This window comes from Eutrigla gurnardus (assembly GCF_963514095.1).
Source record: "Eutrigla gurnardus genome assembly, chromosome: 15".
Lineage (NCBI taxonomy): Eukaryota > Metazoa > Chordata > Actinopteri > Perciformes > Triglidae > Eutrigla > Eutrigla gurnardus.
Genome location: NC_139938.1, coordinates 23062010 through 23200091, shown reverse-complemented (window position 1 = coordinate 23200091; position 138082 = coordinate 23062010). Strand labels below are relative to the sequence as shown.

The 138082-nt window shown below is 42.4% G+C and overlaps 17 protein-coding genes and 1 long non-coding RNA gene across 27 annotated transcripts; 11 read left to right on the top strand and 7 right to left on the bottom strand.

Annotated features, from left to right (window-relative positions):
- Nucleotides 1-19296: 19296 nt before the first annotated feature.
- Nucleotides 19297-24079, top strand: LOC311025581 (actin-binding protein WASF3-like). 4 transcript variants are annotated; one of them, XM_084028553.1, is made up of 9 exons: nt 19297-19438; nt 20743-20904; nt 21800-21934; nt 22026-22179; nt 22270-22387; nt 22477-22661; nt 23172-23396; nt 23482-23786; nt 23919-24079. In XM_084028553.1, exons 2-9 carry the CDS (start codon nt 20772-20774, stop codon nt 24074-24076), a joined length of 1413 nt encoding a protein of 470 aa, XP_083884679.1. In that variant the 5' UTR covers nt 19297-19438; nt 20743-20771; the 3' UTR covers nt 24077-24079. The 4 variants fall into 4 exon arrangements, with proteins under 4 accessions (XP_083884679.1, XP_083884680.1, XP_083884678.1 ...); XM_084028554.1 differs by having other exon boundaries at nt 20740-20904; XM_084028552.1 differs by having other exon boundaries at nt 19297-19482.
- Nucleotides 24080-25347: 1268 nt separating this feature from the next.
- On the top strand, nt 25348-31162 carry LOC311025926 (V-type proton ATPase catalytic subunit A-like). The gene is made up of 15 exons (XM_084029111.1): nt 25348-25487; nt 26776-26873; nt 27154-27282; nt 27474-27688; nt 27767-27904; nt 27989-28140; nt 28265-28427; nt 28590-28698; nt 28864-28986; nt 29068-29182; nt 29432-29495; nt 29606-29809; nt 29900-29994; nt 30307-30478; nt 30578-31162. The coding sequence occupies exons 2-15, from the start codon at nt 26792-26794 to the stop codon at nt 30668-30670; spliced, it is 1854 nt and encodes a 617-aa protein (XP_083885237.1). The 5' UTR covers nt 25348-25487; nt 26776-26791; the 3' UTR covers nt 30671-31162.
- Nucleotides 31163-33032: 1870 nt separating this feature from the next.
- Nucleotides 33033-38576, top strand: LOC311025847 (palmitoyltransferase ZDHHC23-A-like). Of its 2 annotated transcripts, XM_084028982.1 has the most exons (5): nt 33033-33576; nt 34725-34852; nt 35440-36066; nt 37378-37545; nt 38086-38576. In XM_084028982.1, exons 2-5 carry the CDS (start codon nt 34734-34736, stop codon nt 38357-38359), a joined length of 1188 nt encoding a protein of 395 aa, XP_083885108.1. In that variant the 5' UTR covers nt 33033-33576; nt 34725-34733; the 3' UTR covers nt 38360-38576. The 2 variants fall into 2 exon arrangements, with proteins under 2 accessions (XP_083885108.1, XP_083885109.1); XM_084028983.1 differs by lacking the exon at nt 33033-33576 and having other exon boundaries at nt 34719-34852.
- A 2889-nt stretch (nt 38577-41465) lies between these two features.
- LOC311026070 (lipocalin) lies at nt 41466-43153 on the top strand. The gene is made up of 6 exons (XM_084029393.1): nt 41466-41622; nt 42091-42230; nt 42309-42382; nt 42502-42615; nt 42716-42817; nt 42913-43153. Exons 1-6 carry the CDS (start codon nt 41506-41508, stop codon nt 42930-42932), a joined length of 567 nt encoding a protein of 188 aa, XP_083885519.1. The 5' UTR covers nt 41466-41505; the 3' UTR covers nt 42933-43153.
- A 232-nt stretch (nt 43154-43385) lies between these two features.
- LOC311026069 (zinc finger Y-chromosomal protein 1) lies at nt 43386-51809 on the bottom strand. 2 transcript variants are annotated; one of them, XM_084029392.1, is made up of 8 exons: nt 51482-51809; nt 49328-49424; nt 48890-49204; nt 48639-48788; nt 47953-48081; nt 47726-47860; nt 47438-47581; nt 43386-46312 (listed from the first exon to the last, which is right to left on the bottom strand). In XM_084029392.1, exons 2-8 carry the CDS (start codon nt 49392-49394, stop codon nt 45009-45011), a joined length of 2244 nt encoding a protein of 747 aa, XP_083885518.1. In that variant the 5' UTR covers nt 49395-49424; nt 51482-51809; the 3' UTR covers nt 43386-45008. The 2 variants fall into 2 exon arrangements, with proteins under 2 accessions (XP_083885518.1, XP_083885517.1); XM_084029391.1 differs by lacking the exon at nt 47726-47860 and having other exon boundaries at nt 51482-51804.
- Nucleotides 51810-53257: 1448 nt separating this feature from the next.
- On the bottom strand, nt 53258-54610 carry LOC311026295 (diamine acetyltransferase 1-like). Of its 2 annotated transcripts, XM_084029761.1 has the most exons (6): nt 54380-54608; nt 54198-54249; nt 54006-54086; nt 53791-53892; nt 53627-53667; nt 53258-53530 (listed from the first exon to the last, which is right to left on the bottom strand). In XM_084029761.1, the coding sequence occupies exons 1-6, from the start codon at nt 54443-54445 to the stop codon at nt 53363-53365; spliced, it is 510 nt and encodes a 169-aa protein (XP_083885887.1). In that variant the 5' UTR covers nt 54446-54608; the 3' UTR covers nt 53258-53362. The 2 variants fall into 2 exon arrangements, with proteins under 2 accessions (XP_083885887.1, XP_083885886.1); XM_084029760.1 differs by having other exon boundaries at nt 53627-53892; nt 54380-54610.
- A 1145-nt stretch (nt 54611-55755) lies between these two features.
- prdx4 (peroxiredoxin 4) lies at nt 55756-58752 on the bottom strand. The gene is made up of 7 exons (XM_084028806.1): nt 58444-58752; nt 57120-57237; nt 56903-57019; nt 56605-56727; nt 56260-56390; nt 56120-56154; nt 55756-55880 (listed from the first exon to the last, which is right to left on the bottom strand). The coding sequence occupies exons 1-7, from the start codon at nt 58649-58651 to the stop codon at nt 55830-55832; spliced, it is 783 nt and encodes a 260-aa protein (XP_083884932.1). The 5' UTR covers nt 58652-58752; the 3' UTR covers nt 55756-55829.
- Nucleotides 58753-59009: 257 nt separating this feature from the next.
- On the bottom strand, nt 59010-64600 carry LOC311025684 (pyruvate dehydrogenase E1 component subunit alpha, mitochondrial-like). The gene is made up of 11 exons (XM_084028754.1): nt 63057-64600; nt 62562-62630; nt 62304-62477; nt 61977-62103; nt 61813-61904; nt 61175-61267; nt 60861-61100; nt 60625-60696; nt 60461-60528; nt 60205-60313; nt 59010-59820 (listed from the first exon to the last, which is right to left on the bottom strand). Exons 1-11 carry the CDS (start codon nt 63102-63104, stop codon nt 59656-59658), a joined length of 1257 nt encoding a protein of 418 aa, XP_083884880.1. The 5' UTR covers nt 63105-64600; the 3' UTR covers nt 59010-59655.
- A 149-nt stretch (nt 64601-64749) lies between these two features.
- Nucleotides 64750-69840, bottom strand: LOC311026244 (pyruvate dehydrogenase E1 component subunit alpha, mitochondrial-like). The gene is made up of 11 exons (XM_084029655.1): nt 69684-69840; nt 68933-69001; nt 68672-68845; nt 68333-68459; nt 68132-68223; nt 67699-67791; nt 67213-67368; nt 67016-67087; nt 66862-66929; nt 66398-66506; nt 64750-65533 (listed from the first exon to the last, which is right to left on the bottom strand). The coding sequence occupies exons 1-11, from the start codon at nt 69729-69731 to the stop codon at nt 65369-65371; spliced, it is 1173 nt and encodes a 390-aa protein (XP_083885781.1). The 5' UTR covers nt 69732-69840; the 3' UTR covers nt 64750-65368.
- A 1053-nt stretch (nt 69841-70893) lies between these two features.
- On the top strand, nt 70894-81873 carry map7d2a (MAP7 domain containing 2a). 2 transcript variants are annotated; one of them, XM_084029464.1, is made up of 17 exons: nt 70894-71101; nt 72695-72787; nt 73223-73297; nt 73384-73461; nt 73995-74158; nt 74266-74362; nt 74917-75006; nt 76661-76767; nt 76842-76957; nt 77094-77470; nt 77579-77726; nt 77818-77992; nt 78131-78235; nt 78389-78439; nt 78653-78689; nt 79382-80033; nt 80161-81873. In XM_084029464.1, exons 1-17 carry the CDS (start codon nt 71065-71067, stop codon nt 80414-80416), a joined length of 2658 nt encoding a protein of 885 aa, XP_083885590.1. In that variant the 5' UTR covers nt 70894-71064; the 3' UTR covers nt 80417-81873. The 2 variants fall into 2 exon arrangements, with proteins under 2 accessions (XP_083885590.1, XP_083885589.1); XM_084029463.1 differs by having other exon boundaries at nt 78650-78689.
- A 781-nt stretch (nt 81874-82654) lies between these two features.
- Nucleotides 82655-90565, top strand: LOC311025683 (uncharacterized protein; the record flags this gene model as incomplete). Its single annotated transcript, XM_084028753.1, has 10 exons — nt 82655-82759; nt 84159-84220; nt 84392-85108; nt 85426-86064; nt 88834-88943; nt 89109-89220; nt 89312-89372; nt 89546-89617; nt 89716-89865; nt 90026-90565. 9 exons carry the CDS (start codon nt 82655-82657, stop codon nt 89854-89856), a joined length of 2019 nt encoding a protein of 672 aa, XP_083884879.1. The 3' UTR covers nt 89857-89865; nt 90026-90565.
- A 1796-nt stretch (nt 90566-92361) lies between these two features.
- On the top strand, nt 92362-94177 carry LOC311026248. 2 transcript variants are annotated; one of them, XR_014598460.1, is made up of 4 exons: nt 92362-92593; nt 92681-92880; nt 92968-93031; nt 93192-94177. It is a non-coding gene; the product is annotated as an uncharacterized lncRNA (long non-coding RNA). The 2 variants fall into 2 exon arrangements; XR_014598461.1 differs by having other exon boundaries at nt 92363-92575.
- lipia (lipase, member Ia) lies at nt 93804-99252 on the bottom strand. Its single transcript, XM_084029654.1, has 11 exons — nt 99117-99252; nt 98693-98776; nt 97275-97645; nt 97096-97204; nt 96030-96131; nt 95852-95941; nt 95551-95718; nt 95258-95347; nt 94844-94952; nt 94575-94748; nt 93804-94481 (listed from the first exon to the last, which is right to left on the bottom strand). Exons 2-11 carry the CDS (start codon nt 98748-98750, stop codon nt 94397-94399), a joined length of 1356 nt encoding a protein of 451 aa, XP_083885780.1. The 5' UTR covers nt 98751-98776; nt 99117-99252; the 3' UTR covers nt 93804-94396.
- An 853-nt stretch (nt 99253-100105) lies between these two features.
- LOC311026245 (choline-phosphate cytidylyltransferase B-like) lies at nt 100106-103797 on the top strand. Its single transcript, XM_084029656.1, has 8 exons — nt 100106-100536; nt 101538-101637; nt 102013-102129; nt 102324-102475; nt 102573-102651; nt 102744-102886; nt 102965-103153; nt 103426-103797. The coding sequence occupies exons 1-8, from the start codon at nt 100459-100461 to the stop codon at nt 103654-103656; spliced, it is 1089 nt and encodes a 362-aa protein (XP_083885782.1). The 5' UTR covers nt 100106-100458; the 3' UTR covers nt 103657-103797.
- A 1037-nt stretch (nt 103798-104834) lies between these two features.
- LOC311026246 (palmitoyltransferase ZDHHC20-A-like) lies at nt 104835-110838 on the top strand. The gene is made up of 13 exons (XM_084029657.1): nt 104835-104967; nt 106082-106108; nt 106193-106287; nt 106411-106531; nt 106969-107038; nt 107141-107173; nt 107335-107455; nt 108182-108314; nt 108397-108523; nt 108771-108857; nt 108961-109040; nt 109335-109381; nt 109458-110838. The coding sequence occupies exons 1-12, from the start codon at nt 104850-104852 to the stop codon at nt 109376-109378; spliced, it is 1056 nt and encodes a 351-aa protein (XP_083885783.1). The 5' UTR covers nt 104835-104849; the 3' UTR covers nt 109379-109381; nt 109458-110838.
- Nucleotides 110839-112099: 1261 nt separating this feature from the next.
- Nucleotides 112100-114761, top strand: LOC311026247 (organic solute transporter subunit alpha-like; the record flags this gene model as incomplete). The annotated part of the gene is made up of 8 exons (XM_084029658.1): nt 112100-112175; nt 112442-112593; nt 112740-112813; nt 113411-113569; nt 113750-113861; nt 113938-114084; nt 114405-114510; nt 114601-114761. 8 exons carry the CDS (start codon nt 112100-112102, stop codon nt 114759-114761), a joined length of 987 nt encoding a protein of 328 aa, XP_083885784.1.
- A 2239-nt stretch (nt 114762-117000) lies between these two features.
- Nucleotides 117001-121726, top strand: LOC311026240 (uncharacterized protein). The gene is made up of 2 exons (XM_084029650.1): nt 117001-119684; nt 119727-121726. The coding sequence occupies exons 1-2, from the start codon at nt 117269-117271 to the stop codon at nt 120812-120814; spliced, it is 3504 nt and encodes a 1167-aa protein (XP_083885776.1). The 5' UTR covers nt 117001-117268; the 3' UTR covers nt 120815-121726.
- Nucleotides 121727-123747: 2021 nt separating this feature from the next.
- phldb2a (pleckstrin homology-like domain, family B, member 2a) lies at nt 123748-137880 on the bottom strand. Of its 2 annotated transcripts, none has more exons than XM_084029651.1 (17): nt 137729-137880; nt 135788-135914; nt 134026-134993; nt 133591-133923; nt 130265-130399; nt 129962-130099; nt 129061-129207; nt 128267-128377; nt 128098-128187; nt 127841-127972; nt 127246-127345; nt 126754-126952; nt 126203-126293; nt 125967-126113; nt 125667-125883; nt 125433-125518; nt 123748-125274 (listed from the first exon to the last, which is right to left on the bottom strand). In XM_084029651.1, the coding sequence occupies exons 2-17, from the start codon at nt 135840-135842 to the stop codon at nt 125134-125136; spliced, it is 3090 nt and encodes a 1029-aa protein (XP_083885777.1). In that variant the 5' UTR covers nt 135843-135914; nt 137729-137880; the 3' UTR covers nt 123748-125133. The 2 variants fall into 2 exon arrangements, with proteins under 2 accessions (XP_083885777.1, XP_083885778.1); XM_084029652.1 differs by having other exon boundaries at nt 126754-126949.
- Nucleotides 137881-138082: the final 202 nt, after the last annotated feature.

The window sequence follows — 138082 nt, the reverse complement described above, 5'->3', positions numbered from 1 at the left end:
GGTGTGTATGGCACGGAATCTTCAGAGTCGATATTAGTGGTCGACCGATTAACGGTTGGCCGATCAATCGGGCCAATTAATGGCATTTTGAGGTGATCAGCATCCGCCGATGTCTGCGCTCACAAGGTGGATAAACAAAGAATGTCTGCAGACGCATCTGTAGGCAGCCTTCCGGAGCCGTTGCAGGACACTCCGCTTTCCACTTGGGGAAACCATTATTGTTCTAAAAAGGGTCGGTCCTGTTCTGCTCACAACCCGAGTCTGTAATGACGTCCCGCCACTGATCTGTAGGTCTGTAGTATCAGTGGGTCCCGCCCCCTATAAAAACAAACAAGGTTCTTTATTTATCACATGCACAGAGATGCAACGTAAAACATGACAAAACCATGATATCGGCGTCACAGATCGGCCACCCTGCTCTCTAAATATCGGCGTTGGCATCGGCCATTGTATAACGAATATCGGACGACCACTGGTCGTCATGATGAGGGGAACGCTGCTGACCAGGAGAGACAACAATGTTGACATCCTTACAATGGTTGCCTGTCTTCATACCGATTTTAAAATCATTTTTCAAGTTCATAACGCATATAATGGTCTTGTATGTTTTTGTATCTGCTACATCTCATTAAAGATGTGTTGATGACTAAATGCACAATAAAGGTTGTCAACATTAGACTTAGCTCCAGAAACCCACCAGATATAAGATCCATTATATCAATTAAATACCGACGCAGGAATTTGCAAACTTATACTTTTGGTTGCTGCAGTCTCTAAATCTTTGTTACAAAGTTATTTTGTCACTTCAGGCAAGCAGGAGGTTTGTTTTCCCGTCATCTCTGACTCTGGCGGTGGCCATGGGGTCTGGAAGAGTGCAGCTGCAGGCTGGTTTTTGAAGACGTGTCGTTTTTCCTTCGGGCTCAAGCAAGTAGGTGGGGGTGAAGAGGACAAAATACTGGGAGTATTGCAGAACCTGCTTTCAAATTTCGTTTCAGAATCAAAATCGTGACATCCCTATTATTTATTTTATGCATTATTTATGAATTATCTGGATGTGATCATCTGGTTGTCATGGTAACTTTTTCGTAAACTTCTTACAAAAACCTGCCTACCTCCAACAACATTACAGACAAGATTAAATTGAGATCAGTGACGATTAGTTTCTCATGTTGTCTGTTGTAAATGTATCTCTTTCTATGCGTTTCTTTGTTCAGGAACAACACCGTTCCCTGTTCAGTTTCTTTGGTTAAATGGTTGAATAGAGAGCCGGGCCGTGGCCTCACTCATTACCAACGGGCCCGGTTCGTATTTACAGCATCATGGCAGGTTGACCTCACAGTATTCATAGCTTCACACCTCAGACCCATTCACTGCTAGAAAATAAACACAGGCTACATTGGCCACCAATAAAGAACCGTTTCCCATGAAAAGATACAGACGGTTTTGTGGCTTAACCCAACTTTTTTGTTGGTTTGTTGCAACAATGTGGGATGCTGCACAAGGAAGCAGAATCCTAATGCTAATTGGGAAATGAGGAACTTTGCCTTACCCATCTTGAATGCTCTTTCGGGCATCTTTTTATTTCTGATCAGTCAACCATGCACAATCATCCACCTGCTTTCTCTAAATGATGGACGTTTTCCCCCCCCAGATTCTTCCTACAAGGATTCAAATGGGTTGTCAAAAATGTACGGGAAGCACTGCCAGGCCACTGGGGTGCTGGATTGTTGTGTTTGGCGGCCTTCAAAAACTCAGCAGTGTAAACACTGTTGTGTGCTCTTCATTACAAAGTGGCTTTGATAACCAAATTAAAAGCTCACAATTTAAATAAGTCTACACAATTGTGGTACTGATACAGAACATGGAACAAATGTATACGTATGCTAACATTTAAATTGGATTGTATAGTTTCATTTAAGTTGTTTCTAAAGAGAAAATAAAAAGATAATCTGAAATAGACTGAAAAAAGCAACCTACAATGAATCAAAATGGAAATAATTCAGTTGATTTATGGCTGTACTGTCTGATGTCAGAGCCTCAATGCAAACTTGTCTACAAGCGCCAATTTGGATTTTATGCAAATTATGAAGCAACGGTATGGATGAGAAAGCAAATGAGAGGACACCTGTGTGACGAGCAGCTGACGCCGCTTTATTTAGAACGGCTGTTTAAGACACTTCGCTTGACCCCGAGGTTAAAGCCACAGAAGAAAGCAAAGATTAGACTACCTTTGTGCCGCACAGCATTAAACATATTCATCTTTTGCTGTTCATTTGACTGTGAAATCTTTGAAATCACAGTTTCAAAAGGGAGGCTTATCATTTAACCTGCCTCATGGGAACTTAACTAACATTAGGAGTCCAGTAAGCGTTGCAAAACTGCAGCCCAGTTGTTTTACAATACACTTGAAATAATTACAGATTTTTTCAAATATTTCTATTTCAAAACATCCAAGTTTAATTATCAACAATAGCCTCTTCATTCAAGCCTCTAAAAAAGGCTTTTCCTTTGAAGGCCAGGCCGAGAGAAACAATTCCGTCAGAGCCCCAGCCTCAGCAAAGGCCTACAAAGGGGCATTTCTGAAAGGACGAGGAGTTCTGAGAAATAAAAGAAAAGCAAATGTTGAGAAATGAGAGCTTAGAAGACTAGAAATTGTTATAGAATCTGTAGGGATAGTATTAAATGCAATTCCCATGAGAGAGCATGAAAACAAAAGGCCAGCAGAGAGGGGTATCGGCTGAGGTCAAATTGTGTCAACCTGAGTTACGTTCAGATGAGCGCACTGAAGTTGACCTGCGTACCAAGTGTAAGCCTGCACCGACCTGTTTAAAAAGCCCGCTTTCATTCCCGTCCCTTGATGTCATTATATCTCCAGTGGGCCATGTGCCTTTAGTTGACAGCCTCCTGGTTTGACGACATTATTATTTCACAGCCATCCATCGGTGAAACCGTCCCCAAATTGGCTGCATTTGTGAAGTGGCACATTTGTGATCTGGTAACAAATTAGGCCATTCATGGATGTGGAACAACGACAAGAATTCCAGTGTTTGGACTACAACTTCCAACGGTCAGTTTCAGTGGAAAGGACACAGCCACAAATGACTGTTAACTGTGTATGAAATACTCTCAGTTTATTATTACAATTTGCTGTGATCCAAAAACAAACCTTTTTAGATTACATTACATGTCATAGTGAATTTCCTCAATAATGAAAAGGCTGATTTTTGGTGCTCCAGTAAGATTATATTGGTGTTCAAAAAAGATCCACAATAATGTCTGTTCAACTCAAATCTTTCAGCTGTAAATAAAATAATAAAAAGGAAACACGGATACCATGTGTAGAGGAAGGATTGGCTTGCAGACAAGGATTGTACCGGTGTTAATTAAAAACGGATGACATCTCATTATTCTAATGATCATATATTAAAATGCCAAATACTCTCAGTTGCTGATATTTATTGCTACCTTGCACCAAGAAGGAGATGAGGGACACTTCAGTGACAAAGATGAATAACTTTGAATAACTAATAATAAGACATTAGGATGGCACTGTTGGCACTTCCACATTATGACGTTGAAGGGAAGGATATCGTCTCATAGCCAATTAAAAATATACTTTATATTACTTTATACTGTCCACACATTTGTTAAAAATGCATCAAAACACAAATGAGTGGACTTCATATAGAGCTTCACTTTTCTCATGTTGCAGGGAATAACATTGTTATCAACTATTCATTTTAAAAGACAGGGACGCAAATGCTGAATGCAAAAAGATCCGACACTAATGATGAATTCAAATTTTCATGATATTATATGTAAATGTCACAGCAGATAATGCAGACCATGTCATGAGTCTGTATTGGGAAAGAGCTGTTGGCAATGTTCATATTTCTTCTATAGATTTTATCCCACATTAAATAATCCCAAACCTTGGGGTTTGCATTTTGACCAAAGCTGCTTTGCCAAGTATTAATAATTAATACTTAATTAATGAACAAGTCGAAGAATACCTGCAGTGGATTTATATTTAACTCAGGAAGCAGGGATTTGCATTAAATTGACAGACATACCCATAAAAATCAAGAGCGAGCTTTGATTGAATAGAAGATATGTACAGTAGTCGAATAGGAAGAGCCTGAAACTCTAATATTCATTATTTATGCTATAAGTCTAAAGAAAAACCTCAAAAGAAATACAATTATACAATGTTGTATAAAAGTAAAATAAGTAAAAATAATAGCATTGACTCTTATTATTATTATTATGTTATGTTCCTGAATCAACACAATAAGTGAGGAAGTGGTTGTATAATAAAGAAACATTTCCACCCGATTCATTTAGTTAGATATCCACCATGTGGTTGGAAAGTGGTACTGCAACATGTACTGTTTTTATGAGGCTGCCTGTGTCAGCATGTTGGTCCGTTTTGCTTCATCACTACAACAAACTGAGAAATTCAGTGAACAATGCCAACAAAAATCTAATAATAAATATGTATCTGTGGTTTGCCAGCTTGTATTGTAGAAAACGGTTTAAATACACGATTCAAGAAAACATAAAAGAAACATGAACATTACTGTTGCCTCTTGGCATAAAAGAGCAGTTCTTTTTGTAATGTTGGTCTATGCTGCTGGTTAATGGAAATAACAGAAGCCACCAAATGCTAATGAAGCACATACATAAAGATGGTGGCTCCTGCTCTCTGCTGAAATGTTTTTCCCACATATAATTTGGTAATAAATGTTAAACAATACATGCTAATAACTATATTATATAATAATTATCATGATAGTCATTCATAGGATTTATTTAGTGCTTTTTTGGATACTCAAAGATGCTTTACATAAGATGCAGGACAAATACAAATACAGAATTGAAAAAGAAAATACACAGACACATGGTGACAGATAAGCACTCAAACAAGGTTAACGCAGAATAAACTGAAAATAAACGGCCCCTTAGTTTTAAGTATTACACTCAATTATGGGATTGTGTTACTTTGGTGCAGGTTTAATTGGTACCAATTCCAATTATTGAGAAGCCTCTGGGTGTTGCCTCTTGGAGGGGGAAGCATTTAACGTGTTAATAGATTAAGGATTAGAGACCAGATTAAGGCAAAAATGTTGGCTCTGGGGCTCAGGAAACCCAGAATTTCACACCTAGTCTATAAACATGTTGGCGGCTCCAGATTCCTTAAATTGACATTTTGGTCAGATGAGAGTCCTGTTTGTTTTATGACTGTGCGGATACAGCTGAAGTTTACCTGCCTAAACTAATCTGGATTGGGCATTGCATAAAGCTGGGGACTCATTCCCCTCTCTTTATATCTCTATTAGAATTGAAGAGCTTGAAACTCTCAGAGGCCTCGCGTGGCTGCACTTTATAGCCTCGTCTACTTTGCAGAGATATTGTCCTTTCTTCCTACCATGCAACACACACGATGAGATTCCTCAGCGCACACAGTCACACAGGCTTTTAGACACTCATTAGCCCCTGCTAATACAATAAGTGTCACCTTCTATTACATGGTGCTGGGTGGGATATCAGGATTGGAAACCCACCAAATCTCCACACAAGAGGCACTACCCCCTCATGCATGGTATTGTCTTTCAGCCACAATGTGGAATTGTTTTCTTTTAGCTCTTTCATGGCTAAAATATAAATATGGACACTCAATATGGATATATGCACGTACTGAACCTTTTCACAGACATATAGACAATCTTTCAGGGTAAAAGTATGCACATTCCTTGTGTGAATCTTCGTGTTAACTTTGGGCTTTGTTTCAGAACAGGCAGCTGTTTAAGGATCCACCGCACCCCGCCCATTTCAAGCCCCATTGTCTCGCACTGAAACAGCACATGCAGAGTTGTAAAAAATCTTAATTAAGACTCCTAATTCGCCGTGCCGTCACCTGACCAAGGCTGTGCGCTCACGTGAAGCTCTGCTGAACACAGCATGAGGGTAGATGTTGTTGGACAGGGACCGTCCTTTTCCTGGCTTTCACAAAACAGGGTGTGAGGAACATTTTTCTCCAAAAACAAATCAGGGTTTAAATGAGTTAAGCTAATATTTTATTGGCATTACAGATATTTGCTTTCATGCAGTAATTGTTGCGCTGCAGATATTGTGTGTAATTGTGTTGGAAACGTTTTAATAGCTAAACTTTTTTCTTTATTTTGTAAAAAATGTGGAATTATTTTAAACATGTTGTAATAGATCCTCCTTGATGGTGTTGAATTCCTCTAAATAAAAAACATGATCTTTCACTTCTAGAGTAGAGTCAGATTAACAGCTTTGATGCACACGTTAATGAAAGGTCCTCATTATACAGAGTAGCTACAGTATGCTGTACATCACCACACACAGAAAAATGTGAAGTGACAGGTGTTTGCCACTGCAAAGTTGATTTCAGCGCTGGGTTTTGTATGTAGCCGTTTGGTTCAGAGGCTTCTCCCTCTGAGCGGTGGCAAAGGGCATGTGGTCCTCTGCGTGCAGCAGATGCCCCGAAGAAGACTTGCGACAGATGAGTCGAAAATGAGCGTGACATGTGTTAAACAGGCGAAGCACCACAACACTGACATTTGACAAGATGATGGGCGTAGGCAATCATTATTGTCTCCACTTAAGCAAGCAGTAAATATTCAGGGCTGATGTCTGTGAAAGCAAAAGCCGTTATACAAATCAGCCTGAACAGATTTTCCTTAATGATGATTGAGGTGTTGATTGTGATCAGACTCAAACACAGCAGGCTGATAAAGCCAGATCTAACGATTAAATGTGCAAATAGCCTTGGGGATCCATATTTAAGAATGTAAGACAATTATTACTATCATGTTAAAATCATTTCAGTAATAACTTTATCATTTAAATTCCAAGTGTCTTTTTTTCCTCGGTCACTTGTACTCATCTCCACACCCTAACAGACCTTCGACCTCGGTCCTTCCTGCCTGACAAAGGTGCCAACGATGGTGAGTTAGGCATGGGGTTGAACATGCCAAGGAGGTGCCCCCCTTCACTCCTCCCCCTTTTACCCACCCTCCAGAACCATTTGGACCACAGGGAATGGGTTAATCACATTAGAGGCCCAGAAGAGAGATGGGAAGTAGACAGTACCGTGACAGCCGGGGTAGCACTGGCACGACTAATCCCGTTAGGCCGAGGAAAAAGGGGGACGCCATCGCGCCTACAAGGCTGAGAAAGAAAAAAACATTTTCCCAGGAATGAGTTCACCTGTATGGTAACACAGAGAAGTTGGCCTGTTGATGCCTATTAGAAGAAACAATCACACTTGGCACATACAAATGTTTTTTTCATGCTGGGCACCACTTTATTGTCAGCGCGTGAAAAAAACCAGCAGCAGACAGTGGCATTGCATGAGATCCTCTTTCATGCCACGGTGAAGCAGCTCCTTTCAACCCAGTGCTATCAGTCTCCCAAACAGTGAGAAGATGGGGAGGGGTGCTGTAAGAAGGATAGAGCTTACTTCATCTGCCATTGTAAGTGCACCCGAGTTCAACCTTAATGTAAACCTTTGCAGGCAGGATATGAATAGGATGCTCTCTATAAAAATATATCCTGCTGGTTAATCCGGCAGATGGCCACAGCAGCGGACACTACAAGCGCGGCTGGCCACTGCAGGGGTAACAGGGAACGTCCGATCAGCAGCCACTCTCCAGCCTGGGAGATGTGGAATCAAGATTCTTAACTCCCCATAGCAACGCTGGGAAACAGAGCCGTCAGTTTGGATCCATCAAGTTTCTACTTAATCTCGCCCACCACTTTTTTCTCTCCATTTTCTCTCCTTTTTTGTATCTCCCCCTTTTGTTGTGGGGATTAAGCCAAGTGGTAAAACAGTGATTTAATGATCTTTCCATGGCTATGTGCACCACTTAAACCATGAGACAAACAAGCTGAGGCATTCTAAGAGTCACCCCCTCTAAAGACGGCTGCTCAGGAACTGTGAGGCTTTTGATACGGCCTTAAGCTCCGGCTGATTATTTTTCCCACTGGCGTGTGATGTGCCGGGCTCTGCTATGGGAAAATTTAAGGTTTTGTGTTCTGTAAAGGACTATTGTAAACAAGACGAGAAGAAAACAGTTGGATAATTATGTGATAATGGCTTCATAATGACAAGGTATGGTGTATTTTAATTATTTTTTTAATGCAAAAGAGAAGCTGTTAAATTAATGATCACAATACAAAATAATATGAAAATTAAAATTAAATACATTTAACTATTTTTCCATGACATTTCTGGTGCGGTTCATTCTTTTCACCAATTGAACAAACTTCATTCATAAACAAACAACACATGTAATGACCTTGAAAGGTCTCAAAAAGCTAATAAGTGGATCTTGAATTAGGTTAGGATTATTGATATCGATTTTACAAGCAAGTTCAAGAATGAACATTAAAGCTCAACTTTAAGGCCACAGGGATGAGAAGTGATGTTGATAAAAAGGATAACAGCTACCGAAACCGAAAGATGACAGAGCAAACTCCTTCTGCTGATGAAGACCATGGGAAATAGTCGAAAGATCTGGAAAAAGCCAAGACCTTGATTTGGAATTATTTTATACTAAATACTACAGGAAAATGGCTTTAATGGTTTGATATTCACATAAAGTTTTAATATTTATAAAAGTGTTTTTGGGAAATATTGGATAATTTGGTTCTTTAAAAAGTCGATCTCTTACCTGAGATTTCTGGTCGGCTGGAGGAGAAGAAGAGTAAGAGTCAACAGTAAACTCAATCCCGTTGATCCTTAACTCCCTCTTCATTTCTCACATGGCTGATCAGCAGCAGGATCTAATGAATAAAGAAGCATTCTCATTCAAACAAATCTGGCTTTGTGCAAGCCTCATATCATATAATATTACCCAATAACAAATCAATGAAATACACACATTACATAGAAAGATAGAGTGGCTCCTGTCAAAATGTAATGTGTATTCAAAGGGATATATGACTCGTGTTTGGGCTGCTCACAAATGTCTTTCATGACATATTTATACATTCATATAGTCATCTAAAAGGTATTTTAATCCACTAATTAACGGCTCAGCTGCTTGTAGTACCAAAAATAACCAACAGATGGCACCAAGTGAAAAGTGAAGGGCATCAGAGGACTAATACCCCCTAAAGAGAGCTACATAGTCAAGTTAACATTAAACATGTTTTAAATCAAAGCAGAAGGGGGTGAGATGACCCAACAGCAGTCCCAATGTTAATAATGTTTCATCCTACATTTCCCATAAAACAACTTATACTGTCAACTTTCATTCGATCGTCTGACTTATTTTTTCAAAATTTGGAGCGCTCCATCCAGAGCTATAGAGGACATGCTGCAACTCATTGCGACTGCCCCTTTTATACAATGCTGGAGCATGAGCAGGGCTGTTATAGAGACCTTACTCCAGAGTTTAAAGATTCCATCACATAAATAAGTGATTACAAGTACAATTATATATTAAAGTGAATGTTTACAAGCATATATATGTGAGAAATAAGTACAATTTCTCCTTTCTCGTATCGTTTTGCGTTGTATTGGTGGTTTCTGTGGTTCATAACCATTCTTTTGATTCCAACAAAGAATAAATTAATTAGAACTGTGGTACTGTAAAATTAGTGAAAACAGGGCTGCCACGTGAAGGCTCAGTACCGCTAACCCCTTTTTTTGTTTTGTTTTTGTTTTGTTTTGTGGGAAAACCTGATGACCAGGAAAAAAACCCACGCAACACAGTGGGAATATACAAGCTCCATACAGAGGGACGGGTGGATGCATCTCTGTAAGGAGGCACTGTGTTGCTCTGGATAAGGAGGGGGAGGGTGGAGCAGGAGTGGAAGGAAGGAGCGGTGAGGTATAATAGGGTGTTTTTTTATAATATATATGTATATATTAAGGGAAAACCTGCGCACCAGGAGAAAACCCTTTTACGTTGTAGGTGAGGAAGGACAGAGTGGAGGGAGATGGATGAAGGGTGTTTTTTATACTGGTATATATCATTTAAGGATATATTGTGGGAGACAGCTGATCAATCGGAAGCCTCCTCCACCTTTCCGTCGCCGTCACACCTGTTTGTTTGGTGTATGAAGAAACTCAAGGAACCCTTTTTCTTCTGCTTCTCCTCACGTTCTTTCGCCCACTTGGCTTCCGTCTTTCTCTGCTTCTCCTCAATTTCTTTCGCCTCCTTCCTCCACTTGATTTCATCCTTCAGCTTCTCCTCACGTTCTTCCTCCTCCTTCGCCCACTTGGCGTACCTCTTCTTCCACCTCTCCTCACATTCGTTCTCCTGCTTCTCCCGCTTGGCTTCCTTCTTCTTCTCATCCTCATGCATCTCGTCCTTCATCTTCTGCAGCTCTGCCTGCTCATCCTGGATCTTTGTGCTGGAGGAGAAGATTTCTCTCCTCTTCTTCTTCATGTACAGACAGACCTTCTCCAGGACCCTGTTGTGCTCAAGGACCTCTCGGACTGTTGTCTCACAGCTCTGTGCTTCGTTTGCCAGGTCTTTTTGGAACTTGTCCTTCAGTTCCTTTTTCTCGTCCTCCATCAGGTGGACGTTCTTCACCTGGCTCCGTTCTTTCTCGGCCAGCTCCGTCCTCAACTCGGCTTCCAGAGTGTTGCATCTTGAAGATGCAACGCTGAGTTCATGATTTTTTCTCACAAGCAGGTTTGTCATCTCTGTGAGCTGCTGAGAGTGACCCATCTTGTCTTTCCTGAGTTGAGGGATTTCTTTGCGGATCTGCTCCATTAAGTGTTTCTTCTGGTGCTGGTCGAGCTTCGACTCCTGCTTCTGCATGGTTTCGTAGCTCTTGTCTGTCTTCTTCTCCTGGGTTTGAAGACGTTTCTTTGGCTGGACAAGCTTTGACTCCTGCTTCTGCATGGTCTGGGTGCTCTCCTCCAGGGACTGAAAATGTTTCCTCAGCTGGGCGACCTTAGACTCCTGCTTCTGCATGGTCTAGGTGCTCTCCTCCAGGGACTGAAAATGTTTCCTCAGCTGGGCGACCTTAGACTCCTGCTTCTGCATGGTCTGGGCGCTCACCTCCAGGTCCAGGGACTGAAAATGTTTCCTCAGCTGGGTGACCTTGGAGTTCTCCTTCTGCATGGTTTTGTAGTTGATCCTTTCTGAGATCCTAACTCTAGATTAGACTTTCCTGCAACACCTCGAACAAAAGGTTGTGTTGTGTCAAAACAGGGCTGCCACGTGAAGGCTCAGTACCGCTAACCCCTTTTTTTGTTTTGTTTTTGTTTTGTTTTGTGGGAAAACCTGATGACCAGGAAAAAAACCCACGCAACACAGTGAGAATATACAAGCTCCATACAGAGGGACGGGTGGATGCATCTCTGTAAGGAGGCACTGTGTTGCTCTGGATAAGGAGGGGGAGGGTGGGGCAGGAGTGGAAGGAAGGAGCGGGGAGGTAGATTAGGGGTGGTTTTTTTACATACATACATATTTATGTACTGTATATATTGTGGGAAAAACCTGCGCAGCAGGAGAAAAACCCTTTTACGTTGTAGGTGAGGAAGGACAGAGTGGAGGGAGATGGTGGTGAGGTAGATGGATGAAGGGTGTTTTTTTATAATATATATGTATATATTAAGGGAAAACCTGCGCACCAGGAGAAAACCCTTTTACGTTGTAGGTGAGGAAGGACAGAGTGGAGGGAGATGGATGAAGGGTGTTTTTTATACTGGTATATATCATTTAAGGATATATTGTGGGAGAAAGCTGATCAATCGGAAGCCTCCTGCACCTTTCCGTCGCCGTCACACCTGTTTGTTTGGTGTATGAAGAAACTCAAGAAACCCTTTTTCTTCTGCTTCTCCTCACGTTCTTTCGCCCACTTGGCTTCCGTCTTTCTCTGCTTCTCCTCAATTTCTGTCGCCTCCTTCCTCCACTTGATTTCATCCTTCTGCAGCTTCTCCTCACGTTCTTCCTCCTCCTTCGCCCACTTGGCGTACCTCTTCTTCCACCTCTCCTCACATTCTTTCTCCTGCTTCTCCCGCTTGGCTTCCTTCTTCTTCTCATCCTCATGCATCTCGTCCTTCATCTTCTGCAGCTCTGCCTGCTCATCCTGGATCTTTGTGCTGGAGAAGATTTCTCTCCTCTTCTTCTTCGTGTACAGACAGACCTTCTCCAGGACCCTGTTGTGCTCAAGGACCTCTCGGACTGTTGTCTCACAGCTCTGTGCTTCGTTTGCCAGGTCTTTTTGGAACTTGTCCTTCAGTTCCTTTTTCTCGTCCTCCATCAGGTGGACGTTCTTCACCTGGCTCCGTTCTTTCTCGGGCAGCTCCGTCCTCAACTCGGCTTCCAGAGTGTTGCATCTTGAAGATGCAACGCTGAGTTCATGATTTTTTCTCACAAGCAGGTTTGTCATCTCTGTGAGCTGCTGAGAGTGACCCTCCTTGTCTTTCCTGAGTTGAGGGATTTCTTTGCGGATCTGCTCCATTAAGTGTTTCTTCTGGTGCTGGTCGAGCTTCGACTCCTGCTTCTGCATGGTTTCGTAGCTCTTGTCTGTCTTCTTCTCCTGGGTTTGAAGACGTTTCTTTGGCTGGACAAGCTTTGACTCCTGCTTCTGCATGGTCTGGGTGCTCTCCTCCAGGGACTGAAAATGTTTCCTCAGCTGGGCGACCTTAGACTCCTGCTTCTGCATGGTCTGGGCGCTCACCTCCAGGTCCAGGGACTGAAAATGTTTCCTCAGCTGGGTGACCTTGGAGTTCTCCTTCTGCATGGTTTTGTAGTTGATCCTTTCTGAGATCCTAACTCTAGATTAGACTTTCCTGCAACACCTCGAACAAAAGGTTGTGTTGTGTCAAAACAGGGCTGCCACGTGAAGGCTCAGTACCGCTAACCCCTTTTTTTGTTTTGTTTTTGTTTTGTTTTGTGGGAAAACCTGATGACCAGGAAAAAAAACCACGCAACACAGTGAGAATATACAAGCTCCATACAGAGGGACGGGTGGATGCATCTCTGTAAGGAGGCACTGTGTTGCTCTGGATAAGGAGGGGGAGGGTGGGGCAGGAGTGGAAGGAAGGAGCGGGGAGGTAGATTAGGGGTGGTTTTTTTACATACATACATATTTATGTACTGTATATATTGTGGGTGTTTTTTTATAATATATATGTATATATTGTGGGAAAAACCTGCGCAGCAGGAGAAAAACCCTTTTACGTTGTAGGTGAGGAAGGACAGAGTGGAGGGAGATGGAGGTGAGGTAGATGGATGAAGGGTGTTTTTTTATAATATATATGTATATATTAAGGGAAAACCTGCGCACCAGGAGAAAACCCTTTTACGTTGTAGGTGAGGAAGGACAGAGTGGAGGGAGATGGATGAAGGGTGTTTTTTATACTGGTATATATCATTTAAGGATATATTGTGGGAGAAAGCTGATCAATCGGAAGCCTCCTGCACCTTTCCGTCACCGTCACACCTGTTTGTTTGGTGTATGAAGAAACTCAAGAAACCCTTTTTCTTCTGCTTCTCCTCACGTTCTTTCGCCCACTTGGCTTCCGTCTTTCTCTGCTTCTCCTCAATTTCTGTCGCCTCCTTCCTCCACTTGATTTCATCCTTCTGCAGCTTCTCCTCACGTTCTTCCTCCTCCTTCGCCCACTTGGCGTACCTCTTCTTCCACCTCTCCTCACATTCTTTCTCCTGCTTCTCCCGCTTGGCTTCCTTCTTCTTCTCATCCTCATGCATCTCGTCCTTCATCTTCTGCAGCTCTGCCTGCTCATCCTGGATCTTTGTGCTGGAGGAGAAGATTTCTCTCCTCTTCTTCTTCATGTACAGACAGACCTTCTCCAGGACCCTGTTGTGCTCAAGGACCTCTAGGACTGTTGTCTCACAGCTCTGTGCTTCGTTTGCCAGGTCTTTTTGGAACTTGTCCTTCAGTTCCTTTTTCTCGTCCTCCATCTGTTGGACCTTTGTCTCCAGCAGGCGGATGCTTGTCTCCGAGCTCTGCTGGGACAGAGCCAGGTCCTTTTGGAACTTGTCCTCCAGTTCCCTACTCTGGTCCTCCATCAGGTGGACGTTCTTCACCTGGCTCCGTTCTTTCTCGGCCAGCTCCGTCCTCAACTCGGCTTCCAGAGTGTTGCATCTTGAAGATGCAACGCTGAGTTCATGATTTTTTCTCACAAGCAGGTTTGTCATCTCTGTGAGCTGCTGAGAGTGACCCTCCTTGTCTTTCCTGAGTTGAGGGATTTCTTTGCGGATCTGCTCCATTAAGTGTTTCTTCTGGTGCTGGTCGAGCTTCGACTCCTGCTTCTGCATGGTCTGGGTGCTCTCCTCCAGGGACTGAAAATGTTTCCTCAGCTGAGCGACCTTAGACTCCTGCTTCTGCATGGTTTCGTAGCTCTTAACTGTCTTCTCCTCCTGGGTTTGAAGACGTTTCTTTGGCTGGACGACCTTAGACTCCTGCTTCTGCATGGTCTGGGTGCTCTCCTCCAGGGACTGAAAATGTTTCCTCAGCTGGGCGACCTTAGACGCCTGCTTCTGCATGGTCTGGGTGCTCACTTCCAGGGACTGAAAATGTTTCCTCAGCTGGGCGACCTTCGACTCCTGCTTCTGCATGGTTTCGTAGCTCTTGCCTGTCTTCTCCTCCTGGGTTTGAAGAAGTTTCTTCGGCTGGACAAGCTTTGACTCCTGCTTCTGCATGGTCTGGGTGCTCACCTCCAGGTACTGAAAATGTTTCCTCAGCTGGGCGACCTTTGACTCCTGCTTCTGCATGGTCTGGGCGCTCACCTCCAGGTCCAGGGACTGAAAATGTTTCCTCAGCTGGGCGACCTTGGAGTTCTCCTTCTGCATGGTTTTGTAGTTGATCCTTTCTGAGATCCTATCTCTAGATTAGACTTTCCTGCAACACCTCGAACAAAAGTTTGTGTTTGTCCAGTACCTGCACTATATTTATAGACCCCAAAGTGCTTTGATCAAAGCTGCTTTGATGTTGCTGTGATGTCATCAGAATGGACTCACAGAAGGAAAAAAAAACAGGGATGTCATCAGAATGAAATGGAATCAATGAAATGGAATGCTCTCCCTAAACATCAAAGCCACCACTGTGTGTTCTTTTTAAAAATGAAAACACATCTTTATAGAAAGGCCTTTTAGCTAAACTATTTTTATCTGTTTTAATATGTTTGTTTTAATTAATTTTAATATGCTAGTATTAAATTATTTTACAATGTTTTTATCCTTTTTTGTGCACTGTAGCACTTTGAGGTCATTGAGTTGATGTAAAGTGCATTATAAATACAATTTATTATTATTATTATTATTATTATTATTATTATTATTATTATTATTATCATTATTATTATCAATGAAGGGGGAAAATAGAGAATAGGGAAAGAACATGTAATGGAATGATGTCACACAGTGATATTTGTTTGTTTGTGTGACTCCTCATTAATATAAATGTGTTGGACAAAATAAATAACAAATATTTGTGATGATTCAAATTTATATCTTTATATCAAGATCTCTGAAATAAGCCTTAATTAATAAGTAATACGCCCCTCCTATGATGTTTACTAACCTTATTATATATTAGAAAGATGATGTAGTGATAGATATTGTGCATAAAAATATAATCACCCGTTAACAGTCGATGGCATTTCCTGTATTCTGGTGCATTTTAACATAGTTTGATACTTTTATCTGACTGTATCATGAGAAAGCAATATGGGTTCATGTTGTAAATTGGTCGGCTCCTGTCAGATCACATATTTCATAATTAAAAAAGCAGAGTACAGTACATACATATCATGTAATCCAGAGAGACGAGGGGCGATTAGGTCACAGCCCAACAGCATTGTGGGTACAGCAACAATCAGATCATAGCTTCAAAAGCAATATGGACTGAAAGGTCAAATACTTGTTTTGAGCTTGTGAGACTGCAATATTCACACCTGGAAGCTGCTTCTATAACAACATATCTGCTGTTGAGGAAGTATCATGTAATCTACTGCACATAAGTAACGTCTGACAGTTATACTGTATTAAATGTGTATCTGGGTTTTTTATATCTGCCTCTTAAAGAGCACTGTTGCTTGTTTTGATGAGGACTATATAAATATTGTCTTTGTTATGATTATTATTAATATTATCAACTAAATGAGATATGGTTGTTAACAGACTGAACTTTTATTGCACAACATGAGCCTAACAGCCCACAACATAGCCTTAAATACTAACTTAGATAGGAAATTTGCACTTTCTACTAAACGTGCTGTTTGTTGTCGAAACTAAGAGCCAATGGCTTTGGAGCCAGGTGTAACCCAGGGCCCGGTTTCCCGAAGCCTTCTTAACGCTACGTCATTCGTAACCCCTACTTAAGAGTTCCTACTTAACATTTTGCGTGTTTCCTGAAACGTTATTTGCTACGAATCTCTTTCGTACGTCACACGTTGGTAAGAGTGGTCTGGAGCGCTCTTAGAGCCTTCTTAGCTCTACCGTAGTGATGTTTCAGCTCCTGACGCTAGTCGCCGCCACTGTACGGTAACCCAGAAATCCCCGTTGCGCATGGAACTGCACATTGCCAGTGTTGTGTTTCACCAGTTTTAAGTCATTCATGAAGAAAATAAAAATAAAATACGCATGCATTTCATCACAAGGCTAAGCCTTACCTCAACCTCAGAAGTAGCCTAGGTTTATTACAGTGTCAAAGTCAAGGCATGCACAATCCTGCAAGCAATTTGGGAAATTGGCACATCGTCAAACAATTAAAAAATGTCATAAATGGATGCCGGTGACGGTTGTGAACGGTGGCAAAACTGTGGCAGCGATACAACGTATCCTCGTGCTGAACCAAAGACGTCGCCGTCCTCGGAGCCGTTTAGTTGGAATACATAATTTCATAAGGATCAACTTCAATCCCATGGATATATTGACCCATGCGGCTATATTGCATAAGTTTCGACTACAACGGCAACAAATACGCATGTAATTAAGGCTGTAATTGGCTCAATCTCCTCCGCTGTTTCTATATTTATTATATCTTTTTTTAAATCAGTATATGGTAGTATGTTGGACCATGGTTAAATAAATGTTTATGCCTAGAAGGATTTCTAGCAATGTTTTATTCGCAAACACTGCAATAGCCTACATTTTATAATATAGTGCTGTCATGCACCTGCGCATGAAATGGAAAATCAAACTCTGAGCAATCGATTTCAGCACTTTCTTTCTGGACAGCGCCGTGTACGTACGACGTAAGGAGTGTTTCTTAAGAAGACTCCTAAGAGACCGTTCAGGAACCACGACTAACGAGGTAAACAACTCTGGTAAGTCATAACGTAGGAGTCTTCGTAGCGCGCTAAGAGTGGACGTTATCGGGAAACCGGGCCCAGGTTACTAGGCCCTAACCGTGAGAACAAAAAGAAAAGAAAAAACAACTAAAAACTAAGGGTTAACTGTAGTTTTTTTAAATAGGAGCCATTAAACAAAATAGGTCACTGTGGTTCGATAAATAAGACAGAAGAGGCAACATTTTTGTGTTCATATTGTTCATTATTTCAAATCTAATGATGGGAGGGTTGTTGTTTCCATTTTGCAGACTTCCAGGTGACATTTGAGTGAAATAGCCCTTTTGTTCATGTGACATGCGTATGAGAGCCAGATGATAGACCTAACCAGCCAATCAGAATCAAGCTTTGCTGCGTGATCCAGAAAAAAGTAGAGTAATTTCACAAAATCATTAGTATGTGATACATGTCACATGGCAATTTAGACAAGTCCAATGGATTCATAGATCCAGAAAACATGGGTTAGATACCAAGATTACTTGACAAGGTCAGATATTGAAGGAGCGAGGCTATTTTAAGGGTTTCCTACACATCTTGGACGCCATCTTGAAAATAACACCTTTATAGTGGGCAGAATTTTTATTATTATTATTATTATTATTATTATTATTAAATAGAATTATTTTAGGGTTAAGAGGGTTTTTGTTTCATATATGCGCCCGCCTATTAAACATTTCATGGCTCTGCCAGACATGGATTCCACAAATCACTTCCACAAATCACTTTTTCACCTGTGGGTGATTACTCCAACTTAATTTCAAAATTAAATCCGATTATACGGGCTCCACGGACAATACATCCCTCTAAAAGGTCATTCATGATTTTAACAAAAACTCTATACAATAACTTCTTTTGATACAGTCAGACAGTGTGGAATAAGCTTATTAGTCTAACCTTAAAGCTAATCATGAACAGAGTCTAGGCCTCATGCTCACGGCTCACTGAATAATAGCAGGCAAGGCATTGGCAGTGATCAATATGGAGTAGGACTAGAAAGCCATAATAGGAGGACAAACATCAGAGGAGAGGCAGTCTGGGCGTCCGTGTGTAATGGATGCTAGAGGTGTTTGTGTTCGGGCCAGTGTGCCTAAGTAAGTGGGTAAGCTGGTTGGCTACATTGTGTGAGACCAGCAGGGTCAATGATGATAATGGGGAGGGTAAATACTGTATTGGGGTTAATACTTCTGAGCTAGCCAGGAGATTATGGCACCATCTAAAATATGGAAGATCCCCCCAATGAAATGCTTTGCTTCCAGGTTCAACAGCAAATTGACGCCATCAGGAGTACATTTACCAAAAGACAGTCAGAAATAAAGAATATTGTGGGGTCTTTTTAATTTGTTGACCATGATAGTGATGTGTTGTAATCAGTTAGACACATGATACTGTACGTACCTTCAAATAAAGCTTTGAAGAGTGCGATGCGAGGCTGCTCTGCGTTTTTTTCACTGAATTTTATTTTGAATTTGATTAGGATGGGAAAAGTGTGTAACTCATTACTGTCCCCTAATTTAAGTCACAAGACCAAAGCCTTTTAAAGCATTTTTTGTTCTCGAACTGAAGCGTATCTTCATGGGTTCCTGGCACTTTTAGGACTGATTTCCCTCCTTAAAGCATTACATGGTCAGACTCTAGGAATAGTTCAACCATTTGGGATATCACTTTCATTTGATTTCTTGAAAATAAGTATTTTATAGTTGCATAAAGATGTATTTTATAGTCGCAGCCTTGATTTGATTAATGTTGCTAATGATTAATAATAATCATTTTAATTAAATGTTGATATCAAAGTCATAGAAGGCAGGTAATGCCTTATATTAATAAAAAAAATATAAATAAAAAAGGACTAATACATCCGGAAATAAAACACTGGAGGTCAAACGTCTGTGCATGCTGCCTGTGATTGGATGACAGGAGTAAATCTGCTGGCTAAATCCCCAAAGGCTCAAGCTGTGATTTGGACCGGAGAGATTTGTTTCCAGAGTGCTCTCCGCCCTGCAAGGATGACTACCGTCAAGGTCCGACAAACGACCGCGGCAGGCCAGCAAAGAGTTCGTTTAATTTGGATAAAACGGCTCGGAACCGACTATCACCGCTCCCTCCCGGCGTGTTGACGTGAGCAAAACGAACGTACGTTGCGACAACCAACAAGCTAGCGCAACGGCAACTTTCCGGTAGGATAGATACTTGTGTTGTTGTTGGTTTTTTTTTTTTTTTTTTTGCGTCTTCAGGTGCCAGTGACGTATTAGATAGTTTCGTGTAGGTGTGTTGGAAAAGTTACCTGCTGTCGGTTGTTTAAACTTGCTGTCAGGATGAAGCAGCGCCGTTCCTGACGACCACGTCAAACAGCCGCCAAAGCAGAGAAGCCGTCGCGCTACGCTAGCTTGTAGTAGCAGTGGGCGGTTAGCGTTCACGCGGTGGATTATGGGTAAATTGACGGCATTTAAAAAAACAAAACAACAACATACATTTAGTTTTACTAACAAATCCTTTTGCATATGATTAAATGCTAGTTAGTAACGATTGGGGAAGGAGCACATGCACATTAACTTTAACAGGCTAATTGATTTTTTTCGTTACTAATTAATTTAAGGCTTAATGTCTTAAAAATGTATTTAATTTGTAACAGCTATGTGGAAACTGTCTCCTGCAGTACAGTAATGAGTAGCCAAATAATGTCAACTTATGCTGCTGTCCTACAGACCGAGGAAAATCATTTTTAAATCAAAAATATTTTCCTAAGATGCATTTTGGTGTTATTATAGCTCCAAACTCTCACTGTCAGTGAAGCAGCTCCACATGTCATCAAATATTCAGGTGTTCTTATTTGCCATGCTGCCATGCAGAATATAAGCATGGTGGCAATTATGACAAGTTGATGTTAAATAATCATCTCTTGTTTCAAGTTCAATCAATAAAGGAGTGTGAGGCAAATTCAGACTTCACACTAAACTGGCTGAATAAAACAGCTGTTGCTGTTTAAACCTAAGTAAAACAAATACTGTACAATAAGTGCACCACTTTGACAGGTGGTGATACATTTTCACCACAAGTTGCCCATTTTAGCCCCCCTTTTAGGCTAATATAATCAAAACAAAAAGGATAACAAACACTTGGCTTGATTGTTTAACAGACTATTGCGACCTTTTTTTCTAAATATACTATGTATTTTATTCATGCTCATTTGTGTGTGACACCTGTGAAATTATAGAGACGGTTCAGCTATACTGGAAATCATTTAGGAAACAGTAACAGTTGCATGCATTTACCTGGTCCCAATGCTTGATACATAGGTCAGTGTAACCTGAATGCATTTAGACACCATGATTGATTACACTTGATGTTAGCTTTATGAATATGGATCGATGTGTCAATAGTGCAACCCTGCAGGTTGTGCTGTAGCACACAATGAGTGGTCCTCTGTCCCCCAGCAGGTGCTGTGGCTGGGATGTGAGAGAGGGTAATGCCTTTGGTCAAGAGAAACATTCAGCCTCGGCACCTGTGCCACGGTGCGGTGCCTGATGGGATTGGCAACGAACTGGAATGTGTGACTAACAACACACTGTCCGCCATCATCCGCCAGCTCAGCAGTCTCAGTAAGTGTTTGTATCAAAGCACGTTCAGATGCTTCTTGAATGTGAGATCATTGAAGGAAGGCAGCTGTGTGACCTGCTCCAACTTTCCAGCAAATGACCCCGTATTAGCATAAAATAAAGTATTATACTGCTAGGAGTGCTTAAATCCATAGGAGGTCATTGTCAGAAAACTGTTACCGTGGTATGCCAGTGTTGTAAGGCTTTTAATGAGCCATAAAACACATTAAAGGCAAAGCACTAATATCATCTAACTGTTCATGCTCATGTACATTATTATCCAACACAAGTCAGGACTGACATCTATCTTCTGTACACTCAAATCATGCCAATTTCTCCAGAAGCAGAGTGGTTTGAATTGTTAATGATGTGTGGCAATGTTTATCTAAACGTTGATATACCTGTATGTGTTGATCGTGTAGGTATTACAGACTGTGCACTGAAATATGTGAGGCATAGAGACAAATGTGGAGGGAAAGACTATTTTGGGAAGCAAATTTACTCCTGGACATCTGGCCCATGGATGCTCTGATTAGTGTGTGTGTGTGTGTGTGTGTGTGTGTGGATTTAGTGAAGTTACAGGAGCTTAGAGCTTACCGTAAAGCTTTGTATCACAGGCAGATAAGATGGGGAGTGAGTGGGCGGGGACACAAACAGGGGCAGTCTCATGATAGCTTGTACATTAAGTGGATCTGAGCTGTGTGACGTGTGCCATTAATGGCACCACGAACCAAAACACTTAATGCTAGCGTATAATCCAGAGGAATAGAAGGGATTCAGAAATGTACAAACATCATAAGACATAATGTTTCTGAGATGGCATTATTTTGCACGTTTGAAACACCCTTCTATGTATACATCTTACTCTTACCTTCTGGTTCGTTGCTTTTGGTCGCAGGCACACATGCAGAAACTGTTTTTGGGGAGCTTTTCAATGAGGCCAACACCTTTTATGTGCGCGCCAACTCCCTCCAGGACCGCGTCGACCGCTTGGCTGTCAAGGTCACCCAGCTGGATTCCACTGTGGAGGAGGGTTAGTTCACTGGAAATCATGTATTGATTAAATGTCTTATTTTCATTCTCACGTTTATTTAACTTTAGATCGCTGTCTTGCTGTTTTGTAGTCTATCTTCAGGACATTAACATGAGGAAGGCATTTAAAAGCTCGACTGTTCAGGACCAGCAGGTTTTGTCCAAAGGCAGCACTCCGAACTCAGTGGCTGAGATGCACAACAGCAGCGACAGGCCTCCTCCCCTCAGCAGCCTCTCTGCCTACAGGTGCTGCATGTGGGATAAAAACTACAACATCTGAACACGTTACATTTTCAGCTGTCTCTGTTGTGTGAAATTGTTTTTTTTTTTATACAGAGATGATTCAACTGACGCAATGAAATTCTACTCAGACCCGTCGTACTTTTTTGAATTGTGGAAGGAGAAAATGCTTCAGGACACAGAGGAAAAGAGGAAAGAAAGGAGGAGGCAAAGAGTGAGAGCACACCCTACTAACTGTGTTATTTGTATGAATTTATTAGGCAATGCATTTTAATTTCCTGTCCCTCTATCCATCGCTCCCAGGAGCAGAAGCGATGTGTGGAAAGCAGCACCCTTCCGCGCGAGGTGAAGAAGGTGAGGAAGGCTCGAAACCGCAGGCAGGAGTGGAACATGATGGCATTCGATAAAGAGCTTCGTCCAGATCATCGCCATCCCCAGAGTCTCCAACGAGGAGTGTCGTCTGAGGGCTCGCTCTCCCCGGATGGCAGGTTAGTGCTTATTTTCTGACAGAATGCAGTAGCTTTTTGATACTGCATATGAAATGTTTTGGGAAATGTCCTTTTCATTGGAAAGACAATCACAATGCATGTGTGTCCACAATTAAGTGTGAGGAAAACTGTACATATTTCAAAAGTGTAATACCACAACATTAAATGTCCTCCTTCTGTCTGTCCCAATGTTTCCTCTCATTCTTTATTATTCTAAATAGTATATATAATAATATATAATATATATTATTTTAAAAACATACTTTCAAAAGATTGTCAAACTGTGTTATATGTAGAAATATGATCATCAAAACAAAATATAGATTTCTATGGTGAAAATTAAAGAAAAGGTTTGGGAGGAATAAAATCTACCTTGTACTTAAGAGGGGGGAGAACAGGACTGTGTGGCTAGCAATATCTCTGTCTGCTTCAATTTTGACTTCATCACAACAAATGGACCATCTGGAAGGCATCTGCATGAAAAGCTCTGTTTTTTCATTGTTTATCCAGGCCTGACCTCCCAGACTACCCTGTCCCTCCAGTGCCTGCCCATGCTGCTTGTCATCATGCCAAGTCACATGATTACGTGCCTGGGAAGGCACACCCCTCACCACCTGTGGAGCACGAATACCACAGCATTGATGTCAACTACAAGAGGGGAAGCTATGCAACAGCAGGAGATCCTCACGCTGCAGACCGAATGAACGGTTTAGCACGTCCGTCTGCAGTTTACAAGTAGGTTTTTGTTTGCGGAGAAATAATTTCATATAATATCGCCTTACTTCTTCAACATGATCCTCTTTCTTTCACCGTTGAACAGCTCGCTCCACCCACCTCCTGCCCCGGGCCCTCCCATCCCATCAGCACAGACAGCCTTCGGTTTTCCTGCAGGTGCACAACCACCTACACCACACAATGGAGTTGTGCACGTAGGCCCTGGATACGCCCTCCCCCCTGTACCTCCTCCAGGGCCGCACATGTTCCCTCCTCCTCCAGGTCCCCCACCTCCACCTCTCCCTCCCCCGGCTGCATCCTCACATGTAACGAGACACAGTGAAGGCAGCAGAGCTGAGACTAAACCTGTGAGAGATGGGAGAAGTGACCTGCTGTCTGCCATCCGCATGGGTGAGTCTGGGTTGATTTCTGCATCGTTTTATTCTGGTCTGATAGAAGCAGACGTGACTGAGCATGTTCTGTGCGTGACAGGTGTACAATATGCCATCTTGTTTTAATACAACATATGTGTGCCCTTATTAGGCATCCAGCTGAAGAAAGTGCAAGAGGAGCAGGAGCAGCAGAACAGGTGGGAGCCAGTGGGGAACGACGTGGCCACCATCCTGTCCCGGCGCATCGCCGTGGAGTACAGTGACTCTGAGGACGACTCTGAGCTTGATGAAAACGAGTGGTCGGACTGACCAGAGTGTAGCACCTCGCTGAAGATTTGCTTGATGGGATGTCTGCAAATAAAGCCAAACTGTGAATCGCTCTTTGGCTCCACCTAGTGTACTCTACATACCATCCCACTGCAGTTTTCTACCACTGATAAAAATAGGAGCCATTAGTTTTCTATTTAAACTGTGCGTTATAATAAAGTGTCCATTCCTGATAAACTGACACCTTGAACACACCATGAAATATGCAGTAGGTCTTAAAACGTATGTCCAGGCCTTTTTCACTGAAGACATTTTGGCACTGCAGTAGGAAAAGCACAGGTATAAATAATAAAATGATTGGCTGCATTCCATTTAGCTGCTTCAGCTCAGGATCCTGGTATTGTACACCCTGGCTTATTGTGTGTCATGGGTTACTGAGACTCTTGAGCAGAAAAGAGCCATCACTTAAGTTGGAAGTAACACTTGTCTCTTGTGGGAAATGCCTATTTGTATGATTAAGTGCAGTAATATGAAGTAAAACCTTTTTTTATTTGTATTTATTTTATTTATTTCCCTCTACTTTGTGAATGTTGGAGGAGTAACCCCCCATGATATGTGTAGGTGTCATGACTATTCAAGTACGGTTTTATTCTGCCATTAAATTAACATTTGTTGTGATGTGTCTTTGAAACTGTTGGCATATCCTTAAACAAGTCAGTATTTGCTAGAACATCATGTTGTGGTTGTCTCCTTTATTATATTCTTCGTCCTCCTCAACCTCTTCTCTTTTAACTTAAACTCCCATACTAGACGCCTAATAATCCGATAGTACCTATATTTATAGCATAACCTAAAAAGTATAACAAATTATGTTTGTATTTTATTGCATATGCAGAATGTCATGTGAGTTTACACATGACAGCAGCAGCAATGCTTTTTAGACGTCATAAGCGTCTGATTGTTATTATCTTTCCAATGCGTTATTTTTCACAGTCATAGAGGATTACCACATGAGAGATATTAGATAAATTATATATAAATCACTCTATGTTACAGTTCATGTGACTATGTATTTATATACATGTAGATATGAAGTAATTAAAGTACAGGGTGGTGTTGCCCAAGTAAAAAATAGCCAAAAAGCTAAAATATAAATCCATTTGCAACGATGTGTTTGCGATTTTATGAATTCCTTTACATCCAGCAGAGGTCAGTAATGCGCCTGGCGGACGTGTTTAGACCGGCGGAAGTTATTGTCGACTGGGAAACTGTTGACCCACGGACGCCATGTTGGCTCCAATGCGCCAATAGCCAACCGAGAGGAAGCGGTCGAGCCAAAATGGAGGTGTTTTCCTCCCGTGACAGTCCGGTGCCTGGCAGGTGATTAACAGTGAAGCTCCTCCTCAGCCTGCTGCGATCCAGACAAACCGGGAGAACAACACAGTACGACGAGGTGAGATATCCATAGCAGCCGAGGAATGTCAACTATTACACGTTTGGTTTTTCAAATACACGAATGATCGTCAGTTTAGCTCAACCTGCATGTGATGATGGTGGAGAAAGCTAACGTTCGCGTCTGCTAGCTATGACCCGACTGGACGCGCAGACACACAACTCAGCGTTCATGTCAGTATTCCAGTGTGTGTAGGAACACTATCCGACCAGGCCAGCAAACATGTCCTCGGCGATGGATAGTAGTGGCCCCGCTTTAATCCCGGGTGACAGGCTTTGCGGTCTCAGCTGGGTTAGCTAATGACCTTCCACTGACTGGGTCGTTCATTCCGTAGAGCACGGTGCCGGTGTGATACTGGTTCATAAAGTAGAGCACGGTGCCGGTGTGATACCGGTTCGTTCCGTAGAGCTCGGTGCCAGTGTGGTACTGGTTCGTTCCGTAGAGCACGGTGCCGTTGTGATACCGGTTCATTCCGTAGAGCACGGTGCCAGTGTGGTACTGGTTCGTTCCGTAGAGCACGGTGCCGGTGTGGTACCGGTTCGTTCCGTAGAGCACGGTGCCGGTGTGATACCGGTTCGTTCTGTAGAGCACGGTGCCGGTGTGATACCGGTTCGTTCCGTAGAGCACGGTGCCGGTGTGATACTGGTTCATAAAGTAGAGCACGGTGCCGGTGTGATACCGGTTCATAAAGTAGAGCACGGTGCCGGTGTGGTACTGGTTCATTCCGTAGAGCACGGTGCCGGTGTGATACTGGTTCTGTAGAGCACGGTGCCGGTGTGGTACCGGTTCGTTCCGTAGAGCGCGGTGCCGGTGTGATACTGGTTCTGTAGAGCACGGTGCCGGTGTGGTACCGGTTCGTTCCGTAGAGCACGGTGCCGGTGTGGTACCGGTTCGTTCCGTAGAGCACGGTGCTGGTGTGGTACCGGTTCGTTCCGTAGAGCACGGTGCCGGTGTGATACTGGTTCATAAAGTAGAGCACGGTGCCGGTGTGATACCGGTTCGTTCCGTAGAGCTCGGTGCCGGTGTGATACCGGTTCGTTCCTTAGAGCACGGTGCCGGTGTGGTACTGCTCATATATATTTAATACATGGCATCGTGGTGTGTAAAGTCATCGACTATGTAAATGTCGATATTTGAAATACTGCTGTGTTTACTCTGCAACTATCATTATTAAATGATTTAACTTATTATTGGTTATTATATTACTGTCTGTTGAGTGTCGTTCATTTAAATATAAAACAGCCTCTGCGTCTCATATTCGTTCATATTCATTCGTCCATTTTTTCAGGACAGAAACGACCAAGATGGATACCTCAAAACTTCCCAAGATCCAGGATGAGGAGCGAGAAAGCGAGTTTGGATATGTACATGGTGTTTCTGGACCAGGTCTGGTTTATTGTCCTTTTCTTTAAATGGCTAGATTGCAGTAAATGCCTACACACCACTCCATGCCCAAATAACGTTTTGATCCTGCTTGGACCTTCGTCGGGTCAAAAGGTCGTTTTGATCTGACCAAGCAGGACCTTAACATTGTAAATTCTATACACTGTGGCATGGAGTAGTGTGCAGGCGTTTTCTCTCAAATATAAAAAGTAAACAATGATGATTTTCAGCATAACTCCTTGTCCAACAGATTAATGAATTGATTTCTATATTTCTGTAACAGTGGTGACGGCTACTGCCATGGCGGGAGCAGCCATGTACGAGCTGGTTCGTGTAGGTCACAGTGAGCTGGTGGGAGAAATCATCCGTTTAGAGGGAGACATGGCGACTATCCAGGTCTACGAGGAGACTTGTATCCTTCCTTCCATACCTGCTTCTGTTATACATGTGACAAACTGAAAATGATCATGAGCCTTCTTAAAACTCAATTCACATCATGAATTTCACAAAGATATATTATTTTACTGCTACTTTACTGATGGGACTGTGAATTTGAAGACGAGACTAGCGTGTCAAAGTGGTATTCCTTAACTTGTGCCACAGCTGGTGTGTCCGTCGGTGACCCTGTCCTTCGGACGGGAAAACCCCTCTCTGTAGAACTGGGACCTGGAATCATGGGCTCCATCTTCGACGGTATCCAGCGTCCACTAAAAGACATCAATGACCTCACTCAGAGTATCTATATCCCAAGAGGAGTGAACATCGGGTCTCTGAACAGGGACCTCAAATGGGAATTTTCCCCAGTGCAGAGTCTTAGGGTAAGAAAAATATGGTTTGGTGGTGATGTCTGTCCTCCTGCAACTGTTGTAACTGATTTCACATAATCTCCTCTCCAGGTTGGCAGTCATGTGACAGGGGGTGACATCTACGGCATGGTGTTTGAAAACTCTTTAATAAAGCACAAGCTGATGCTTCCACCTCGCAACAGAGGCACTGTCACCTATGTAGCCCCTCCTGGACACTACGACATTTCTGTGAGTGTTGGTCTCCAGAAGCAAAGAAACGCTGGTTTGTAGGATCAAAGGTTCAGCGACACTGATTTTCTGATCTCGTTGAAGGATGTGGTTCTGGAGCTGGAGTTTGAAGGCGTGAAGGACAAGTTATCCATGATGCAGGTGTGGCCGGTACGACAAATCCGCCCAGTCACAGAGAAGCTTCCTGCTAATCACCCGCTGCTGACTGGTCAGAGAGTTCTGGACGCGCTTTTCCCGTGAGTAGTCCACTCAACTTCAACATGTGCTTTTCCTATTTTATAAACCCTAATAAAGACAATGATAAAGATAACAAATCTGTGAGCCGCAAATTAATTACTGCATGACCTTTGTGCTGGACAGTTGCGTGCAGGGCGGCACCACTGCCATACCGGGCGCTTTTGGATGTGGAAAGACTGTGATCTCACAGTCGTTGTCCAAGTATTCCAACAGTGATGTCATTGTCTATGTCGGCTGCGGAGAGCGTGGAAACGAAATGTCAGAAGTGCTGCGGGATTTCCCTGAGGTAGGTGGAAGAAGGAAAAAGTTTAGATTTGTCATATCTGGGCTTTTTAGTGCACTGGGTCAATTTCAGCTTCTTTTTTAAGCTTAAAAAAAGCATTAATGAGGAAACCTTCAATACGGCACCAATGTTGTATCAGCAGTCAACTCTGCTCTTGCCCAACAGCTCACCATGGAGGTCGACGGCAAGACTGAGAGCATCATGAAGAGAACAGCACTGGTTGCCAACACATCTAACATGCCTGTGGCTGCCAGAGAGGCCTCTATTTATACAGGTACCAACCATTCACTTTATAGACGACAGTCTGAGGCATAAAAACATCATGTTACCCTAACAATGGGAAAACTCATTCTGACTGTCGAAATATTAAACATACGTACGTAAATGCCTTTGCTTCTTTCCTGTCCAATTTATACATTGAATGTAATTACCTCTGCAGGGATCACGCTGTCCGAGTACTTCAGAGATATGGGCTATAATGTGAGCATGATGGCCGACTCCACGTCTCGATGGGCCGAAGCTCTGAGAGAAATCTCTGGAAGATTAGCAGAAATGCCTGCTGGTCAGTTCATGATGATTGTGCTTGATTTCCATGTATTTGTAAGGATACTGTGAGGCAGTTTGTGTATGTGATTGTCTATAGACAGCGGCTATCCTGCTTACCTGGGCGCCAGGCTTGCCTCCTTCTATGAGCGTGCTGGACGTGTGAAGTGTCTGGGAAATCCAGAGAGAGAAGGCAGCGTCAGCATCGTTGGAGCGTGAGTTGAATTTCTTATAAGAAGGGAAAATGAGGTCATGCTTTTTTCCAACATGCTCTATACCAAGCAACATAAACAAAAGTTGTTGAAAAGGTGTTTGACAGAGACTCTGTGATTAACTTTACATGGTTTTAAGTTATTATTTGTTTATTTTTATGAGAAACATAGGTAGCCTAGCAAAACAGACCTAGACATGCAAGGTACATTATCCATTAATAGACCGTTATAAATACTGTGCATTCCTCTTAGTGTGTCACCCCCTGGTGGAGATTTCTCAGACCCCGTCACTTCAGCCACATTGGGCATTGTTCAGGTAAGCAATGGGTATCTGCTCTTCAGCCCTCAATCCTAAAATTTGATTTTGCTGTCAATAGTTCTCTCTTGTCTCGTCTTAGTGTCTAACTTTGTTTGTTTTCTTTGTAGGTGTTCTGGGGATTGGACAAGAAACTGGCTCAAAGAAAGCACTTCCCTTCAGTTAACTGGCTGATCAGCTACAGCAAGTACACACGAGCTCTGGATGAATATTATGACAAACACTTCCCTGAGTTTGTTCCTCTCCGTACAAAAGCCAAGGAGATTCTTCAGGAAGAGGAGGACCTGGCTGAAATCGTGCAGCTTGTAGGCAAGGTGAGGCTGGTTAAGATTGTGTCATACAGTTCCCCCTAAATTTCCTTTCAAACCACTTTTTTTCTTCACAATCTTGTTTTTTTTTCACAGGCTTCTCTTGCGGAGACCGATAAGATCACTCTAGAAGTTGCAAAGCTCATTAAGGATGACTTCCTGCAGCAGAACGGTTACACCCCCTACGACAGGTGAAGACATCTCTTCAACCAAAATACTTCTTTTCCACTCAAAAGGCTTCAAATTGCTATCCCACCTTCAATCCACACTGAGTCTGTAGCTTCTCTTTGCTCCACAACAATAGATGACAAAAGCATAAACAGATGTTCATGTTTAAGTCCCTTTTTAATGTTGGACTTTTCTCACAAGAACAGGAAGTTGGCAACATATCTAGAAAATATAGTCCTGAGATACAGCAACCACACAGCTTTGAAATGTGTGTATTTTAAATCATCCAAGTAGTTTCTGGGGAACGATGGAAATCTTTCTGTCCCTTCACACAGGTTCTGCCCCTTCTACAAAACTGTTGGCATCCTCTCAAACATGATCTCCTTTTACGAAATGGCCCGACACGCGGTGGAGTCCACAGCACAGAGCGACAACAAAGTCACCTGGGCCATGATCAAGGAGCACTTGGGAGAGATCCTGTACAAGATTAGCTCCATGAAGTTCAAGGTAACCCGATTGTTCCCCGTTTTTTCCTTTTGTTTTTATATGCGTCTAGTTTTTAATGGTCAAAATGGATAACACATTCTCTGTTAAATGATTCTTTAGGACCCTGTTAAGGACGGCGAAGCTAAAATCAAAGCAGAATTCGCCCAGCTGGTCGAGGACATGCAGAACGCCTTCAGGACCCTGGAGGAATGAGTTTGCCACCTCTCAGTTCCCCAACCAAATATCCAAACCCCAGTGCAGTGCAACATAGTGCAGATTGAATGGCCTGTGTTCTTAATGTCTGCCTCAGTCATGTGAACTCCTTGACGTTTACTTCCTGTTAAACATTCCTGCACAAATGTCCATTTAATTTAGTATATTTAAAAAACACAGTACCGGAATCCCCACATACATCAGCACTTATCGACGATACCTTCATGTTATGGTTAAAACCAGTGGGCCCCAATCAGGTGCTTTATTTGCACTCAACCAATAGCTGCAACAAAGAGTGGACAGGGATGTTTCCCCCCCCAAATCTGATGGTTATCAATACAGATTATCAATCAAATGGGATCCTGCACATAGGTAAAGGGACAGGCACACTGCGTTTCTGTGTATCGGGGGGTTAAAGGCATTCTTCCACCTCTTACCTCTTAAGTGTGATAGTGATGTTGTGGACAATATACTTGATATTATGTGCAAAAATGTGAATGAATGAGTCTGTTAGTTGTGTTGTATCAAATGTTTCGCGATTATATTCATTGCTGTCTGACAAAATTTAAAGAAATGTCTTAAAAGTTTGTCTCGGTTATATTTTCTTTGTCGTGTTCATGGAGAGTTTGTTGAATTAGTGTTTGTCACTGCTTATTGTAAATTACAAACCGATCACTTTCTGGACTCTCCAGATAAATTTACAACGCTGACTCTGAAAGCACAGCATAAATACATTTGATCACAAATAGTAATCTAAAAATGACTTCCTGTTCTCAACGGAGCAGGAAAGAGATATAAGGTCTGCTTTAACCTTAGAAACGGCTGAACAAGAGTGAGAATTGACAGTGATGTTCAGTGAAAGACTCTGACCTCTAGGTGGCACACATGTTGTATGAATGTTGCAACATGTTTTAAAATTTGCTTGATGGAACATATTTGAGTTATTTTACACCTGCATTGTTATAATAATAATTGATATAATGTATAACTTATATAAAAATACTAAATATGATATATATATAGTATTTATAGTATAGTATTTTTAGATATAGTTATATATTATGTCACAATCAACCCACATGCTTTGAATATATTGTTAAATCAGGCCAGCAAATACTTTTATTTAAAAATCTGAGTATAATTGTCTTTTTTTCACATTTAGCAAGCTATGTCAATTAGCCGAATACTTCCAAGAAGCTAACTGAGAAGGCCTTTAAACTTGGACTTGAGTCGTGGAGGATGACGCGCAGAAGGAAGGGCCCGTTTCATCAGACATGACGGCAAAAAAACTTCCCCTTCGTTCACTATATTCACGAGTATGGCATCTGTCTGTTTGCTGACGTGTAATCTTCAGCATGTACTCTTGGTTCAGCCTGACTCCCAGCATTAATTCCTCCAAAATAGATTAGAGCCGGTATCTGGGGCTCCGGGCTCCATCAAGACTAATGGAAGCATGACCCACAGGAGCAAGAGCAGCATATTTTCTCTGCATTGATTCAGTCCATCCAGACTCACACTAGTGGACCTTAAGAGGTTTCAGTGGTCTCGGGATAAATCAGCCTATAGCTTACAATGGACCGGCCTCTTTCTCTCGGTGCTCAGTTCCTAATAACCGGCCGACGAGCAAAGAGCATGTGAACCAAACTGAAGTCAAAGAGAAACATGTCTCTAATATCAGCAAGCAGGTGATGTCTCCGATGACTTCATGAACTTCAGGGGATTTGTAACCTGGTCATCCTCCAGACACCAGTGTGCTTTCCTAGTTCTGGAGGATCATTTAAAAAAGCTGAATACTTTTCTCATTTAGGTTTAGGATTCCCTATCCTCAGCTAACTGAGTGTTTTAGTTTTTGTAATTGACATTTACTGACATGTAGTAGCAGGGTAAAGGTGGGATTCAAGCTCCCTGTGTTGGCAAACAAGCTCTCTGCTGAAAAGTTCATGAGCAAGAATCTGAATCCACACTCCCGACACGTGCAGAGGGGAGGCGATAAGACCCTGCACTCTAACCCTACGCTGGGGGGGGGCAAGAGGAAAGAAAACTTTCCTCCAGAGACCACTTATCACATTGTCAGTTAGTATCCAGTGTTGTCACAAATGTCATACAAGGAGTGAAATGTATAGAAACACAGGAGTCAGTCCCCTGGCTTTCCCTCTGATCTCACACACACACACTCTTTCTTCCAGAGTTTTCTGCGTGTCAGCAGCGAGGTCAGGTTGCTTGTGGTAGGAAATGTGATCCCGGAGGGTGGGGCTGCCCTCTAGATCATCACCCACTCTCTCATCTATGAGTGCCTGTCAAGTTTCTCATCTGCGCCCTCGTCCAGCTCAGTGTGGACCGTCAGGGCTGCTCTTACAGCTCCTGAACACCTCAACACAGCCCGTCAGCTGTGGAGAGAGGCACGAAAAAACCTCATGGCTCTCTGCCTCCCTCGCTCAGTTGCAGCAGCACCTATTTTTACCAAGTATGCCGGTATTCAAACTTCAAATGGTAACCGATCAAAGCTGTGAAGAAGTGGGCTATGCGAGAGAACGACTTGTGAACTATTTAATGGCTTCGGAAATGTGAGCCGGCAGATACAACGCAATATCAAACCACTTGTCAGGAGGAGAAGTTGCCGCCTGTTGAGACACTTCCACCGAGGGAATCCGAGATATGAAAACAATCTCACTGCACTGACACGGTGTCGCCGCAGCACTGCCACCGGCAGAAACATACCAGTTTCCTTTTTTTCAACACAAATAACTGATGGGAAGGAGCTGCTGTTTTCATTTTTCATCATTTTGATCAATTTCCTCTTCATCTCTTGCTGAAGATTGCATAACTTTTTTTGACTAGGAGAGTCAATCTGACATTTCAACCCACAACGTGTTGATGGTTTTGTGTTTTTGTTGCAGAGACAAAAGGTAAGTTGAGGCTGAAAGGGTTTCATCTGAGCTTTGTAATGTTATATTTTCCCATTAACTCATCTAGAATATTGAACAAGTTATTGTGAGTATTACTAGATAATAGAGGTGTAACGATTCATTCGATTAATCGATGAATCGATAGTCAGTCCTATAGATTCTACTAAATCGATCTGCTACAATAAATAGAATGAATCGTTTTGGCTTCACCAGTAATCGATATAAATGCATTTAATCGGATGAATCGTGATTCTTACTTATGCTTAATGTTTTAATACGTTTAAGACACTCTCTCCCCTGCCAGCATGTAGTCTACTGAAAATAACTGAGCAATGTTTAATTACATTTTTGTATTCAGCATCAAATATTATGCAGGACTACAGGACTACAGATAGTCTCACTCGCATTATTGCATGTTTATTTCATGGATATAGAATTTTGGTTACAAGTTACTGAATCGAATCGAAACGTTACAAAAGAAAAAAATTGTCCTTGAATCGAATCGCCAGCTACTGTATCGTTAATCGAATCGCTGTGAAGCCAAAGATTCACACCCCTACTAGATAATGAAGTCATACAAAAACTGTTCATTTAGGAAACTATGATAGGACAACAATCAAAATTTGACTATATTTTTGTCTTTCTATTCTTAATACTCTGTTAATAACTGAATAGATCCCAATCAGGCTCTCTATGACATAATAATATAACTCACGCTGACAATAACTCAAGTAAATCTTTGAATGTTGAGGACTTGTGCTTGCTGGCCCAGATAGCTTGTCCCAGTGGTCACAGTGGCCTTGTTTCAACAAATTACATTAGAAGCTCTTGGGAACTGAGAATCCTCTGATTTGGGAAATGATTAAGCTTTTTATAACCACTAGAATATCTTGTAGTACATTACAGGTACAGGAGTCCAGTACGAGTACTGTATTGTGAGCTAGGGTGAGAGTCGTGTGTGTGTGTGTTTTTGAGGATTGTTATTGGTTGTGGTAGTTGATATATATTTTTGTATACAGCAGTAAGTTCCATATTCCCTTACAGTAATGTGCTGTAATTGTGTAGTTCATTGCTCAAGAGTACAGAGTTTTAAAGTGATGGCCTTTTGTGTTGAAATGACAGCTTGGAAACTCCAAAGTCGTCTTTAGCGAGCCATTATGAAATGGGAGAAGCTAAAGCCTCCAGAGCCAGACGATCCTATGTGTTGCTGTGAGTGTGACATCAACCAGTACGGATGCTGCTGTGACTGTGAAGATCTGGATGAAGCCTTTACCAGGTATGGCTTGAGGGAAAGGGTCAGTACTGAGTGAATCTACTGAAATATTATAGTGGAAAGTATTTTCAGTATCACTTATAAAGGCTGCTCTATGTAACAACACATTTTTTTTATGTCTGACCAAAAATAATAACACTTTCACATGAAGCTACAGACAGATGCATTCATAACTTTGACATTCGAGTCCTAAAGCAACATTTTGCATGTCTATTATATTTATATATTATATTATTATTATATTATATTGGTCTATGTCCATTACATCCATAACACACAGACAGTGCTGGGGGGCCTCACCATTTTTTCAAGTTTTTCCCCCTCTGGGACCCCGAAAGAGATTTCCTCACAAAGTAAAAGAAATAATAATATATTCCTTATTATGCCACTGCTGAATCAATGTAAGATACATGTAGGCACAAGTTTACACTTAAAATACAAATCTACTCATGTGAAAACAACATCACGGATTTTAGAGTGCATGTATGCAGCACAAGCATATGAGGAATTGAATAATTTCCACCGATGAAAAGAACAACAGTACTTACAAATGTTTGTAATTGTGACCTGATAACCACTGTTCCCTGTAGGTGGCTGAAAGACAGACCCCCTAAAGGTGGATGTCAGTCTCCCGTACTCAGGGCCATGATTGACAAACTGGAGATCTCCATGATCCCGGTCCTGGTGCTGCTGCCTCTCCTGCTGCAGGTTGCAGCGCTGCACTACCTGCTGGGTATCATCATCCTGACGGCTCTGCCCGGCCTGGTGCTGTGGTACTACTACGCCACCCACAGAAAAAAGAGACGCACCCTTTTCTTCCTCACTCTCGCGCTCTCCTCTCTGTTTTACATGTATTACCTCTTCATCACAGAGATTTTACCTCGCGGGGATGTCAGCCAGCTGCAGGTGTGTATTGTGACCACTGGGATGATTGCCACTGTCGCCTCTCTTATTCACACCAAGAGAAGTCCAGGGTTGGTGACCGCTTCCATGAACGAAGCACACAGTCAGGAGGGGAACAGGAACTCAACACACCTTAATGGATCCATCCGATCAGCAGCATCCTTGGGGATCTCAGCAGAGTTGCAGACAACAAAAGAAGCCCTGAAAGTAAAAGGGAGAAGCTGTTCCGTGTGCAAAATACTGCAACCTCCACGGGCTGGACACTGCCGAACCTGTGGGTCATGTGTCCAGCGTCTGGACCACCACTGTATCTGGTGGGTTGGGTGTAACATATGTAGCCCTCTCACCTAATTCAATGTTGGTTATATGATTTAAATTGGTGAGAGGAACGTTTTTATTAAAGTTGGATGTGCTTCAATAATTACTACACTCGAAGATGATTCTAGTTCTAAGTTGCAGAGAGGCCTGGTTAACTTATTAATGTAGCTATACTGGTATCATGAGCATTACCATGCAGGACATCTTAACTGTAACTAAAGCTATTACCTCATAGTCCTATTATCTACAAGCATTTAACCACAAATATCTGTGAACAGCAATGCGTTATTTATGTCAAAATCATGTGGCTTAGCTCTCTGATCTTAATTATATCTTATATGACCAAACTCACATGGAAATACACAATCAATACCTTTACCAATATCCTGTCAGTCTACGGTACAGTGTTGGCGCGCATGTTGGAGCTCAATGACAAGATAAGTACCTCTGTAAGCTAGGATACTCACTTTTGAAGTGTCGAAAACTTACCTTAAAAAAGTCTCTCCTTAAAAGCAAGCGACGTCAGAGTCTTGAGACAGGAAAACCTCGTCCTCGACGACTCGTCCTGTACAGTTTCCCCCGGTGGTCTTCTCGTTTCAGCGACGGTTGTCCCGTTTTCCGATTAGCACAGGCTAACCGTCCGCTAGCAACGTTAGCATCGTGGTCCTTAGCATTATGCTCCGACAACCAACAGGCACGCTTACAGAGATACGGCTCAATTAAGCCCTTCATAAAAATACAAACGAGCAAACCTTCTGGTGTCATAACTTTGAAGAGATAAAACCTTTATAAGGTTGACCTAACTTCCGTACTTTTTCTTCCTTTCCCCCGGTTCGACCGTTCTCTAGTTTCTCCAGCCCCCACCTCCCCTCAAACCGGTCTCCATGACAACAGTGTGAGAAGAGACATTGAGTGACACGTGGTAGCACAAGTCACAAGACGACAACAAAAGAAACCTGAGATGTTCAAAGCCTGCTCAAAATGTAGGACACCCCATGAATCAATCAAATATCACCAACAATACATTTTCAGGCCCAAATCAGAGACATTTTATGGATTTTTTATGGATTGGGCATTTCTGAAAAAATTATCTCTGATGTAATCTCCATTAATGAATGGATGGAATTTAGTGCCCAAAGCATTAAAAAGTGCCATTCTTTTCCAAAGGTAAAGCTAAAGTGTTAAAGTGTTAGTTAAACTAGACCTGGGAGACCTGGGGCGTGTGGGGCTGGTGTGTCACTGCTGCTCTAAACTGGTACTTTGTGTTGTGTGTCTGTGTTACGCCTGCATGTGTTGAGGCGATGTAGGATAAACAGCTGCGTCGGACAAGCAAACCATCGCAGTTTCCTGCTGACCCTCTGTGTGTTCGTGTTGACCTCTCTGTATGGGATCAGTTTGGTGTTATGCAGCCTCTGTCCGCGACAGCCTCTAATGACGGCTCTCCTCTACTGCCCCGGCGTCTACAGTCAGTCCAGGTACAGCACTCATTTGTCTCCGTCACAACTGCAGGTGACGCCCTCACTACGCCCACAATCCAAACCTTACTCCTGAAACACCTGTGGCTTATACTGGATTTACACTGTCAGGCTACATCCAATCTAATCTTCCCTGTTTGATATACAATATGAATATTAGTGAACACATCTATAGCATTAGCAAGGACACACATTATGCAGAAATATGTCTTTTTTTAGTGCTGATTTAAAGATGATTTAAGGGTTAATCTGTAAATTATAAACTGACAAATCGTTATCAGTTTTACACAAATTTTACAAGAGAACACATTCCATCTTTAAATTGTCATAATTTATTTCCTAATATGTACTTTTCCCTTGGATTGTGTCATTTTAACCATGAATTAAAATGTATTATCAGACCCACTTAAACAATGTTAACAAAATGAAAAACAAAACAAAAAGTAATTCGACACTTTTAAATACATTACAAACATGAGGCCCTTTATATGTTCAATGTAATGTTACATTCAAGCTCTTTTTTTTCTTTAATCCTTACAGCACTGCACTTTGCTTCACCTGTGCTTGGTACAGCAGCATTGTCACAAGCGGACTGCTTTACCTGTTGGTGATCCAGGTTCTGAATATCAGCTTCAATGTGACGGAGCGGGAGGCTCTGCTGGCTCTGAGGAACAAAACGGGCCAGAGCCGCCTGTGGGGCCTCGTCATCCACACAGGGGAGTATTCACGTGGCTTCTGTCAGAACTGGGTTGAGTTCCTCACCATGGCAGATGCCTCGGTTCCTCCTCGCTCGACCTTAACTGACTTGGTCTAGCTTCACTTTGTGCTCGTGACATCGTGATTAGAGAGTGTTCATATGCATGTGTGAAGAATTACATCTCATGTATGTCTATAGATATACAGTATATCAGCCGATGTCTTCCAATGTGTATAGCATTCAAACATCTTCATGCAATACACTAATAACTATTTTCACTGTAAAATAAGTCAAAGTGGAATATCAGGGTGCTAATGTCAGTTAAAGAACTACACGTTGCTTATTGTTCTGGGGTTGGAAGTTGTTGTACTAACATAGAGTCGTAAGGCTGCAGGCATTGCCATGCTACGTTGTGAACGTAATTTATGCTGTCTGACTGGATTCAAGAACTGTTGACCAATGAAATGAAAATCTTGTGATAAATTACAGATTAATCAAGGTTCAAGTAAAGAGAGCTTTCGGCTCCGCATGTGTCTCTGAGTTTGATGCCTCCCAGTTTGACTTTTTGAGAATATATATACATAGAAAGCCCCCAGCACTTTTTTAAAACCTCATTTTCGAGTAATCATTCAGCATTAGATATAAGAAAACAGGCATGAAAAGCTGGCACAGACAAATAGGCCGCTGCATCTGACCCCTGTGAGTCTGTGGGCGTACAGTCATCACTTCCTGGAGCAGCTCCTTTAACTGTTATCACTGATGCAATCCGTATTATCTTAATATGCTTCTCTGTAGTGCTCTGTGTGATTGATTGTTCTGTATGTAATGGTTTCTGTCCATTAATAGTCTGATAGTGACAGTATTCCCCTTTTACACTCTCCAGATATACAGATTTTAAAACTTGCAGGTTTGGTTTCTATAAATACTTAATTGCAGATATTGTTTTTTTATATTAAGCTGAAGGCCACAGTCCATATTGTATAACATTTAATGCATATAAGTAAATCCATTCACTCTGATAAAGCATAAGTGAACTGCATTTCACTCAACTTTTATAGTGCACATCTTGGGTGGAGCGATCGATCAAGCTGTTCAAATCAATACATTTCCTCCATTTAAATCTCGTACTCTATCGAGTCTATCAACTGACTTCTGTCAGTCTGGTCTTTCCTCTGGTGCCACCCTCAGGCCAACCTGTGCATTTCCCCCAGTCAGTCCTTTTCTCCTCACTCCTCTAGTGTCCATCTGTTGTTCCAAGTAATTTATTCACATTTTTCAGCAGTTGTGAGAACTTATGTTACTCTGACCTGCGTATTTAAGTCAACAAACATCCTGGCTGCCAGGACAATACATAAAAGAGGATTTGCTTCTGGATAAAGTGCTGCGTTTCAGCACATCATAGTTTCAAAAAATAAATTCAAATAAAGCAAATAATTTGGTCAGAATGAGAGCTTCTGCTCAGACTCCTCGTCTATTTAGTGTTTAATCATATTCATGTATATGTTGCTGTTGTTTTTAGTGGAAAGCGCTTACATCATGAAGCCTTTCCACTTGCATCACCATGATATTTTTTCACATTTATGCTCCTCCAGACAAGAAAATGCCCAGAGAAAAAACTTCAACTTCATCCACAAATGTTCAAATCTTAACAGCAGATTCAGCACATTAAACTCCCAGGACCATAAACTCTCTTGACTTCAATTAAATCGCTCCCTTTACCTTGTCATTCTTTATTTTCATTTCCAGATGTTATTCATGATTAATGTATCCTTTCATTCCTTCTCTCTCTCTCTTACCTTCAATGAAAGTACAGTAGCTGATGTTCATGTACAGAGTAAGCATGTCTGCCCCGGAGCTCCTTTATATTCATATTTTCTCTGTGATGATTTAGAGTTGTATTAATAGTTGAAGCAGTGAAATGGGAGATTATTTATAGAATGTCAGATGAAGTGGAGTGATTCTGATTGCCAAACCAGAGTTACACATTTCAAGATTAATGCTGCGTTCAAATGCAAATGCTTACGTGGGTTTGGTGTGACTACAAGACTACAAGACACAGAACGTTTGCAGTTAATCTGACCTTTCGTAAATCTGCACAATGCTTTAATAATTCCTTGTCTAAATGTAAATACACATTTACAAATTCCAAATACCTTTCTGCAGCTGCCATGGTTAGCATGAGCGTCTCTTTATGAAATATATAAACATAAAATACTTCTCGGGGCATAAGACATACCTGTTTAAACTGGAAAGGTATGTAGGTCGGAGGAATCTACTGTGGCAGGTACCTGCCTGCACCTGACTGTTGCAACTCTTTACACCAATTCATCTCCTCATCATCACTCCTGGATTCATATTTGCATCTGTGCAGCGGAAAAAGATCCTGCAGAAAGATGGGAAAAGTTTCAATAACAGTAAAATAATTGGTTTCAAAGGTTAATCAAGGTAAGCATGAACTGAATAACGTGCATGTTAAATCATACTTTTAGCTTCATTTAGCTGTCCTGGAGCTTTCCATCATTTATATTAAAATTATGCTCTTAATTTATTCTCCATTTAACTCCCATTCTGACCAAAAGCTCCAGAACAGATTAAACTTTGATGTGAAAGCAATTATTTTCTGTGTTTATACAGAACCAGTCATAATTTTTGGTCAAGTCATGAGTAGGGGAAGGTATTTACAGACTGGTAAAGGAGACGCTGAAGTTTTCTAGGAAAGCATTTCAATTCGTGGTGATGCAGGATTAGGAATCCAATCTGGAAGGGCATTTGTGTTGTCTCTGTGCTTTACTATGGCAACTGCTGACGGATGAATTTGATTCTGTGGTCCCTGCCACAGAAAGCACTGGAGGGAAGCTGCTGCTTTGTTTGCCACTTTTGGTTACAGGGTTTTTTTTATAGCATATACTCACAAACAGCAGGCTGCCAAATCAAATTGCATTATGAAATACTTTACAACTCTAATATGTGACATGACAGGATACAATCTCGACCCAATTCTTCTTCAGGTTATGAAGTTTACGTAGCTGCCCGCTGGCATGCATTCCCCTCCCACACGGTTGATTGAATTATGCCCTGGCAGGGCTCAAAGTTTACCTTGTGGCTGCGAAACTCTATGTGTTTTTCTGAAGCTTTGCGTGTTTGAACCCATCCCAGCTCCAGGGTTTGTGTGTGTGTGTGTGTGTGTGTGTAAGCTCACTCTCCACTATAAAAAGGCTCGTCAGCGGAACTCCAACCACATATCTTCATCCACACTCTCCTCCATGGCTGTTTCCGGGACGGTAGCTATGACTTTACTGCTGGCAGTGCTGGGAGCCGTGCTCTGCTCCTTGTCGGTTTCGTGTGAAGTCGTACCTCAGGCAGACTTCAATTTACAGGGGGTAAGACGCATTACTGGGTGAACTATGAGGCCTTTTTATCTTAGTCACAATATTGATTTTTGGTGGCTGTATGCATATTGCACTGATGATGCAATGTTGACTCAAGTATCTTTAGTGATACATTGATTTTTAGGAAATTACGTTTTGTTAATGGAATGCATAAGATTAGGTGCATTTGACTTTGTCAGATGTTGTAAACTAGTATTAAACCTCCTGTGCATTTTGTAAAATGCATTTTAACAGTGTACTTGAAATTGCTGTGCATTTGCCACAATTTTGCAATAAGCAAGGTGACTTGTGTGTAATAATCTGAAGTTGTTTGTAGTAACAGACGATCACTTCAATATGCGTCTAAACGAGAATGTGCAACTTGCTATTAGATAAAGATAAAGAAGTGTTTTAAATGCAGACAGTGGGGAATGCTACTTAAGTATAGATTTACATTTTGCCTTGTGTGTGTGTCCACAGATGGCAGGGAAGTGGTACCTGATCGGCTTTGCCACTAATGCCCAGTGGTTTGCCAACCGCAGAGCCAGCATGAAGGTGGGCACGGCCATGTTGACCCCAACTGCCGATGGGGACCTGGACATGTCCTACGCCAGTCTCAAGTGAGTGTGAGAGGACGGAAAGAAAGAAAGGAGGTTGAGAAGAAAGGCGTTTGTCATGTTTCCATGTTTTCTTTCCAGCCCTGACGGCTCTTGTTGGAGACTGAATAATCTGGCCAAGAAGACTGATGTGCCTGGAAAGTTCACGTACACAAGTGAGGATGAGCGTACGCACACAAATAACACATAGAAGTATGCACACAACATTCACAATTACACCAGCCACAGCGTTTCTGCATCCATGTGATCTCCTCTACCCTCCTCCCTTGGCCAGGCTGGGGGAACATGAATGACATGTGCATGGTCGACGTGAAGTACGACGAGTACGCCCTGACTCACACCATCAAGGCCAACGGGAATGATCCCACCGTGATCAACAAGCTATATGGTAAGTGACCATTAGCCATCAGGCTACACTCCATTCTATGAATCCAACCTTCAGCACCGGCATGCATTCTGCAGCAGATTAATAGCATGTGGTCCGACAGGCCGCGGCGTGGACCTCAGCGCTGATCTGCTGGAGAAGTTCAGGCAGTTCTCCTTGGAGACTGGCATCTTGCCAGAAAATATTGCTTTCCTTCCCAGAAATGGTAAGTTTCATATCAATGAGGTTTTAAAAGTAAAAATAAAAAGAATCCCACTGTGATTAAGCTCACCTTACTTTGTTCTTTTTCTCCCTCGTTAGCGGAGTGCCCAACCGCTTAAGGTTCTGCCCCGGTCGTTGTCTGTCAGCAATGCAGTCCGAAGACTTCAGCTCACTTTATTTACTCCCTTTCAGATGATTTATGAAGAAAAGCTCCCAATGCCACTAAACACGATGTAAAGCCTGGTTTCATTATACAATAGTTTGCTTGATCTACCTGCAGTTGTAACCGAGTGGTCTTTGAATGTTTTGAGACGTAAAGCGGCTTTGAATGATGTGTCAATGTGTCTCCCACTTCATTGAAAAGTCCAATCAATTCTTCTGCAAATGTTTTATGAGGAAGGAAATGGATATGATGCATCTGCCAGACCTCGAGGACACATACGATGCGTTTTGTTGAGTCAGGCTCACTGTTAACATAACCAGGAACTACACCGTAATACAACGGTCTAGTGTCAAACACATTTCTCAGCGGTAGGACACTTGAGTGGTGGGCAAATAGAAGACAAAAAGGCTAAAATACTTTGCATTTTATTACCTTTTTTAACAAATACGTTGAAGTACATCCATAACAACACAGTTCAGATTTCCTTTTTATCAAGTGTTTACATCTACACGCTTTGTACAGATTTGTATACAAAACAATAATTTACGTCCCATAGAAGTCTAGTTACACTTAACTATACAACAACTTGTAAATGAAATAAATATAAAAACAGGAATAATCACAGGTGATAACAAAAAAAAATGTAAAAAGCCATAGTACAAGTACACCACCAGCACCTGTCTTCTGAAGTTGCATCTAGAAAGATTTACGTTTTCCCTTTCTACTGGCAAAAGTACATCTGTGAGGGTGAAAACAAAGAGTTCAGTCCATAGTTTCATAACAGCAGCACCAGTTACACTGTATGATTCCTATTTAGGCCAGACAGATATAGATTGGGACACTGAAGTTAATTGTTTACTTTAAAACCAAGCCCAATATTGGTATCATATTGGAGCTTGTAGAGTATGCTCCTTTTCTGTGATTTAACAGATAACATGTCAATTCATATAAGAAACGAGTTTGTTCAGATAAAAAATAACAAATAAAGTAGCTTGTCATTAGTAATAATGGTGAGGACATACTTTTTTTCTCATCACAATCAGTTTTTCCCCAAATTAATGGGATTTCACTCTCCAGGTAGCATGGATGGATTAAAAGTAGCCCCATCCAGGGCTTCAGCTCTACTGCTTTGGGCGCTTCTAAACAACTCACGGGTACACTTATTGGCTTGAAACTGAAATATCATAGGTATATGATAATCGAGTGATGGGATAATGATGACATTGTGATATAGGTGCATATGTGAACTTGTATTCACTAGCATGACACATCCACTATTTCACTGTGTAGTTTGTATTGATTAAATGATCGCAGACTGCTGTGTACAAAGCTAAGAGTGATTGTTTCTTTTCTCCGAGTGCTGTAAGCAGCCTGCCTTGTGTTTTTAACAACACAAACAAAAAGCACTATTTTACAGAGTGGTGGGGTTGGAGCACCAGGAAGCACAACAGATGCTTGTTTGTCATTCAATCTTCCTCTCTCTCGCTCTCTCTCTCTTATAAACGCACATACCACACATGACCCGATTACTGCATTCATGATCTTTACCAAGATGGCAAGTGCTACAGGGAACAGGTTGCTAGTCCATACTACTGTGTTTAGTACATTTTTGAAAATGACGCATGTTTTGCAAATCACACTTCAGTTTTGAGACAAATAATTAGGACCATTGTGATCGACAACTGATTGCTGCCAGCAAAATTAAAAATGTATATCTACAAAGAGACACCTGCACAATCTGCCATGCACACTGTCACCAGCAAAGGGACATGCAGTTAAAAGTGCAAGTCTACGGAGGGGTTCTGTTGCTAACTCGGACAGAGCAATAATGTTATGTACATGTGTATACATTTCTGAACATTAGGCTGAGGATCAAAAAAGACCAAAAACAATAGAACGGACTAAGTGCAGCAAGCACACGCGCCACATTATTTCAATGCGACTGGTGTCACGCTGAGGGTGCAGAGATTGGGGTGTGATGTTTACTTCAACATTGTTCTTTGTTGTGGCACAGTATTTGGCTCAGTCAGAGTCACTCTCCCTGCACCACGTCCTTGTGGTGGCGCATGATATGCTGGTTCTTCTCCGAGGGTCGTCGGAAGCCTTTTGAACAGATCTCGCAGCGGTGCGGGTAGTCTTTTGTGTGAATGGAAATCACGTGTCGCTTGAAACCTGAAGCATCACCGGTGCTGTAGTCGCAGTACTGGCACTGGTAAATTCTCCTTTCTTTTTGTCCTTTGCCAATAACTACAGTCACGCTGCTGGCTAAGCTGGCTGCACTGACTCTGCCAGGCGGGCCAGCAGCGCTGGACGCGCTGCTAGGTGCAGACTTTTTAGGTGTCACAACAGGAGTATGCGTCTCTGTCCTCTTAGACTCACTCTTTTCAGGAGAGGCCTGTTGCTCCTTCGTGTGGACAGACAAGATATGGCGACTGAGAACAAAAGGGTCTGCAATTTTGAAGTTGCAGTGCCGGCACTGATGGAGTTTCTTGGTGCGGTGGGATACTGAGTGCTTCTTCAGTTCAGAGGGGCGGTGGAATCCTTTACCACAGATGGCACATTTATGTGGATAGTCCTTAGTGTGAACAGATATGATATGGCGTTTCAGGTCACTGGAGTTGGAACTTTTGTGATCACAGTGGGCACAATGGTGGGTCTTATTCTCCTCGTGCGTTAGTCCGTGCTGTATTAGCTCCTCCTCCTCTGCAAAGGTCTGGAAACAGCGCTCACATTTGTATGGCATCTCTTTGCTATGCTTAGTCTTGATGTGCGTCTTGAGATTGGAGGAATCGGCCGACTTGTAGTCGCAGTACAGGCAGGAGTAAGGCTTCTCACCTGTGTGTGTGCGCATGTGTTTCTTCAATTCCGAAGGGTGTCGAAAGCCTTTTCCACATTCCACACAGATGTGGGGGAAGCTTTTACTGTGAACCGCCAACAAGTGCCGATTGAGCAGTCCTTGCTCAGCCGTTTCATAGTCACAGAACTTGCATTTATGCATCTTGGTGGGCGTTGGAGGCGGCTGGCTCTTGGGCTCTCGGTGGTGGTGCTGCAGTCTGTGAGAGAACAACGCCGCCTGCTGGTGGAACTCCTTGCCACACATTTCACACTCGAAAGGGGCCTTGCTGCTCAGAGCGTGCACCTCCATATGGTTGTGGAGGCTGGCTTTCTTGTTGGTGGTGAATTCACAGTCTGTACATTGGTACTTTTTCCTCGTCAGAACATCCTGGTGATGATTCTTGGTGTGGCGTTTCAGGAAACCTCGCGACTTGAACTTTTTACCACAAAGCATGCAGGGGTAAACGGTCAGAGGCTGACCATATGGACCGATGATGATGGCTGGATAGAAAAATGACAAGAGGGAGACAGAAATGACAATGTGTCCATCATCTTGTTTGTCAAGTAAACTTTTGGTCATCTTACATTTTTGGTGTTTAAATACTTTTAAAATAATAATAAATAATAGGAACCATATATTCGTTTACTAAACAATCCCATTGAAAACAATTTGGATGAATGACAAGTTAAGTGTCAATGTATGGAAAAATGTAGAATCAATCAATGAATCAATAAATAATACAAGCAGCAACACAATATTGGTATTAATATAATTATCCTTTGTATGTTGCATAACAATCTTTGACAACTTCAGACAACAAATGTGGGAGTGCAGAAATTAAAGATTAATACCATCTGGAATCAGGATATACATGTCAATTATAAACGAGCTAAAGTAAGCTAATGTTATTGTGACAGAGCACAATAAACGGCCGATAAGCCTGTGCAAAGGACAAAAGTTAGAGCAGCAGTTTACCCACTGCTGCAAGTCACAGGGAGGGCTGGAGAGAAACAGGCTAACACCATGTCACAGTACGCTGTATTGCAATTGGAGTGGATGGTGAGACAAGTAGTGTTGTATAGTCTTTTCTTGTACGTAAGGCTGGGGCAAGTCATCGATGTAATAGATTACAGACATACATCGATTTGCATAACATCCATCCAGCCATGTCATAACCATTTTAAGTTCTAAGTCAAGTTTAAAAATGTTTATTCTGCAGTTCAGGGAAAGTGTTGCTTTCAGCGTTTAAAATTCCTCTATATGACTATAGGTTTTGATTGTGTATTTTGGGCTGTTTTATTGAGGTAACAAAACAAACCTTTTGATTAATTGATAAATTAGTCATTAGAATAATTCAGAATATCTTCCTTTTTTTATTTTTTTATTGTTGGGTGCAGCCATTCTTGCATGAAAGCAATACAGTGGCATCAACAGGATAAACGAATGTAAAGGCAACAGCTGACAAGACAAATGCTTTACTGCATCCTTTCTGCTACTGCTGAACTCTGAACAAACTCCACTGTTCCGGTTATGATCTAACGGGCATCTTTATGGTGTGATGAGAAACAGGACATTCACATTCACAACTGGCCTATGAACATCCATGAACTTTGTGTTGTTCTTACCTGTCTGTACCTGGCGAGGCTCCGACCGTCTCTTGCTCTTGTTGCGTTGTCTATTGATTTCATCGACCCCGTCAGATTCATCAATGTGCAGCAGTGCACTGGCTGCACCGTTTCTGTTTTCACAACTCTCGCTATCCTCTGCACCTGTGAGACCAAAGGATTGTTTTTAGCCAGAAAAATAAACAAAACTAGCATCCGTAAAGCTTAAGCCAAGACACTCAGAGACGTGGTTGATGCACAGGCTTCCAGTGTTGTTTCAAAAGCAATTTAATAGACAGGGGTGCTGACCATAAGCAGCTGCCCAGGCCACAGGCATGAAGTCCTTGCTTAGAGACACGCTGTCATACGAGCGGTCGTGAGTTACTGGCTCTTCGCCTCCTACCACCACCTCCATATAAACCTCATCAGTCACCTTGGACCCACCTGTAGATGAGCCCAACATGTACAAACCAAAAAAACTAGTAATGTTTACTTTCATGAAAGTCATCCCCACTCGTTGGATCTCAATGACTCACCATGGTTTCCTTGATTGTGATGAGAATCCCCGACAGACATGTAAACCATCTTCTCTCTGAGCGTTCGGCCTGAAGACTCTGTTAACGCCACACTCTCCGTGTCTCCATCGCTGATGTCAACTGACTCTCCTGCACAATTAAAAACACCTTGTATATCCTCCAATTTTGGGCAAATGTCTCACTTTTCAATTATCAATCTGTGGAAAACCAAGCCTTCAAACTCTTCCTAGGGTTATCCTCAATACATTAAAATACCTTTTGAAAAATGTAATAATCGTTTCACAATGATATTAGCCAAAACATGATAGTATGCTGGAAAACCAGTCTTGCAGAAACCATGTTTTCACATGTAGGACAGAAAATATTACATTAGGCCAAGAACCTTCACAAAAGAGCAAGTTCTTCTAATCAATAACACAATTCATAGAACATTTTTTGCAATATATATATATTCTCCTATATCTTATCTGTGCTTAGTTGTTGATGTAATAGAAAATACTAGCATCGATCTAGATTGGTGCAGACTTCCATGTATATTATTTAGTGTTGTAATAAAGTATATTCTAAGACTATTTTAAATCCCTTTCAGGAACAAAACTCACATCTAATGTGTTTTTGGCAATCACTAGTATTCAGGCTATAATTACACTCTGCATTATTCCTACCAGAGGTTAACCGCTACTCACCCATGTCATCCTCCCCAGAATCAGCCTTGAAGATGTACACCTTTATCACATCCTGCCCATCCTCATCCTTCTCCACTTCTTGGTCCTCCACAGCTCCCTCCACTGTTACCTCCGTTCCATCCTCAGACACCATTTTGCCTGCTTCGTCCACTAGCAAGGGGAACACACATTAGATTTTAATTTAAGACAAGTGTTTCGGTGGAAGAATGGCACATTTAATTTCTCTCCCAGCACAGCAGACAGAATCTTACAGGATATCATTAGATAATCTCCACATCCATCTTGGTCGTCCTCTTGCTGCTCTGGGTCCAGCCCATCTTCAGGGATGTCTCCCATGGCAACACCTTCTTCGTCACCATCAAGAGCCATCACGCAGGTTTCGACTGCGACATCTTCATCTTCATCACAGTGCACATACTCAGAAACCACATCCTCAACAGCATCCTGGATGACCAGCTCATCCGGGGCAAACCTGTGAACTGCCATGCCTTCCCCCTCGCCTTCTGACACCAACACAGTCTCTTGAAGCTCCACAACAAACTCCTGCCCGCCGGCACCACCGTCATCTGGAAGAAGCAGGGTTACCCAGTTAATCAGATTGTTGTGTGTGGATGTTTTAAATGGAAATGTTAACTGTTGTTACTGATTTCCAACTGACATAATTAAAAAACATTAACAGGGCTAATTACCCGATCCGTGTAATATTATTTTAGGCTCTTCAGAATGTATTGCAAGCCTGGTGACATCCTCATCCATTGTCCTCACACTGCATTTGTTACTGGACAGCTGAAAGCAAATTACAGAAAGTTTAGACCTTTCAGGGTACAAAAGCTAAACAGAAGAAACATACAAACCCCATTAATCTTAAGAAGTGACAGATTAGTCACTCTTAATCAATATCTAATTATTTAGTATGAGCTCATCTAGCAGACGTGACCAATGCACTGCAGGTCACTCAACTAAAAAAAACACATAATATAGAATGATATGCATTGACAATTGTCTTAAACAAGTTGTTAACCTTTGTGCTGTGTATGCACCATTACTGTGAATCTCTAGAAATTAATTCTGCACCAACCCACAAGCAAAACTATGTTCATGGTCATTACAGACAACAGGAAATCAGGTGCTGCAGATTATCAAACCTGATGCCAACCTTTTGTATTAACCTAAACGGTAAGTTACAGTCCAGTGTTGAATAATTTTGCAGTATACTGTATGTGTTGGTTTCTGTGGGATAAATAACGTGAATATAGTGCACATGTGACACTTTCCACAAGAAATATAGCTCAGTTTCAAACCTCAATATTTGGTCGCAAATGAAATGCAAACAAATCTGTATCACCATGACATGCATTGAAGGGCTGTTTTTTTAATTATTTGCACTTCAGTTCTTTTTAGTGAATAACCATTAGTACAAAAACATTTCAATAGCCATTCCCCATTAACATGTATATGTATGATAAATATTGCATAATTTCATATTGTTGTTGTTATGTATTAACTGCTGTTTTATATGCCACTGTGCTTTTCTGTATCCTGCTGCTGCAACAAACAAGTTCCTCTGTTGAAAGTTTCATTTGTTTTGACATTTTATTCCACTCAAATATAAGGTCACCTGATAGAGACAAATATGCTGGGAAGAAAACTGGCCACAGGGGCAACATTTACTGTATTTTTAAAGGGTGAAACATTGAAGTGGTCACATTACTATTAAGAATGTAGTTTTTGCAGTGTTAGCTTGTGTCTGCGGCAAAGGACAGTAAGTCAAACGGCCATAATAGTCTGCATTATACCTCAGCCACCAAAACTAAAATAATATTTCAGCCCATTTGCCACTAACGCTAGCTTCGCCAGGGAGATGATGGACAGATGTGTGACAAAAAGAATGTCTCCCTGTCAAACACGCGCGAGCGCACACACACACATGGGGATGCGGAGATGTAAACAGTGGTGTGGAAGATACAGCCGGGGTGCCATTTAATTCCCCCTGAATGTACCATCCCCCACCTCCAGGTGGAAAATTATGACAACGGTGTGTGGAGATCTGGCGCACAACACAGCGCATCGGTGTGCAGAAAGATCCCGCCAATACATCAAAAACCTACCGTGGAGATCGGAGCGATTTAGTTAGTCATTCCTGCCAGACTAAACAAACCCCATATGAGGGTCTTAACGTTAACGGTAATGTCTTCAACTGACCACTGGAGCAGCGTGAGGACTCATTGCACACGCAAAAACCCAACTGTCGCGGCCAAAACACACTTTTTTAAAGAACAGGAGATTGCACCGACATGTATTTAGTTAAATACAACCACGCAATATATAAGCAATGTTACGCTGTGCGTTGCATTGATGCAGCTATGTAGCCAGCTAGCGGGAGAATGGCTAAACTCACTCGTTTTCTACAACCGATTGTCATTACACTAACGTTAGCGTCCGCCATTTTGTTAGCTTCGCGTCTGGACGAATGCTAATTTAAGACACCAACTGAAAAGACCCCTGTGCTATGCGAAACGTTAATTACGCTTCTAAGGACGATAAGTCACGTATAAATGTAAATTCGATCACAAATAACGTTAGCCAACTGCGACTAGCGACAAGAAAAGGTGCTTTTCAGTAAGCTAGCTAGCAAGCTAACCGGATAGGCCTGAATTACCAATTACGGCCTCTATTGAGGCCCGGGCCTGAGAAGAAAAGGCCCAACCCTTTGCGGCCTCTCGGTGACAATGAAGACATAAATTAAAATATCACACGCATGCAAAACAAAGAGACACGGACACGCACAAATGCAAACATAGCTCTGCAAACGGGAGCCCCGGGAGCAAAAATGATCCGCGTACCAGATGTATGCTGCAGGGATGGCCTCCGTCCGCGCCTCGGCTTCCCAGGCCGCCTGGTTCCCCCCCCGACTCGGGCAAAGATTCAGTCGGGAATTTTGTGTTATTTGGGCGGGCCGGAGAGGAGCCGAGAAGGAGGGGTTAGGGGTTGTTTCTGGAGCTCAGCTGAAAGCAAAGCAGGACGTCTGGAGCCAGATCGTGTCATGCTAGAGCCCCCTGCTCCTCCAGCTCCGAGGCCGCCGTCAGCACGACACGTCACAGCCCGAGAGCAGCAGGAAAATGCGGAAGGGTTGTGGTGGAAATCACACCGGCAGGCACCAAACAGGCCATAATCTGAGGACCGCCGTTCGAACGGGTTATGTCGATACGTGCACTGTAGTGTTAATTTTAATTAATTAGTTTATGCCCCGAGGTCGCTGAAGCTAGTGATGGGCTGAGGACTGCTTCGGCTCCTCAAACAGCAGGCTTGCATGCAGCGGAGAGGTGGACAATAAAAAGTGATTAAACTATGACCTCGAGACGGAGCATCCAGCATTTAAACAAACCGCTGACTGGTTTCCTATGAAACACCCTGTCACAGTATCAGTTTCATCCCAGTGTTGTTTAATCACAATTGCTTATTCACAAATAACTCAAACTCGTGGTTAAAAAATATGATTATTAAATTATTATTTTATTATTTATTTTGTAAATAGTGCTACAATTACAAGTGAATGACTTTTACTTAACTTGAGTATTTCCATTCCACATTTTAGAGGGACATTTTATTTTAAATTATTTTTCTATTATCACACTGCTAATTAAATTTAAAAAAAATAAAAATTACAAATGAATATAGTCTATTACATATAAAGTGGCTATCCGCCTATAACACACAATGCATTTGTTTTAAACTAACAGCATGTGAAATAGTTTAAATTAGTTCCAGTTAATAATTGAATATTACAACATATAACAAAACATTGAAAGGGACCATTCTGCTGTATAATTGCAACTTTTACTTGTGAAATACATGTTGCTGATAATGCTGCTTTATTTCAATTTCAAGCACATCATTTTTTAATTAAATTATCTCAACACTTCCACCACTGATTGTAAACTACTGGCACACAAGGATTAACGCTGTCATTGTAATTACTACCAAAGGTTAATTCCTGGGTACCCAGAAGTTATTATTAAAAGTATTAATTACTCAAGTGCATCATGAAACACGTGTCTCGAGATGTTTGATAAATTAGTGTGAAAAAAATAAATTCTAATACACAAAATCATGTTTATTCTTTGTGATTCTTCTCAAATCAATAGATAATTTTACAAATTCAGGCCTCTGGCAGTACAGTTAGCAATTATTCCCACACCTCATTCACTAATCAGCAGAGATTCAGATGCATTAAAACCAGAAGAAACCATTTATTATCAAAGATAACTGTTTTAATAATTTTCTCGTAAACGAATAAATTCACCCAAGGAGGAGATCGGAGACAAAAGTAAAGTCGAAGTCTGACTTTTAATCTTGGCCAAGAGGAGCAGTTACAGTGCAACAACTATGAGGATGCTACAGAGAAAGTGCTCAAATCATTGTTGTGACTTGAGTCTTTTAAAGGCACAGGAGATAACGCGTCATTGAAAACATGTAATACAAGACATCATGTGCAGAGGGCCCCTGATAACGGTTAGCTGTTCTGCAGGATAGCTTTAGGCCCTGTTTAGGTCATCAGTGGAAATACTAAAGTCATTAAAACACTTAAATCACATGGTTATACGACATTCTTATAACAATAACAGTTTTAAATGTATTTATTAATACTGTGCCAAATCACTGATCAAACAACACATTATTATTGCCATCACCAACAGAACGTACAAGTCAATAAACAGTAAACTCTATTTGGTAGTCATTTTCAGCAGATCCTCCTTTTCGATCTCAAAAAGACGCCAGCCCTCCTCGGAGGAGAGATCAGCTGCTCCTCTTCGCTTGTAGAACTCAATGGACTTTGTGTTGTTTTCGGCTACAATGAAGTGCATGCCGCTACAGCGAGTCTTCACTGCCGTCTATGGGGAGAGAAACAAACAAGGAAATGTGAAGTGTTGAATGCCGTTCAAACAAAGTTGAATCTGAGCAGATTAACTGTACATTGGTTACCGTACCTCACTCAGAACCTTCAGGATTTGTGAACCAATGCCAAAACCTAGTGAAAGATTAAATGTGGAGAGTTCAATTAAAACAGACTGTCTGCAAAAATGCCCCTCAAGTCTTTCTCTGTCACTTATTAACCTTAACCACCTTATACAACAGCAGTCTGCAATCTTACCACGAAACTCCTGCATGACATAGAAGTCTTCCAAGTACAGCAGCTTTCCAGTCCAAGGGTCATAGGTGAAGTAATACATGGCAAAGCCAATCACAGTGTGGCCTAGAAGAAAACACCACAGGTTAGCGGTGGGATTTAAAAGGTTGACCTATTTTTTAAGGAATACAACTCTTAAATTGTAGATTTTATCTTTAAGAGGCATGTTTTTTTTTTACCTTCTGAGCTGTGCTCTTTTGGGACTTCAGCAACTAAACAGTGGTAGAATGGTTGTTCTCCAAAGCCATCCTCAAGTAGATCTACAAGCGGGACAATGACTTCATAAGAATGTATGCCGATTGAAAACATTTCTTTGAAAATCCAAGTTAAATATATGCACACAATGTACTTCATCATGTGGGTTGAAATACCTTTCTCGGTCAGCATGACCTTCTCCTCCATTTCCTCAAATTTAGCAAGTTCCTAAAAGGCAAGAACAAAAAGAAAGGCATGAATTATGCGTTTTAACATTAAAACAATTCAATAACAGAGATAATATATCTCCTGTCAAACGGCCCAAATGTCCTTTTGCTTGTTAAAACACATGGCTTACCTTTATGAGTCGCATTAAATCGGTAACATCCTTGGGTTCAGCTTTCCGTAATATAAAACTGGCCATTTTCTTCTTTTTCCCTTTTTCCCTTTGCGTATTAATCCTCTGAATGTGAATAAAAGCAAAATTTGTTTCTTCATTCGCTCCTCAGGAGGTCATCCCCGGGCAAAGAATATAGGAACCGTATACTGAACTACATCGGCTGTGTCACGAGTGGTACAGGAGCTTCAGTGACTTCCCTTTTTATAGATTTCTGGTAAACCTGTTCAGCTATCCTTATATGGTCAAGCAGGCCCCTGCGTCCTGTTTCTTTCTTTTTATTGTTGACTCCTTATCGTGTTCTTTTTTCACTGTGCTTCATTTGGATGTTGTTTGAAAGGTAAATATTAACCAGACCTGGAATAAAAGCCCAGTGCACATAATGCATGTAGAACTGAGTAATCAATAACCATTATGCATTGTTAAATGTAATCTATACATTTGACAGTACAATTGTTTTTCAGTGGGTCACATTTTCTTCTCAGACACAGTCAAACAATGATTTGCTGAGATCAGAAAACACAACTTTTATTGACCTATTGATGGTCCTATTTATATAATATGTTGTTAATGGTTTGCACCTCCAATAAAAATGTAAAGTGATTTGGGACATGTTAGATTATTAACAGCCAGGAACGGGCAGGTGACAGATTAACTCATTATGTGGTCACTTAGAGACAAGCTGTGATGTGGCGATTTAAGACTCTAGATGGCCACCGTGACAAACATGACATTTTACATGCCATGGTATTCTCAAAGAGTTGGGTCATTTGTACAAAAGTGCTAGAAGTCAGTCATGCCACTTCCTGCCTGCACTGTTCTGAAATCAATGCACCTACTGGACGTCCAGAATATATATACACGCCGCAACTTTGCTTCAACTTTTTTCTCCCAGTCAGCTAATGTCACCTACATGAAAAACCTCAGCACAGGCAAGTTGTCTGGTAGGTTTCAGTTATTACTTCACACTCAATTCCCAGTTCTCCCATCAAAAATCAGTCATGTCATGTTGTCGACCCGAGGAGATGTACATACATTGTTTACCCACAATTTGTAGTTTCACTCCCAATGTAAACTCATTTCATCCCCGAGTAAATGTTATGGGGAAGTTGTCTTAATGGACTGCACCTGTGGATAGTTTCTCCAAACAGACAACATAACTGCTACAGCATGTATGCTTGTACTTCTGATGACTCTCTGTAACTAGTTGTTGCTCATGAGCATCTGGCAGCCACTGGGTGAATTCCCATCAGTGACAATTGCTCATTCACAGAGTGACGCAGGCTTTGAAATCAATCTTTAACGGGATGAATCTAAAAGAAGCAGACGGATGGCACTTTATGAAAACACTTTTTTATTTGGACTTTCAGTAAATGCTGGATTTCACAGACTGGGATGACGGGAACGCAGATCAGTTCAGCTTATCAAAATACTTCAGCTTGCCTGAAGGGTCGGGAATGATCTGTGGGAGAGAATTCATTAAATGAATAAACAATTATTAAAAGACATACTATAATATACTATACATTTGACTGTTCCGATCCTTAATTATAAACTAGTCTTTGCTTTTTGTGTATACCCATTATTATTTTTATTTAGCTGGACCGATTTGCAAATACACGGTCCTCGATCTGAATGATCCATCTCTCTTAGAACAACAGTAGTTGGTGACAGAGGATCCAAATCTGCCGTGGTACTCACTGTGTCGCTGCCTGGCTTCCATCCTGCTGGACACACTGGAAGGAAATGACAATTACAGTCAGCACAAGCAAAAACAGCTCAAAGACTCCACTGAACAGCAGCCGTTTCCAGGTAATGCTGTTAAAACGATGTTCTCGCACCTTCTCCGTGCTTGTCAGTGTACTGGAAGGCCTGCACAAGTCGCAGAGTCTCATCCACCGATCGTCCCACCGGGAGATCGTTCATGGTGATCTGCCTCAAGGTGCCTTTGTCATCGATGATGAAGAGGCCCCTGAGAGAGAGACACGGCCAGACGAGTGAGATTCAAGCATGATCTTCTGCATCAACCGTTCACTACCTGCCATTATGAGTCTAAACGTAACAACGGTCCATTATGACTGATGCTCTGAATCACCGTTGCACACGGTTGTTAAAATGACGAGCTCAGCTGAAACTTTCATGATGGCCATAAAAGTAAACGTGAAAGCGTAAAAATGAAACCGTACCTCAGTGTGTGTCCCTGGTCCTCCAGATAGACTCCGTAGTCTTTTGAAATCTGGTGAGTGAGGTCAGACAACAGAGGGATTTTCATTGGTCCAAGTCCACCCTGCTTCTTGGGTGTGTTGATCCTGTTAATAGCAAGAGAAATAGTATACAGTTACATGATGTACACCACAGCACCAGCATGAATACTTAAAGGTATTTACACCATTATTCAGTCACTATACTTAAGTGCGTTATTGGACGTCTGTTATTAGGTTTCGTCTTAAGCCATTTGAGCCTGAGTGCATCTTGCGATCTTACCAGGCCAGGTGGGTGAACTGGGAGTCGACGGAGCAGGCCACCACCTCTGTATTGATGGCTCGGAACTCGTGCACACGATCACCGAATGCAATTATCTCAGTGGGGCAGACAAATGTGCTGAAAGACAAACGAGCAAACACGTTTACATGACAACCTCGCTTTCATGCAACACATATGAAGTGATGACGTAATAATGCGTGTCACAGGCGTTACTCACAAGTCCAGAGGATAGAAGAAAAACACGAGATATTTGCCTTTGTAGTCGGACAGCTTCAGCTCCTTGAATTCACCATTAATGACTGCGGTTCCTTCCCAGTGCGGCGCAGGCTTTGAAACTTGGGTGGAAAGAAAGAGACATTAGATTGATAAACCCAGGAATTATTACTCTTAGATGCATTCTGAAAACATTCACGACATTTGTTTTGATGCTGCAAGTGGTTAAATGTCACATCAGTATTTCAGCAAACATTTGCAGAGAAGTAAGAAAGATAACATTATTGCTTTGGCGTTCATTGGCACATTGAGACTCTGATCACTTCAGGATTCATATAGGAGGTGTTGATTTAACGCCAACAGGTTGTCAAATTCACATCTAAACCGAATGGTGCATAATTCTCAGGGAGGTACTGAAAATTACTTTTCATTTTACCTGTTTTTTTGTACTCTTTACAATGTCTACAATCATATTTTGTATCGTCATGCATTTATCAACTTTTTAAATACTTAATTCTATTTGACTATTCACTACTTTTATGCACTTTTGGCCTCGGTTTAATCTTTTTTTGTGCATTCATGCTCTTTCAAATGTTTTTTCTATTTTTATCTATTCTATTATACATGCTACTGTATGAAGATGGCAAAGCATTTAGGTTGTGATAAGGCCTGTTTTCCTTGGGCAGCTGCAGTTTCCCCATCTCATCTGTATGTTTTAGACTTTTCCTCTTATATTGCTTATGCATAACAAATGGAAGTTTGTCTCAACTACAATGGGCAATGTAATACCAGTGAACCCAGATAGCCCCGCACTACTGTGGCATGGGGTAAAGTCTACAAACCCATGACGACGCATGACAAACAGAGATAAAGACTATATGACTATATGAGAGGGCCCAGAATCATAATGACTAACTCGTATATTACACATATGGACTCATAAACGCGCACGTGACTTCAATGGATGGACTAATGGTGTCTCGGTGTAATTATGAGCAGTTGGTCATGTGTGTCCAAGGGGCGGAGGGAAACCGCAAACCGATGAAGTTCATAGAATGACGTGTCCTAGGAAAAAACAAACATCTGCTTAAAAGTTCGGCCCGGCGCGTGAGTGACCCGAACATCTCCAAACTGTCCGCCGAGGAAATAAACTATAAGACAGCCAATCAAACACAAGCACAAGCGACAGACGGACGCGGTTCCTTTCTATTGTCCTCCTGACACGCTGACGCCGCAGCAGCTGTTCTCTTCACCGGGAAGAGAAACTCAAATCAGTGCGCATTTTATTGCGCAAACGCCCGACTTTCCCACCGCCGGAGAAAACTCACTCTTGGCTTTGCTGAGGTGCAGGGAATGGTCGGACACGGGCACCCGGAAAGCCTCCCCGGGATAGACGTGTCCTCCCGCGTAGTTGTGACACTGGGAGTTTTTCACATTGGCGCCTTCCTCTGCAGTTGTGGCGAGGAGGAGGAGGAGAGCGCCGCAGAGCGCACGGAAAAGCTCCTTCTGCATATTAATACGCGAGAGAAGCTTCATTGTCTCTTTGAGCGCAGCCAACCGCGGACTGGGGGAAATGAGTTGCAGCCTTTTGACAGGATTTGAAGGAGCCTTCTTCCTCCGCTTCCTCCTCTTCTTCTTCTTCTTCTTCTTGATTCAGGATTTGCAGCAGGTGGCATTCACATGGTTGCATTACTGCCATCTTCTGGAGCTAATTAGCTCCGGACTTCCCTCGCAACATTATTTCCTCTTTTACCAAGTTCCCTTAATTAAATTAAAACATGTATGAATAAATAAATACTTAAATAAAAAACAATAATATGAAAATAATGAGGTTAACCACGACTTTGTCCTTTATCTCGTTTATTGTACATTTGCAAGAGGATCGGTGCAGAGAGCTAGCAGTCTGAGGCCGATAAGATAGTCAGAGAACTACAACATCATGGAATGTGAGGTCAAGACCCCAAGGTCTTTCATGGTGAGACTTAGGAGTCAAGGGTCCGGGGCCTCACTGATAAAGAGCACGTTTTCCATGAGCAGTGCATTACATTTCCCCCCTCCATGTATTAACTGCATACATGGAAACTAGCATTCTTCCAGGCTCTTTTCTCCTCTGTGGTTGCTCTGGCTTGTATTAACTTCCTAATTCCAAGATCAGTCATAACAAAAAATACTGTAGGTTTTGAGTGTTTGGAAATATTTTTAAAATGAAAGAAAAGTTGCCCAAAGAGAGCTCAGTGATCAATGATCTCTTTTTCATTCTGCACAGTCTTAAGTTTAAATAATCATTATTAACAACAGAGTCATGAAAACCTTATTGAATGTACAGATGGATAAAAAAACAGTGCATCAGGGTCATTGTGCAATGGGCAACATTACTTAAAAAATATACGGCTGTAAAACACAAATGTAACACGTAACTTAATTATAATTAAGTGTCATAATGAATGTCTTTATGGTTGTTTATCTGATCCATACATTTCTTATCCGTGTTTAGATATTGCATATACAAAAGCCGAGTATGTATAAGAGGGAATAATAAACTAGCTAACAGACTTGAGCTTGGTCCATGGGTTTGTGCCGCGCACCTCCAAGGGTGGATTGTTACAGAAGATGTGGTTACACAGGTCCTCCAGCGGGGGTTCAGGGTTCGTGATGGCAAACTCTGCAGCTTCTTCAATGTCTTCGATAATCCCCACATCGATCCCCTATCAGCCAGACAAGAGACAGCACACAGAGAGCCATTTTTAATCAGCGCCAGCTAGAGTTCAGGCTTAGTGTGTGAGAATATATGGTTGATTCTAAAATGTGATGAAGGTCTGAGCAGCAGATAAGAGAGATGTTGGTCACAGAGAGGAAAACCATCATTGGACGTGACTCTCTTTGTAAAGAGGCCATTGTGTAGGCTGTGGCCTGTTAAACAAAAAAGATAAGTGGAGTAACACTCTTTGGAGAGCGAGACATCACCATGGTAACTACACACCAATTCTATTACATATCTTTTCGTCTTTATACATCTCAGACCATAGAGCTATGTTGTCGTCTATATCCTCCTCAGTTAAACCTTTTCAACGTTTGGAAACGTGTGCTACCTTGAGCTCCTCCACGCTGGTCATGTTGTTGCTGAGCATGCGGCTCCTCAGCGTAGAGATAGGATCACTCTTTCTGCAGACCTCCTCCACCTCCTCCTTTGTGCGATAGCTGAGGGAGAAACAGGAGCAGGGATGTTAATGACGTATTTATATGGAAAATGTTTGATTTATGTGAAATGTCCCTTTTGCTAACTACAGTGACACATATACAAAAGAAAGAGGTACACAAATGTTTTAAATGTACGTGAGCTTTTACCTCAGGTGAGCATCACCCTCAACATGTCCAAGAAAACGGTACGTCTGCAGCTCCAGGAGGATGGGACCCTGAGAAGGAAGAGAGGCATGAAATAAAGACATGACCAAATATATCAAAAGGTGCGAAAACATAAAATGAAAATGAAAATAATAGCTGTTAATAACCTTCCCAGATCTGCAGTGATCGGTTGCAAACCTGGTTGCCTCACGAATGCACAGAATGTCCATCCCATCCACCTAAACAGGAACCCACATGTCGGCACAGGTTTACACCAAAATAAACGCAGAGACAGAAACATAGACAGTGTCTATGTTTATGCATAAAGATGATAATATGTCGAGGCAGCACTTTATCTTGGAGTAGGCCTTCACCATCAACACATCATTAATGATGGAGTTGCTGGAGACCGTAGTTTCACAACAAGCATGCAGACGAACTGTCCTCCTACCAGGGGAGGTAAAGAAGAAATGATGAAGAACGGTACCCTGAGGCCGGGAATGAAGTCTCCTCTCTTGTAGAAGTCTGTGCTCGCAGAGGCTCGCTCCATTGGTGTACCTTTGGCAAACCTGTTGTTCTCACAGATGAAGAGGACGGGCAACTTCCAAAGAGCTGCCATGTTAAAGGTCTCAAAAACCTGCCCCTGCAGAACACAGACAGTAAATAAATCACTTCACTGTGTGAATTGTGCAAAAAATAATGAGTTCTGTCACATACCTGATTGGCTGCACCATCGCCATAGACACAAACACTCACTTCGCTCTTGCCCTGATACTTGCAAGCGAGAGCTAAACCAGCACCCAGGGGAACCTCGGGAGAATCCAGACAGACTGTATTCATCATGCACCAACTTCATTTTTTAAAATTGTAAATCACATCCATAAACAGTGTTAAAACGTTCCACATCTCAACTCAAGAACATTCATGAAGTACTTATTGCAGTTTAACCATTCCAGACAAAAGATCATTCTATTTGAATATCAGTTGATGAAAACAGTTGTGTATCTCTTAAGCTTTCTAGAGAGGAGATCCCAGAAAATAACTCTATCATATGATATTAAGATATAAATATCACTCGCAATTCGTATTAATACTAAAATTAAAATAAATACAAAAATGGCTGGACTGGCTTTTTTAAAGGTGAACAGATGTAAAAACTATTAAATTGGTTTAGCCAGTGGAGTTAAAGAAAACAGACAACTGATGGCCCTTTTCCACCGAGGCATTTTGAGGGCCGGTTCGGAGCCGGTGCCCAATCGCGAACCAGTTCTTCCTGTTTCCACAGACAAAGAGCCGGCTAGTTATGTGGCTTTAGTCGAGCAACCACAGATGTTGAAATGAATTCTAATCATTACCTGTGATGCAACAATACCATTTCCTCCATAGAAGGTTTTGGAGTACATGTGCATGGAGCCTCCTCTTCCTCTGGAAATACCCGCTCTTCTGCCTGAAAACAGAGAAATGGGAGCAGTGAAGAAAAAGGAACTCTGGGGAGTTAAACAGTATGTTTAAAACTTACCAGCAAGCTCAGCCACAATTTCCTTAAGGGACCCACCCCTGGTGTAGGTGAAACCGTGGCAACGGTATGCAGTGATCAGGTGGTCTGTTAAGTTAATTGCTGCTTCAATACCAACTGCACAAGCTTCCTGTCAGAATAGAAAGAAAGAGTTTGTCCGGTCAGAACTGGGACATTTATTCTACAGGATTGAAAAGCCAACGAAAAAGAACAGTTTTAACCCACAAAAAGACCTTTCTTCAATTAAACTCTATATATGTAACATCGACTAGACTGTGATGATATTGAATCTCCCTGAGGTTAAATAAAGTTATATAAATTCTGCTCCACCTGGCCGTTGTACAAGTGGCAACCACCTCTGATGATCTTCTGCTTAAAGAGCTGTCCAGCCTTCAGCTCCAAACATCGAATAGTTTGCATGCTGTGGTAGTACTGCAGGGCCTCCTCACGGGTCAGAAGCACCTGAGTGGCCGGGGCCTCATCCAGCTTGTGGACTTCACATTTCTAAAGGAAGGAAAATGGTAATAATAATTCACAAGAGGTAGTGTGTAGGTATTTACTTGAGAAAGGTGTGGAGAGGTGTTTTACCTTTATTTCAAAGGTAGCCTGGGAGGTGAAGTCAGCATGTGTACGTGCTGACATCACCACTACAGCTCCCTGCAACAAGATAAGTGAAAGGTTTAATATTCATAGTTAACACCATGGTAATTCTGCAGGTTTATATTGTTTTTGGCCTATGACAGGCACATTATTCCCTACCATTATTGACAGTAGTAGTATAAGCCTACATACAGTTAAAAGGTATGAAAATAATAAAACTGTAGCAGTCAATCACAGAAAAAATAGTCAGATGGGTCCGTTAATACTTCAAATCAGAAGATTAGATTAGATGAAAAATCATTAGTGAGTGCATTGAATCCTCAGATAGACTTTTTAAGTAAAATACAACTTTTTACATCACCATTACAAACTACAGCCTCCAGAATCGCCCTGAAGTGGAATCAAGACATCCGAGCCTCAGCATGAACTTAAACTGTGGAGCTCTATCGTTGGTATTCCAGAGTAAAAGTAGGGTCGACTTACATTTCTCTGAGAAGCTGTCCGCAGTGCAGTGGAGATGATGTTCAGCATCTTGAACGGTCCTCACTTCACATTGTGGTTACCAGTATAGTGCCAGTGAAGCCTTTCAAGTCTTTCTGGTCTGATCACTTCTCCCAACATAAACCCACGTAAAGTATGGGAACTGCCTGCAGTCGTATCACATACTTCAGTGTTTGCAACATGAATAAAACAAGTTTGCTGCTGCACCCAGGGGAACCTCAGGGGAACACAGAGATGGTATAAGTTGCATTACATTAATTTTTTGGTTGTAAATCACAAGCTTAAGGACAAACAAAGGGTCAAAATGTTCTATTGCAGTTGGCAAAAACGAAACCAATGGTACTTTTTTAGAATAAAATTAAGAATAAGACTATTAATATGGAGTCTAATGAAAGTGTTGATGTTTAAATAAAGCCTGCAGGCTCCTTGTATGAGGTCAGTTAGTGCAGCTGTTACTCTAATGCTAATCGGACAAATCCGGTGTAAGAACAAATGATGAAGGCTTGATCAGAGGTGTCAAATTGGCTTTGACACCTTTATACTTATGGCTGTTAACGTTACTTCTTTTTTGAGGTCACATGACACGTGCACGTGTGCTACCTCTACTGTTGTGGTCCTACAAAATGAAAAGTATTAAGTTGAAAGCCATGCCCTTATAAACCAGTAATTACTTTGTTGAAAAAGTAACATGCATTTACCCGTCCCTCAAGTACACGGTCAGCGTTTACCAAACATCCAGAATACAAAGGGGAGTGAACAAATACAGTATCTTACAGTCTTTTTTTATTACAGTGACACACGTTAAACCAATGTTTCCGCGAGTCATCTTCCACCCTCAATGTAACAGCTTACAACAAACGCTCACACTGTGGGCATTTCAGTTGTATTGCAACAGATAGTGACATTTTAAATCTTAGTCTGTCTTCTTTGAAACCCCTTCTGCTGCCCTTTAAAGGGATACAAGCATTGTTACAATGTTCAGGAACACGGATGACTGAAAGTGAATGTGGCAGCTCGCAACACTGATATGCAGCTTGTTTTTTGTTGCTACCTGAGGTGTCAGGGCAGTCACTTTTTTGTGTTCAAGTTCTTGACAAGAAAAAAGACTGAAATTAAAATGTCCATGTGTCCCTGTACATTTGAACCAATATAAGACATACAAGTAGCACATAAAGCTACTGAACCCACAACACTTAACCCAACATTTCTCCTTGATTTGGAAACTTAATGTGAAACGGGAAGCTTAGCTGATGAATGCAGACCAACTAGGTCGTTCTGTTTCACCATTGCTGAGTGCTGCTCCAACTGTATGAAAATGGGCGGGTTGTTTGTGTCATGAAACTCAATCAAGGAACAACCTGAGCACCAGGGAATCTGCAAAATAAACCAAATGTAAACGCACTCGTACCGTCTTCAACCATCTGACCTTTAGATGCATTAAATGAGCTGCTCAGCTGTGAGCGTGACACAAACATGGAGACAACACGAGATCTGCCAGGCACGTTTGGTTTGGCAAGATACACGAAAAATATGTCAGACCTTTCAGATTCTTTGCCCTCTATTACATACAGTACAGTTGAAAGAAAACCATATGGACACATTGAGAATGCTTAGTGACAACAGTCTTCACCCTTCTGCATTTCATGGTGTCTTTGTAACAAGGGGTTTTATTTAAAAGAAAGAAAGACAAGACCCTGGTTAACTCAAACTGAGTGATTTATCACACCTCAGTATAAAGAGTACAAAGCCACTTTTTACAGGTCAGTGTCTTTATGAGATGAACAGGGATGATTTGCTTTATAACACCTCAGAAGGGACCAGAGAAAACCATCAAACAAGTCCATTTAGAATCTACTGAATATATAAGCTAGGGTTAGGTTTACAAAACGCTCTGACTTGGTGTTTAATGTTAAGAGACCCTGATATTCCTTAAAGTCATTTCTTGAGACCCTAAAATAAAAATAATTGATCTATATCTTTTGGTGCATGTACTTCATACATAAGGTCATGACCTTTGTGGCGTGTTGGCTAATAGATTCATAGTTTTACAATAAATATAAATAAGAATTTCATGTGACCAGGTCACGGTGAACACTGAAAACCATTTGACGATTATCCAGTTTAGCGTCTTTGCTAATCGTTAGTTTTATTCTCAGAACATCTTTGTGATGTTACAGCACTGACATTAATGTATTTGCTGATGGTTCAAGCTCTGGGTCTGAGGCACTAGTTCATGGTACATTTGTGTATATGTGAGGGGGGTATTATTGGGTGGATGACGGGATGAAAAACAATTAACTAACAGACTTCAGCTTGGACCACGGGTTTGTGCCGCGCACATCCAGGGGTGGATTGTTGTTAAAGATGTGGTTGCACAGTTCTTCCAGTGGTGGTTCAGGATCTGTGGTGGCAAACTGAGCTGCATCTTCAATTTCCTTCCTCACAGACACATCAATCTCCTACAGACACAACACAGGTTAATCAGAAGGTTAAAGTCATTCGCTGTCTAACTTTTCGTCTACATCTGCACATTATAGCAGAGATCTACACTCGTTCTTACATCTTTCACTGTAGGAGATGCTCACAAGATTCAGCTCAATGCAAACAAAACTTTTGGATTTGCAAACAAAACATTTTTATATATTAGTATAGATTTTTTTGTTCCAGTGAGGAGAGTTTTGCTCTGAAACATTCTGTTTGAATGCATAATAAAGAGACAGAAACCCAGATGTGTTTGTCTGCTCCAGCTGGGATCATAAAAACTGATGAGACGGACGCTAATAAAACAGTGGGACAAGTCGTTCTCTCTTGTGTTTAGTAAACAATGCACTGCAGCTTTGTGTGTGGAGACTTAAACAATACCTCTAACCTCATAAGAACACTGCAGCAGAAATCATGTGCTTTTTAAGGCCCATGTTAATGTCAATTTTTATATACAAATTTCTGTTTTTTCCGAATCAAAACCAGAGTCTACAAAACAGCTGAAGGCATGGTATTGTGCACTTGACTGACTATCAAACTGACAATTAAACTGAATCTATTCCTACATTATTGTATTGCTTAGTTGCGAGTAGCTCATACAACCCCACTTTAAAACATTAAAACTAAGCCTTTGAGGGAGTCATAATAAGATATGCTTCTATCCATTTTTGGAATTAGTTGAATTGATAAAAACACATTGGTGGCACTTTGGATTAATAAGGTATTAATACCTAAATACAAATATATAAAACAATTATTTGGATGCTACAGACAGGGATTTTTTAGTGGACAATTTGCAGTAACAGCATTTTTTTTCATTTTACAAAGTGAAGTTTTGCTACCTTGAGTTCCTCGATGCTGGCCATGTTGTTGCTGAGCATGCGGTCCTTCAGCAGGGAGATGGGGTCACTCTTACCACGGACCTCCTGGATCTCCTCACGAGTACGGTAGCTGAGAGGGGAGAGATTGGTGCAGGGATGTTGTAGGGGTGCATACTATGTATACAATATCCTGGTTTGTTTGTTTTTAGAGCAGACACCAAATTCAAGTTTTACAACTTGAAACATTAAATTACAAGGCTACTACAGCGGGAGGTAGGGTGAAGACTACTGTGGGAAAGTGGCAGAAGCAAGGGAAGCAGCAAAGCAAGGATAACATTGGTAGGTCAGATTATTATTAATACAGGTATAACATTATTATTAATCCATTAAGAAAATCGCTTAACATATATTCTACACGTAGTGATTAGTTAAAGCAATTATCTAAATTATCACCACTTAAAATGTATGGATATGTGATCATTTACCTGACACCAGGATCACTCATACTGTGTCCATGATAGCGGTAGGTCTGAAGCTCCATGAGGATGGGACCCTGATGAAAGGTCGGACAGAAGACACTTAGCTGAGAAGCTCACAACCACATTTCCTGCTTGATATGATTCAATGATTTTAACTCACCTTCCCAGATCGGCAGTGATCCGCTGCATATCTGGTCGCTTCCCGAACACACAACACATCCATCCCATCCACCTGGACACCAGAACAAGTCCCACAAAGTGACAAATATAGCTATTAAAATAGCACTTGAATTCTACTGTATCATCTGATTTACAAGCGGGGGAATAAAGATTAAAGACAAAGATTAAAGTAAGTACCCGGAGGCCAGGGATGAAGTCTCCTCTCTTGTAGTAGTCTGTGCTGGCTGCAGCTCGCTCCACTGATGTGCCCATGCCATACCTGTTGTTCTCACAGACGAAGATGGCGGGGAGCTTCCAAAGTGCTGCCATATTGTAGGTTTCGAAAATCTGACCCTGTAAAATACACAAAGGATTTATTTTAACGTGGCCCACAGATATCATTAGTCTTCGTTTTGTTCACTTTGTTAGCTTACATAGGCACAAGTGTCTTATTTGATCTTCTCCTTATGGTAAACTTAATGTCCCTGTGTTGAATTTGAAGGTGTGCAGTGAGCTGCCTCGGGCACTTACAGGATGTGTCAGCTCTGATTCAACAGTCGACAAACAGACTATTACACTTTGTTACTTTCTTACCACAAAGCGTGGCTGGTGTTACTTTGCTTCAATGTATTTATGGAATCACTTTCCATCCAATAATTAAACAGAGCGTTTTCCGTGTCATACCTGGTTGGCAGCACCGTCACCATAGAGACTGACAGACAGCTCATTCTTGCCCTGATACTTGCAGGCCAAAGCCACACCAGCACCCAGGGGAACCTGATGAGAATTCAGAGATGTCAGGGGTCACATGATATCAATCTGTATGAAGCACCCCTTTAAAACAACATTACAAGATTCACGAAGACACAGTCTTATTTTCATGTTATTTGTTGCACGGACTGCAATTAGTTCTGGGTGATGAGTCGAGTTCAGCGGCAACTTTTGCATAAGAAAAACATAATCTCAAGAATTTCTCCTTTATTTCTTGCCATATTATATTTGACACAACTGGGGCACCGGCCAGGCTGTTATGGAACATGCAGGCACAGATCAGCCTGTTTGTGACCAATGTCTCCTTCCTTTTATTTCCACAGTATCAGAAAATGACATAACATACCTGAGCTCCGACAATTCCATTTCCTCCATAGAAGTTTTTACTGTACATGTGCATAGAGCCTCCCTTGCCCTTTGCAATACCTCCTCTTCTGCCTGCAAATCAAAACATGTGGGCGTAAGAAAGCTGAGATCTATAAAATCAACAATGACTGAAGGTTAAAATGATCTGGTGATGGAAAATGTCTCAGAATCACAGTCTCACCGGTGAGCTCGGCCATGATCTCCTTCACAGTCCCTCCTCTGGTGTAAGTGTAGCCGTGGGCGCGGTACGCAGTGATCAGGTGGTCTGTCAAATTAATTGCTGCTTCAATACCAACTGCACATGCTTCCTACAAGGATAAAACACACTTGATATGATGTCTGTTAGTGTGGATGTGTGCTCTAAAAGACTGTAAATCCACAGAATGAATCCCTCAGATCATTAAAAATAATATCCAGTTGTGTTTTAAACCAGACTTTAGAGCAGCAAACATGTCATTACTTAAACACGGAAGTGAAACTCGTCCTGTATTAATTTAGGGATAATTAAAGTGCACTCAACCTGGCCGTCGTACAAGTGGCAGAATCCTCTGATGATCTTCTGCTTATACAGCTGATCTGCTTTCAGCTCCATACGCCTCATGGTCTGCATGGTGCGGTAGTACTGAAGACCCTCATCACGAGTCATAACCACCTGAGTGGCCGGGGCCTCGTCCAGCTTGTGGGTGTCACATTTCTAGAGGGAAGAAAACTACCCATAACAACCCAACCTGCCATGTGCATTGATCAGTTCAGAAAACACAACTTGGTGTTTGAAGCTTACCTTTATCTCAAAAGTGGCCTCGGTTGTGAAGTCGGCGTATGTGCGTGCTGACACGACCGCTGCAGCTCCCTGCGTTGGCAAGGAGATTTTATTTTAATGACAAAGACTCAACATAATAGAAAAACAAATAATACAACAGTGTAACTGATTATCAATATGATACCAAAACAATATTTCTTCCATTATATATTTCCATTATAATATATGAACACGTTTTTCTACAAAAAAAAGCCAGAAGTGGTCATCTATTAATATTATACTAATGTTTGGATAACCAGCAGACCAAAAACAGACTCCTGACAGAACACAAGCAGACATGACCGAACATAATAAATGTCTCATATCATTTGACTAAAATGCATATTATTACAAATAATAGATTGATGAGGATAATGTCTAATTGCGTTTACCGTGAAAACTGAACAGAATGGACTAGCTGAGGTATATATAGGACTATAAATACGGTAACACCACCGTGATGATATAGCGTCTGGCTCCATAATGAGAACACAATAGTTTAACTACGTAAAATGTTGGACATGGTTAATGACTGGACCTTGACTGCTTAAAACACAGCTATCGTCCAGAGTTTTGACGTTTAACTGTGTTAGCCAAACAAGCTACCATTCGGCCTTACAAGGTCAGAACAGCGATGACAGTCGTGTTACGGGTCAACAGCGGCGGTCTAACATGGAGACTGTACCGCGGTGCTGGTCTAAGACGGTCCGTTGTTTAAATGGAATAAACTTACATTTCTCTGAGCGCATGCCCTCAGCACAGTGGAGATATTGGTCAGCATCTTTAGTGAGCTAGTTCCCCGCAATCTCTACAGCTCCGTCCTTCTGTCAGGGTCGGTGCTTCCGGCTCCGCTCACTTCTTCTTCTCGTCCGAATTATGTGGCGTCGATGGCAGACTAGGCGCGTGTAGAACCTTGCTGCCCCCTCTGGTTAGAATAGCCACTACATCCCCTGTGGGCCTAAATCCTTGACACGGGCAGTTCGAAGAAATTCGATTATGTATTCAACAATTTGGCTTCTGTATTTACTCTCCCCCCTACTAAGCATTTAAGGAGTAAGTCTCCACTCCCAACTTGACCACTTCCCCCCCCCCCAAAAAAAACATAATTTCTTCTGATTACAGCTGACAGCCTTAGTCTAGTCAACTTGCATGTTCCCTATTAAACTTGATCCCACCCTCTCAGGGCTATAAATAGGTTTCAGGAAATATTGTATACTTATTTAATCCTCAACTCCCAGCCCTGCTCTGCCATACAAAAACATTAATGGCATTCAATTGTAGTCCTTTCAAATGCATCGTTATTGCACAGTGACCTCCCAAAACAAACAGGGAGAATAAAATACCCTCCTCTCAAGCATACAAACTAACCACTGCAAAGGCGTTTCTCATGGTCAGATATCAAAACAGCTGCTGTTGAAATTGTGAAGATACATATGACCTATCTATCTGCTAGGTCACACAGCTGTATGAATGGTGTAGGCTATAGATTTATGTGTGCATGATTACCTCTTTGCAATATTTAGTCAATATTTATTCATCCCATAAGTATTCTATCAGATTGATCTTTAAAAAAATGCAATGTCAAATAGCAACTGTATTTTTTTAGTTTTAGTTGCATCTAAAAAAATGTTTTATGACTCTTCATATGATATGTGATAGGCAGACGTTAGTCTATGTTAACCTATTGTTGAGAAACAGGTAATTGATGCATTCATATATAGGGTACGTGTTGTCCTTCTGCCTCAGCCAGCTCAATTTGGATTGAATTTGTCGACCCCCTGTGTATCTGGGCGGGCTTACGCTGCGACGCACGGTGGTCGATCGGTACCAAACTCGATTTGCATCATCATCACCACCATCATCATCATCATCATCGCAGCTCCAGCCCCAGCATCTCTCCCCTCCTTCCATCGCAACACTCCCTGTCCTGCCCGTCATGTCCAGCCTCCACGATGACCTTCAGACCATCTAGCTGAATGGTGAGCGGCTGTTTGTGTCCGCCGTGGCTGCGCGTATCGCTGCTGCTGCCGTGGAGGGGGAGCGGATACCTGCGCTGCGTTATCTTCGCCGCAGAGCGTGTTTGGTGACTGCCTTTGTGACTGTTTACAGCTGCCATGGCGAGAGCAGTCACGTCATCCGGCGAGATAACAGGTAAGCGTTATGTGACGTGTGCCAGGATTGCTATCATCGTGTTATTGGAGCTCTGTCGGTCGTGTTAGCGCCGCGATTCAAAGCCGAATCACGAATGACGCAATTGGCATGTCCACTGCTTTATGTGCGGTCACGGATCAATCAAGCACCAATGGTCTATTCGCTAAGACTCAGTGTGTGTTTATTGTTTAAATGGATGCAGGTCTGAAAGCTGCGTGTTTTAATTCCCTTTACAATGAACTCAGATTACTAGGCCTAATGTTTATTTTATTTTATTGATATGACGAGTGAGTGTGCACATGAGAACTGGGGTATCTATCGCATTCGTGTGCTGCTGTCTCTGTCATTGTTACCTTTAACTACCTCACGAGGGGATAGCAGCATCACACGTTGTTTAGCCTGTTCGGCGATGACGCAGCTCATCCCGATAAAAGGGTTCACATGGGTGGAGAGGGGACGACTTCGGACAGACACATGGATTATCCCGTGTATCTTTGTATGTGCATCAAACCCCTGTGTGATGACTGAAAAGACTGGGTCGTTGTCTCACTTTGTATTTGCCCTCCACGCCCTTAAAGAAGGGGAATCTCCTTGTGTGCTGATAATCAGATTTGACTGTATGAGTGACTCGAGAGAAAAGACGTTTCTCTCTCACAGTAGCTGCTTCATTGAGAAAGTATGAGAAAAGACTAAAGTGGCACTTTATGTTGAAACTAGAAAAGAACAGCTTTCATTTCATTTTAGTGCAGATGTGGACATCATGTACACATTGTAGTTTTTACAACAGCAGGATTAAATGTTGTCCAGCTCTAAGATCATAAGAGGTGAAAATGGTTCTTCCTGCAGGGCTGGTAATTCTATTAACGTCTGAAGAAACAGTTGTTATTGTTCCTCATGAGCACCGATGCTGCTGGACATGGCACCACCTGTTGAACTAAAAACCATGCAGTGGAGAAAGATCTGCCCAATATTAGAGGGAATATAAAAGTGTTCTCGGTAGAACCCCCCTGGGTGGGTTCTTGTTAGCATCCTTAGAGGGTGGAACATTTCTGGAGAGAGCCCCCTGGGTGGAAGCATCTCTGTAGAATCTCTCATACAGAGTTCTGGGTCACACAGAGATGGTTCTATGTATAACCCTTTATATTGGGTTCAAGATAGAAGAAGAGGTTCCTAAATGTGAAGTATGTAAGTGATATTCCCCTCAAAACCATAATAAGTGACCACTGATAGTTAATTAGTGAAAAAAACAATAACATGTGATCATGGGAAATGATGAGTGTTACAAAATAAGCATGATGAATGTACAGTGAGTCAGTAGCACAAAAGCTTAGGTAACGTGAGGAGATCTGATCCTTTAAGAGGGCCTCGATGTTGGTTTTAGTCGGCTAAAATAACTGAAAAGAGACAAATAACTTGATTTATATTTCTCCAAATTGGGTTTCTAGTACCCTGAGATCTCACTCTATATGAGATAAAATAATCATTTAGTAGTCCCACAGTGGGGACATTTACAAGTTACAGCGGTAAAAGAGGATAGTGCAAATAACAAAGCAACAAAGCTCTAAGTATCCTCCTCTCTGTTCTGTGCGTTAGGGGAAAAGATGGCACCACCACCCATCACTCTTATTCCTGAAAAGAGATCTCCGACAAATGGTCACAGCTCTCCAGCCCGAACTGGAAAGACTAGTAAGTAATCCTCTTCAGCGTCTGTCACATGATGTGCTCTTTCCTTCCAAGTGTTTTGATCTGGGTGAAAATCACTGACTACACAATGATGATGGGGAATTATTTGGATTGTTGCACAACACAAGATGTGACGCTGTAGGTTATTATTAGCTACAAGAAATATAACCATAAGAGACATTCAGCATGGATCACATATCACATCGAGGACAGCTTCCCCCCTCTCCTGCACATTGCTGCAGTTTGCCCCTGCTATAGGGCTGCTTGGCATTTTGCAACACAATGCATTTAACACAGGTCAGCCCCAACCAGAGCTGAAGACACGTTTCCCTCTGCTGGTAACAAGGCGGCGCTGCAGGTCAGTGCTGTAGCGCTGATGTCATTCCTCTTTAAGCAAGGCTGAGTGTGCTCTCTCTCCTTCTGTCATGGTGATCACAGCTCCATCCAACGCAGAGAAGAAACCACAGATAAATGGGCATGCGTCCCCTTCACACATCAATAACAACCATGCAGGTAAACAAAGTAAGTCTTTACGTTTGCACACATATTTCTCTCCTTTCACTGTTTGTTTTCTGACATCATTATGATTCGTCTTTCAGTTGTGGAGGGTTACATGAAGACAGACGACAGGATGCGATTAGCCAAAGAGAGACGTGAGGAGAGGGAGAGAAGCCTAGGTGGGTGATGTCCATGTCCAAAAAGGCTGATTTCTGTGGACTGAGAAGCTCTGAAATACCCCCAAGTTCATGTTGATGCTGGGATCCGATTTGCAATGAAGTTTCCCTGCAAAGTTTTTTGTCGTGACATTTTTCTTTCACAGTTTAATTGGTTATGGAAGAGCCAGTAGAAGCGGAGTTCACTGGGTTTTTGATATGATGAGCCATGTCACTTGAGACAATGTGAGAGTAACATAGACTAGCTCACAAAAGTAGGTCAGAAAATCATGAAGCTCCAGTTGCCTCATGATGACAAGGATTTCTATTCAAAGCAAAGTCTTGGGTGTGTATCGACAGATAAAAGTTCACTGCAACTCATAAAAGTTCATGCAATGCTGAAAATACAGTTCTTAAAAAGTATTTTGCAGAGAGATTAAAATGTATTGATTCAAATTGTTGTTGCAAGAGACGTTGTGTTTGAACTCCACACGACCAGCCGCATATTAAAAAGCCACCGGCAACAACGTTGGTCCATGGACTCCTGTCTCTTTCAGTGGCCAGGGAGCAGCTGATCAGGGAGAAGGAGCGCCGAGCTCGGCTGCAGTACGAACGTACAGTGGAGGAACGCTGGAGGCGGCTGGAGGAGCAGAGGCAGAAAGAGGAGCTCCGCAGAACTGCAGTGGAGGAGAAGAGGAGGCAGCAGCTTGAGGAGGACAGGGTCAGAGGGTTTGCTGTTGTGTAGGATACATCACTTATCCCTGGCTGTGGCGCAAAAATGACAAAGCCAGTAGTGAGGTGACAGTGTCTCTGCTGTGTTGCATTCAGGAGCGAATGGAGGCCCTGATGAAGCGCTCTCTGGAGCGAAGCCTTCAGCTGGAGCAGAGGGCCAAACGTTGGAGCCGAGGCTGCCCTACAGGAGCAGGTAAGGAACTGAAAGGGATGGTTTTAGAGACAGGAGGCATGGATGCAAGAGAACCAGCAAGACATGGAAGAAAAGTTGTGCTTTTTCCAGAAGGATTGCATATTGCTGTATTTCTGTGAGACAACATGACACAGTATGTGTGTGTGTATAGTATAGTGTGCTATAGGTTTGTGTGTGTTTGTAAAAGAGAGCCATTCTCTTGGCCTGGTCATTGCCAACAGCCTGGCTGCTGAAGTGCATGAATAGAAATGTCCTCCTAGTTTCCCATAGAGACAGGATGGAGTTACATATCTGCATGGTGTCTCGGTAGCATCACAATTTGGAACTTCAGTGGATGATTGAACAATGGAAAATAAGACCAAAAATCATCTGTGCACATGACTGTGCCACAGCGACATTTACAATCACTGTGGATATTTTCAAAGCCTCTACATCAGGCTTCATGCCTGCTGGTATGTTAACTCCCATCCAGGTCTCTACACAGTTGGATGAGGAATTGCTCAGATAAACTGTTCATAACGCTGTATCTGCTCTGCTCCGCCCGCTGCCTATAGGTGACAGTGAGAATGCCCCACTCCCTTTCTCTGCTGCCTCCGCCTTTTCCCATGGCATTGCCTCCCCCCTTCCTGCTGTCAGCGAATCTGGTAAAGTTAAGCCCCCCCTCCTTGCCCTCCCAAATGTATCAGCCCTCCCGTTCATCCAACAGTAGCCATGTTTTTTTGTTTGTTTGCCTTTTGGTGAGCTGAAACTTCAACTCCAACCAAAAGGCAAACGTGTTCTTCCCCGTGATGCAGGCATGTTTTAAAATGCTCCATTGTTGAATCTCTATGCAAATGAGATATTGATCATGTAGGTCTGCAAAGTAAGCTCTATGTTGTCCAGGCTTCGGTATGTTTGCTGTGTTTCTGCTCGGTTGCTTTGTTGAGTCATCGTCCCAAGAGTCAGTGTGGATGCACAGCTCTGGCGAGACAGGCTTCAGGGATGCAAATGAACAGGCAGACGTTATCAGTGCAGGTGCATTTACGGGTATCCGAACTAACTAATTATAATCTGACCTGATTTTCAGGTCAAGTCAAGTTCAAACATTTCCATCTTCTTAATGTTCTCAAGGAAATTCCATGCTTTCCTCTCTTGTCGAGGCAAACTCCACAGCCCAGTATGCATACATGTTAGCCTAAGTAAACACACACACATGTTCAGTGTAACACGCTTTCAAATTTCCCTAGAAGACAACCTGCGGATTAGTCCCCCCAGATTAGTAACCTCTCCGTGATTACAAGCAGGCTAAAGCACGCTGGATCAGAATGACTTGAAAACCTCAATGATCCTCAAACACTAGCGGCGTTATTTTCTCAGTGCACAGATGAGTAGGTTGTATTTGCTTCTTCTTTGTTTTGATAATCTGCCTTTCGAGTGGTGCCGACTGAGCGGACGTTTATTTGGAGATTAATTGCACATGACCTAGAATAGAAATAAAACAGACACGGATAGAGTCATCTCACTGAGAGCGCTGCACTCTTTGGAGATTACGCTTTCCAGATGGTGACAGATGGATGAGAAGTTGCAGGAGATGACAAGACGACCACCGACTGGTTTTGTGCGATGCGTTCCGTGTGTAGAGCCTTTTGCTTTTGTCATTGTGAGTTCTCTCAAGGTCTCTGTGTGTGTGTTTTCATTTGCTGTCATAGTTTTGGGTGTGGCGAGGGGAGACATGTTGGGAATTGGGTTTCGGGGATTATGTGTGTGTGTGTGTGTGTGTGCTTACGTCACGCTGCATTGGAGCATACAGACTCAGGATTAATTTCTAAAGATAACTGTGGTATTAACACCCCCCCATTATGTCAGATTGTTCCGTCATACATACCGGTAAGATATGTTCAATATCCTGCCCTCATTCGGCTCTAATCTAGTTCTGGGAAATCAATTTGCCAATTTTGGCAGAATCACAAGACTGTCCCCCTCCATGTTTGTCCAATAGGATGGAATATCTGACTCGGAGTTGATGCAAAGTTCATCATGCATCTGATGTGAACTAATTATTTCTAGATTTGAGGAGTTAGTCTGCTTCAAACAGAGGAAACAAGGATGCCTATTTGCCGATACATTTGTACCTTGTGCCTTAAAATGCAAAAGACCTGTCAACTGATTTTTGGCTGATAAAATGAGTCTGTGAGCCTCAGCTGGATGCAGCAAACACCGGCCAGTCAAGCCCTCCCCTGACTACTGTATTAATATCCATCTGTCACTTGCGATTTGCCGTCCTTTGACTTTTGAAGCCTGGTGTTTGTCATCACGTAGCGCCCTGCAGCCCTCACAGGTCACCTTTCCGCGGCTCGCTGAACCCTGCAGATCACAACAGAGCTGGACTTCAAGGAGGCTCTCAGTCCACTCCCAATACCCCCAAGGTCAGACCTCATACATCACACATTACAATGCGTGTCTTATATTATGTATTAAATCACTCTGACACTGCTTACAGAAAGAGCGGCTGCGCAGAGAGAGAAGAACTGCATCCCCAGGTTGTGGATCCCCTGTGAAGAGATCTGAATCCCCTGCTAGTGTCACAAGGCACCTGGCTTCCCCTACTACCTCCAAGTAAGATCATTTGTTTGGAGGAACAAATGTGGCTGTCAGCAGAGATCATTACCTTTGTTGCACAGCATTATTTTAACATTTCTTTCCTAAAACGAAAGACTTAATTCTAAAGCCAAACAACTCCATCTGTGTGCAGGCTGGCTTCTAGGATCCGTGCCGAGTCTCCGAGCAACGCTCATCAGTACCATTACTCTCCTACAAGACATCGTCAAAACCTGTCGCCTGACGACAGGAAACCAGAAGGCAAGAAGGAACACTGTGAACAACCCAAAGCAGCGACAAAGAATACCGACGTGAACAGCACCGGTCCATCTTCACAAGATGGAAAGAATGTAGTCAATGTTGAAATCACTAAATCCAGACCACCTCAAGGTGAAACACTGGATAAGCATCTCAAAGGTGACACATCTGGAAGAAATCAGTCCCCTGACAGAAATAACCACATGTCTCCCAAAGTGGATTTCACAGAGAAGAAGACACAGAGCAGCTCTCAGGATGGAGACAAGAAAAAAGGTGGACTTTATGCAAATGACGGTAGAATATGGGTAACCTTACGCTGGATTGAGTTTAAGTAGAACAACAGGATGATGTTACACCCGTTTCTTCTTGTGTGTTTGACAGAATCAGCGGCTTGTCCGTTCACAGGGAAGATGGCAGCTGGCACGACAAATGCAGAGGAGGCTACCAAGTTGCTAGCAGAGCGTAGGCGCCAGGCTCGAGCTCAGAAAGAACTGGAGGAGAAAAAGCAGGAACAAGAGGAAGAAGAACGGTGAGTTCACTGAATATGTCACGAGTTAAAGGATGCACTGTATATTCTGTGTGATCTTTAAAATGGTTAAATATGTGCTGCTGCTCATCAGATTAAGGGAAGAGCAGCTGAAGAAGCAACTCGCACAGAAGCAGCAACAGGAAGAGGCAAAGGCTCAACAGGTGAAGGAAAAGGCCAAAAATGAGGAAGAGCTTCACAGGCTGAAACAAGAAGAAGAGAAGCGAAAGAGGGAGGACAAGGAGCTACAGGCCCAGATGGACAAAGAGGTAACTGATTTATTATAAGCTGCAGTTGTTTTTGCCCCGTTGAAAAAACGTTTGGGATTTCCATTTTTATTGGATGCACATTGTTGTGAATTTCAGGAGAATCTTTGGCATGTTGTGTAAATTGTGCCGTCTTAACAGAAAGAAAAAGTGCAAGTCCAAGCTCAGGAGGACGCAGAGCGCCAACGGCAAGACAGAGAAATGCAGTCGCAACATGAAGAGGAGGAGAGGCAACTAAGAAAAAAGGTGATTTTAAACAGAAACGTCCTCAGAAAGGACACTCATTCAATGCTAACATGCAAGCTAACAGTGCATGTTGCACTTGAATCATTTTAATCTGTGAATTCTGGAAATCACACAGAGATGAAATGTTGATATGTTGTTGATATATCTTTGCAGAGAATTGAGGAGATCATGAAGAGAACCAGGAAGGGTGAAGCTGACTTGAAGGTACTGTAAGAGACCCCTGTTCTCGTACAGTAGTCCAGCTGCCTTTAAGCACCTGCTGATTACGTGCATTTTTAATCCTTTTAATTTATTAAGACTCTTGACTTTCTGTTGTTACTATCTTTATTAAATTCTACTGTTGGTGATACTTTGGTTTTGTGTCCTGATTACGACAAACGTTGACTCGATCGTCTCTGTTCTGCATTGAATCAGAAGGAGGAGCAGGTGGAGACGAAGCCTGTCTCACCACCAGGTCAGTGAGCGTTTCAGTCGCCCTGCAAATACTTGTGTTTGCTTGCTGCCCCTGCTTACTCTGCCCCTCTCTGTATGCCTTGCCGCTGTAAAAATGCAAACAAGGCATGCATGGTTTATGATCTCTTTCATTTATCGCCTTACTTTGAGCATGCGCAGCAGTAATCCAGTTTTTATAAGTTGGCTTGAGTGAAATCTCAATGGGGGACGTACACCAATATTTTCTTTCTAGCGTTCTTGTTATTGTCCTTGTATGCAATGATTGTGATGCTTTGGCTATTCAAAATAGTCAACCTTGTCTACATTGTCTTTGTGGGCCATACAACCATTTGAGTAATGTGATATACTGTGGGACGTGGAGCAGCAGGCCTTCCTCTTAGTGCTGATAGGGCACTTTTTACTGTAGAGCAGTGCCATGGGAGCTGACTGTAAAATTAGCCGTTCTTGAAAATGCCCTTGGAAGATCTGCGCAGTGTGAGGCTCACACTTTAGTTGGAGTGTCTGATGTTAATTCTCAACTCATTTGGGTTTGACTATTCATGTGGATATTTAGCATACATGTCCAGAGATACTGTAAATATTACAAATGTACTGCCTGCAGGACTCAGGTCGACTCAAATCTAACTTCAGTTGATGATTACTGGGCAGTCCAAATAACGTGAAGCCCACTGTGATGTTTTTCATTCTCCACAGGTGAAGTAAAGACTGTTAACGCTCAGGTGAAAGAGCAAACGGTCAAAAAGGTTGAGTTTCAGGTTAAAGAGCAGGTCACAGGCCGGGCCAGCGTGAAGGAATGTGTGAAGATAGAGGTGGCAGCAGCAGCAGCAGCAGCAGCACAGATGGACTGTGAGAAGAGTTTGCAAGTTAAAAACAACGCTCATCAAGTGACACCAACACACAGTGTTCCTGAGAAGAGGCCGGACACCAACCAAACGGCCGAAGAGCATGCCAACCGACTCAACAGAGACGGCAAAGCCTGTGTGCTCAGGCAACCGGGAGGGGAGGTGGAAATGAATGTAACCAAGCCGCACAGAGCACATGTTAAAGCCGCCGAGCAAATAAATAAAGAGCCGACAGCAGTCAACCGAAGGGAGGGTGGTCTGATGAATGGAGCAGTGAAGGGGGAAGGAAGTGCCTTGAAGAGAAGCCATCCAACTGCTGAGGCGAGCAAACAGCAAAGCCTGCATGTGTTAACAGCTGCTAAAGGAGGGTCCCAGACGGAGGTCGTAAGACCCTCCCTGGCACCCCTGCCACTGGGACACCTATCCCCGCCAGTCATCCGGCTGGAGCCACTAGACGTGAAGGGTATGTTGTCTTGTGATGGGGTGCAGTCCATGGAGGTCAGGTGAGTCATCAGGTAACCCTGTGATATTATCATTATTAATATGTTTACAGTAGTTCTCACCACATTACACACTTGGGCACTGATATACGTGATTTTTTTTCATTTTTTTTCAATGATTATATTCCAGCCCAGTTTCAAGGGAGGAACTGATTTCAATCCCAGAGTTCTCGCCAGTAAACGAAACCCAGCACAGCAGCGTGAGTAACACCCGTGCCCTGGAGGACCTCATGGACCTGACGGGCAGCGCCACCTACCCAAAACTCTCCTCAGAAGGCAACATCGGCGACTGCAACAAGAACCTCATTGAGGGTGTGGTCAGTCCCATGTCAGACTCCAAGCTCATCGGGAGGCATCCATCCTCAAACAAACTTAGCATCCAGTAGTCTGTTAACGCTCTTCCTCTCTGGCTTGCCTTCTCTCTCTCTTTTCCCTCCTCTCTGTCTCTGTCAAGCTATCACATTTTGAGTGTGAGCCCCCGTGTAACTACATTTATGGGAATAGAGCCATAGAGATTGACTTAAGAAAAACAAACTGTAACCCATGACTTGCAATATAAAGAAATCATATATTCTATATTCCAATCACATATCAACTGACCCTTAGAAAGTATGTGTGATTTTGTTTAATCTACTGTTCTTTTTAAGACGACGTGTGTGCAAGATGAGCACGTGTGGGAGACGGTGTGATAGGTGACAGATAATGACAGAAAAAAGTAAATAATCAGGGTTTTGAATATTACTGACATTTAGAAAACCTACTATGGCTAAACTATGGTAAGAATCTCTTTTTCTCTGCACAGATTCCTTACTGGGTCCCAGTTCAGTCCCAGAACAGGAGTAACAAAACTGCTCAGAGCACTGATGACTGCATTTGTACCTCTGCTTTTCTACATGCCCTCTTAAGCCTTTAAATCGTATTCAGATTGTTGCTGGTAAAGGCATGACTATTTCCCTTTCATGATAGCCTCAATTTTAGTACTTCGAGAAATGTTCCTCCCTAATAATGTTATTTGTGCATGTGGTGATGATAGATTGGGCTGGAATTTAACGGATTTATCTGACAAACTGAACTCAAGCAGGACTCCTTCAAACTAGAAGAGGTCTGAGATTGTTATGAGATCATTGAAATGTTTGTAAAAATAATTAGGACTTTCTAACTGCACGTGGATGAGGAGAATGATTGTCGACTTGAATGTTTGCACATTGAGAAAATTGTAGCATTAACACAATTATTGGCACATACCTTGGACTGCATTCATAAAAGCTCATTTAATCGGCAATTTTCAACAATTCACTGGATTTCATTGATGAAAATAGTGACAGCCAAGCAGCTTCATGTCATTTAAAACGTTTTCCGTAGGTGTGCTTTGCTATGTTTAGGTTTTCCAAGGAACAACACTAGAGGATGCTTCAATCTCTTAGACACAGTGAAGTACATAGATTCAAACCAATAGATATCTGGCTGTGTCACACTGAACAATCAATGTGTGTGTGCTCTGTAGCTATAATGATGCTGTTTATTTCTCCTCCCATCATGCTGTGCTCTGCTCCTGTGAATTATCCAGCAGACTCTTTTACCTAAATGTAATTCCAGTAGAGATGCCTTAATGACTGATTAGTTACTGAATCTTTGTGCACATCACTTTACAGTCTTCTGGCTGTGTTCCTCTCTGTTTGGCCACTGCTGACCTGTAAAACTTGAACCTTAATGAAACGCTTCATCTCCGCCAAACTCCAAAAAACACTTATGCCAACAGCTTATATACATTGTGTCACTTATAAGGTGCCATTTAGATTTGTGTTCCTCAGACACTGCATATCCTGGAAACACAGGATTTTTGAATTGTATATTTTGCATAGTAAGCACTGCTGTACCACAATGACTAAAATTCCAGTTCTTTGAAAAGGGATTTAATTTGAATGAAAAGCAAATGAGTATAAATAAATGATACAGTATACAAACACTTCAAAAAGTATTCAAGTTTGCTCATACCTATATTTCAAGAGTCTATCCCAGTCAGCTCCACACATTAAGTTATGCAATTACTGTAGACATTGTGCATGGTTAGCATGGTCATAACAATGTTATCCAAAACAATAAAATGTAAACCTGGGAATTCTGTGTTTTTGATTGTGTGTTTGTGTTATTAAGCAATTGACATGGGCAGAAGCTGATTGTATCTGGAACTAAAGCATGAAGTGAGATGGATGAAAGAGATGGAAGACTTTAGAGAAAGAAAAATAAATCAGATGGATATTTCCTGTAGCTGAAAACAAAGCTGTCTGTATATATAACAGCTCCACTACAAACCAGGCAGGAGCCTGGTGACATGTTTGTTTAACTGACTTTATTTTCATTTTGGAGGCTGTAGGTTTATGCGTAATCCTAAAGAGGTGTTTCTCAACTTCGGTCTAACTTTGCTGATACAAATGGGGCAGATAAACATACACAGGCATATTTATATAATAGAGATTATCTAAAAAGGGTTGATTTTGATACAATTGTGTGAGGATGTAAAAGGGGAGTAAAATTCATGCCCAGGATCAGACCTTTTTGTTTGGCACTCCGTTGACATGTAGTACACACTCCGAGGCAGTAGGTGGCGCTTGACGTTGAGTGACATGCATTTCACTGTGTTGATGAAGGGCGAGAGAGCTCTGACGAAGAAGGGCAGCTCAACTGTGTCGCAGTCGCACGTAGCAGCTCCAGTCGACGATTTGTCTTCGGTGAGTAGTTGGCGAAGTTAATGAATTACATGCATTGCTATCAGAAACAACGCTTGGGTGATTTATTTTGTGTTTTTTTGTGTATCTCGCTAAGACGTTCAAACGAGTCGCGACGTGAATGGCAGCTCAGTCGTCTCCGAGAGCTCCGTCCAGCGGCGGAACAAATCAGCGAAACACCCAGGCTAGCTAATTGGCCCTTAGCAAATGTAGCTTAGGTATGGTTACGCTACGCTAGATAATGTTAGCTCGACGTGTATTTCTTTCTGTCGCTAAGTATAAACCAGCCCGAGGGACATTCTTCAGTGGTGTCCCCGCTAGGCTCACCGTTTCAGTTAAGGGTCTGCTTTTTAAAACCACATAAATACGCTACAGACTGGGTCCTGTTGTTTTCCTAACCCACTGCCAATGAGCTAGCTAATACTAAAAATGGAAGCACGGTCTGCCCAGATCCCTCACAAGGATTTAAGGATCACGACCGAAACTGAACCCACGGCCACCATGGCGACACATTCACACCCGGAAAGCGACGCTCGCTTTAATAAGAAACCCGGCGTTAATTTCGTCTTCTTGTTTTGAACTTTAAAACGTACGGATTCCACTATGACCTCGGGTCTGTTAGGATATGTCTTTTTACATATCAATGTACATTTAGTGGTTGTGACATTAATTATCACCACACACGGCAGGAAACCGCAGTTCCCCCCCAGGACACAACAGCGAGTATAGTGGCCACAGCTGACGGATGTAAACGGGGATTGCAGTGAAGCGTTGAAAGTAAATCACGCATGATAACGTGACTGTGTGTGATATTACTGATTAGGTTAGCCTAAGGGCCGGGAGCTTATCTCTGATTAATAGTTTACTTATTGCTTTCGGTTGGCTTTACCCATATTACTTGCTATCTGTTAAATATGCACTTTGAACCATTACATTTGGAATTGTTTGAATTTGCTTATTAGATGAACTCACTGTCTTTAATGCATACTTTACACGCTGCATTATTTAATAGTAAACACATACATTTATAGCAGTTTTTTATTGTGATAAACAACATATAACATCAGTTCAACATTGCAAGTTGAGAATAAGTAGTATTTTCTAATACTAACTTAAACAATATGATATTGTGTGTTTCATAATGATTTTAATTGACATTCACTTAATACACCATTTTATTTTTTTATATTTTTAATTTATTTTAGAGGTATTACATTGATGTTTAATAGTATTAATGTTTAAGCAACTATGAGTGAGTGGAACAAGAAATGGCAGATGAGTAAAAGCAACATAACTACTCAGTATCAGACTATAGAGTCAGGGCGATTCATTTTAAAAAATAAAAAAAGCACTATATATGCTCAAGGCTGTCAAAATTCAGTTTTCTTTTTTTTGTCCATAGATTATTCACTCACTTCCAAATATGGTTCGACCACATTTTGGACCACCACGTTTGAAGTCCAGGTAATGTCTTTTCATTCGTCAAGTCGTGCAGTAGTTCAATGCTATATTTATGAGTGTTGAATCTCTGATTTAAGCTAGTTGATGGCCCTTATTTTTGCAAAATGATGGTATGTTTTAAGTGGCTTTGTGTCTTGTAATCCACAATTGTCTGTTTTTCTTGTGTCCTATCAGACCTTACGGAGATGGTCATAGCATTGGATCGAGCGATGGGAATTACAACCCCAACAAAAGTCGAAGAGATGTCCAGGGCTACCAAGGAAAGGCCCCTTTTCACTGGAAAGATTCCAGAGGTAGAGGACGACCCCCAGTTGTCAAAAGAGTTCCCCTGATGGGAGAGCAAAGGGAGCCACGTTTCAATCACTGGAGGTCCCAGAATCAGGATTCCTTTCAATCGTACCCTCCCAAAATGGAACCACACCACAGCCAGAGGAGGCCTTCCCCATCCAGGCCAAACCGCTCCCCCCATGCCCAGCATCAGTCATCCTCTCGCAGTCCTGCACAAGGATCTCAGAGTCAAAGGGGCCCACCTTTCCATGGTCACCCCTCAGGTCACAGGTCACCCTCCCCAAGACATTTTCGCAACCACCCAGCTGACAGGAGGCCAGGCTCAACACCAAACTACCAGGGGTCTTTCAGGGGCTCCAAAAGGCAGTCAGGTTTTCAGCATCAGGAGCAGCGGAGTCGAGACCCTCGTGAGAATTACAGTCCCAGAGAAAGGCCCTTTGAGCACTCGGGTCATGGCATGAAGCGCTGGAACGAGCCTAGAGCGTTCGCTCATCCACACAATGGAGAACACGGGCCCTCTGGGTCACAGAGGAACCCCAGAGAGATGCATGGGAGAAGCTCATGTCCAGAGAGGTACAAGAGTGAAGCAACAACCCCAGCTGGGTAAAATTTTTAAAGAGAAGGCCTCAAGCTGGCCCAGTCCTCCCAGTCACAGGGGTCGTATTGATTATCTCTACACTGCCCCAACTCATAATTATTAGAGGGAATTAATGGGGGTCTGATGTTAATGGGGTTTCACCTGCCATTGAGAGGAGTATTACATCTGTAATTGCTCTTTGAAAATGTACTTCTCCTACCTGTTTCATTCTGTCATGGCATTAAGAAGGGGCTGCATTAAGATAAAAGTTAAAAGTTCCGCCTCCCACATGGCAATGGATCTGTCATTGTAATGATTTCTCTATTGTTTGATGGATGTGCAGGTGGTCATCTGAGCAAGACTCCAGGCGGCAGCGTGGTCCAGTGGAGAGGCAAGGCAGCAGATCCCACAGTAGAGAGAGGGCACAGGATGTTCCCCACCTGCCCCCTTTCAGGCCCCCGTTATGGAAAGGAGGTCCATCACCATCGTCCTCCTACCACAGGAACCCTCAGGAGAGGCAAGCTGCAGGACCCCGCAAGAGGAGGATATCAGAAATCAGCATGCCCACTTCAGACCCTGCACTGGAGCATGGCAATCAAAAACAACCCAGGAGAGAGAGACCTCAGCTGCTCAGCATTCCCAGGCCCTTTGGTGGAAAACCATTATCTCTTAGGGATAGAAGTTACCTGGTTAAGAGCAGACAAGTTCGAGCAGAATCTCTCATGAAGCTCAGAATACCAACATCTGTGAGACCCAGGCCTCGCCTAGGTGACTCTGCCTCAAGGGAAAATTTCAACTCTGTTCTTGCCATCAGGAAGAAACGTTTCCAGTCAAATGCAGCTCCCCTGAAAACATTGGAAACAAGGAGGGGCAGACCACAACAGTCACCCCCCAGAGAAGAAGCCTCTACCAGCAAGTCTTCAAGAGACTCTGATACAGGCAAAGAACAGGTGGAGTCTCGCCGGTCCTTGAACACACACAGGTACGGTATTTTTCTTCTAGCACTGTTCGCAGGGGCTTGATGATGATTAGGAGGTCAAGAAAGAATGTCTCTATATGAAGGGGGTGCCAGCTGTGGAAAATGGAGATATCACGATGAGCTAAATGTGCAACAGTGATTCGGTTGATGAAAAACTACAAAAGGGTTTCAAATGCCTCCCTGTCTGCCTCATGTTTGAAATATCTTCCTGTGAAGTGGGCTGAAGAGAAAGTGCTAAGTTGCGCACCATATCGATATAAAACCTGACAGAAAGTTTAACGCCCTTGATGAAGAATGTGGGGGAAAAGGTTGATCTGTGCTGTTGAAGGATTCCTGTCTGTCAACAATAAGCTCGGAAGAAGTGTTCGGTATGTTGTGAAGACCCCTTCACCCTCGTTAGAGAACAAACAAATTGAAGCTGAAGTTACAACCCGTAGGCTAAAATGGTATATTCGAGTATGGAAAATGAGGACATGAAAATGACTGCGATTACCAGCCTGCCCCATTGAAATTATTGACATGTCAGCCAGTCAAGGACCATGGGAAGAGAGATGCATCATATGAATGTACAACAGTGGTGACTGCTCACGGCATTAAGTAAAACATGAGACGGCAAAGTTACAAGTGGCATGTTTGGTGACAGGATTTCCAAGAACGGCCGGTCAGAGCTGTGCCACTTTGTTTTACTTTGAATATAATTACAATGTCAAGATGGAAGATGGGATTTTTGATGACAACGGAGACAGGAAAAGCCAAAAACAAGGAAGAGGATTTTATATTGAAGGCCATAGTGATGCTCAGTTAGAAGTGTACCTGCATTAATTTTTCTCGATAAATTAACTGACTCCATTTTTGTCGAGTGTTAAAGTCCCAGAGTGGCTTTAATACACTTTAAACTGTAAAAAAGAGACGGTTAAAAGCCTAGACAAAGAATTTGGCAAACAGTTGATGGACTAATACAGTTTGTTTAAAATCCACACTCAGGATTTTTTTTTACCTTCACATGTTCATCATACGTTTGACTTACACAAAAGTGGGAATCTTATTCTTGCAGTCTGCAAAGTAGATTAATTCCAGACGGATTGTCTCATCAGAATGGAATAACCGATTCTGCCCCTTATCTGTGATACCTTGTGGACAGTCATCATTTCCATTCAGCTGAACGAAGAGGAGCTAAACCACTACTAGCACTACTTCATGCAGTCCATCAGATCATGGAATGTTCTGCCTCTCTGCAGTCATGAGAACTTCAAGCCCACATTCAGACGTTCATCAAGCATTATCTATGATAAAGCTGGAGAATTATTTCGGACGCTGTTGATGAAATTCACCAGGGACGGTAACGTCAACTTTTGCAGTCAAACCTGCATAAAGCAACTATTTGGCCACCTCTATTCATGTAATCCTATCAAGAAAACCTGCAGGCAAACGGGCCTTGATATGTAATTTTAAATGGCTGGAAAATATCTGTGTGGTTGACACAAAAGAAGACGACATCAAACACTAAAACATGACAAGCCACAAATGGTGACGCAAGACGGTCCTGAGAGAACGGATTTAACGTAGACAAGAACAAGGTGTGATGTGGACGGAAGCAAGACCAGCTTGGTACCACTGTGTTATTTAATGTGAATGCATTTGGTCTGGACCCACAGGTCAGCATGTGCTGTTCTCAGAACCTTTGTGTCCAATCTGAAGTGTGACCTAAATGTAAAAATCAGAGGTGCATGCCATCAGCCTGAGCGAAGTCAGAATATTCAATAGCCTCTTTACAAGACTAACACAGCCACTGAAAATCTGTAACCCAAACCTGCATACGGCAACCTGCGAAGACATTCCCTAGTGTGACGGACAAGAGATAATCTCAACCACGTCTCTGCACTCTATCCCACTGTAACTTGAACCAGAGAACAGTGCTGGAGCCTTGACTGCAAGATCACCTTTATTAAATCCCTGCTTTTTCTAATTCATGCCCAATGCCCCAAATGTTAAGAAGTGGAGGACATCTAAAGGAATAGAAGTCTCATTTGTGACCCCTGCGAAGCCTGTGGTCACTTCCCTTGAACCCTGTGGATCATCGCTTAAAGCCACTGCACGACGAGGAGAAGAAGCTGGTCAGCTGACATGGTGTGTGTTCAGCCGTCAAAGCTACCGCTGTCTCGAAGACTCGAATCTTGTGAAACCCTTTGGATGGTGATCTTTGGATGGTGATGACTGAAGACAACCAAAGGAATGAAGTCCAGATAGAACAAAGGTCAGAAGTTCAGTCTGACTGAAAACCAGGCACCGTCCTCCTGGGCTTCTGAGAGAGGAATGATAGAAGATTTGGTGATGTGATCTAGACCCATATCTAAAAGTTGTCTCCACGATTCCCCCGCTCTAACAATCACTGAGTAAACGAAGAGAGCTCAGATTGATTCAGGGTACAAAAATAGGAGTAAAGAAGCATGGACATTCCATGGTCTTTGTAAGTACCAATGTGATGCGTGACTTGTGTATATAAATATAAATATATATAGATATAAAATCAGTTGTCTGCCTGCATAACATTGCTGTTCATTACTGGTTTAAATTGCATTACATCTAAGAGTTGAGGTGATTTAAATGTTTTAACTTGTAATCTGTTTCCTTTAAACATTGTGATAGCTTCAATGTCTTGATAATGTATCCAGGCCACATTAAAGATGTTCATACACTGACATAGGCCTCACATGATGCTGCTATAGGAATGCTGTTGTCTTTAACACGGCCTCCACTGATCTCCCCCCCCAGATCTTCTCCCATAGAGAAACGTGACCTTGTTGTTTTGTCCCATTGGCCACCTGGGCCAAGCTCCTCCTCTAAAGACGGCTCACCTACGAAAGATCGGAGCCCAAAGAACGGTGAGCCATTTCTTTTCCCATGTAATGAAAGTGCCTACCAGAGGCTGGTATTTATTGCTTTACATTCCTTTATTGTTCTGTCAACCATTGTTAAAATGCTTCAGCTGTTTATTATCACTTACCTCTTCTTTTTTTTCCTTTTTTTTATTGATTTATTTTTTATAGAACGTAATTCCGATCACGATGCGCCACCAAACAGCCGCTTCTCAAAGACGAATGATTCCAGATCATCGCCTGAAGACCGAAGACAGGGCTATGTGGATAGGAGGGTGTTTAGGTACGTTTCATTGTGTTTTGCAGTAGGTGGAATGTTAGCTTTATGCAGAGCGTATCAGGTTTCTGATGTGTGTTTTTATATATGTTTGCAGGCCATTTAATATGCAGGAGAGCTACAGAGGGAGACCCTTCAAGAGACCAGGACCCATGCAGGTAAAACATTCATTGTATAAGACTGCAAAACTTGTTTTGGCAGATATAACACAACTGGACAAATATATGTGAATATTAATTTACGTCTGCACTTTATTGTTTTAATTGTAATGAGAACAAATGGGTGTGATCGCACACAGAATGTGCTTAGCGTTTATTCTTGTGTTTTACAGAGGCAGTGGTTCACCGGTGGTCCAAGGAGGGGGGGCCCCGACCTGTCTGGAAATATCAGAAGACCTCTCATGGTATGCATGTCACTCAGTTCTTCTGGGAAATGTGAAACGGCTTGTGGAATCTTTATTTCTTAATAACTCATATTTGAATTCCTTGTGTTTTTTTTAAGGAGAGCTTAGTGACGCGTCCTTTTCCAAATCAGAGGCCGGTATTCAGAAAAAGTCACGGGATCGTGTCCAAGTACCGCAGCATGAGAGTGATGCGTCAGCGTGCACCGTACAACCGAGGGAACAACCATCAGCGCTGGTGATGATCTCTGGTACGTTTTCAGGATGTTGTGGCTGTGAAGGGCCATTTCTGGTTTCCATTAAATTTTTCCAAACAGTTTAGAAATTGTCCATCTTGTATCACAAGAAATTGTACATCATCTTCTAGAAATGCTGTATTCAAATTAGTGTTTTTTCTTGATCTCCACACAGATCCCACAGAACGCAGACGTTATACTGGAGAGGGGCAGAACACATCTCAATCTTTTCTTGCTTGGTGGACTGCACCAACCCGTGGCATATATCCCAACCTGCCTGTATATTGTGGAAGTGTTGTTGCATACATTTGTTCCCCGGCAAGTGTTTCAGTTGCTTCTTTGAAGTGCTGCAGTTCATTTTAGGCTAATTGTAACACATGCCGTTATGTTGTCCTGCTTTTTATTTCTTGTGAATAATTATTTGGGAGTCGCTGCCTGTGATCTTGGCAGTCTTCATTTTACTGATAGTTTTAGCTTTTTCTTTGTTAACCAGCAGCAATCAATTTCAGTTTGTGAAGTCCAAGAAATGTTTACTTTAGAATCTCACCATTACTGTTTGTAAAGACTGATCACATGACATGTCCTGTTTGATACATTGTGGGCGTTTTGATTAGAAACAGCAGCTTGTCGAATGACATTTAGCTACTACTTGTAAAACTTGTATAATCACATGGGTAGTTTGTTTGAGACTGGAAATAAAACAACATTTAACAAGCTTTTTGTTTGATGTATTTTTTTGCTGGCAGAGTTGGACAAAGGACATAATTGATCAATAATGTTTTACAGGAGAATTTGATCTGAACATGAATGGTGAAGCAGAGAGGTGAGCATTCTCTCAGACTTGCCATCACCAAATCTCACAACAGCATTTATGTAAGTAAACAGGCAGGACGTACAGAACAGATGTCATAATGTCCTCTGAAATGACCCCATGTCATGTGGCACTCCTGCTCAGATCACCTGACTACCCACAAACAGGCAATCATTTTAGTCACAGGATAATGGGTAAAAAGAGATGTGATCTGACCATAACAATGTCTCAGGTAGAGGCTGTAAAAATGAGAGCTCAAAATGTCTGAACACTTGAACGTCTGACAGTGGGCCAGTCCTAAACCCTCACAGACTTCACAGGAACCCGCCTAAAGTCTGACACTGGGATTGTGTGTCTCAAACCTGCTGAACTCTATATTTCCTATAGTGGAATTATATTCCAGATTCTTTCAAACACCACACCTCCAGTTTACAACTCAGGCTTTCTATCAGTCTTGAGGAAAAGCTGAGAAAACTTTGATAACACTGTCTAAAAAAACCTCACAACCACAGAACACATGATACTGATTTCCCAGGCTGAATGTGATTCACTTGAAACATCCCTTCTTGTGTAACTGCGCTCCAGTTTGTCCCTTTGAACACACCCCTGCTCTCCCCCAGTGATATTTGGGAGCAGAGTGGAGCTAAACTTAGCCCTGACAGAACCTCTCCTCATCACAACATACTCTGCAGACCACAATGGAGGGTGTCGCGTTACCACAGATGCTGCTGTATCTCACCGGTGTCGCCGGCCAAACAAGGTGAGCGTGTGTCCCCTCGATCTTTGACTGGCAATAATCTGCTAATGTGTTTACCATGTTGACTAACGAATGTACAGTATGATGTGTCACTTGGCTCCTTCCGTTGCCTTGGTTCCAGCATGTGTTGCACATTTGTCGCCTGCCGTGGCGTGGCGTGAGAGAAGCGGCTGCCTCTTGTTCACCACCCACACACAGTCTCCCCCACTCTGATGCATCTCTGAAAGATGTGTCATGAAGAGCACATATCTGAACAATGATGTTGGACTGAGCTTCTGTTGATTTCTGCTGCACTGACTTGCTCCAATTTGTCATTTTGTAGATGTAGACTTAAAGACCTGCAGCTTTTTCTCTCTCTTTCACTCTACACTTGTATCCCCCCTCTGTCCCGATGGGCAGCTATAGCTCAGCCCTCGTTCCCGGTAAGCCTCACACCTATTATTGTTACAACTCTCTGTTGAAACACACTTTGAGCCGCTTCAAACGCTGCATGTCAAACTGCTGAATGTTGAATCCCAAACATGTGTGTTGAAATGGCTTGTTTTCTCTGCTGTGATGTGTTTGATGAGTTCTGGGCTTTTAACAGTTACTCTTCGTTTCCCTCAAAGACACTGAGGAGTTTAACGCGGTGGCGTCCATTGCGGAGAGGCTGAATGAGCAGGGAGCTCATGCTGCAGATGAGAGGTTACAGTCAGAGCTTCAGACTCTGGGAAGTATACACGTTTAATCATGGTTAGCTAGACGTGTTGTACGCTCCAGTTATAACTTGGCTCGCTGCATGGAAGTGTGCATGGTCTTGTTTGTGTCCTGTATGTCCTTGGGATAAATTTAACTTTTCTAAGCTGCCTCGTACACATAGCCAAGTACAGCAGTGAGAGATATCTACTCTGACTCCTTACTCAAAACAAGGTGCTTGCATTCTAATGAATGAGCTTTTTCTCTTTTTTTAAATGTGTCTTGAATTTAAACTTGATTTTTCATACTTCTATTGGGTGATTTACCCTAAATGTGTTCATCAGATGTCTCAAACTAGACTTAACTTACAGGTAACAATAATGATGGAGGAGAAAAGAAAAGCAAACCAGAGTCGAGAGCCGGATTCTTTAAAGCTTCAGGAAAACTCTCCGGAAACGAGCCAAAATGGGGCTTCCCTGCCTGTCAGTGTAAAAGAAAAAGTTAAGGCTTCATGCACTTTAAATGTAAGCTGATGTTTCTGACTTCTGTTGTGTTGTCAGACAGTAATGTTGGTTTCATATCCACAGGCAGCAGCACCCAGAGGTGTGCGCACGCAGCCCTTCACCTCCCTGTTTCCGAAGGCTCTCTCTACTGTGCTGCATCCGTCGCTGCCCCCGAGCCTGAACTCTGACCCCCAGCCCAGCAAAAGTCCACCCAACCTGGAACAACTGCAGACGGAGCTGAGAGACCTGAGGGACCAGTTTGAAGGGATGAAGACTCAGCACAAGTAGGACCCGTTCCTTCCCCCTTCAGCCTCCGCCTGGTGTGACATTTGCATCGCTGTCGCTAATCTGATAGAAATCTTGTTTTCCAGCAAAGAAATTAAACTGCTGATGAATGAGCTTGACGAGGAGAAAAGGATTCGCTTGACTTTACAGGTGAGAATCACAGGAAGTCATACAATGTGGCCGCAGGAAAAAGAATGCAATCATTCTGTATAAGAAACAGTGCACCATTACTTTAAGACGACATTATTATTGCACTTTGTTTTCTTTCTTGCAGCTGCATTCATGGTTTGACTTGTTTTTTGTGTTTTAGATGGAGATTCAACGTATGAAGAAGCACATGTCTAAATGAGTGGAGTCATCATCAAAGACACAAGGTCCTACACGTATCTCATATTATCTTTTTCCTAAGTTCAATAAAAATCATCCTTGCTTCTTTTTGATCATATTTAAAAAGTATATTTCTCTTTAATCTGTAATTTTCCTGGTGAACTGAATGTATTGACTGAGTCGCTGCTGAAAATAATCCTGTGTAGACGGACTCTTAATGACATGGTCGGCCAAATAAGGGTTTTCATGGAGAGAAATGGTGTTTTCAGTTTTCCATAACTGTTGGCCTGAATATGTACTGTGTCATCACTTGGTGATATTGGTTTTTAATCATTTGTTGATTTTCATTTGACAGTGAAACAGAGACGAAGACACAAAATCAGAGCCAGCAGTTGATCAGCTTCTCTCGTATTTTTAGTTTTTAAATTAGAGTTTGTGAATTAATTAAATAGATATTGTCAATTTTTGAGTTGAGATTGTATTAATAATTAAATGAATAATAATAAATATGAGGTACTAGTAATGTCATGTAAAAATAATCTTTTTTTTTTTACTTTTATGCAAAGAAAGTTAGGAATCAATGAAGTTAATACTCTTTCAGTCTTAATGAGAAATGTGTGATTCAACAAAATAATCATATTGGTCTGAAATATGTTCGACTGATGATTATCAGATAATTATCTTACTAAATTGCCACCGAAGCAAAAGAATTACATTACTGATGTGATTTCCACAAACAACCTGCAGACAAGATGAAACACAAATGCCACTAATTGGAATTAGATAAGTAATATATATATAATATATATTTATGTAATAAAACCAACCTCGATTTTGTTGTTGGAATCACAACTTCCATTACTGAAATAACTCATCACGAGTCATTATGATGCATGAAAGTTCAATTCATCTTACAAGTGAAAAGCAAATAAATAATCTTTTTTGGCTAAATGTTTTTTTGTTTTTTTTTGTTAAAAAAAATCATATAATTTCTCTTAAACACATACATTATCAGGTATATCACTTTTTCGGATAACAAATGATACATCGCAGCCAGGTCAGTCCGTTTGATGCTTGCTCTCCATCCCAAACCCGGATGGACTGAAGATTCAGATGAGTCTCTTTCACTGCTGGAGTGGAATAGTAAGCATAGTTTGGAACTTTTTCAACACGGTGTCCAGTTTGATCTCAGAAGTTGGATTCTTCGCAGGGAATCGGCCTGAAGGTGACCTCTTTGTTCTCCTCCAGAAGGATGTCGTATCGACAGAGAGGCCTGTGAAGGACAAAGTCAACATAACTGTCATGAAAAACAGCTGAAATGAAATGTCAAACAGATAGAATGTTTAAAAATCCCCACGTTGTATACCTCTCCTCGCGTTCCACGTTTGTGAGACGGACTCGGAGAACACGGAGCTTGTATTTGGGCTTGAATACATTCCCAGTATGGAAGTTGAGTGACACCTTTTTCACTGACTGAAGGTCTTTGTCAAACTGGGCAAGCAACCTGGTCTCTGTGTACTTCCTGAACTCCGATAGTTTACTGATGTGAAAACGAAAGAGGCGTAATGAGAGAGAAGTTGAGGTGGAATATACATATTTGCCACAGGATTTCTGATATGTGAAGTGAAGACTTACTGGTTAATGGTTGCCACCGCTTCTTTACCGTTGCCGTGAAGTTTAACAGTGATGTATCCCCAGCGGACGTCCTCGTTCCATATCATCACCTCCATCCTGTATTTGGTCACTGAGAGATTCCAATTCTTATTCTCAAATATTATATATACTAACTATACTTACTTCTATAGTGTGTCATAAAAACGGTGTATTTATTGAGTGTTTGGATTCTTTCACAGTTATTTTTTATAGCACTTAGAACGGCTTTATAATAAAAAAAAGACAGGAAAATCTCACTTCTTACAGTATTGGACCTTTGAACATTTGCATCATATGAGATTTGCTATGTGTTTTAATATGAACCCCTTATACATTATATTAGGGGTATGTGTTTCTGTCAGATTCTGATGTGATTATTAGTGCTCTGGTACTTACTGCAGAAAGGGGAGACTTTATTTGTGGTGAAGTAGGTTGTGGTTTGGTTCAGCCTCAGCAGGACGTCTCTCCACTCTATGACATCATAACCTGGATTCGAGTCAAACAGCTGCGTCAAGTCAAATGACCATGAAATATTGAGACTGTAAATATCTACGATGCTTCAATATTCACTCATTTGTCTCATTTTATTATTCCATTAACAGCATCGTTCCATATTGTGTTGATGTTTTAGGGTTTTTTGTACATAAAACGTGTGTTCTACATTAGTGAGAGATCATCAAAGAGCCAACCAAAGACAGGACATCCAGCAGCACCGAAGAGGTCACAGTTCAAGCAGTTGCCATCAAGGAAGTCCTCGTAGGAGGAGCAGGGGAAGGCCCTGGTGGTGCACGTCCGCTCCACGGAGTCAAGGAAAAGCAACACTGACCTCTGGTGGTCGCATTTGAAATAGGATCCTCCTGCACAGGGGTGAGTCTGAATTGTTACCATGCAGCATTGTGCACTCTTATAGTACCAATAATCACGTGTGATTATAACACCTTTTTTTTTTACACAAAGATTAGTGATCGATCATCATTTTAAAGACCTTACCATGAAAGATGGTCGTTGGGCAGCCGGGTTGGTCCGTTCCACCATTGGCATAGAAATCAATGTGACCCAGAGGTTTTCTGAAGCCCAGGGCTGTGAATGACATGACAATAATACTAATAGCAACAACTTTAGAACAAAATGACGGATGACACATTTAATATGTAATAGTGTGACTGACCGTCTATGTCTGTGTGCAGGACGTCCACAAACTGTGCGTCTGTGGGGTCCAGCCGGTCCTCCGGAGGAGTGCCAGTGAACTGAGGTCCTGCTGGATCCAGACCTGCAAACATCAGTAGACCTCAGGATCGTCGAACACATTGATGGGAGCTCAACGGCACACTGGGGAAGACTGAGTTTCACCTTATTGCAGGTACACGTTTACTGATTTACTGCCTTTTTCCTTTTCCATATTACCGCTGCTGCTTTTGACTGTCTTTATTTCTACCATCCGTCTATGTTTTATGTGACCGAACACGTCTAGACTTGTTGTTCCTCTTTTTTTGTGTGTGAGGTTTTAAACCTAATACTCCTTTGCAGCCGTGTTGACCTGGATGTCTGTAGTTACTGACACTGTGGGAGGATAATCTCTCCACAGGGATTTCAAAACTGTGTAGATTTTTTCCCTGGTGAGTCCTGCCCAGATGGCCGACTCAACCTTCATTTACTCCGAAAATCAACTGACAAACCCTTTTATCGGAGAGGACTTTAAGGACAATTGTGTCACATGTGCCCTCGATAAGCATCTCAGCCAAGTGCCCAAAAGAATGTTTATTGCCTGGCGCAGTAGATAAGTGCTCAAAGGTTGTGTAACTAAATCCAATATGTGCAGTATTTCTTCTACTGGTAGGTGACAAAAAAAACCTTACCAAGTATGTTTGTGTGACTATAATATAAGACACCATCACCTACTAGTAACCTTTCAGTGAGATATGGGACTTATTTTAAATAGTATTCTTCAATATCTTCACCTCCTTACCAGTGAAATATTACTAAAAATGAGTTTTCCCAGTTAATTTCATTTCTCCTTTTTTTTTTTTTATCTTGAAAGGCCTAAATGTTAAATCTATTTTTCTTTCTATTTAACTTATTTTTGGAGTGGCCTTTTCCCGTGTAAGAATGTTTAACAAACACACAGATACAATACCGTTTAAATTTTGAGCTCCTTGTTAAGATTACGCTGTTTGACAATGAGCACGTCTGTGTTTGAAAGAAAGAAATCTGCATTTGAATCTGCCCGCTCTCACCTGTAATCCTTCCAATCGACCCGTTGAGGTTGGCGCCTACGAAGCCTGATATATGAGCCCCAAGGCTGACTCCGATCATGTGGATGGAGCTCAGAGAGGCTCCGTGTTGCTGGGGGGGAATCTGTCGTTAGTCTCGTTACTAACAACACATCTGAAGCTACATCAGACACATCTCGTACCTGCATCGTTGCAATGAAAGCAGTGAGGTTGTCGGCTGCCTTGTGGGTGTTCTCCACCGCCTTTAAGTAATTCACATTAGCAGCTCCGTGGTTCCAGTCCACCACTATGATATTCATGTCTTCCCTGGCCAGCAGCTCCTCCGAGAGCTTATGCACCCACGTCGGTGGGGATCCTGTAGGCCGATACCCATGAATGACGAAGGTGGTAGGTCTGGACAAGTTGAAGGTGGGATGGATGGACAGGTCGCTGTGGGACACCAGCGTACCGCAGGTGGCATTTTCCCTGGTGTACAGCAACAACCGGATTTTGAGGCTGGTCCCGAGGAACGCGTGACTGAGATTTAGATCTGTAAACTCTTCACATCTCTGAGCTTGAGGGCAGTCAGAGGGAAACACAGAAGGAGCAGAGGAAGGTGTTTGGGTAGGAGAGGATAACGAAAAGGAATGAATGAGATGTGACAACCTATTTATCTCTTATCTATTTAGTGATTTATCATAGTTGCTGCCATCATCAGTGACATAGTCATACTCAAAGTGGGAGGGTTCAACGCTAGGTTGAAACTGTGACACTCTAACGCCCACCAGACACACACGTCATGAACCAGTTGGACTGGTAAGAAAACAACACAGAGATTCATGAGAACTGATTTGTAATACACTTGATCAGGACATCGGAACACAGTGTATAACAACCCAACTAGAAATCAATGAAATGCAGTGGCAGTACACCATCTGATAAATGACCTATCACCATAACTGAACAAAACAAGCAATAGACATTAATAATAACCACTCATCTCTGTTAGTCCGCTAAATGAATGAAGTTATGAAGTGTGTTTACAATATGTTTCTTGCTATCTGACATCATATAAACATTTGATCACTGATGGAAGTGATTTCCTAATAAAAAAAAACAGACAATTGAGCAAGAACATCAAGATCCACTGAGATGGAAGAGCGGCTTCATGTTTAAGAAATGACATCAGCTGTTCTCAGTAACCGTTACACAATAGATGTGACTTTTCATATTGGTTGCATAGCTGCGTACACGTCTCTGCCGTACCATTGGTCTCTGCAAACCACAGCTCAAATGAGCTGGTTTTACCAAGAAATTTCACTTCCTCAAATGTTGTTGTTTGTCAGCTCTTTCGCGTGTGTGTGTGTGTGTGTGTGTGTGTGTGTGTGTGTGTGTGTGTGTGTGTGTGTGTGTGAGTGTGTGAGTGTGTGAGTGTGTGTGTGTGTGTGTGTGTGTGTGTGAGAGTGTGTGTGAGTGTGTGTGTGTGTGTGTATATACTGCATATATACATATATATATATATATATATATATATATATATATATATATATATTGCTGTTTGTACATACTGTCTGTTTGTGTACAAACAGACATATTTCCGAGTGTTTGCTGTTGGCTTTACCTTGGTATATTTGAACAGTTATCGGCAGGAGCAGTGTCAGGTACTGCCACAAGGACATGCTTTACACCAGCATGTACAAATAATCTGTAGACAGAGTTATCAGAGTAAGACCGTTAAAGCATAAAAACACACCAGTCAGACGTTTAGCCCATTTAATAACTAACAACTAAAAATCACATCGACACTGAGCCAACAGTCACATCTACTCACCTTCCAATGATATGGATGAGTGGCAATAATGTGCCATACGGTCACTTTCAGACTGAAAATCCTTTTTTCTAGCCCCACCCACTGATTAATCTCAGCCAATGACATTGTGATTGCAAGCGAAACTGAAATCTGCAGAAATCTGGTCTTTGTCAGTGTCTCCCTAAGATACACCGTAACAAATCTGAAAACACTGAGAAGCGTGTTGTCTTCTTACCTTCGCCGTGTACTATTTCCTGGTCCGGTCAAAGGTCCTGAACATTGCGGGTCAACCTTGGTTTGTGCCTCCACATATTTGAGACGTGCTCACTTGTGTGAAGTGAGAGAAGGAACAGCAGAGCAGTACTCGCACCCTACATGGTGAGGATAGCCCCACCCCTTGCCCCAGGCCATTGTGTTCACAGGTGAAACATTCCTTTCAAGTCACTCCTGCACTCAAACCGGTTATGAGGACCTTTCTTGAGTCTCTGTTGCACATTTGATTCTGTTAAAAAAACAAAAACAACCTAGTCTTTGTTAATTGTGGCCATTAATATGCAAAAAAGTGAAAGTGAAACATGCTGTGGGCATTTCCAAAAAATGTGTCACTTTTACCGACAGATATTTCATCCCAACTGTAACCTTCAGTCAGGTTCTCAGAGTCACACGACACACAACAACTTGTGTTATTTTAACTCTCCTGCACAAGTTTCATTTCCTCGAAATTCACGTATGTCTAATTATGTCTGTAGAGCTGTGTCTGGATATGTGTGTACGTTTGTGTACGTAACATAAAATCATGGAATTTATTTTGTCCTGCTAACATTACTAAAATCAAATCAAGGTATTTGCTTATAAACCATAAAATATTGGACATATTGAAATTTTGACCTGGTGATGGTGATGATGTAACGTCAAAGTTCACCAAAGTTATTATAATTCATCTCCGGAGGGACATGAATGTCAGGCTCAGTGAGCTGAACCGACCAGCTATAAGAACCCTAAGTAATAATGTAAGCAGGCAGAGCAGCATGTGGTTGATTTAAAGATGCACCTGAGCTGGATTCACAACAGACGTTACATAACATCCAGCTGTGGGCGACTTGTGACAACTTTGTGAAATGTTGGGACACGCTGTCCGTCTGTGTTTGGTTCCAAAGGCTGCTCCTTTATAGTCGGCCTTATATTCCTCTGCACAAAACTATTAGCCGCCTCTTTTCTCTACAGCCAGGAGGAAAACATGAGCGTTCTTCACATTTACTTCTAGCCGGACTCTTGCTTATAGTTTAAATAGTGGAAGATTTTACACACTATCCTGCTGCAAGCGCCTGCGTTACCGTGGTGATGAAAGTTCTACTGAGTAGTGATGACATGTCCTATCTGCATTTCTGAATAGCTTTACCAGAGTGGCTTGAACTTTGCTCACTAGGTTCTCCCGTCATCAGGGTCGGGCAGCCCGCCGGGATGCATACTTAATAACTCACAGACACAGCGGCTCAGACATCCCCGTGTGCTCGTTAGGCCGGCTGAAAGGCGGCTGCAGAGGCTTTGTTACAGGACAAGGAAACAGAACATCCGGGATGGCTGGAAGGAGACGAGGCCGAGGCAGCAACGTCCAACAGCAGGGCCCAAAGAAGCAGAGAGGAGGACCTCAAAGGGTAAGTCCTGTTTTCTGTCCACATCAAACGTTCATCTCTATGCTTAATAACAATCAGAAGAACTTACAATCATGAAATTAGAGTCTGGCTGTTTTTTACATTATTTAGTGAAGAAAATAAGAAGGTACAAGTTCATGTATCAGTTAGATTTGCAATGTGTTTTTATGTGACAGGCTTTTAATATTACAAGAGCGGCCTTTCCCCTAGTTATTTGACTTGTGGCTGGGAGTGGAGAGTTAACTGTTATCTGGGTGGGACGATGTGGCCATGACTCATGTTTATGTCAGCAATACACTATATTAAACTATTTTTTTTAAGATTTATTATTGTTATTACATTGTAATATACAGAAATACATGATTATTCGCAAGTGATATTCAGTAATAACTTGTTTAATATGAGACAAAATGGCAGATTAAATCATTTGTTAACTTAAAATAATATGTGATGAATTTATCAGTTTCCATTGCTGTTAATGTATAAAAAAAAACAGTACAGAATGATATATCAGAATTAATATCCAACGTTTGTGTTGGATATTAATCAATCACTCATTCATCAGCATTGATGATAATTTAAGTTTATAGTTGAACACAGGAAACACCAGATCTGAGCAGAGTCAGGGTTCAAAGTACAAGAGATAAAGAAAGCTACGTATACTGTATGTATCTACACACAACGCAAAGTCCATGACACATGGAGACATGCAGTATTCAGACTGCTCATCTTTCATATTATCATATATCATATATTTCAATCATATTATCAAAGCTTGATCATGTCGTTGTCTTTGAAGGCTAGAATCCCAGTTACACCTGTTTCCTCCTGCACTCCAAATAAATGCAGGTTATGTAAACTGTAAACTTTACAAATGATCCGAGGAGCGAATGCATGGTGAGAAAGGTGAAACATCAGAAGTGGTTTAGAAGATGGATGTACCCACGTGGAAAAAAACCTAAACTCAACACGTGATGTTTTTCCTCTGCGTTCCCTGTCCTCAGGCTCTGCGGGAGCCGGCTGCTTTTGCCAAGTCGACAGGTTGTGAATCAGAAATCCCCCATGAAAAGTTGACCATTGCCCAAGCACGGAGAGGCACACCAGGTTACACTTCTCTAAATGTTCTACTTCCATTGCTAATTAATGCAACTGAGAGTCCGATATGTCAGTCCCCAAATAGTGGGAATTACTGCTTCAGTACATGAAAATCAGCTGATATCAGCTTTAAAAAGGGATTTTAGTGTCAGTACAATATTGTTTTGCTGCTACATGTTTGGCTGATTAGAGTTGTTTTTTATCTGAATGTGCCACGCCAAAAGAGTTAGCAGCAGATTAAAAGTAATTAACGACCAATCAGAAACTGGCATCATCATCAAAATGCCCCAGCAGTAAATCTATGAATAATCAAACAGAGATAGTGAGGTTGTATAATGTCTTGTGGGTATCTAAAGGCATGTTTTCACGTTTCTCATCTTGCAGCTCATCGTCCGGTTCGTGTCTACGCCGATGGCATCTTTGATCTTTTCCATTCGGGCCATGCTCGAGCTCTGATGCAGGCCAAAAACGTGTTCCCCAACACACACCTGATAGTAGGAGGTAAAGAACGGGGACGAGCGTGTCAATGAAAACGGGGTCTCTAAGAGCTGAACATCAACTCAACTCAGCTTTATTGTCATGAAGCCTAATCTGAGAACAAAATGTTCTGTAAAGGACCAAAATCTTACGTCTCTTTGTGCTAAAACTTCCACTTTAGTAATGAACTAATTAGTAATCTTTCTGTGTGTCCCTAGTCTGCAGCGACGAGCTCACTCACAAGTTTAAGGGCTACACGGTAATGACCGAGGGCGAACGCTACGACGCCCTGAGACACTGCCGTTACGTGGACGAGGTGGTGCGGGACGCTCCCTGGTCGCTCTCCACAGAGTTCCTCAAGAAACACAAGGTCAAAGGTCACACAGTCACAGGACACTCAGCTTCTCACGAAGTCGGTGACATGAACAAAGTTTATAGTGTTCAACACTGTAATGTTACACTGACAGATTGACTTTGTGGCCCACGATGACATCCCTTACACCTCCGCTGGATCACAGGATGTTTACAAACACATCAAGGAAGCAGGTGACCACATGAATATTCATACAGTGGGTTCTTAGTCCTATCATTTCTCACATCACTTTAATTTATTGCAATCATTTCTGTTTTGATGTCAGGGATGTTCGTGGCCACTGAGAGGACAGAAGGCATCTCCACATCCGACCTGATCACTCGTATAGTCCGAGACTATGACATCTACGTCCGACGCAACCTGCAGAGAGGCTACACGGCCCGAGAACTGAATGTCGGATTCATTCATGTGAGTATTCTATTGAATAAAACAAAATGAATATTGATGTTTTGGGTACAAACCCTCTGCTTTGTCTTTTACTGAAAGGAGAAGAAATACCGGCTGCAGGAACAGGTGGACAAGATGAAAGAGACGGTCCGAACGGTGGAGGAAAAGTCCAAACACTTTGTCTACAGAGTGGAGGAGAAGAGCCATGACCTCATCCACAAGTGGGAAGAGAAGTCACGAGAATTCATCAGCAACTTCCTGGAGCTTTTTGGACCTGATGGAGCCTGGGCATGTTCACTCTTAATTAATACACATTCACGTTACATTATGTTTGTTGTTTGGTGGCAAATGTATATAATTAACTATATAGAAGGGATCATATTTGCTTGTGGAAGAATAAACATAGTCATATATAGTCAATTAGGAATACAAAATGAACCTATAACTCATAAACATATTTACATTTTGGCCATTCTATGAGCAATGATAAAGGGCACTATGGGTAATAAATAAAGCAAGAAAACCGGGTAAACCTTTCTTCTGTCTCTGTTCTTGTTTAGCATGTGATTCAGGAGCGCAGTGGTCGTATGATCCAGGCCCTGTCACCTTACTCTTCACCCCGTGGCTCCCCCAGCAGCAGTCCCACCAGGAGACGCTCGCTTTCTCCTGACTCCTCACCTGTCTCCGCTTCCCCCTCCTCCCTCTCCCCTCCTTCCTCCCCCTCATCACCCAAAAGGGCCTCACGCTCCTCTCGCAAAGCCGCCTCCACATACAGTGAACATGTACAGTGAGCTTCTCATGATTTGGTTGTCTTTGTTGATCTTCTTACAGGCTATTGGTCATTAATCCGGTAAATATGATGTCTAAGTTAGACTATTAATTAAAATGAACAATAAAAAAGAAGTGCTTTATTACAGGTTTATTGTGCAATATGTCATAATGTACAACATCTTTGTACTGTGAAAAGAAAAAGAAAATTAAAAAAAGATTTTGCGCATTACTTTATTTTCTGTCATTTGTTGTTGCTCTTTGATATGTCTAGTATCATCGATGGATCGATGGCCATTGTTGTTTAGAAGCAATACATCCTTAATGTTCCTCAGAACAAATAGAAAAGTCTGACATAAATAATTTTATACAGTAGAAATGCTGCTTAAATGGGTCTTTATAATTGAGTTATTATCGATGACAATGTTAAAACAATGTTACGGTCTGAATCTGCAGCTCCCTCGACTTAACGGGGCGTCGTAGCTCATGTTTAGTTGTCCAGTCAGCAGGTTTAGTAAAAACTAAAAGTTGCTCCATCACTGCTGGATGTGTAAAGAACCTGTTTGCTAACGAACCTGCACCATATCAACATAAAAGTTAGTGATGAAATGTCGTTTTCACTTATATACATATACATATGCTTCCACGTGAATGATGATGTAATAACAATAAGGTGATTGTGTACATGGTAATATAACAGTTATGTATATTATCTCTTTAAATTGGTGAAGGCCTACTTTAAAATCACTGCATTTAACAAGTTCTCCCTTATCTTTTCTTTTTTTACTATGAATTGAGTTTTAATTGTTTTAATTGTTCAGTATATTCTTCATTCTCACACAAAATCCTATCAAATATCCGAGGCTATTAGTAACGGTTCACTTACACAGTTAAACAAAGATAGTTTGATGCAAGAGGTCCGGTCATCATAGGTTTGGTGCGTCTTAAAGTACATCACAGTGGTCATCACGTGTTGTCCCTCGTTGTGATTTATTGGCCCTAAAGTCACGTTAAATGACACTGTTGACTACATGTTATCAACCCGACGGTTAAATATATAGAGATTTAAATGTAACGCTCGAGACGACAAACATCATCTGCGCATGTCCAGCAGCGCCTCGGTGGACCATCTCCGTCCTGTAGCGTCTTTGTCTCGGAGCATTTAAAAGCATGACTGTGACGTCACCGTCAGCTAAACGTCCTCCGCGGATTAAAGATGGCGCCTTCTCACGCACTGAGGTGCTGTCAGCGGGCTCTGAACTGGGTACCTGTCCTGTTCATAAACCTGGTCGTCGGCTGGTCCTACTACGCGTACGTCGTGGAGCTCTGTGTCTGTGAGTACGCGCACTTTCCTACGTGTTTGAGCTTTTGACGGGAGGGCGGAGAACTGCTCGCGTTGACAGTCTCACAGATGGCAACTTTCATAAGCTAGTTGGAAGTGAGATTTAAACAAAGTCCAGCTTGCAGGCTGTACTCATGCGTTTACATCCCAGTGTTAAACTGCGTCCCTTTATTAACCGTTCCTTTCGACGGAACAACGAACTTTTCTTCCAGTCAGAGGAGAGGAAACAGTCTGTGGGTGATCTATGCAATCATCATGATGATCTATGCAATCATCATGATGATCTGTGCAATCAGCATGATGATCTGTGCAATCATCATGATGGTCTGTGCAATCATCATGATGGTTGTAAACATTATGTTACAAAACACTTCACTGGAAACAACGTGCAAGAGGATGTCAAACTTTAAATATGCAGTGTTCTGTAAATGAATGGACAAAGACAGTTCTATAATGTAAACGCTACAATGACGCAAATTGTTCTAATTGTATATATAATTGTATGTATAATTGTATATCTAATTGTGTGTATATAATTTAACCATATGATGCATGTTAGTAATGATCTATTGGACGAGGACCCTCAGTTCAACAGTTAAGGAGCTACCACACCACCTTCATCTAATCATTGGTAATAAATAAATCACATGCTTATTGTGGTCATTCATCTGTAATTGGACTCATCGTTCAGCAGAGGTTTTATCCCATAATCACGTGATCATCCGAACCTAAACAAGCAGGTCTGAAAGCAGCCTACATGAATATTGAGTGTGTTTTTTATATTGCATGTTCCGTCAGGTGCAGGGACATGCACGGCTCCCACTGCACACACAGAAGGTTTATTTAGATGCTTTCAGCCTGGAACCGATGATACCATTATCCACATGTCTTTATGTGTGTAAGTCAGCGGCTGTGGTCGGGACAGGGACATCCCTGCTGCTCAGACAAAGCTCTCTGTTACGGCTGGGTCACTGCTGGCCGTGCCAGGCTGCTGCAGCATGGCGTGAGAAAAGGGTGGTGTGTTTGTTGGGGGATGTGTAGTCGTGCCATCTTAGGGCTCTCATTAATGCAAACTCATATTTCCCCCCCACTTTTGCCTCATTTAGATACAATCCCAAATAATGCAGAACGAAGTAAGTGATAGCCACAAATAGCAAATATTATGTTTGAGAGGAAAATGAAACTGCAAATCTAACTTATTTTCTCTCTCTCAACAGTCAGCTATTTGATCATCTTTCACATTTTCTTCACCATGTTTATATGGTCCTACTGGAAAACTATCGGCTCCAGACCAGCCGGCCCCTCAAAAGCAGTAAGCCACGAATAAAACCCACCTATTTTCATGTTTGCTATTATACAAAAAAACTGTCTAATACAAGTTTATGTTATATGTTGAGCTGCCTCTCGACGCTCAGGTCTGTTCTCCTCCTGTCAGTTTGTTCTTCCCAGGGCAGAGAAGGAACTGTTTGAGAGAGAGGAGCGAGCCGAGACGCAGCAAGAGATTCTGAAGAAAGTGGCCCGGAGTTTACCCGTTTATACGCGCACGGCAGGAGGAGGTGAGGCCTTCGCTGCAGCAGCAACGCTGACCGTGTTGTTGTTGGCTTCTAGCTTAGCACATGTTCAGCTGGTCTGTCTTGTGTTTATGGAGCTGCATGTATCAGGAGACTTACTTGGACTCCGGTGCACCTCCTTATCTCCACAGGCCACACCTGGCACTTCTACTTATCAGCAATCATGATCCCACCTTCTACTTTCTTTCTCAGACACATTATAGGAAATAGTAACCCCATACAGTGTTTATATTCAAACTTTTATTCAACTTACAGAATTACATTTGAAACATTTCTCAACAAAGGAAAAGTGAATGTAGAAAAATACGCCTCAAACGGATATTTTATGTAAATATTGGCTACCTGACATCACATCACATGGTGATGTAGCCGTACTCTGATAAGGCAGATCAGGTAATTCTTCTTTCATTTTCTCTTAATAGCCATCCGATACTGCGACCACTGCCAGGTGATCAAACCGGACCGCTGCCATCACTGCTCCACCTGTGAGATGTGAGTGTTTTCAAAGTCAACACTGAATATTTATGTCTCGTCGTTTATTTTTTTTACTCTCGCTGAATATATTCATAGTGATTTCTCTGCACTTTCTTAAAGGTGTGTGCTGAAAATGGACCATCACTGCCCCTGGTAGGCTTTTCTCATTTAAGCCTTTTTTTTTAAATTGTATTTATCATAATCTTGATGAACTGTGCTGTCTTTCTGCAAAAAGTAATAAATGCATATATTTCTTTAAAAGAAAATGTATAGCATTGAGCACATTTCACTTTCTGTTTCATGTTTTCTTTCAGGGTGAATAACTGTGTGGGATTCTCAAACTACAAGTACTTTGTGCTGTTCTTGGCCTACGCCTCACTCTACTGTGCAGTTATTTGTGCTACAGTCATCCAGTATTTCATCCAATTCTGGACCGTAAGTTTGTTATAAACACCAGGTTCTCACGTATGACTGCTTGCTGTGATTTGCATTTTATTAAAGGTGGTTGTCGGATCTTTTAAGTCCCATTTTAGTCATAAGATTCATGCAGCTAACCTGACCCGCCAGATGGTTTGTTACCCAGAACCATCTGAGCCGCCGGCCGCTACTGCAGAATCTACGTTAACCTGTTCAGGAGCCGCCATTGTTGAAAGCGATACCCAGCTGATACATTAGAGACGGTCAGACCTCTACTCACCAGACTGGACAGTTATAACATATCCTGCTTGTCTATGAAGGAGACATCCCGTTAACAGGGTGCTGATCAATATTCATCTTCATCCAGACGTTTTGCATGTTACGCTGCTGCACATGCATGACCATGCATAGAAGGTGTGCATGGAGACTAGCACGGTGCGCTTGGAATGTATTCATATTTCAACGGAGAGTGCAGTATATTAAACTCAGGGTGCAATGCATGCTTTTGTATTGAATAACTGTAATTACTAATTATAAAACATAATGTACTAAAACCGTTTTGGAAATCCCAAACACTAGTGGAAAGTAATAATAAACTGTCTGTCCTGTGTGAACGTGAGATAATGCAGCATGTTAAATGTCCTACTTCTCTGCAGTCAGTTGTTGGTGTAAAGATGACACAACAACAGGAAATATTCTTGCAGACTGACAAGACTAACACTCTTCTTTTTTTCCTCTCTGAAGAAACAGCTGCCTGACACGCATGCCAAATTCCACATCTTGTTTCTGTTTTTCGTGGCTGCCCTGTTCTTTATCAGCATCCTGTCACTTCTCAGCTATCACCTGTGGCTTGTAGGGAAGAATAGGACCACCATAGGTAGCTACAAATACATATTCATTTACCGTGCGATTGCATCATTTTAAAGGTCACTATTGACTGACTTTTACGTCTGCTCCAGAGGCTTTCAGGGCTCCTGTCTTCACAAACGGTCCAGACAAAAACGGGTTTTCTCTTGGCTTTCGACGGAATGCCGCCGAGGTGTTTGGCGACCAAGCAAAGTACTGGATCTTTCCTGTGTTCTCAAGGCGAGTCCTGATCAAACTTTAGCTATCAGTTATCAGTTATTATCTTAACAATTACAAAGATGAAAATAAATTAGCAGTAAGTAAGTAAGTAAGTAAGTAAGTCTACACTGAGCTTGTTAGCTCTTTATTAGCAGACAAGGTAGGTAAGCTAATTTAATGTAAAGACTTGTTCCAAAAGAACTATTTACCCTGGATCCATCCAACGCTGACATGTTAACTTATTCTGCCTTCATCCCTGTTTTATTAGTCTGGGAGATGGATATTCCTATGTAACCAGGTTGGTACACATAGATCCTGAACAAGCAAACAGTGTCCTTCACCAAAATGGCAAAGGGTTGGTAGAGTTTCTTTATTTTAATTTGTTTTTCAAATATTGAATCTGTTTAATTTAAGTTTCGTTTGCTGGTTTTTAATCTCTAATGTGATTTGAATCACAGCCCTACTGACGGGGAGGCCAACCTCGGTGTGCTTGGTAACAATACAAAATACACAGCGGACGACAGCAAAGAGAAATTAGGTATGTGGTTTATGCCTTTTCTGACATTTCCATTTGTTATGCAATATGACTTGTATGGAATTGTTCTACAAGGACAGTTAACGAGTAAACAAAACCATCAGTGAGAATATTGGCTGTTTCTATATAATTATTCTTAATGCTAATGTCACCTTGTGACAGAAGGCTGGTGGAGATACGTCTGTATTTGTCCACAGGGGTCGCCAAAATCAACACAAGAAGAAAGTTCCTTGTAGTAACGTTAAGCCTCTAACAGAACACCCTGAAACATCTCGTGTCCTCATTCTTTACTTTCAGACGGAGGCCAGATAGTCTCGGTGACGATGGAGAGTGAGCCTTAGCAGGTTTGTGAACGTGACCTGAGTACTGTCATGCGGGCTCGTCCTCCTGTGTTTATTTGTTCTTTGGCTGTCGCTGCAGGTCGCAGGTACGTCAGTGGATCGTGATGCCTTAACGTGGGAGCGCAGAAGCCATCGTCCACCCTCATTTTGAGTTTGTCAGTGCAACCTCAAGCCACACGTTTTCTATGTAGACAAAATGGACCTTTCTTCATCCAGCATGGTTTAAACCGGCACCACAGCAAGTCAACAAGGACCGCACAGCGACCTCGTAGACCCCAGCGGTCTGAGGCGGAGGTGATTCACAGGATTTGTCTTTTGTTTTGAGCCAAAGACATTGAAATGATGTTGTTATTGTATCTGAAAAACTCTGGGACATCTTTTTCCCATCTTGAGAGAATGCATGTCTACATTGTCTGTATTGTATATACATGAATTAATCACGTCATGCATTCCTACTAGAGAATCATCCTCCATCAGTATTAAAGCAACAGTAATAACTTAGAGAGAGGGGGGGGACACTAAACTGAGCTGTGTGTAACTCACACCAATGATGAGACATTTCAACCGTGTGCTCAATATGTCACCAGTTTTAAACTCCAAGCACAGTGCAATTATCAAGACCAATAGTTATCAAATGGTCTAATTTAGTTTACATGGTTCAACATATTTTATGGTCTTTCTGTTTACACTTTTAAGATATTTATTTTTTACATTTTAATTGTATACCGTGGTCAAACATACATTCAATACTCCAGTAAGACTGCCGTTTTCATTGCACTATTAATGCTCGTAATCTTTTATATATTAATTGTCTTTCAGTGTCTATTGATTCTGTCATCATAGATGATTTTATTTATGTTTAGTTTTTTAAATGGGTATTGCCCTCTTCCTTTGCTACAGTATGTTTTTGAATTAATCTCGAGTGGTAATGCCAATGATCAGATCTGTCTTCTTGAGTGTTTTTGCAGTTTAACGATATGATTCACCTGAAAGTTAGAACGTTAAAATGAAACCACAAATAAACTGTGAAAAGATCATAAAGTTCAGGGACATTTGATCCGCTGTGTCCTTGAACCTGATCCAGATAAGGAGACTTTATATACCAGGAATGAAAAAGTAGGCTGTCGTCATCAAACATGCTGCTGTCTGAGCTCCAAGCACCCGTTTCCTTCTATTGCGTTCGTTTCGGTGGAAATGATGCACAGCACAGTGTTGGGTATGCCTGAGTGACCGGTAGACGACAATAATTATGTGTAGGTGTTACTGACTGGGTGCACGTAGAATCTCACAGCTAAATAACTAACTTCAACAACTGAACATAATGGCTTCAGGCTTAATGTGTCCCAAGCAGCTAGAGCTGCTAATGTAGTTAGACCTGTAAAGGACTGCTGTTTATTGAGACTATTCACGCCATTGTTCTGTAACAATAAATGTATAAGAAACTATAACGTGTGATTTTTCTTTTCTTTATTCTTACTTGAGTGCTAAACATATTCCAACTTAATTTGTACTCAATTAACAATAAACAATATGTCTATTCTGTATACACTTTTCCTGATTGAGCGATTTCCCTCTTGCATGACCAGCAGGATTGTTGATCGCTTGACTTTTCATTCAGCATCATCAGGTAAAAATGTACATTTATTTCCAGCACTTCTGTTTATGACTAAATATCTGTGAAGCTCATTGCATTCTTGGCTTTAGTTTTTCTTTCGTGCTAATGATGAAATGTTGGCATGCTAAAAATGATACCAGCGTCAGCAGTGAGTGGTGGATACTCCATCCTCAAACAGTCGTAGAAGAGAAGCTGAATATGGAGCACTAATAAAGTTATAATGTCAGATAAGACGTGTTTTTCAAGCACATTGAAGTTGGACAGTGCTGACATGATCAGGCAGGAACATGATAAGCGGGTAACAGGAGTGAATGGCTAGCCGGGAAAAGGTGAATGACCTCAGTGCCGTTGACCTCTCCATAACAATGCAACACGTTGTTGAAGTCCCAACACTCTGCTTCACTTTGGAACCTCCCGTTGTAGCTTCCTTATGAAGAGTATCCAAGGTATCTGATTATCAATTGGAAACTTTAGATTTTCAGTTTCATCCATCCATGTATTTATTCATGTGTACAGTATTTAGTGTTCCACTGTGATGTGAAACTCACTTCATGCTCAAAGTATTGTGGGACAATCTCATTAAGATATTAAGCAGTTATTTCTATGTAAAAGGTGAATCTTGTACCAATTGTATATAATTCCCATGCATGTTTTCTGACATCTGAGTCTGCATAACAGTGATACTCACAACACTATTTATAGTAATGATTCAACATATTTCAGTTGTCTGTAGATTTACTTTGTGTGTATACTGATGTAATTAATACATTTCTTTATTATCTTATCTCTTTAGATTTACTGGGAAAGAAACTTCACAGAGTTTCTCCTGACACACTTAATAGGTCTCGCCCTTTTGACTAAAACTCTGACCTTTGTGTTATTTTAATTACTGTGACTTAAGTCTGTGAATGAATGAGTGACGGTGACTTACGGAGGTGTTCTCGTAAACGGTGCCATCCCACCTTCACTCCGTAAAAGTCACCTAAAGGGTAAAGTACACTTGCTGCTAGAATCCAGAGGCCGACACCTCGATGCAAAGGGAGACCGATTGTCAGAGTCAACTTTGTTTTTATCAGTGAACATCTCCGGAGGAATATCTGCTCGACATGGAGGAAATCCTCAACAGCACCGTTCACCCAGCGTGTTTGGAAGAGCCTCCACTGGCTATCGACGTGATAAAGCGTAAGTGACCCACATGACCACATCCTGCTCGCTGATCTGCCTTATCAACCGGTCTGAGCTAATCACATCAATCGCTCACTGAGCAGTGTCAGCCGCGTGCCTTGAATGTATCATATGATATTGAGATATTCTTCTTTTATTTGCCTCTGTATGACAATGTTACACACATTTTGTTCAACCCAGTCTGTTTTGTGCTGCTCTTGTGTGACCACATCACCCAGTCTTATTGCCTAATCTCTCTCTCTCCCCTCTCCGTTTGAAATCAGAGCTGGATGTGTTTGGATGGTGTCTGTACTGCATGCTCACCGTCATGTCCTGCGTCTCCCTGCTGCTGTACCTGGAGCAGTGCGTCTTTATTTATAAAAAACTGCCCTACCCCAAGAAGACAACTCTCATTTGGATAAGTGGCGCAGCACCAGTAAGCAATTCAGGCCTGTTTTTACAATAATAAGATAGCTGCTGATTCTCAATCCACAATCAAGTCTTAATAACTTGAGTACAAGGCCTTTTGAAATACAACATGAAATCTAAACCAATGCACATGAAGGTATTGCTCTATTTCAGGTCATTGCCACCATGTCGTGTTTTGGGATGTGGATCCCGAGGGCAGTCATGTTCACGGACATGACGTCTAACTGGTACGTTTTTCTCTCAACTACACCTAAACTCCTACACGGGGAAAAGTATTTTCACATGCATTAGAGTCAGTCTTTAGTTGATATTTCTAGAAAGCTGAAGTCTGAATAGAAGAGCCAGTATTAACGGATGCTCTCTCTTATCTGTAACTGCTTCCTTTCTTGCTATAAATGTCAAAAACTATCAGCTTCAGCTCTGTTATCTGGCTGTGACCGGTAGCTATATCTCACTACTGATATCTTCAACAGTCCTGCTTCATATGGCCAGGTTGTTACCCGTTCACGCATAGGCCTTGTGTGCGTTAACTGAAGAACAAAGTATAGTTTAACCACCCGTTGAATCATTACACACACCATGCCACATCCCCAACCAGTGTGTGCTCAACTTCAATAAAATACAGGAAATCTTTATGGTTTTTACATGCTTTCTGATTCATGCGCGGTACAGCATGCTTAACGAGTCTGTTAACTGTCGAGAGTAGGTGTGTTCCAATGTGATAAATGATTAAATATCACATCACATCCTGGACTACTAGTACTCCCTTCTTCATGATCATCACTTGCTCTCTATGACGAAGTCACTTGTCCTGCTCTATGTAGTTATTTTGCAGTTGTGGTGTATAAGGTGTTGGTGCTGATGATCGAGGAGTTGGGGGGCAGCAGTGCTTTTCTGAAGCGGTTTTCCAGTAATACCTTTCGGATCAACACGGGGCCGTGCTGCTGCTGCTGCCTCTGTTTACCCCGCGTGCACATCTCACGGTATTTACAACTATGGATGCAAATACAGACCCCTGTTCTGTGCACTGCACATACATTGAGATGAATTATTAATCATCATTTCAACCTGCTCTTATTGAAATGCATGCATGCTATTTCTGCTGCACATGTCTTATGATGTACATTTCTAACGTGGATCTTCCTTTGGACGGGATCATTCAGGCGACTGTTATTCTTGCTGAAGTTGGGTGCTCTACAGTATGCAATCCTAAAGACGGTGCTGTCTATCCTCGCCATAGTGTTGTGGACAAACGGAAACTTTGATCTCTCCGATGTAAGTGTTTGAAATATTTCTCTATTCTACTGAATTAGCATGACATGCAATTTAACTCTCTTTGCTTCCTTTTCAGCTAGAGATCACTGGTACAGCCATTTGGATAAACCCATTCATCGGCGTTCTCACCATCCTCTCCCTTTGGCCCGTTGCCATCATCTTCATGAACACCAACAGCTTGCTTCGCAGCCTCAATATCGTACCCAAGTATGCCATCTACCAGGTGAGACGCTGCAACCAATGCCGTATGTGTTACAGTGTCAGCTGTGATCTCAAAAGACAGTTAGGTTTATCTTCTATTTGTTAAACTTTCAGTAACAGAAAAGACAAGTATTACACTGAAAGAGCAACAAGGGTTTATGAGAAACGTAGTCTCCGTTTAGAGAACTACAAATATCCACTGGTGTGACCTTGGCTGTTTTTTAATTTGTTTGGTGCCATAAACGACTAAACAATTATGATATTTAGAGATAATATGCAGTGCCTCATTGAACTGCACTGTATGTACAGTATGTCACTGACCAATACATGTTTTTTCCTCAGCTAATACTGGTCCTGAGTCAGCTGCAGACATCAATCATTAACATCCTGGCCTTGGATGGGACCATCGCCTGCGCCCCACCCTTCTCTTCTCAGGCTCGCGGCTCCAGTAAGAACTCTCTGAATGTCACACATGTGAGGTAAAAGGATCCATCTGAAACCCTGATTTCTTCCGTCTCTCTTTCTCTCTGTCCTGCAGTGCTGAGTCAACAGATGATGATCATGGAGATGTTCATCCTTACTCTGATTAATCAGCGTTTGTACCGTCGTACATATGACGCACTTCCCTCTGAGGCCGACGACAATAACCAGAATGCTAAAGTGGCCCTGCAGACTGCTCTCGTGGAGCACGACGTCTAAAAGAGTGGAAGTCAACACTGCTCTTTAATGATATAATATAATAATATACGTTTACCTCGTTCTGTGAGAGAAGATCACTGCTCTGGTGATTTTCAACCCTTCTTTTTATACTTTTCATACGACACTCACTGATATTTGTCAATATCTGCATCAGTAGGTGACAAAACTTAAATGGTTGGTTCAAGATGACTACTTTCTGCCCCAAACATACGTCCTGAAGATGTTGGGTCAGCCAGAGTAAACAGGACACTGATTCTGGAAAGTTGGCTGTTGTATTGTTTATAGGCTATGTTTTTAATGTTCAGAGCAAGTGTCATTCACTTCTATTGTACTGTAGCGGAGGCAGAAGGTTCAGAGATGGACCTCTCATTGTGGATGACAATGAGCCCATGCTATGTGATAGCTAGTGGACAGAGAAGATGTGGGTTATAAACTGACCCTTTGAATTTACACCCCGACAAAAATCAATAAATCAAATGCTCTGACGAAAAAAAAGTGAAACATATGTTATCTGTGGCTGACTAATAAGCCCGTCCAATCATTTATTTGGCCCAAAATGGCTTTCCATGTTGCTGACTTGGTGACTTCCTCACTAGATTTAGCGCTTTCTGTGCTAGTGCTGCTAGCTTCTTTCATCGGAAAAGAGTTGAAAACACTGGTCTAGATTCTTCTTTGGTATCTTCCACAAATCATCAGCCATCCAGACGTGGGCTCATGTGACCCCAACGACTCACATGGTGGCCTGACGGGGCAACGAGTCTCATGTGTTCACACTCATGTGAATAGTCATCTTCAGAAACCTAAAGCAAGTTCCCTACGATAAAGCTTTCAAAGAACATGAGCTGAATGACTGAGATTCTTCACAGACTTTCTGGTTTGACAACGTGCACTTATTCCATTTGATTGATACCCCTCAGGTGTGCACACTGGATTCCTGCAGTCGGCCTGGGATTGTGTATGTTAACATATTTTTGTGTGCATAAGAACAACATTTTCTACATTTGCCTAAAGAAGAGTGAATAAAAACACCTATTTATTTGTGTGTGTGTGTGTGTGTGTGTGTGTGCACTGATGTATTATTTTTGTACTAAAGTGGCCAGTTAATCTTGACACAGTATTCAGTTTGCTATGTATGAATCGACTCATTACAGTTCCCAGGCTGCAGGTATTAAACCGAGGATCTAAGCACCAAATCATCAATCCATTTGATAAAAAAATATCTCTATTGTTTCCTGCAGCATGATAGTAGAAACATGTTTTCACTTATTATCCTTATCCCTTGTCCTCTACAATGGCGTCCTAATGTGTCTTAACACAGCCTGGAAAAAAGCTGACCCACTTGCTCAGACTTATTTGGGGCAGAAACAACACGCAGATGAGACAGCGGTGTTATTTTCAGACACGGTGTGCAATTTACAGCCGTCTACAGCATAACTATTTCTTAAGCAACCACAAGAGGACATGCTTGTTCCACCCACAAACCAGTCACACCACTCACATGATTAATTTATATTCACAGCACAATGCAGTTATTTTTCTTTAAAAGAATAATTTGAGTAATTTATAAATGTATGTGCCAGGCAAACAGGAAAAACTCAAAACATTAAACTAACAAGATGCACATGACTGGATGGGACTTTATTTAGATAAGTTGTTTTGGTATTTATAAACTGGAAAATAAGATTTCGAACAATGTTTTGTCACATCAAACACCTGAAATGTGTGAAAACAATGACTCGCTCGAGCACTGTGATGATTGTGTTTGATGTTACATTTTTCTAAAATGACCTTTAAATGATAAAATCTAAACAAGGCTCCAATTAACAGTTAGACACAATACTAATGTCCACACAATAAGATAAATCATGTCTTCACACTGACATTCTCAATATAGTTTCATGATATTTTTTACTTTTCTCTGAAAGATTGAATGTTCCCGAATCTGTTCATTCATTTACAATTATGTAATCATTCTCAATGGCTTGATTGTCTGTTGTTAACTCTGTTAAGGTTGCAAAAAGGTCACATCCTCCCACAAGATCGATCACTTCTTTAATTGATTTTATAGTTGAACATCAAGAGTTACATTTTGTGGGAATTTTTTGTTTTTCTTTTGACATGCTTTTTGAAATAATAGCATCATGCAATAGCATCGTGGATGGATTGAGACTATTTATAAAATTGTGATTTTCTAAAACTGTATACATTTTTGAAGAGACTGGGGTAAGTTGATGTTAATAAAAGCAAATCTGTTCCATTAAGAGATTATTAAAATTGCATATAAAGGTACGTCACATTAATCTGGATGAGATGTTTATGTAAAGCCAGATCATTCGGAATTCAAAATTTGGCCCTATTAATGGAGTATTTGTCAATGATGTTATGTAAACAGAGTCATCAGACAGAGCGGAAGAGAGAGAGAGGAAGGGAAAGCTGTGTTCAGGGAGGGTTGATGATAGCCCCTGGCTCCGCATTGCTGACGAAAGCTGCTTAGCTCCTCAGTTGCTATGGCAACCGGGGAGAGCAGCCAGACAAAAACGAGGCAAAGGGGAGGGGCTTTGGAGGGAGAACTAGAGGAGAAAGGGCTGGATGGGAAAGATAGACAGAGGGAGGGATACAAACAACCGATAAAGAAACACACTGAGAGCATCAGAGGTAAAGCAAGGCTGCAGACGGAGATAGAGATAAGGTCTGGATTTAAATGCTCACTCCGCTGGCTGGGGAATAACAACAGCAGCAAGCGACGGGAGGATACGGAGAAAGGGGGAAGCAGAAGGAAGATGGATGTACAAACGGAGAACACGGACCCCCCGCCTTGTGAATCCCAGTCGAGTGGAAAAATCAGAAAAGGATTCAAGCTGTTTGGCAAACGCAAGCCAGGTAACATCTTTTCTATTCGAAGCAAAGGGGATGGAAACAACAAGTCACCTGTTATCAGGAGCAGTACTACCATAGATGGATTATCTGAGACCGGTGCACCAGATTCAGAGCCGGAGCAAGACAAGGAAAAGGGACAGGAGGTGAGTCAAGGAGGCAGGGAGCAGGCAGAGGAGGAGCTGCTCGGTGAAGATGGCGTTCTGGCTGCTGCCCCTGCTCGCGCCTCCATTTCTTCAGCATGCTCGGTAAAGTCCCTCAGCTTCCTGTCGATGCTGAGGGGTGGCCGGAGAGGAGTTGGGGACCGCAGAGTCCACACCGTGTCCCAGCCATCGAGTCGGCAACGTCGTGGGCTGAAGGGTCTCTTTGGCAATGTTAGGTTCCGATCAAAAGATAAAGAGGAGGAAACTCCTCCGAGTCCACTTCTCATGTCGTCCCGTTCCAACAGTGTGGAAATTATCAAAGAGGACCTCACGCTCACACCCAAATCCCAGCCTCGCTCTCTGAACAGCCCTGTGAGTGAAAAGAGCTTAACAACAGAGGACAGTGCAACCACGTCCCCGTCAGAGACCCTAACTCTCCAGGTGACGGCAGGCCATGTGAGTAGAACTAATGAGCATGCGCCGCCTTTACCCACCTCTGAACCCCCCTTGGTGCCCGGTGATAACAGCCTGAGCTGCCTATTGGCAGACATCTCTTCTCTCCTGACCTTTGACTCAATCTCCGGAGGCGGAGACATCATGGCTGATGTGGAGGCCGAGTGGGGAAAAGCCAGCAGTCCCATCAGTGCTGCGGCGACCGAGTTCCCGCCACCATCCACATCTCTCTTCTCCAAACCAACCATCTCATCTTCACTGACCTGCACTGCAAAACCCTGTCCCGTCGCTGTCCCTAAAGCAGCCTTGACCCAATCCGTGACCCCTCTGACAACCACAGCTTCAACCTCTTCTCCCATTGCCAAGCCGAGCTCCATCATCACAACGTTGACCAAATCTTCCACTTTGACGACCCACTCAGTCAAATTGAGCTCGGATTCTACTCAGCTCACCACTCCTGCGTCCATCGCAACAAAACCTTCAACTATGCCCGTAACATTAACAAGCCTTTCAGCTCCAATGACCACATTTAAACCCACGCTAAGCTCCACCTATAGTGCTACCACAGCTCCACCGAACACCCCAGCCACTGTGGTCAAGGCTCCCTCCATTAGTTCAACTCTTACCTGTACGGCTAGCAAACTGGCTTCAGAGATTGTAGCACCTCCTGAAAATATCGCTTCAGTCAGTAAAGCGATTCCTGTAGCTACTCCAACTCCACCATCAGCTAAACCTCCACCAGTAACACAGAGCCTCCCTATCCCTGTTGCCTTAACCCAACCTCCATCTGCAAAATCAGATTCAGCTTGGACCTGCAAAACCTCCACTTCCTACAAACCTTTCCTAAATTCAGCTGTAGGAGAATCTAAACCCTCCTCTCCCTCCGAGACGGCAACGGTTCCCACATCAACTGCAACCTCAGGCTCAGTATCTGCAGCCCTTTCCAAACCTACATTCAGCACTAGCCCGATGAACTTAAATAAGGCCCCTTCCTCTCTTGTAAGTGTTCCAGATATGTCTTCTTCCTCTACCCCAACCACCACAACTAGAACCCATCCCAGCCCTGCATCTGTCCCAACTCCATCTTCAACTTCCTTAGATAAGATTCCTTCCACGACTAAACCCTCTTCAGCACCATTCTCTTTAAATAAGATGCCCCCTGCCTACACACTGACCCCAACCCCTGCTACTCACGCTGTTGTTTCCACAGTATCCCCAACACCTCCTCCTCCAGGTCAGGTCCCAGTCTCTCAATCTAAGGCCCCTCCTGCTCAAATATTAATTACTTTACCTAAAGATCCACCTGCTCAAATGCAAGTGTCTCAGTCTAAAGCCCCTTCCACTCCTGCTCAGATCCCAATTTCTGTACCTAAAGATCCACCTGCTCCAATTCAAGTCTCACAATCTAAAGCCCCTACTGCCCCTGCTCAGATCCCCGCTTTGGTATCTAAAGCCCCTCCTGCTCCTGCTCAGATCCCAGTTTCTGTATCTAAAGACCCTCCTGCCCCTGCTCAGATCCCGGTTTCTGTATCTAAAGCCCCTCCTGCTCCTGCTCAGATCCCGGTTTCTGTATCTAAAGCCCCTCCTGCTCCTGCTCAGATCCCGGTTTCTGTATCTAAAGACCCTCCTGCTCCTGCTCAGATCCCGGTTTCTGTATCTAAAGACCCTCCTGCCCCTGCTCAGATCCCGGTTTCTGTATCTAAAGCCCCTCCTGCCCCTGCTCAGATCCCGGTTTCTGTATCTAAAGGCCCTCCTGCCCCTGCCCAGATCCCAGTTACTGTATCTAAAGGCCCTCCCACCCCTGCCCAGATCCCAGTTTCTGTATCTAAAGACCCTCCTGCCCCTGCTCAGATCCCGGTTTCTGTATCTAAAGGCCCTCCCACCCCTGCCCAGATCCCAGTTACTGTATCTAGAGACCCTCCCGCACTATCCACTTCTATTCTTTCTACCCCTGCAACAAGGCTGAGTGAGGCCCACACTTCCGCTAAGAATAGAGGAAGTGGACAAACATCAGTCGATGGACAACTGATTAGTCTAAGTAGCACAGGTGCCCAGGGGTCCCAGATCGTACCATCAAGACCGGAGGAACTGCATAATGAGTCAAGGATGAGCCTCCAGGGCCCCCCCAGAGAAAGTAGGATACCACAAGTAAAGGCATCAGGACTTAGCAAAATACCTGTAGTTGGAGGGGGCAGAGCGGGCAAGCTTCCTGTCCGGGACAGTCAACACGTTGATGAAGAAACTATCCGGGACCCACCTACTCCTGTGCTAGAAGAAGAGAGGCCCAGTTTCAACTCACATGATGCATGGAGCAAAGATAGAATCAGTGAAGTTGAGGCTAATGTGCCCACCTCGAAACATACCCAGGAGGAGAGTCAGCAGCTTCCCCAGCCAAAAGTCTTCACCGCTTTACCGCGTGACTCAAAGATCCCAGTGAAACACGGTGCACAGTGTCACACTGCATCCCATATCCCTCAAGCTAAAGAACCCTCCCGCACCAAGATACCCGTGTCCAAGGTTCCTGTCCGCAGGGCCGGTAATAAACCTGCAGCTCCAGGTGGCAGCACCCAGATAAGAAAATAAAACAAGGAATCAATCGACGATACAGTTTCTGGCTTTGACTGCAACCTTTTTTTCTCCCCCTCCAATCTACACGATCACTCCTTTTTATATTGGCTTCACTACAACACAAGCAATGGTAAACAAGTCAAAGAAGCTGACAGCACTGAAGCACAAAACATCTCCACAAGGGCCCAAAACAACAAGCCTGGCTCTTTGGTGCTGAGGCAACTGGACATGCACTCAGGAAAGGTTCGGGTCCCACCTGAACACACAGCAGCATCGGGAACTAAGGATGAGCAAGATAAAATGTCCTCTGGGAACACAGCCACACACACAACATGGGCCTTTCTAAAGGTGCTTTTTCCAACAGACTCTCAGAATTAATCTTTTCTACGGTACTTTTAACTTTTGTTACTCCCACTTTTTGTAGGAACCATCAAATCTTTTTGTTTTTTTTCTTTCCAGCAAGTCTCTTTGATAATAACCAGTCCCTTTACTTTTTATTTATGTCAGGAGAAGAACAGCAGGAGCTCTATAAATTAATGCAACAACCAAATTTACATTCCACACCTATTTCTGGATGTATGTAGCAGAAAATGTGACATAAATTTTTTGCACAAGATGTCCAACTGTACAGCGCTTGTGTGTCCGCCCGCTCATATGTAACATGAACAGATCTCACTGTGAACTATGGGAGAGACTGGTTTTGAGGGCTGAATGGAAATGGGAAATGGACAGTGGAAGGCGGTCATTATTAAGTGGCACTGTGGACGTTTGAGCGATGCAGAGAGGATGCTGAGATGAGATCTCTTGTACACTGGCACATCCTTTACCCTTATCCCACTTATACTCAGATGAGAATAATATTTCTGTGTATAGTCTCATATATGTTGTTCTGTTTCCTATTTAATCAATAAAACAATATGAGTATTCGCAAGTTGAGACCTGTTAATTTGTGAATTATATCATGCATGTTTTTATATTGTGGCAGATCATTTTTATTCTCACAAATGGCTCACCATCGTAGTACTACAGCCTGGCTAAGAGTGTCCTCATGGGAACATGATTTCAACATCATCCACACTCAAAGCTCACTGACCTGAAAAGCGAGCACATGAATGTCAGCAGAGCCCGGCCAATCAGCTGCAAGGGGAAATACTTAACATGCATGCCTTATTATCAGGACAAGGGTCTGGGAATGTGTGTCACTGCTATTCTTAGTGTGAAATGCACCTGATGGATGTGCTGCATAATGCCTGTGTAGTTAATGTGATTTGGACAGCGCCAGTTTGATATTGGTCGGAAAGAACAAAATGCATTTAGTTACTTGAACTAATCTGTTGTGTTGCACAGAGGCAGAAAATGTAGGAAAAACACGTTGGAACACAACCTTGATCTACTAGTGCTGAGAGGAAAACATCAGGTTAAAGATGGGACACTGATCCGAGTCATGTGGTAATGTTAAAAGGAGTCTGGTGTTTGGAATAAGGCGTGAAGGACAAAGGGTGAATTTCTTTTAAAAAAGGGGGGAAAAGCAGTGCGGAGGTGACACAAAAAGACCTCTGTGTACTTCAGGAAGCCAGAGGCTGCAAGCTGAGGAGAGACAACCATCATTTGCCCAAGAAAAACACGAGGATTTCACCACATTAGGTGCTGATACAGACTAGAGGGTAAAACAATCTCCTTTCTGAAAAGAACATTTACCCCCTGAGGCTCTAAAGCAAAACAGTTATCTCTTGGCAACACCTGTCATTTTGCTATTAAAACTTACAAAATCCCATAAACAACATGCAGATTTATAATCATAATTCAGGCGGGTAATGAAGGCTCACATTGTGACACAGCTTGATAAGTTAAACTGTTGGTTGAGTATCATGAAGCTTTAGCGAGGGATCTGACACAGAGAATGCTGCCTTTTGTCAGCATCCATTCACATGATTTTCCAGCGATGTCTTTCCTTGAGTGAAGTCAGGGAAACATGGTGGGAAAGCTTTTGAGCAATATTGCATATGCTGTCTCATACTTCCTCTGTTTATAGGCTTATTGTGTTTCTTTAAGGCCGTTTGCCCCCAAATCTGTTACACAAATTACAGCCCCCATAGTGCACCGAGGCCACCCTGGCTTCTATGGTCTGCATGTGTTTGTGTCTACTTCTGCCTCTGGAGAGACGATGTGCTTCTTTAGAACCGAATTTAGCATGCTTCATTCTGTGTTTCCATGCCAACCCCACTAGGTCAACCAATGAAAGGCTTCCAGTGTCGGAAGGAGGAGTTTAAAAACATGAGTGCCCTAATGAGCTCACTGACAGGAAACATGCTAATAAGATTACTTCATGCTCCATTTTTTAAATGTATTTAATGAATTATAATACTTTAGAGCATCATAATAATATCTCACTCTAATTCAGAGATATTTTACAAAGACTATGGGTTTGCTTGAAAACTCTGTTTTTTGGAATGACCTGAGCTGAACCAGCCGTGTAGGAAAAAAACAACAATGCGGAGTTTTCTGTGGATGCAGTGGAAGCAAAGACAGCCATCCTCCACACATACCAATAACAAGGTATTGTTATTGTTAGGAGGCATTTGCATTGAAAAAGGCTGAACCACACTGTAGATAACATTACATTCCCAGGAAATCTGAGACATTTCAGACATTAATAGGCTTTTAGCAAGATAAATAAAAGGTCAACTCCTCTAAAAGCTTTCAGAATCTACTAAAGCTACAGGGCATCGATTTTCTTGATGACACGTTACATAAAAATAAAGCTATAATCAATACAGGAAAGCAGGTCTTGCTATGCTGACATTCATGAAACTTATTTTCACGGCTCCAATAGACAAAGTAGGACTTCAGCGAAACGAGAGCTAATTTATCTCCCACTGTTTAACATGATGATTATTATAACCCTGACGTTCAACATGCAGAGCAACCATAACATTTCACAAATATGATTCATAATCAATATTATTTATTCTTATGCATATTGAAACATGACAAATTATTATTTAAAAAGTAGTATACATTTGACTAAAATCGCCATTGTTTATATGCAAAATGTAACATATTAAATGTATTAAAAATATATCAATGCAGTCATTTGTTTTCAGGTGAGATGGTAACGTGACAGAAAGGCAACAACTCATCTGCAACACTGTCAGCTCCGCAGCCTCCTCTGTACTCTGTAAACCAACAGATGGTCACGTAAAGTAAGTACGTTAAAAAAAGGAAGGAGTCAAAGAATATACAGATAAAACATGGGTTTTATAAAACATTCAAAGCTGAATTATTAAAATAATACTCCTGATCATTTCTGGTTTGGTTCCACAAAGCTCATATTGATATGCATATGCTTATAAACGCACATATTTGCTATATAATCATTTGGAAATACGGATCACTGAGGAGTGTGGACCTGCTGGTTAGGGCATGACATCATATCAGTGAGTTAACTCTGCACTGAGGACCTCTGCTGGTGAAAAAACATAATGAAACACATTGGAAGCAACATGGCCTCATCATATCAGGCCTGCAGCCTCTCCTATAGCTAGAGGGAGCTAGCTGCACAGTGGCAGCCATGAAGCAAAGTACCATTGTGATTTGGGCTGCTTATGTTATTTTATGAGTAGAATTTTTCCCATAATTACGAATAATTCATAAGAATAAAACCCGAAAAGTGCCTGTAATCATTTGCACAAAAGAAAACCCAAATTAAGACTCATTGGAATGAAGAAATACTGATGGTTGTGTGTGTTTTTTTTAGAAAAGCAGACAAAACCAGATTATGCTTGTAGTCTAGAAGCAGCAAAACATTGAGTTACAAATGTAAAGTAATACACTAATCACAAGAAATCAAACTGTGCATTCTTGCCAACACAAATACAGACGGGATCATTTCATCTGTGTTTGGTTTGAACATGTCGCATGAAGCTTGCAGATACGCATCTGTTACAGACAAGCATGTACAGTATGCACAGCAGATGTTGCGTTTCTGATCTTTTTTAGAAGTCTCTGTGATGAAGGTTTGACTGAGAAAAGGCCAAACATAACACGGGGAGTAAGAGACAAGCAGAGACTTTGTTTTAACAAGGATACTTTTGGAAAATGTAACTACTAACCACATAATTGGTGCAAGATTTTGTGGCGCTTCAGCTTCTCACATCAACAAATAACTAACTAAGTATAAAAACCTGTATATCAATTCTATTGATGTTGTACACGATTCCATTATAAAGTGTGCTTGTGAGCATGTAGGCTAAATAATATAAGTGTAAACAGAACGCCACAATGTTTGAACCAATGAAATCTAGTGCTGTGGACCCTGATCTCCTTGGGACCAGTTACACCATGAAATGCATGTGTCCTTCGGCACCCGTAACCATGACGTCCATCCAGATACGCATGGCCTCAGGCGACGGAGCCACCATGTAGTACACCCGGTCGTGGGTCTTCACGCTGAACGTCAGCGAGGGGTTGGGGCTCTTGGGTGAGGAAGTGGATGTAAGTGGAAGAAAAAGTGAAAAAGGAATAGAGGGGGTGGAGGTGATGGGGGGAGAGAAAGACAAATGAAAGCAGAGGATAAACAGATGTCAATGGTGCCGTAAGAATGTCTAAAAAAAACACACCTAAACGGACTTACTTTGTGTGCGTTCTTTAAATGGTCATAGTACACCTCCTCTATGGCTTGGAAGTAAATCACTCCTTTCATCTTGGTCTCGTGTTTGTCTGCAGTGGGGAAACATAAAACCCAACGCTGTGATCATCCAAAGTGTCCTGACATCACTTAACAGTGACATCATCGCTCGCAGCCCCTTTTGTCTCACATCTTAAACGGCACCCTTTCAACAGAGAGCTGAAAGCGGCCGTCGCTCACCTGCATAGTAGGTGAGCGTCCTGCGATTCTGGTCAAAGACAAACCAGCGTTTCTTCCAGGTCTTGATCTTGCCGCCCATTTTGACCAGAAAGCCCCGACAGGTTTTATCGGTGATGGCCAGGTGGAAGCAGGCGCCGGGGTTGTGTCCCGCTGCCTCGATGTGGCCGTGAAGATCAAAGTCGTCTTTCCTCACAGGGAGGTAGCGAGTCAGCCGGGACTACAGGAAAAGCAATTCAGATTGTTCAAGAAGTATTTACCCCAAGCTGAAGAAAGCCTCTTCTCGTCAGTTATGGTGAATACCTGTGATCTTTGTTTCTCCCTGAGCTTCACCTCTCTCTCGACAAGTTTCTGTCTCCTGCTCGTCTCCTCCTGCAGTCGTTTCTCCAGCTCCTCCCTTCTTCTCCGCTCCTCCTCCAGAGCATGCCTGCGCATCTCCATCTCACGCTCCTGCACAGGCCACATAGTGTAAATGAGATCCATCATCAAACGCACACATCCATGTACACAGGAAGCCTTGGTTAAGTTTGGCACGGTACCCGATGCTCAAGGAGCCTTTGTTTCTCAGCCTGGGCCTCTCGGAGCAAACGCTCCATCTCCTCGATCTTCACCATGTTGGATGTACTGGCACTGATGGGGAAACGAAAACACGAGTGGTCAAACACAAGAAGCAGGTTTCTCTGATGGGGGAGACTGTAGTTCTGTACTGTGGTAAAGAAAAATAAGAATTGAGAAGATTCAAACAAACCCATTTGTAGACTTACCACCTAAAATGAAAATATAGGTTTTCATTATTTGTCTAAATTTGCAAGAAAACCTCCAACAACACTGTGAAGTGGACTTCTCTGATATTGGGTTTAAGTCCCTCCTTAAACAAATCACCATCACTACCATTACAAAGGCTGAATTTGCTAATGTGTCTCTCAAAAACCAAACCCATTTCCTCTTTCTGATATCTCTCAGATCATCTTCTGCTCAACTTCTTTTAAAAAAAAACCAACCTATTCTTCTTCGGACACACCGATATTTGCACCTTCTAAACTTTTCAACGTAGCCTCTCATCTGTACAGCATCGGACTTCCTCTCTAACCTGGAGATGTTGTCCGGGGAGCAGGCGGAGAAGCTGGTCTCCAGGCTGTCAGAGCTGCCCACGCTGACGGTATCCGAGGCCTGGCTGTGGTCCGGGTAGGAGAAGGACTCCAAGAACATGCCGGGCTCGGCGACCATCCTGCTGCAAAAATCACTTCTTCTTTGTCTGTCTTCGGCTATGTGCGCGTGGCTGTTGCCTGCTGACAGAGGAACATTTTACAGTAAGAAATCGGAGACACCCTCAAGCATGCGTGGTCGAATGTTATTCGTTAACTAGTTGGCCAAGTGAGACAGCATCTTGTCATGCTTTACAACATCTCATTACCGATGAAAAAACACGTTTCAAGCTAGCTGTGCAAACAATTGCCTCAAAATTTCGATGTGGTATAATGTACATGGCTTGTCCTCCATGTATCACGCCTGAGGTTAAACGCTGGTCACACAGTACAGATTTGATGCAGACGAGATGCGACATCCTGAGACTCTGACTCACTCTTGGGCAGGCGGCGGCCGCTCAGATCCCGGGGGGAGAAGCTGAAGCCTTGTGGGATGACGCTGCCACAGCTGGAGCTTTGGGACAAAGGCAAATGGGCCTGAAGAGGAAACAACAGCACACACGCTGTTCAGGATCAGGCTCCACACCCGTCACACAACTACAAACTTCTCATTTGGAACGCACTCACTGAACGTGAGAATGCCTGTTTGAGTGGATCCTTCTCATGGGACTAAAAGTTCAAACCTTTCTGGATAAAATACTAATGAGGTCAGTGAAATTCCCTCTTCTGCAGTCCAGAATCAGAATAAGTACCATTGCTTTGGTTTTTCTTGCCTGTTTTCTTCTGCCTACCTTCTGATTCCACTCACTACTCTTACTATTCACCACCCCGAGCTCATTCCACACGGACACAGAGCTCAGTGACATTCATCTAAATGAAGTGTGTTATACGACGTCTTGATTGCACACACACCTGGCAGGGAGATACCTTAGTATTACAGTGTGCTTTAAATAAGAGAAATAGTAGTAGTTCTTTCAGATTGAAAACCTTGAATATCTGCTGGGATTACTTTTTGATAAAAAAGGGAATGACCTTGGGGGGAAGCGTGCGTCCCAGGGATCTGCCGTAGGAGGTGAGGAGCTGCTGGCTCCTCTTATGAGGTAGGCTGTCACTCGGGTGGGAGGAGTTTTCTTTGCTGCTTCGTCTCCTTTCCTTCAGAGAGTGCTGCAGCGATCACAGGAGGATGAGAAAGGATAAAAATAACAGGAGAACTCATCAGAGACATTGAACTGTGGTCGTTCACTGTGTGACACAGAGGTGGAAATATCAAGTATGTAACTTACACCTACCTCTTTATTGGCTACAGGGTTGAGACTGAAGGTCTGCCCCTCTGACAACTCTGCATACTTTCCCTCCAAAGTCGCTAGCTTCTCTCTCTCCTGCAGACATCAGGTAAACGAAAATCAAGTAAATGAAATCTCATTTTTTACTAATATTCAAATTGAATAATGGGCTTACCTTCTGGAGCATGACGAGCAAATTGTTTTTCTCACTCTGGAAATGCTCTCTTTCTTGCTGAGCCTGTAAGGTAATCTGTGAGGATTGTTTCCTCAGCGTCATGAGCCTCTCCTGTGACAAAAATATCAGCACAAATATCACAACCCAATATCCTGCAACTTTGTTTGAAGCGGTGTCATGTTGTCCCATTAGCAGATACTGCAGGTGTGTGTTATTATGAAGCAGCACAAAGAACAAGAGCAGATTCTAATTTTGGGATGGGAACTGCATCTTCTTTACACATCGATTTAACCCCTCAGTGGAATGGCACTCAAATGGAAGTGGAGACTTTATTGCTATGTAAACAGTATTCATGCTTACCATTGCTGATATGGCTGTTTCTTGTAATTAGCTCATGCTTTGTGCTGCAAATCTCACAATTTTGCAGCTTTATTTTCATGCACAACCTGCAGTAAGATTAATGACAACAAACCACAATGTAGAAATTGAAGAGGAAAAAAAGCCAATATTTAAATTGATCACCACAAAAAGAGTTAAGAGTTTAAATGTGCTTCAACAGATCTTTTATTTGATATCATTTGGAAGATTAAGTCATGATGAAGCCCCATATAAATGCACTTATCTCATAATATCATAATAATATTTACTCAGCTTGTTACTGAAACCTGAGTGCGAGAAAAAGAGCCTGAACATACAGAAATGAGACATTTAAAAGTGATGCAGAGCCAGAACTACCTGCAATGTTAGACATGCATGCATGCCCCATGCACACTCAGAAACCTGCCTCGCCGTACCTTGCGTGTGACTGCAACACGCTGACAGTCGGCCATCTCTCGCAGCAGCTCCTGACTCTGACTCTCTTTTTCTTCGTTCTGATTGATTTCTCTCTCCAGCTTTTGAAACTCCAAATCCTCCAAACTTTTAGTCTGCTCCTCAGCCTCCTGAGAAACACCACACACACACACACACACACACACACACACACACACACACACACACACACACACACACGGTTCTATGGTTAAGAATCGTTTGTAAAGGTCTATATGGAAATCCACAGCATTTAACAACATTTAATGCTATTTAAGCGTTTAACTTTCTGGACAATGTAATAAGTGTTAAATGTTGCACACTTTCAAGTGATTTCAGGTTTCAGGTGATTTTAGTTTTCCACCAAAGTGGAGTCAGATGCGTTCTCTTTTCTTCTTTTTTTTTTACACATGGTAACTATTTGGGTCTAGGGGACCAGGAAAACAGGAGTTGTGAATGTAAGACGGAAAGTGAAGGAAGGTATCCAGGAGAACAAAGACAAGGTAGAGAGGTCTAGTTGAGTTAGTTTGGGGGTTCTGCCCTGTGGGTTACAGGAATAATGCTGATGAGAAGGTCAGTGAACAGGTCAACGTGCAGAAATACAACATGTGTATTACTTTGTTTGGAGATGCCTTTACGTTCATTGTTCTCTGTCTCTTTTGGACCGTTTTAGCCGAGGCTGTTTCTTTCTGTGATGAACTCCCTTGACCTGCTGTTTTAATCATTTCCTCTTGGAAACATAATTTGCTTCTTTGGTTTAAAAGTAAATGTAAGTGAACGCACGTTAGAGGAAGCTGTGGTTGAACTGATCTCTGAGACTTTGCTTGGGCTTTAGAGTCTAATATCTACATCTGCCACGGCTTGATCGTTTTTATGCATTTTTACCTGTGATCTCTGGCTGTGGTTCGGCTTCTCAATACTATGAATCTTTTTCTTCAGTTGGTCAAGATGCTCCCTTTCCCTCTGCAGCTGGGCCATCTCTGACTCCTGCTCGCCCTCCAGCAGAGCACACTCCACCTCCATCTGCAGGAAACAAACAGCACAACCATCACCTGACTTAAAGGTAACAAAAAAACCTGTAACACACAGATAACACCATTTTTGCAGCTCGTCAGCTTTACTGTGATGGGTTTATCTCGAACAAACACCATCAGGCTGTTCAGGGGTCAGTTTATGTGTTGTCTCTACCTCTCGGACAGACTCCTCCATCTGGTTGTCCAGGTCTTTAATCTTCTGCTCCAGCTCCTCTATGTTGTTCACGACTTGAATCCTCTCTTCCTCTAGATGCGTTGCTTCCTGTTTCCGCTGCGTGCTCTCCAAGGCCTGTAGTGACATCAGGAATACATATGGATGCTTGCTGTACAGGAGACGTCCTATTATGTGAATACACACATGATGATGCTGTACATTTAAGAAATGCACATAAAAAATTAAATGGCAAGTAGCTTCTCATAATTGATGAAAAGAAAAATGTCATAACCTATAGTTTCCACACATACTATAGGTTGCTCAACGAATTGCCAGCCTTTAGAATCAGTGATTTTGAATAAGACGACAGCAGCTGCTATTTGAACTCATCCGAAGCTTGGCCGCTGACAACGGGGGCAGGATTCTTTTCTACTTGAGGTAATGGAAATCTCTATCAGTGGCGCCACGTCATGCCAAAGTACTCCCACGTATATCACTACCAAAGTCCTACAACCACTCGTTCATACTCATATGTGTGTACATTTAAAATATCCTGCATTATCAGGTATTCGTTCTGTTGGGAGGATTGTTTTTGTGGTCAAAACCTCATGTGGCCAGCAGCCCGAGGATTTATAGTTTCCCAGGCGGGTTGTCTTTCTTCACACTTCCACACACTGCTCTGAGGAATGCAGATGGTGGAGGAGAGCATATTTGAAGTCTGTTAACCTCCATCACTATTGACACATAGCAGAAGTCATGGTATCAACGTATAGACCATGAAAAAAAAAGTGTTGGTTGATTGCCAGTGCTGATGTGTTGATCCTCATAAGGTCTCCTATCCATTTAGCCTCAGTGTAGAAGTTGAAAACATCTGGAAAAAAGGAGCACATCTTGCATATGCCATGCATATACACTAGCATTCTTCCACTCACACACACCCCATACAGTCGTGCACACACACACACACACACACACACACACACACACACACACACACACACACACACACACACAGTAATTCTCCTTGGGATAGAGTCATTTCCTGTTCCCTGGAGTTGAGTGCTGAAACAAAACTAGGGTTTCTCCATTAAAACCAGACACGCCATTATGTTGTAACAGCTCTAGAATGGAGGAGGGAAAAAACAGCACAAAGAGGAACGGGCCTGCCTGGGAGCTAAAAGCACAGTCTTTGATACATTTATTTATATTTGTAAATTGAATGAGAGATGAGAGAAAATATGAGGCCGAATCATAATGACTTCAAAGCTGTGAGGAGGCGCTGCGAAAAAACGGTCTGGAGGCGGAGCCGTCTGGGGAGGAGAAGGAAGTGGGAGGAGCCTGACTAGATCATCTGTATGCAAGTTCTATTATTATTTATTTTTAATTTGTTTTTTATTTATTATTATTATGGGGTAGCCAGATATTTGCTTCCTGTGTATTAAATATAGTGTATTGTGGTGATAATACATAATTATCACTAGATGCATTTGATGCATTACCTCCCCTCCATGTCTACAATCAAACCGAATCCAAGTGGACTCTTCCGGTCTGTCCTTGTGCCTGACCTCACATCCAGCACACTACCTGGTTATCTGCATTCCCCTAATTGGTGAATATACAGGAAGTCTATGTGCAACTGTGATTTCCCTGTTTATGTGTCTGAACAACTCGCGTAAACATTTTGAGGAATCGGCGTCGACCAAAAGGAGAATTTGTTGGATCATACCGCACGCAAAATTCCAACCGCCACTGATGTGCAGTCAGCATCCGACTCAGAGTCTGCACAAGAACTTCATGCCACACATGTTTGCACTTTTCATTTAGACAAATCCAGTTTGAACCAAATATTTGTCATTGTGTGACGTATCACGGTTTGATGTTTGGAGTTTGAACCCATTCAACTGGTTGGGTCTTTAGCGGGGAAATGACTTCCCCAATACATATTGTTCAAACGCTAGACGTCTTCAGCATAATTGTATACCATTTCCCCACAGAGTTTATATACACAGATGTACATATTATATATGGAAATATAACCTGCACTAGATTGTGAGCTGCTGTTCTCCCCGGAAAGGGAAATAGGAAGCGTTTAATCTACTTTTACAAAAGGTAAACAAACAACGATCAACAAGCTATCAGCAGTCTGAGACAGGACATTCCACAGGAGGGGTTTGTCCCGTTAGTCTCCACTAACTTCACTGTCTTTACACTACAAAGTAACGGTGAAGGAAGTCTGTGAGGAAAGCAAAGAAGATGTACTTTAGACAGATGTGCCTTTCTAGATCACAAACATTCAGTCCAGGTAATGCAGCCTAATCAGAAACGTAACTAGTATTATTATCATTATATCAGAGCTTTCAGAAAATAATTCCATTCAGATGTTCACAGGTTGTACAACTGGTTTTTCCAACATGACATGAATGCAGCATTAGAGCAACGTTGAAGGGAAAGATCTTAGAATTCAGATGTTGGTCTTAAGAATAGATTTTTTATTTTTATTTTTCATACTAGGAAAAGCACAGCTGTGATTATTAACATGAACGACAGCTCTGCTGTATTAAAAATGTTCCAGTAAGACGTGACAATGTGACAGTGAGCAGCTGAATGGAACCAATGTCATTAATGTAATTCTTTAAACCTGCAAACTCACTTGTGTGGAAAAGTCCTGCTATGACCAGCAATATTAGGATGTAAAAACCTGGTGTTGGACAAAAACTTCACATTTTCCACATTAACCACAGCCATTCAACACCTCTGTCTTTTATTTTATTATTATTTTAACACGTTTATCTTGGTGCAATTATTCACTAATTTGGTTCATTCTCAGCTTCGCCTCAGCTTCTAACTTTGCCTTTTTAGCTGCAGCTGTTTTCATCAAAGACAAACCCACTAACCTGCCCAGCACCAATATTAGGAAAGCAGATCAACGTTAGCGACTAGCCTGTGAACTGAGTAGTGGAGAACTTAAATATTTACTTAGATTTCATTCTGTATTTTCTTTATTGTGCCTTGCAATAGCGTGTTGAAAGTGATCACAGAGCAAACAGCGAATCAATGCTAACAGATCAAGGAGCAAAGATACAGTAATAATTCCTTAAATGCAGGATTCTGAGCAGATTGGAAGGCATTCAGCAGATGATAGATTGTTCAAATGCAGATGGAGTTGCAGGTTTGTGAAGCCCTTTGGGGTAAAACAATTAAAATATGCTTGACTTGTTCCTCCGAATAATAAAGTAACTAATTTATAACAAAACCTTTCCAGTAATTGAATAATAACCTGATGATTCTAAAAACCTGTGGACAGGCATGCATTTGGCCAGACTTACTTTAGCTCTGTGGTGGGTGGAGGGGGAGGGGGCACTGCTGTTCAGGCTCATAGCAGGGGAGTGGGACCTGGTCTCCCTGTAGCCGTTCTGCTGACGCTGGCCGACCTGCTGCTCCTCAGCGAGTTGGAAGTCTCTGGCTTTGCCTCCAAAGCAGCTCTCTGGAGCCGTGCCGCTGGGAGAGTCGGAGAACACCGACTCATCGTCTGACACCTGCAGCTTCTCCAACTCCTTATTGATCTTCTGCAGGTCGGACACAGCCGAGTCCTTCGGCTCTCTCTCCACATGGCCAAACTCAGTGCACAGGTTCAAGATGGTCTCCAGACGCTGGCACTCCTGTAGACAGGCCATCCATACATATACAGTTAACCATCACACTTTTAAACAAGGCGTTATGAATGTTAAAGTCTTGCAAAAGTGGATGAAACAGCGACTCACCAGCCTCTGCACTTTCTGCTCCCTGAGTCGTTCATCTCTCTGGTGCTGGTGATAGTCTCTCAGCTCCTCTTTACCATTCAAAGAGCTGATGCTGCCCACCCGCTGTCCTGGACCCAAGCCACCCTTCCCAAAGGACAACCTCCTCTCTCCGAAGCCCAGGTCTAAGCCCGAGCCGTCCACCTCTACACCAAGAGAGCTCAGAGAGGCCAGGCTGGCCCTCCTGGGAGTGCTGGGCATGTTAGCGGGTACCGTCACATCTGGTGGCTGCTCCAGGGAGGAGAGACTACGCCGCTGCCCTGCCGAGCCCGCTCCTCTGTGGGAACCCGATGAGTGTCGCGATGGCAGCGACAGAGCAGGGGGGTCCGCTGCGTTGTGAAGCCGTGGCAGAGAGCGACTATGCAACCCCAGGCTGTTGAGAGAGCCAGTTGAGTATTTCCTCTGGCGGGCGTCTCCTCCGGCTTTGCCCTGAGAATAGAGCCTGCGGCCCATGCGAGGGCTGGACGGCACGCTGGCTGCTCCACTTTTGACCCGGGGAGAACGAGGTAGGGGCTGCCCATAGGAGGAGAGCAGAGAGCTTCCGTCTGCTGCGTTGGAGAGGAGCAGACTGTCTTGTGACTGGTGTCGAGAATGGGAATGATGGAGCAGGCCGTTAGAGCTCAGCTGGCGTTCACCTTGGCGAGGTGATGGAGGCACGCTGCTGCTGGTCATGTAGGACAACGTTCTGGAGGCAGACGGAGGCCGCTCGGTGTTGCTGAGGATTGACAATGGCCTGGTGGACTGCGAACCAACAGGTGAAGGCACGCTGAGGTACTTGCGGCTGCACTCGGCTGCCCTCAGGCTGGCCTCCAGAGCGCTCTTCCTGCGCTGCAGCGTCTCCATCAGGTCCTGCAGCTCGGCCTTAGAGCGGGAGCCCCTCAGCAACGTCCCGCCCACCGATCCACTGCTGCTGCGCTCAATCTTCACACAGTCTGTAGAAAAGAGTTGGCAGAGCATGAAATCCTGTCCCTTTTTGGACTATGTAATGGTTTAATGTAGCCCATTTAATAAGCACCAGCTCAGCTATCACTCATGTGCTGAGTAAGAGGGGGGGGGGGGGGGGGCAGTGAAGAATGTACACTCATACACTTCTGAGCCCAAAACAAACATGGACTCGGTTTAGCTTCTTCTAAAAATGGAAGAATACTGGTGGACCAAGACAATCCTACATGCATCATAGTCTCGACTGGAAGAGAAATCCCTCCCACACCAGCCAACAGAATTCAGCCAATCCCCCCCCCCCACACCAGCCAATCCCCCCCCCCCTGACCTCTGGGTCAAATCAATCTGGAGATATTAACGTGATTTAACTTCTAGTCAGAGATCACAAAGGAATGAAGCTAAACGTTCTCTCTTTATAAAAACAGATACAATTCTCAGCATTTGGTGTGTTTCTTTTGGCCAATCATATAAAATGAAAATATAGGCCCGAAGTTTCAAAGTGGAAAGTTTGTCTAAATCTTCACAAAGTGACGCAAAAAGATCTGTTCCAGGTTTCAGAAAGTTATCCAGATAGTTCAAAAAAACGCCAACTAATTCCAGCATATGTGATGTTAGCCAGCTAAAATGAGCATTATTCTCTGAACTCAAGCTTATGCGATATGCAAATAAATGTGAAATGTATCCTCTACAACTGTAGATGGGTAGGTGCTTTGTTACTGAACGTACGATCATTCAGTATCAATATCAACATAGGAAGACAACAGTAACTTGAATGTTGCCTTACCTGAGCCGTAGCCCAGCGTGGCGACAGCACTCCTCTGAGGCAGCATGCTGTTCATCACACTGACCTCCTTTCTCTGATTCAGCCTGAGGATGCAGGATTCAGCTGGGCCCTGTACGCGCTTTCATCCCTGAAGAGGAAAAGGGAGGGGATCAATATGAAACTCACACAACATGCCAAGACTTTATAACAAAACACAGCAACCTCTTTTTTTATTCTTATTGTCAAAAGGAGTGATACCCTGTGTAAACCGGATTCACCCCATGGAATACAGTGCTGTACTGAATCAGTTCCTAACAACATATTCCTGCAGCATCAAAGAGCAGCATTTTTAAATCAAACGAGATTTAAAGAACATCACAGGAAGTTGAATCCGTGCCTTGCGGCCTCTCAACGTATCCTCTAACAGCTCTCCAACAATACCTCAATTCAAGCAGATATTTCAGATGTGCATATTTAAACGGAAAGGGGGAAAAAATTCCTGAAGACTAAGTAGGAAAACAGATCCAGAGGAAAGTCTGGATGCCTCTCTCTCAATGTCACCAATAAAAAACCGAGTCTGCAGAGCAGCGCTCTGCACCGTGATCTATGATTGAGCCCCGAGCTTGTGACCAGTCGTCCAAAGTCTTCCCTCAGACTCAGAGGTTCACACGGGGTCAGGCTGGACGGGATAACTCTTCAACATCCTCTGTGTTATTTAAACAGCATCTTCTTTCTAATTAATAGAGTAAAAATACAATATTTGCAGGTTTAGCAGCTTAGAATGTATCTCATATGATAAATTAGATGCAGATTAGATTGGTGATGAAAAAGCATGACTAGAGCCTCCAACCCACAGTTTTTTGAGTGAAAAGCCACAAAGAGCAGAAAGTCTTACGTCAGTTGTATGTTTTTGTTGATATTTCTTTTTTTAATTTACTTTTAACCTTTTTTTAACCTTCTTCCCACACACGACACACCTAAAAAGATATGTGAGGATATTACCCTCCAGTGATTCAACAGAGAGATTTTAAAAGTCAGACGTTATGGTTTCCTGAATACACACACACACACACACACACACACACACACACACACACACACACACACACACACCGTAGAGACAGACAGAGATGGCTGATCTGCTCCTGCTGTCTGGAGAGAGGGCCTACAGGAAGTAGGGTATCCTTTTACACAGTCACACAATCAATCAGCATGAGTTCATTCTCCAGACCTCCTGAAAAAAGGAGGGGGAAAGTCCCCGGCCTCGCGTCAGGAGCAAGAGTTTTTACTGCATCACCCAGACTACAGGCAGATTACAAACACAGAGATGTAAACAGTTTGAGGAACGACCAGATGATGTTTTTCATGTTGTGTCACAGTGAAGATAAATACTTTTATCATTGCACAAGACTCAAATCATTGTTGCATTACAAACCTCACAGACAAACACAACGTGTATTTCCATAAAAAGTAAAATAATAATAATAATAATAAATAATAATATCTCAGAGGTTCCAAAATAAATCAGCTTTAAAATCCTTATTTTGTCCAACCAACAATCTGAAACCCAATATTCAGTTCACAATGAAACAAAAACAGCAAAGACACAATTTAGAAAGGTTTGTTTTGGGGATCAACTTCTTCATTAACCGACTAATCATTCCAGCTCTGAACTCAACATCACAAACAGACAGAGCCACGGGTGTAGACAACAGTCTGAAGACTCCTGATAATATCCACTTCCATCTCCCAGCGGTGTTTAGTCACAACCATCAAGTTTGAATTACAGCTCAAAAATGAATTCGTAATAGTAAGACATCTTTCCACAGCTCTACATTTGGCAGCAGCAGCTGTGCATGCAGTAGTCCTACGCCAGTCTGACAGGAGCATCACTGTTGGTATCGATCCGGACATTTAGCAGCAGACTGGATCGACTTGGAGGCTAAAAGAAAAGCGACTCACCTTTCATTTCCATCCAAATCATAGTTGCGTCTGAGTTTTGGTTTTGTCTGTTGCTGCCGAAGTCCTCTCTCTCTCTCTCTCTCTCTCTCTCTCTCTCTCTCTCTCTCTCTCTCTCTCTCTCTCTCTCTCTCTCTCTCACACACACTCTCTTTCTCTCTCTCTCTCTGTGTATCAAACAGCAGAGAAACGTCTTCCTATGACAAAGGATCAGACAGGAGACCCCCTTCCCCTCCCACCTCAACTTTTAGCTCAAACTCTCCTCCCAGAGAGAGAGAGAGAGAGAGAGAGAGAGAGAGAGAGAGAGAGAGAGAGAGAGCTGCTGCTGCCCCTCTCTGGTTACATAGAGTATTGCTT

Coding starts and splice junctions, on each gene's coding strand:
- LOC311025581 (XM_084028553.1), top strand. CDS start 20,772: ATGCCTTTGGTCAAGAGAAACATTCAGCCTCGGCACCTGTGCCACGGT. Junction 22,388..22,476: donor AAGAAAGGAGGAGGCAAAGA/GTGAGAGCACAC, acceptor CATCGCTCCCAG/GAGCAGAAGCGATGTGTGGA. Junction 23,787..23,918: donor GCTGTCTGCCATCCGCATGG/GTGAGTCTGGGT, acceptor TGCCCTTATTAG/GCATCCAGCTGAAGAAAGTG.
- LOC311025926 (XM_084029111.1), top strand. CDS start 26,792: ATGGATACCTCAAAACTTCCCAAGATCCAGGATGAGGAGCGAGAAAGC. Junction 27,283..27,473: donor CCAGGTCTACGAGGAGACTT/GTATCCTTCCTT, acceptor CTTGTGCCACAG/CTGGTGTGTCCGTCGGTGAC. Junction 28,699..28,863: donor AGAGGCCTCTATTTATACAG/GTACCAACCATT, acceptor TTACCTCTGCAG/GGATCACGCTGTCCGAGTAC.
- LOC311025847 (XM_084028982.1), top strand. CDS start 34,734: ATGAAATGGGAGAAGCTAAAGCCTCCAGAGCCAGACGATCCTATGTGT. Junction 34,853..35,439: donor CTGGATGAAGCCTTTACCAG/GTATGGCTTGAG, acceptor TGTTCCCTGTAG/GTGGCTGAAAGACAGACCCC. Junction 37,546..38,085: donor GGCGTCTACAGTCAGTCCAG/GTACAGCACTCA, acceptor TAATCCTTACAG/CACTGCACTTTGCTTCACCT.
- LOC311026070 (XM_084029393.1), top strand. CDS start 41,506: ATGGCTGTTTCCGGGACGGTAGCTATGACTTTACTGCTGGCAGTGCTG. Junction 41,623..42,090: donor CAGACTTCAATTTACAGGGG/GTAAGACGCATT, acceptor GTGTGTCCACAG/ATGGCAGGGAAGTGGTACCT. Junction 42,383..42,501: donor TGGAAAGTTCACGTACACAA/GTGAGGATGAGC, acceptor TCCCTTGGCCAG/GCTGGGGGAACATGAATGAC.
- LOC311026069 (XM_084029392.1), bottom strand. CDS start 49,394: ATGGATGAGGATGTCACCAGGCTTGCAATACATTCTGAAGAGCCTAAA. Junction 48,082..48,638: donor TTCTGGGGAGGATGACATGG/GTGAGTAGCGGT, acceptor TTAATTGTGCAG/GAGAGTCAGTTGACATCAGC. Junction 47,582..47,725: donor GGCCTGGGCAGCTGCTTATG/GTCAGCACCCCT, acceptor TTGGTCTCACAG/GTGCAGAGGATAGCGAGAGT.
- LOC311026295 (XM_084029760.1), bottom strand. CDS start 54,445: ATGGCCAGTTTTATATTACGGAAAGCTGAACCCAAGGATGTTACCGAT. Junction 53,893..54,005: donor AAAAGAGCACAGCTCAGAAG/GTAAAAAAAAAA, acceptor GTTTTCTTCTAG/GCCACACTGTGATTGGCTTT. Junction 53,531..53,626: donor TCCTGAAGGTTCTGAGTGAG/GTACGGTAACCA, acceptor CTCTCCCCATAG/ACGGCAGTGAAGACTCGCTG.
- prdx4 (XM_084028806.1), bottom strand. CDS start 58,651: ATGAAGCTTCTCTCGCGTATTAATATGCAGAAGGAGCTTTTCCGTGCG. Junction 57,020..57,119: donor TTCTTCTATCCTCTGGACTT/GTGAGTAACGCC, acceptor TTTGTCTTTCAG/CACATTTGTCTGCCCCACTG. Junction 55,881..56,119: donor GGAAGCCAGGCAGCGACACA/GTGAGTACCACG, acceptor TCTCTCCCACAG/ATCATTCCCGACCCTTCAGG.
- LOC311025684 (XM_084028754.1), bottom strand. CDS start 63,104: ATGCTGAACATCATCTCCACTGCACTGCGGACAGCTTCTCAGAGAAAT. Junction 62,478..62,561: donor AGGCTACCTTTGAAATAAAG/GTAAAACACCTC, acceptor TCCTTCCTTTAG/AAATGTGAAGTCCACAAGCT. Junction 61,905..61,976: donor AATTGTGGCTGAGCTTGCTG/GTAAGTTTTAAA, acceptor CTCTGTTTTCAG/GCAGAAGAGCGGGTATTTCC.
- LOC311026244 (XM_084029655.1), bottom strand. CDS start 69,731: ATGCTGACCAATATCTCCACTGTGCTGAGGGCATGCGCTCAGAGAAAT. Junction 67,088..67,212: donor ACTTCATCCCTGGCCTCCGG/GTACTTACTTTA, acceptor TCTGGTGTCCAG/GTGGATGGGATGGATGTGTT. Junction 66,930..67,015: donor ATCACTGCCGATCTGGGAAG/GTGAGTTAAAAT, acceptor ACCTTTCATCAG/GGTCCCATCCTCATGGAGCT.
- map7d2a (XM_084029463.1), top strand. CDS start 71,065: ATGGCGAGAGCAGTCACGTCATCCGGCGAGATAACAG. Junction 74,159..74,265: donor AGCAGCTTGAGGAGGACAGG/GTCAGAGGGTTT, acceptor TGTTGCATTCAG/GAGCGAATGGAGGCCCTGAT. Junction 77,727..77,817: donor GAACAAGAGGAAGAAGAACG/GTGAGTTCACTG, acceptor GCTGCTCATCAG/ATTAAGGGAAGAGCAGCTGA.
- lipia (XM_084029654.1), bottom strand. CDS start 98,750: ATGTCCTTGTGGCAGTACCTGACACTGCTCCTGCCGATAACTGTTCAA. Junction 95,942..96,029: donor CCTGCACACAGACATAGACG/GTCAGTCACACT, acceptor TGTCATTCACAG/CCCTGGGCTTCAGAAAACCT. Junction 95,719..95,851: donor CCCAACGACCATCTTTCATG/GTAAGGTCTTTA, acceptor ACCCCTGTGCAG/GAGGATCCTATTTCAAATGC.
- LOC311026245 (XM_084029656.1), top strand. CDS start 100,459: ATGGCTGGAAGGAGACGAGGCCGAGGCAGCAACGTCCAACAGCAGGGC. Junction 100,537..101,537: donor AGAGAGGAGGACCTCAAAGG/GTAAGTCCTGTT, acceptor CCCTGTCCTCAG/GCTCTGCGGGAGCCGGCTGC. Junction 102,887..102,964: donor TGAATGTCGGATTCATTCAT/GTGAGTATTCTA, acceptor TTTTACTGAAAG/GAGAAGAAATACCGGCTGCA.
- LOC311026246 (XM_084029657.1), top strand. CDS start 104,850: ATGGCGCCTTCTCACGCACTGAGGTGCTGTCAGCGGGCTCTGAACTGG. Junction 104,968..106,081: donor CGTCGTGGAGCTCTGTGTCT/GTGAGTACGCGC, acceptor TGCCTCATTTAG/ATACAATCCCAAATAATGCA. Junction 109,041..109,334: donor CGACAGCAAAGAGAAATTAG/GTATGTGGTTTA, acceptor CTTTACTTTCAG/ACGGAGGCCAGATAGTCTCG.
- LOC311026240 (XM_084029650.1), top strand. CDS start 117,269: ATGGCAACCGGGGAGAGCAGCCAGACAAAAACGAGGCAAAGGGGAGGG. Junction 119,685..119,726: donor CCCCGCTTTGGTATCTAAAG/CCCCTCCTGCTC, acceptor CTGTATCTAAAG/ACCCTCCTGCCCCTGCTCAG.
- phldb2a (XM_084029651.1), bottom strand. CDS start 135,842: ATGAACAGCATGCTGCCTCAGAGGAGTGCTGTCGCCACGCTGGGCTAC. Junction 127,346..127,840: donor GACGCACGCTTCCCCCCAAG/GTCATTCCCTTT, acceptor TTTCCTCTTCAG/GCCCATTTGCCTTTGTCCCA. Junction 125,275..125,432: donor ATTTAAAGAACGCACACAAA/GTAAGTCCGTTT, acceptor TCCTCACCCAAG/AGCCCCAACCCCTCGCTGAC.